This window comes from Vigna umbellata, chromosome 7 (genome assembly GCF_029865625.1).
Source record: "Vigna umbellata cultivar VRB3 chromosome 7, Vumbellata_1.0, whole genome shotgun sequence".
Lineage (NCBI taxonomy): Eukaryota > Viridiplantae > Streptophyta > Magnoliopsida > Fabales > Fabaceae > Vigna > Vigna umbellata.
In genome coordinates this window covers 2,776,040-2,920,218 of record NC_142171.1, presented here as the reverse complement: position 1 = coordinate 2,920,218, position 144,179 = coordinate 2,776,040, and the positions used below count along the sequence as shown (strand labels likewise).

Below are 144,179 nucleotides of genomic sequence, written 5' to 3'. Positions count from 1 at the left end.
CTAAATTATTGCCACAAATTAGTTTCTACTAATTTCTCCACAAATCTCATTTTTAGCTCATGTATAAATTATAATTTTAGTTTGAGACATTAATTTCATTTGTCTTCTAGTTTTCTTTCTTATAAAAAGATTAACTCCGGAGAGCCTCTCATTGAGTGCAAGGCTCATAGATCAAATTTTGGCTTTACGAAGGAAGTTTATGACCTTATGTTAAAGCATTATAATACTATTATATTAGGAACCCACAGCATAAACCCAAAAACCTTTCTAGGAATGCCTGTATATTTTACACATTGACATATTCTATATTTAAAATGTTAACTTATTAAGTGGATTCCTAGATATTTGAGAATTTTATAAATAAGTCTCCAAAATCTAAACTATTTTCTTAATTGCGCTACTAATCATATCATTTTTTAAATTAAATTCCTAAAACTGTTAAAAGGTTAAATTAATATGTAAGTTCGTGAACTATTTATGAATTTATAAATAAACTCAAATTATTTATGTTTGAACTATACCCCTAAAAAATAGGTTCTTGCATTACTTTTTTGTCTTAAAATTGCAAATAAATGATAATTTATGGCGGCTTTAGAATTTTGAGGAACTCAACTAAATTTTTTTTTATCAGGAACCTAATTAAAAAAAATCAATTTAAATACCTATGAGAAAATCCAAAAATAGTTCATGGACTTATCGAGTAAAATAACCTTTTTAAAACTATTGTTAATTTTTTAGCTGGTTCAAAGGGTTGCAAATTTACTGTATGAGCCTACTTTTTAGTTCAGAAACCTAATTAGTTTTTTTCAGAGCAAATCAATTTTTTTGTAACCATTTATTGAGTAATTAAATATAAAGATATAAAAAAAATTCTGAAATAATTTAGTAAATTGAGTAACTTCTCCTATACAAAATTAAACTTGAACGCGATTTCTCATCAGCATCCCCAGTAAACAGAGTTTCATCTTTGGGTTTCAGATTTACACAGTAATGAATAAGAACTCATGCAGATACACTATTTACAGTTGAAATAATCGAAACGCTTTTGTTGGCCGTGCACTTTGTTTTGTTCGATTATCAAAATAATTTTCTTAACAAAACAAATACAGGGCAAAAAGTGCTTTGCATGCATATTGTTTTGAGATGAAGAAGATTGGGTATGAAAGCAGAAATTTATAAAAAAAAAAAAAACGGTTCCAAGATTACCTCTTCCGTTTGATCTGCGAGAAGACATTGTGGAACAGCTACTACTACCTGAAAATTTTAAAGAAATGAAAGCGTAAATGGTGTCAAAATGAACGAAGCAAAAGCGAATATTGTTGGGTAAAAACTACCTGAGTACCAGTAGAAGCCTCTGCCTGAAGTGACGTGAGAAACTTCTGTCTACCATGGAGTAATATGTTTTTTTTTATAATTTTATTAAGAAATATACTTCTTCTTTTTTTAAATTCAAAAAATAAATATATGTCAACCTTATTTATCTAACTTATTCTCATCCTGTGCAAAATTTGATTTTTGGAACGGAAATTTTACCTCTATTAATCCGGTCAGTGTTGAAAAATAAGCCAAATATTTAGGAATAATTAAGGTCTCATTTTTTTTAGTATAACGAACATAAGAAAATACATAGAAGTTGTATAGTATAATTGCCTGACCAACACAAAAATCAGATGATCCATGATCCAGTAGGAGATCCTAAATAAGTTGGTCGGAGAATCGAACTATTAGACTAAAGATAGACTTAATATTAACGATAGTTATATTAATCTTAAGCTAAACAATTATGGCTTGGATTATAATTAAATCAATACTAATAAGAAGCTCGTTTCAAAGTTTATAAATAAAGATTTGTGTTATTCAGGTAGTTTGTTACATTGATTGCATATTTATTTTTAACATTATCAAACATTTATTGACCTACAACATTTAACATGAAGTGAAGGAAGAACTTTGACCTGAGTTTGGAGTTTCAACCAAACAACATCTAACATGAGGTGAAGGAAGAACTTTGACCTGAATTTGGAGTTTAGAGACCATTTTGAGAAGTATACTTAACCTCAACCCCTTAAACCGAAACATTTTGGCACCCACCGTGGGAGTAGATGCTACTGGGGAATGGAAAGGATCTTTGGCACCATGTCGCCCGTTTTAGGGTACGGTTGGATCCCACACGAGGTTGGAAACTATGTTTCCTCCTTCAATACTGGTCAATCCTTTGAGGAGTTCAAGGGTGTTGTTAACTTGGTGGGGGAGGCTACAGACGTCGAGTATTCTAAGCTCGTCATGTGCAAGAGGAAGAACAGGCATGCCACAGGAAGGAAGGATACGTTCTAGACTTCTTCTACGCGTATACTACAATATTTCGTTACATGTCCGTTCGGTTGCCCTTTTCTGAGTTTTAGATGGGCGTTCTTTGGGAGCTGAATGTGGCTCCTATCTAACTGCACCCAAACAAGTGGGCCTTCATGCAGGCGTTCATCGTCGTCTGCTAGGCCTGGACCGAATTCCCACACCAACGTCTTTCCTTTACTTCTTCGTACCCAGCTACCCCCCAACAAGTCATGGGTTTCCCTTATCTTTAGGGATGACAGAAAAATTCGTACCCACGGGTAAAATCCGCTATGGATATTTAGTAGCCGCGGGTAGCGAATATTTTAATACCCGCTTGTTAACGGGTCGGGTTTGGGTATCACACTATTCGTACTCGCAGGTACCTGCTACCCGTTTGAGAAATGAAATTACAATTTTACCCTGCTAAGTTTTCTTACTTTCACTCTATGTTTGTTTTCTTTCTACCTCTGCCGTCAAGTTCTTCAAACCCTAACTTACCCTCTGAAATCCCGAATGCTTACCTTTCTCTTCTATGAAAGTTTAAATCCAAAAACAAAATTAATCATTTTCCCATTGCGGTTCAGAAGAAAGAAAAATCGAACAAACCTTGCAGATGATGAGACCGCCTTCATTATCAAACTCTTGCAAAATCCTGCGAACTGTTTCCTCGAGTTCAGTTCTAGCCTGTAAGGAACAATTGATTGCATTCTTATACATTGTTTCTTCCTCTGTTTTATTTTATCTTAGTTTGTTGATGTTGGTTCGGACTTTATTAAATTATTTTATGTGTTTGTGTTGTCTTTGTTTAGTGTTTATAGTTTTTTGTTTATGTTTTCAAGAAATTGGATTTCTTCTGGTATTGAGTTGGTGGATAAGCGAATTTATTTCTTTCTTTTCTTTTATAACCCATTGGAATTTATCCTCAAGCTTTGGTTTCTAACTCGTTTTTGGTTAGCGTTGCGTGATTCATGTAGTTTGAATTGATTCCATCTACTAGGATTAAACTTTGCTTTTGTTATTCGATTAGAAAATAATATGAAATGAACAAATTTAGCCTGTTGTTGCTGGTTATATTCTCATGTTGGTCTCTAGTGTTGTTTCTTGTCTTCTATGTAATTCTTTAGTGTTTTTGTTATGCAAAAATCATTGATAAATGAACGTTCCAGCTGAAGTAGCGAAGAGGAACTAGTTCCAACTGAAGTAGCTATGACAACTCTTTATTTGGTGTGTTGGTCGAGACACAGTGAGTATTGGTGCATTGTTTTGTCTACGCATGTTGTGTCTGCGGGGTGGATTCAATTGTTTTGTTGATAGAATGGTGCTACAATTACTTTGGTCTGGTTATCTTGTGCATTTAATCTGAAGCAGCCCACATGTTTGTGTTATTGACTCAATGAAGAGTATTTTAACAAAAGTCAGTAAGGTTGTTTGAAGCAGTGAGAGCAAGTGTTTGCTTTGGAAATATGTTTATCTATAGTTGTTATGTCAGCATTGGTTGAGTTGAATTCGGTTAAATTTACAACCTGGTAACTAGTAAACTGAGTATATGTCAATTTAGTTTCTTGTAGCCTAACTCTTGAAAAGCAAGAGTTCATTAACAAAAAGGATGAACCACAATGTTGGTAGCTCCTTGTTTGTTCCTTTGTCTTCCACACCATTGTATTTTTTTTCAACTTCATACCCCTATGATGGACAAATTTATGAACACCAAATTATGATGTCACAAACTTGTTTTCAATCGGCAAGTATGACCGAATCGTTCAAGTAATAAACTTGGTTAGACCAAGTATCGTTCTTCCCAAAGGACTCACGGCCTAGTTTAGTTATGTGATTTCTTAATTAACTAAGACTTACAAACGAATTAATTGGGGTTTAAAATGCAAGACAGAAAATAAATATGTATGCATGAATTTTGATCAATGGCAAAAAGCAAAAGATAAACACTTTCAATGAAATTTATGTATGGATATGTTGTTGGGGGTCAATTTCATCTTATCCACTCTCATATATTTTAGGAATTCAACAATCAAATCATCATTGTTAATGCCACTCTCTAATGTACCTTTCTAGAAGGCTTCTCCCTAATCACGAGTTCATACAATTCCTAGCATTCCTAATGATCAATTCATAAGTGCAGGAGCTTAACGACAACCAATATAAAATTGGGAGAAATTCCCCGGATCTAGACTTCCCCGTACGTGCCCGTATCGACAAAACCAATAATCATGCATCGAATGAGTTAAACAATGCAAGCATTAAGCAAAGAGGAAAAACCCTAACTAATGATGAAAGAAAGCATAAGTCTTAATTAAAAGATGTAAAAACAGATTCCATATATGAGAGTTTCACAAGATTACATTGATTCCCCAACAAACATACAGAGTTTAGTTCACCATATTCATGGTGAACCTAGATGAATTACAATGAAAGAATGAAAGAATAAACCCTAAAAAGGTGAAGAGGAAGCCTCAGCATCCAAGATCCTCCTTCAAAGGGGTGGAAGAGAGAGTGTTTGCTTCGTTCCAGCCAGAGATACCTAACCCTAGGAAACCCTAAAGCTTATGTATCATTCGTAAATTACAAAAAGTCAAGTCCAAGCCCATTAAAGTGCCGCTCAGCGGTAAAATACCGCTCAGCGGTGAGTGCGTGACTTGTTTTCTCCCCTCAGCGGCCATTTTGCCCCTCAGCGGACCTTACGTGACTTCCAGAGTGCCGCTCAGCGGTAAACTACCGCTCAGCGGTGAGTGCGTGACTTGTTTTCTCCCCTCAGCGGCCATTTTGCCCCTCAGCGGACCTCCCGCAAGCTCCTGAGTGCCGCTCAGCGGTAAACTGCCGCTGAGCGGTGACTTCGGCTTCTCCTTTTGCACTTTTTATTGTCTTTTCTTATTTCATCTCTCTCCTTCTTCACTTCTTTCACCAAATTCACCTTAAAACCTGCACAAAAACACTGAAATCAAGCATAAACCTGTCCAGCTCTCTTATTTCCAAAAATATAAAGAAAAGCATGACTTCAAGCTAGTTTCTAAGTGTAAAGGTTGCTTTTAGTGTCAATTTTAATCATAAAAATAACAGTTTTTCAACTGTTATCACATAACTAGTTATCTTGCTCAGTAAAATTCACAATCAATATCCTTACAAATACTTGGAATAAAGGAAAAAGAATATTTAGTTAATCCCTACATGAGACAAAATATTTAGTTAAACCAATCATAACATCTCTTTCACCAAACCTTGCTCACTTTCTTTTGTTTACGCTAATTAACAAATTTATTCTTTTATTGCAAAGTTTTTTATTACATTTCTAAATTTTAGTGATTTACATGAATTCTTGTACAAAATAATGTGGTTAAATGTAAGTGGAAAAAGTCTAAGGTAATGAAGGAAAGAAATTTGAAAATCTTGATTGAAATAATTGGCATGTTGTTCATAAAGTTACCAATTTCTTCGAGCGAATAAACTCAAAGAACATGACAAAATCTAAAGTAGAACTTTGTTTGTAGAATATGGAATTGATGTTAAAGCCTTTGAACTTGAATCATCTAGTACTCTCTAAGACTATTCTAACAAGTTTGCAGTGGTAGGAATGCTTCAAGTGAGTTCTTTGCGCTGCTTCTTGACATACCTTTTTATATAGATAGTCTTATTGTATGTTTTTTGTGTGTGATCTGCTTCAAAATATATTGTATGTTTGTATAGATAGTCTTTTTGTATGCTTAAGAAATTCTTAAAATGATTTAAGTGATAGAGGTAGTAGCTTCAGTGTTTGAGTGGCATGGCATTGATGAGATATGATAAGATATGGTAGGAAATTGGACATAGTATAAGGATGGGGTTTTTGTAGATAGGGTTGATATAATATTTTGGTAATGGAGAACAAATTTTATTACTTGAGCCTCATTATAAAATAGAATAAGTTACAAAACTAAGTAACTTATGTTGATCAATTTTTTTTAGGATGTCTACCTAAGATACATTTTCTCCTATAGAAGATGGCCAACAAGGACAATTTATAGAACCTAATGTAGGAGATTCAAATCAAAATGATGTTCCTGTAGATTAAAATCAAACTAAAAGTTCAACTCCTACTGTTAACTCAAGAAGATTATTGTCAAATGTTTGGAATCACTTTAAGAGACAAAAGGTAGATGGGAAATGGAGAGCGATGTGCAATTATTGTTCCAAAAGTCTTCTAGGTGAGGCAAAGCAAGGTACGTCACATTTGAGAAACCATTTCAAGAGTTGCAAGCTTCGAACAACATGGGACATCAGGCAATCATTTTTCAAAACTCATAAAGAAGGTGGTGAAATCGTAGTTGTTGGCAATTATGTGTTTAATCAACAAATAACTGAAGATGCACTCCGTAAGATGATAATTCTACATGAGTATCCAATGTCAATGGTTGACCACATAGGCTTTCAAGAATTTTGTGTTGTTGTACAACCTCTATTTAAAGTGGTTTCTCGAAACACCTTAAAAAAAAGGATATTATGAAGGATTATAATGCTGAAAAAGAGAAATTGAAATTATTGTTGTCAAAGATTCAAAGTCGAGTTACAATTACAACTGATATGTGGATTGCTAGTAATCAAAATAGAGGCTACGTGACTATAACAGCTCACTTTATTAATGATTTATGGAGGCTACAAAGTCGACTTGTGAGGTAGTAACACTATATTGTACTTTATTTTAAGTGTAATTTTTATATTAACATTGTTCTTCTTCACTAAATTAATAAAATATGACTTTCAATTTTAGGTTTATGTATGTGCCTGCTCCTCATACTAATCAAGTTCTTGCTGAATTGTTGTTGAATGTTTAATGGATTGGAATCTAGATAGAAAAGTTTCTACTTTGACAATTGATAATTGCACTACGAATGATGCTATGATTGATCACATTTTAGACAAAGTTTCACCTGGGTCTCTTATTTTGGGTGGTCAATTGTTTCACATGTGATGTTGTGCACATATATTGAATTTGATTGTGAAGGATGGTTTGTCCATAATTGCTAATGTCATTGAAAAGGTAAGAGAAAGTGCTAATTTTTGGATAGTTACACCTAAAAGAGAAGAGAAATCTATAGAGACATGTGCTCAATTGAATATTCCATTCAGAAGAAAATTAGTTGTTGATTGTAGAACTAGGTGGAGTTCTACATTTTTAATGCTTCAAGTAGTCATACAATGCAAAGATGTATTTGATCGTTTATCATAACGAGAGAGTCAATATAAAGTTTTGCCTAGCGCACATGATTGGCAAATAGCAAATGAAATTTGTCAAAAGTTGGCAATATTTTATGATGTGACACTCTTGTTTTCTGGTACCTCGTATCCAACTACCAACATTTTCTTTCCAAAGGTATGTGAAATTAAGTTGGTTTTGATGGAATGACTTAACTCTCCTAATTCTATTATTCACAAATGGCTACATCTATGGTTTTAAAGTTTAACAAGTATTAGAGTGTGATCAGTGGAGTGATGACTATAGGTATTATCTTAGATCTCAGGTACAAAATTGATTTGTTCGATTATTTTCAACTCCCCGAAGCATTTCGTCGCTTACTACGCCCTTCCTCGTCTCTGGGTGCCTAGGTATCCACCATAAGCCTTTCTTCGTTTGAACCTCGCCCTTAACTTGAAGGCTATGCCATCCTAAGGTGCTGCTAGATGGAAGGATCTTATCAACGTCCATGAATGAGAAATCATAGCATAGATCAAACTGCCGAATCGGAAAAATTGAAGTGCTATCATATACCTTTTTATGAACTAAGTTCACGAGTTGGAGATAAGCGGACTCGAACCGCTGACATCCGCCACAGGGTAAACCACTGCGTCTCAGGCCCCGACTGATTCTACCATAGAGGCCAACGATAGACAATAACTCCCCCCCGAACACAGCTCACAACTTTCATCGTACTGTGCTCTCCAAAGAGCAACTCTTCTCAAAATATCAAAAGGTGCTGAGTTGGAATCCCATTCTAACTAAGGATTCTTGTGGTTCCGGAGGATCCAGCTACAGGAGAACCGGGAACGGAGAGCTTCCCCCGCCCTCTTTTTTTCCGCCCGACTCTTTGCTCAGATTCATTGGGAAATTGAAAAGGTGAAGATTCTTTTTAAGGACTTGGTAAGAGAGTATGAAATGTACATGAAAGGTAAGAAGTCACTTTCTTCATGTCAAACTTCAAACATAAATGTAGGCCAAATTGTTGATGGAAGAAAAGATGTTTGGAGAGATTTTGCAAAACATCAAATTGCAAAGACAAATGAACCATCAAATTATAAGTTAGAACTTGACTTTTACTTAGAGGAACCGACACTACCGGATTCGGATGAAGAATTTGACATTTTAATTTGGTGGAAGACTAATGGATTAAAATATCCAATCTTACAAATGATTGCAAGAGATTTTGTAGTCATTCCTATCTCAACAGTTGCTTCTGAATCTTCTTTTAGTATTGGTAGTGATGAACAAATTTATGAACACCAAAATATGATGTCACAAACTTGTTTTTCAATCGGCAAGTGTGACCGAATCGTTCAAGTAATAAACTTGGTAAGACCAAGTATCGTTCTTCCCAAAGGACTCACGGCCTAGTTTAGTTGTATGGTTTCTTGATTAGCTAAGACTTAAAGACGAAATATTTGGATTTTATATGCAGAAGACGAAAATTAAATATGTATGCATGAAGTTTTGATCAATGGCAAAAAGCAAAAGATAAACACTTTCAATGAAATATATGTATGAATATGTTGTTGGGGTTCAATTTCATCTTTTCCACTCTCATATATTTTAGGAATTCAACATTCAAATCATCATTGTTAATGCCACTCTCTAAAGTACCTTTCAAGAAGGCTTCTCACTAATCACGAGTTCATACAATTCCTAGCATTCCTAATGATTAGTTCATAAGTGCAGGAGCTTAACGACAACCAATGTGATATTGGGAGAAATTCCCCGGATCTAGACTTCCCCGTACGCGCCCGTATCGACAAAACCAATAATCATGCATCGAATGAGTTAAACAATGCAAGCATTACGCAAAGAGGAAAAACCCTAACTAATGATGAAAGAAAGCATAGATCTTAAATAAAAGATGTAAAAACAAATTCCATATATGAGAGCTTCAAAAGATTACATTGATTCCCCAACAAACATACAGAGTTTAGTTCACCATATTCATGGTGAACCTAGATGAATAACAATGAAAGAATGAAAGATAAAACCCTAAAAAGGTGAAGAGGAAGCCTCAGCATCCAAGATCCTCCTTCAAAGGGGTGGAAGAGAGAGTGTTTGCTTCGTTCCAGCCAGAGATACCTAACCCTAGGAAACCCTAAAGCTTAAATACCATTCGTAAATTACAAAAAATTAGGTCCAAGCCCATTAAAGTGCCGCTCAGCGGTAAAATACCGCTCAGCGGTAAGTGCGTGTCTTGTTTTCTCCCCTCAGCGACCATTTTGCCCCTCAGCGGATCTCCCGTAAGCTCCTGAGTGCCGCTCAGCGGTAAACTGCCGCTGAGCGGTGACTTCGGCTTCTCCTTTTGCACTTTTTGATGTCTTTTCTGATTTCATCTCTCTCTTTCTTCACTTCTTTCACCAAATTCACCTTAAAACCTGCACAAAAACACTGAAATCAAGCATAAACCTGTCCAGCTCTCTTATTTCTAAAAATATGAAAAAAAGCATGATTTCAAGCTAGTTTCTAAGTGTAAAAGTTGCTTTTAGTGTCAATTTTAATCATAAAAATAACAGTTTTTCAACTGTTATCACAACCCCAAAGTTAGAACTTTGCTTGTCCTCAAGCAAACAAGATGTAACTCAATCTTCAACCAATTCATATGATGGTTCACTTCATTCAAAAATCTTCTTTTCAAGATAAGTAAAAACATCAATCAAACTTATGACCAAGATTTCAGTCAGGATGTGCACATGCTTTAGTGTTCACAAAGTCATTTAAATTCCAACAAATGCTATTTTTCATGAATGATCAATCAATTAAGCATGGATGTTCATGTGCTAATGGAATATTTCCTCACTAGGTAAAGTATTTCACTCAACACACAAGTGTATAAAAGGTGATCACTCATTCACTCTACTATCACAATGTCACATGAATCAACTTTGCCTTTCATTTTACCAGAATCAAAAACATTCACAAGCATGCATCATCACAAGGACTTTTCAATGGCTTATAATGTGGCTGGGCTAACAAGAAAATTGGTTTTTCTGGATCACAAAATCCTTGAGTTAAGAGAATCATAACAACACAATCATCTTATTCATTCCCAACTTTCTTTTGCCTTTGCATTGAGCTTTGCTTCTTTTTCTTTTCTTTTCTTTTTCTTTGTATATTCTTACTTTTTAATTCTTAGCTCAATGCTTTTCATGTTTTCCCAACAACCCCAAACTTGAACATTTAACAATATCACACAAGATCTTCTACTTAACTCAAGGTAAAGATTTTCAATCAAGGGTTTCAGTGTATGTTCAAGGCTAAGGGTTCAAAAGGATAGAACACAAAGTGTTCTCTTTTAGTGGGCTAATTTTACGAATTTGGCCAATAAAAAGGTTTCCAACAAACGGCCTTGATCATATGATGCAAAACAAGCAATTGATTCAATCATAGAAAACCTGGGCAAAATCATTCATACTTTCAAAGTAATAGCATTCAACAATAACAACTCTGGAGCTCAAAACCTCACATATAAGCTCATTCACATTTGACATACACATCCTGCTTAATTTCACAATCACAATCATGATATCCTGCATTTGTTCACAAAGCTTGTGAATCACCTGTATAAGCATTTTAATGTGCACATCATCTCAACATCAATTAATCATAAGCATCATTCAGCATTACTTATCACACAACCACAGTTAATAGCAAACCATCATCAAACCAGGTGTTCAATAAAGTACATCAAACCCTAATCTAAAAACAAAAACAAATAAGTTCAGAAGACTTAAACCACAAAAGCATAATCATATGATAGCATTTATCAGTAAATGCTATCTCAACTCCTCATCAGTCTGAGCTGTCCTCTGTATCTTCCTCTTCCTCTTCATCTTCATCATCTTCAAATGCATCATCCTCATCAGCTTCATCTTCTTCCATATCTCTAGCTGAAGCTTCAGCTGCTCCAGCTCCTCCTCCATGCACTGGTTCCTCTGGCCAAGCTACCACATTATGGAATTCATCCATAGTCCACCTATGGGCTGGAGGTGTATCATACATCCCCACAATCATCTCAGCAGTGGCCACCTGCCCTCTGTGAATGGACTGCAACTGAGCACCTATAAGAGATATATACATGTGTATCAGCAGATGTTTGGCTTTGTGCTGGCCCTCTCTCTCTACGAGCCCGGCGTGGTGGAACTGGCTGAGCTGCATCCTCACCTCCACAGTATTGTCTGTAATAGGCCTCATCAATAGCTTTTCTTGGCCTCTCAAATGGTGGAGCAGAAGTGTCCACCCCAGCTATCTTGCAAAGGTGCGTGATCAAAGAAGGATGTCCTAGTGGTGCTTTGTTGTTTGAAGTATTGGCGCACACACTAATCTCATCAGCTATCACCTGCCCAATATTAACATTCAAGTTTCTGATAGCACAGTAGATGAAGAATGTCCTGCTGAGAGTAATATCTGACACATGTGAACATGGCTGAATGTTGGCATGAGAAAACGCCATCCAATACTTTGCAAGAGGAGTCAAATCCGTCCTCCTAATGTTAACCACTGATCCAGATCTATTCCTTTGGAAGTGTCCTCCAGGTATACACAATACTCTCTCCACATCCTCATAATCAGCACCTTCCTCCATGCAAAGAGCAAACTGGCATTGCTCACCAGCCCATACAGTGTCCAAGAAGTTATTAATAGAATCAGGATCATACCTGATAGCATGGCCTCTGACATAGCCCAAATAATTCTCAGCTGGATAATCACCAATCTTCTTTGCATTGGTGTAAAATTCCTTTACCACAGCTATGTTGGCAGGTGCAGGATAAGTGGCTAGCTTTCCCCAATCATTCCCTAACACTTGCTCTCCAAATTGAGGAGCAAAGTTAGGTATCATTCCAACCTTTCTCTCCATCAGAAGTCTCCTGTCCTGAACCACCCTAAAGTGCTTCTCATGTTTCCTAGAGAGGAACGTGCTAGAGTGGGGTTGCTCTGGTTCCTTTTCCTTTCTCTTGGTTGCCATGGTTTTCAATCTTTTTCCTGAAGAGGATGCCATTCCTACATTCAAAACACAAATACAAAACCACAGAACATGATGTTAATCATTAGTAAAACACAGAACACAACTCCTTTCGAAGCTAAACCACCGCTGAGGGCCAGAATTTCCCCTCAGCGCCACCAGTACCACATTCCAGATCACAAAAAACCAGAAAAACCAAATCTGGCAGAGTGCCGCTCAGCGGCAGTTTACCCCTCAGCGGTAACTCTGCAGATTTTTGAAAAACCTGTTTTAAAGCTTTCCTAACTCCACCCAAATGCAATTTTCAGTTTTCCAGTTCATAATCATGCAGTTTAATCGGTTCAAACATCAAATATATCATCAAATCATGCATAGAAATCGAAACCCCTAAATTTTCATGCTTTGACAATCACATTCAAATTCAAAAACCCTAAAATGAACAAAATGCATTTTACTTACTTGGGTGGAGATACTAGATGCAATGAGACTGCTTCCAAGCTAGAATGCTCTCTTCCAACCCCAAACTTGAATGAAACACTAGTGAAAAAGTGAGTGGAAGAGAAATTTTCTTAAGAGGGAAGAGTGAAAAGATGTGGAAAACCTTGGAGAAGGTATATGGAAGTGTTTATGCAGAGAAAAGTCTGAAAGTGTGAAAGAATACGCAGCTTAGGGTTTAAAAATACCCTAATGGGCTCGGGTCCCGCTAAGGGGAACTAAAACCCACTCTGCGAGAGTACCGCTCAGCGGTAAAGTACCGCTCAGCGGCACTTTCGTGATGTGCTCTTCTCCTTCTTTTCTTAACCTACGTGCCTCCCATATGTGCCCCTCACTGGTTTCCTGCAATTCAATTTTTAAAATGCTTATGCAAACCCTAACTAAAATAATCAAACAAAAACAATCAATCAACTGGGTTGCCTCCCAGGTAGCGCTTGTTTAACGTCACGAGCCTGACCCAAAATCCACCAACACCCATCAGTAGGTGTTTCAACCATAGTATCCTTCAGTAGATACTTAACCACCTAGCATCCTTCAGTAGATGCTATCTCCAACAAAATAATTACAAAAATAATGTTCACAAATTAAAAATTTCAAAACCAAATCAAAAGTTTTTAAATTCACTGGGTTGCCTCCCAGCAAGCGCTCTTTTAATGTCATTAGCTTGACCCAATAAAGTTCAAGTTCCATCTTCTTTATAGTTGATGTTGTCATTTCACCAACTCCTCAGCTGTTTCCTTTGAACTGTTTTGGTCCTTCTAGAATATGGAGACTCTATCTCTATCATCTCCTTCTCTTTAAAGCCCTTCACAACCCACAACTTGTTCTTGATTCTTACAGGTGTGCCAAGTTGGAGTCTTCTTTTCTTCCAGTCACTAGGAATTTCTTCTCCTCTTCCAATCTCTTCTTCCTTGGGTACCTGAAACAACAAACAATGGTTACCTGAAACCTCAAGATTTTCATCTTTACGGCTAGTCATGGGTGCATCTCGAAATGCAGCTTTATAACTAGCTTCTTCCTCCTTTGCTTGCGTCTCATCTTTGAAGACATCTACCACCACTCTCTCCTCTCTGTCCTAGAGCACCACTATACCTTCATTTACATCTATGATAGCCCTGGCCGTTTTCATAAACGGTCTTCCAAGTATGATAGGTATCTTCTCGGTCTCCATCTTCATCACCACAAAGTCTGCCAAGAACTGAAGTTTGCCAACACAAACTATAATGTTCTCTATAATCCCACATGGCTCCTTTGAAGATCCATCGGCCATTACTATTTTACCCTTTGCAGGTTTCACTTTAACATTGCCGATTTGCTCCAGTAAAGAATAAGGTATCAAGTTAACACTTTAACCTAAATCAAGGAGAGCTTTCTTTACCTTTTTCTTCCCTATAGTACAAGGGATAGAAAAACTGCCTGGATCTGATGCTTTAGGAGGGAATGACTCTTTCTTAACAGTTATACACTCTTTTGCCTCATCATCTCTACGTCTCTTCTTTGTAGAGATTTCTTCATCAGATTTTGTGTAAACTGCAATTTTCTGTAGAATCTGTTCCCAAGGTGCTTCATTATCCACCATTCTGAATAATTCTGTGAAGTCCATTTGTTTCTCTTGATTTATTGGAAAAGGAAAAGTATTTTTGCTCTCTATTTCTCTTCTTTCTTCTGTTCCTCCTTCTTCTAACTCAATTATCTCTTCATTCACACTCTTTACCACTTTGCACTCTTCTCTGGGGTTAACCTCAGTATTAGCCCCAAAATTTCTATTTGGCCTTTCTTCCAATTGCTTGGTAATCTGACCCATTTGAATCTCCAAATTCTTTATAGCAGCTTCAGTGCTCTTTTGAGAAGATTCAGTTTTCTGTATGAATTGCTGAAGAGTTTCTTCCAACCTTGTTGATCTTTCATTAAGCATAGATAACTGTTGCCAAAAGGTTGGTTGCTGCTGCTGCTTATTATATTGATTAGCTTGCCCAGTTTGTCCTTGGCCAATGCTTGGATGTGGTTTCCACCCTTGATTGTAATTCCCTTGACGGTATGGAAATTGATTAGCCATGAAAGTAACATCCTCCACGGCTTCCACTGGAAAAGCACATTGACCATTGATATGATCACCTCCACATAATTCGCACAACTGGGTTTGTACCTATGCAGCAGTTTTCAACTCTTTAGGTAATTGTGCAAGAGTTTTAGTCAGAGTCTCCAGCTGTTGAGTTAGAATTTTATTTTGAGCTAGCAAGGCATCATGTGTTTGTAATTGAAGAACCCCTTTTTGTTGCATAGGAGCTCCTCTCTCACTGTGCAGCTCATTATCACTAGTAGCCATGTTTTCTATAATTTCTGTGGCTTCCTCTGGAGTTTTCCATTTAATATTGCCTCCTGCTGAGGCGTCCAACATCATCTTGGTTTGTGAACCAAGCCCTCCAAGGAAAGTTAAGACTACTTCCTGTTCTTCAAAGCCATGCGTGGGTGTTTTTCTTAACAGACTTTTGTATCTATCCCATGCATGCCCCAATGATTCTTCCATGCCCTGCTTAAATGAAGATATCTCTTTCTTGCCTTTTGTCACCTTTGATTGTGGAAAGTACTTGTTCAAAAACTTTGTTACCACTGCTTCCCACTCTGTGAAACTTCCTTCTGGGAAAGAATTCAACCAAAGCTTAGCATTGCCTCCCAATGAGAAAGGAAACAAACTAAGTTTGATCGCTTCATCTGGCACCCCATTAATTTTGACTGTGTTGCAAATTTCATTGAATGTAGTAAGGTGCTCATATGGGCTTTCATGAGATAACCCATTAAATTGATTGCTTTTCACCAGTTGGATCAGTGCTGGTTTGACCTCCATATTGGCTGCATTGACTCTAGGTCTAGCTATGCTGTTAAAGTGCTAAGGTCCAGCTATATGGGTGTAATCAGCAAGAGTTCTTCTGATATTATTGTTCTCCATATTTTCTGTGCTATGAACAGAACCTTGTGGTGATGGTTGCAACAGAGTTTCCGGAGGAGGAAAAAGTTCTCTAGATGTTCGGATTCTTCTCCTCCGTCTACTGTCTTCTAATCCTTCAACCAGAGGTTCTGTTGTTTTCTTGCTCCTAGTTCGAATTGCCTCCTGCATACACAAGAACACAAAACCCTAGAAAAAATTTGGTTAGCACAAAAAGATATAAGAGAAGATATAAGATTCAAAAAATAAAAACAGAAAACAGAAAAACAGAAAATAGAAAAATAAAATAAAATCAAATAAAATACAAACTGAAAAACACAAAACAGAAAAATAAAATAAAATAAAAAAAATTCGAAATTTAAATTAAAAATAAAAAAAAATAAGTCAAAGATAATCAATAATCACACAAATTAACCAGTTAAACCACGAGTCCCCGGCAACGGCGCCAAAAACTTGATGGACAAATTTATGAACACCAAAATATGATGTCACAAACTTGTTTTTCAATCGGCAAGTGTGACCGAATCGTTCAAGTAATAAACTTGGTAAGACCAAGTATCGTTCTTCCCAAAGGACTCACGGCCTAGTTTAGTTGTATGGTTTCTTGATTAGCTAAGACTTAAAGACGAAATATTTGGATTTTATATGCAGAAGACGAAAATTAAATATGTATGCATGAAGTTTTGATCAATGGCAAAAAGCAAAAGATAAACACTTTCAATGAAATATATGTATGAATATGTTGTTGGGGTTCAATTTCATCTTTTCCACTCTCATATATTTTAGGAATTCAACATTCAAATCATCATTGTTAATGCCACTCTCTAAAGTACCTTTCAAGAAGGCTTCTCACTAATCACGAGTTCATACAATTCCTAGCATTCCTAATGATTAGTTCATAAGTGCAGGAGCTTAACGACAACCAATGTGATATTGGGAGAAATTCCCCGGATCTAGACTTCCCCGTACGCGCCCGTATCGACAAAACCAATAATCATGCATCGAATGAGTTAAACAATGCAAGCATTACGCAAAGAGGAAAAACCCTAACTAATGATGAAAGAAAGCATAGATCTTAAATAAAAGATGTAAAAACAAATTCCATATATGAGAGCTTCAAAAGATTACATTGATTCCCCAACAAACATACAGAGTTTAGTTCACCATATTCATGGTGAACCTAGATGAATAACAATGAAAGAATGAAAGATAAAACCCTAAAAAGGTGAAGAGGAAGCCTCAGCATCCAAGATCCTCCTTCAAAGGGGTGGAAGAGAGAGTGTTTGCTTCGTTCCAGCCAGAGATACCTAACCCTAGGAAACCCTAAAGCTTAAATACCATTCGTAAATTACAAAAAATTAGGTCCAAGCCCATTAAAGTGCCGCTCAGCGGTAAAATACCGCTCAGCGGTAAGTGCGTGTCTTGTTTTCTCCCCTCAGCGACCATTTTGCCCCTCAGCGGATCTCCCGTAAGCTCCTGAGTGCCGCTCAGCGGTAAACTGCCGCTGAGCGGTGACTTCGGCTTCTCCTTTTGCACTTTTTGATGTCTTTTCTGATTTCATCTCTCTCTTTCTTCACTTCTTTCACCAAATTCACCTTAAAACCTGCACAAAAACACTGAAATCAAGCATAAACCTGTCCAGCTCTCTTATTTCTAAAAATATGAAGAAAAGCATGATTTCAAGCTAGTTTCTAAGTGTAAAAGTTGCTTTTAGTGTCAATTTTAATCATAAAAATAACAGTTTTTCAACTGTTATCAGGTAGTCGATTTCTCACTCCACATTGGAGTAAATTACACCCAGACACTTTAGAGGCATTGATGTGTGTTCAAGATTGGCTATGGAGTGACATACAAGGTAATTAAATGAACAATTCAAATTACATATTTATATTCATTCAAATGATTGGCTATGACAAATGAATTTATTTTCCTTTTTCAGGTTCTTCAAAATTGAGAGTGGATAACATGATGCTTAATACAATACTAGAGGAGATAATTGATGATGATGTTAGTAGTTTTTGTTATAATATTTTAATCTAATTTTATTAATAATGTCAATTTGTCATTGATTAATGACTTTATTTGTATTTATTTCTTTCAGGAATTAAGTGGTTAAAACGAAGATGTGAGAGAAGAAACATAAATCTTGGAGTGTTATTTTTAGAACAATTATTTTTAAAATTACTTGTATTTGGATATGTGTTTTACTATTAGTTTGTATTAATTTGAATTTAAGTTTTAACTTTTATTTACTTATCCATTGACTTTATTTGGATATATGTTTTAAAGATTATTTGTATTTTTTTTTTGTAATTTAATTTGAATTCAATTTAAAAACTTATAAAATAATATTTTTAAAATATTCACAGGTTGAAAACGGGTATCCAACGGGTACCCGCGGGTTGAAAAAAATCTGCGCGTATCCAACAGGTAGCAGGGCGGATAGCGGGTACAATTTTATCAAGCGGGTCGGGTTGCGGTAGGCATTATCTGTGTCTGACCCGACCCGTTGTCATCCCTACTCATCTTTGAGAAGGATTAAATTTTGTTTAACCTCTTCAACACTTCATACAAAGGGTTTAAGACTAACTACATAAAGGTAGCAATAAAAGAGATCGAGGGTTCGAGGTTCTATTTTGATAACTAAATTATTAAGAAAAAAAAGTTATACATCTGAAAAAAAAATGGTATGTTTTAAAGTAAGATTTAATTATAAATTTTTTAATGGTCAAATTTAATTCATATTATTTTTAATTTATACTGTTTTAAGTCTATTTAAATAGATTTATTTCAAATTTATATTTATATTTTTAAATTTCAAATTTAATTTACTTAATTGAATTTAGATTGAATATTTTTTGAATTTTGAAAATCTAAAACAAGGTAAGTTTAAGTCAAGTCAAGGTAAGCGAGGATCAGGTTGAATTAAGTCGACCTAAGTCTAAGAATAAATAGAGTCAATCTAAGTGAATATTGAGCTAAGTTGTCACAAAACAATGTTGAACCTAATCGGCTGAAGTAAAGTTGAGTGTGTCTAGGCTGAATTTAAAGCCAAGTTGAATCAAAGCCAAAGAATTAAGTTGAGTCGGTTGAAATGAATATCCAAGCTAAAGAATTAAGCCAAGTCATTTTAGCCTAAACATCGATACAAGTCGACCTAGGCCGAAGTTTGAGCATGATAAGAGGTCTAGTTGAGTCAGCACTTGGTGAAGGCCATGTGTGAATGTAAACCAATCCTGATCAAAGGTTGAGTCAAGTTGCATTGGCCAAAGGTTGGCCAAGTTAAAAGTCGATCAAGTCAGCTTTGGTCAAAAGTCAACTTAAGTCAACTTTGATAAAAAAATTCACCTAAATTAACTTCAACCTTGATTAAATCAAATAGGAAAAATTTGACATATATTAAACTTAATAATTAGATATATTATATTCATCTCACTATATTTATTTTAATTAACAAACTAAATTCAATTTGTATTTAGTCTAATTTAAATTAGATTGAAAAAGAAATCTAAATTTTGTTTATCTTATTAAAATGAATATAAATTATAAATCAAATTTATTTATTGGATATAGATGGGATCTACTAGAATTTGAAAATTCCAATGCACATTCTTAAATTTTTTAATTTGAATTACTTTTTTATATGACTATTTTTCATTGAGCACAATGTAATTATTGGAATTTTATATATTTTGGAATTTAAACAAATTAAAAATAAATAAATTTTTAGCCATTTATTTCTTTGAAAAGGAAATTGGTTAGTTACCCAACGCGAAGGGGAGCATAGAACCAAAGATGTGTATCTGTGTGTTCATATGGCAAGCTCATCCCAAGTACCCCTTCTTAATCTTATGCAACAGGGACCAGAATTATTCTCGGTGAGTACCTAACCTACTTCTTGCTATCGTTTTCGGATGTGATTCTTTGAGTTTCAGACAAAAATTGAATTTTTTATTGACTGCTGAAACCTGATAGCCCGACATACCCCTTGGCATGGTGGTGGGGAGAGGAAACGATTTTGGGTGGTAAGGATGGGCTCGGCGGTGGAACGTGGTTGGGTTCGACGAGAAATGGCAGGATCGCGTTTCTCACTAATTTTAGGGAAGTTGGGACCCTTCCACACCCCAAAACTAGAGGAGAATTGCCCCTTCGTTTCCTTCAGGTAAACGCTCGCATCTCACACCGTCTGTTTGTCCCTTTAACTAGCTTTCACTCAAACAATATCTTCATTGAATAAAGGCAAACGATGTTCTGAAAGATAAGGCCAAAGAGTTTATAGTGGGGGCAGTTGTCACTTTAGAAGTAGGATGTGAGGAAGTGTTAGGATTAAATTCTTGTTACCAGAGCCTATGGGGACCTTCCATAAATATATAATCTTAAGCTGTCACTTTACAATACTGCTATTTGAGGGTGAGTTATTTAGGATTCCAATTTGGGTCCCACATTGATGATAAATGGGCTTCAAATGTAGTATAGAAATTCCACACACTTATTGTATTTTAAGGTTTTGGGGTTGTAAATGCTCTCTGTAGAAATGAGAAATGAGCATGAAGAGCAGTATATAAGAAAAAAAGACTCAGACACTTTTTGTTTTAAGGTTTTGGGAGGGAGATCCACATACCTTTTGTCTTTAAGGTTTTAGGTTGAAATAGTGCCTAGGCTTTCTTTTGTGAAATGTCAATGGTTCATTGGTGCTCTGACGTTTCCCAAAGCTAAAAACCCAACAAGTTAGTCTTAAAGTCGTTCATGATGGAAAAAATGATTTGTTGAATAGAAATGTAGAATAGCTAACTGAATAGAAAATTAAACTAGCTTATCTGCTATTGTTATTTGTCATGCTTCTTTTTCGTTTCTCTTTTGTTACTGTGCAGGGTGATGTTGCACTGGTTTAATCATAACGTGTGAATAAAATGCAACAGAGCAATAAGAGTCCCCAGGAGTTTGCAGAGGAAGTTGTGAGAGAGGCACATCAGTACAATGGGTTTAACCTTGTGGTGGCCGATATTTCCACCTCCACCATGGTTTATGTGTTCAATAGACCAGACCGAGATAACCCTTCTTTTTCTCTAGTGACCCCGGGAATTCACGTGTTGGCTAATGCATCTCTGGATGCTCCTTGGGCAAAGGTAACAGAACAACCCTGTTATTGTTTCCAGATTGTTTTTAGTTTCTATTTGGGTTGGTTCATTTGATATCGACTTAGTGCTGTTGTTTTATTGCCCTTGTAGCTATTCCTGTCAGTATGATTTATTTCATACTCAGAATCATATAATGATATGATTACATATGCAACAATTTGTAGCAACCAATATTTTTCGACTTAACCCACCCTGATAAGTAAATTAAAAGAGAAAATGTCTTACTTGGAAAATACAATAATTCGTGTGATATCTCTATATAAAATAAAGATGGTTTTTATATATATATACATATATATATATATTGTATTAAGCGTACGAAATTGTTCTTTTAATGTAAAAGGGGAAAAAAAAATGCTATTTTGACAAAATTAAAAAGGGATTGCTGTAGTTTAATTCTAAAATTTTACATTTCTTCTGAAAGAGACAACATGTATGCAAGCATTAACACCAACTTTGACAAAACCTTTTCAGGCCAAACGGATGCGCCAAAGTTTCGAAGAATTGATTGAGGAATATGGTGAAAGTGATCTTCCCATCAAAGAAATGGTTGAGAAACTAATGACAAACAGAGTGAAAGATGAAGAGTGGATGCTACCTGGAGTTCAGCCTCGTGAACGAGAACATCCTTTGAGTGCTATATTTGTTGAAACAGAATTGCCATCGGTAACCAACACATTCATTCCACTTGTCTATTTATCTGTTTAACCCTGTTTTACATGCTTAAACTAAAAACTCGTTTTATGGTTAGGGACTTTATGGAACTAGAAGCTCTTCTGCCTTGTTGGTGAAATCAAACCAAGAAGTCACCTTCTATGAAAAATATCTGGACCTGAACCAGGACCCGAAGCAATGGAAAGATAAAATGGTGACCTATAAGATCAACGAGAGATGATAAAAGGCAGGGATATTATTGATTTATTTCGGCTGTTCTGCTTCAAACATTAAAATGGATGCAATACAAGCACAACTTACAAAAAGGGGGAGTAAATGTTTAATGACTTCTGGTAATGTGGTTTAGCCACCACTAGCACCGTTGTCCATCTGCATATTTACTTTTGCCAAACCAATCTATAACCTCAGTTGCCTATTTCTTTTGTCGCTTTGAATATACTACTTGGACATTTATATTTTATTATTGTTGTATAGGTACATAAAAATATCTATTTACAGAGCAGTAATAGTAGGAGACCTTTAAGTTATAGCGTATCCTAATGATGACTTGTTTTCAAAAACTTTTATCCATTTAATTTTGAATTAATATATTACATAAAACTGAATAATCATGTGAATATAATTCTTACATGTAAAATGTGAACAATTTAAATTTTACAATATTAATTAAAAGGTTTAGTCAAATTTTAAATATTTATGCGGTAAAAAAGTTAACTTTGTTTGTAATGGCTTTTTTGTTATTGGTTCAAAAACTCTTTAAAAGTTAAAGTCTACAAAGGAAAAAAATTACTTTCACAATCCGCCTTTTCTCTTATATTGATTTAATAACTCTATATAATAATAAAAGTTTTAATTAAGCTATTTAATTAAAATATTAATTAAATGATTAAATAAGAATAATGAAAATGGTTGGCAATATAAATTTTGAAAGGTGTCAAAATATCATATTCCCACATTCCTTCTAGAGATGCTTTATTTCAACTAGGTGAAAAGTACGTGATGACAACGGTTTAGAGGTGCATATGGTAGCCAGCTATTACTTGTCCTATATATTAGTTTGTTCATCAAAGTAAATATATTTATTTTAATATAAAATTGATTTTTTTTTAATTTTAATATAATTTGGTTTCAAACTTTAAAAATGAATAGATATCAATTCAATCTTTTCATGCCAAAAGGATTGGAAATGAAAACTTGCATTTATTGTCGAAGTGTTTCTTCAAACTTTAACATTCTTTCATATCAAAAGGGTTGTTCTTGTTTTGGTGTTATTAAGGGACCTATTTGAAGGTCTGACTTGTCTCATGCTTGGATAAGACTTTCATCCTTAATTATAATTCATGTAATTTCCTAGTTGACCTTGAATCTCCATATATTTTGCCTTCTTCTGAGGATGACTTTGCATAGCACACTAACCATTAGCATGATCTCCACCACACAACATATAACTATGTACTGATTGATGGTGTTGGGTTTGAGAGACATTTTGGAGTTCTTGTGGAAGTGCTGATAATGTCTTCATAAGAGCTTCCATTGTTAAGTCATCAATTTGTTTCGAGCTAACAACACATCTTGAGTTTGTAGCTCCAATACACACTTTTCCTACACTTGAATTCTCTCGTTCTGCACTTCAAAGTCGTTGGATGTTATATTCTTCATCAATGCATTGTCCTCCTTAAGTGTCTTTGACTTGATCATGTCTCCAACTAAGGAATTTAACATCAATTTTTAATGTGTTCTCAATCCTCCCAAGAAGATGTTGATTTGTGTGGGTTCATCAAATCAACAAATAAAAGTCTTCCTAAGCAATCCTTTGAATGTATCTCATGCTTGACTTAATGTTTCATCAAAATCTTGGTTGAATGAAAAAATCTTTTGTTGTTTCCCCTTTTACTAAGGGAAAAATTTGTGAAGAAATTTTGTAATAATATCATCCCTAACAGTCATACTATTCTCAAGGAAAGAATGCAACCGGACCTTTGCATTACCTGCCAATGAAAAATGAAACAAACTAAGACGAATCACTTCATCAGTCACCTAGTTACTATTAAATGTGTTGCGGATCTCAAGAATGTGGCCAAGTGAGTGTATGGATTCTCGTGAGGTAACCCATTAAATTGGTTACTCTGCACCAAATGAATAAGAGAAAGTTTCATCTCCATGTTAGTTGCATTCACCATCGGTCTAATAATACTATTTAAATTCAATGGTCTTGTGAATGTTAAATTCTCTCCCATAGTACATTGTTTGTGATCTTCTCCAACCATATCTACCTCTTCTTTTTTATTTGACGGTTGAAAGTGAGAGACATTTGAGAAATCTGATACACTAAGTGCTTCTCTTCATGAGACTTCATGTGCTTTTTTGAAAAGCTTTTAACGTATATTGTTATTCCTCCAAGGTGTTTGTTTGTAAAGTAATTGATCCCCTAAAATCTTGTTTCTCATAAAAAAACAAGGAAACACTAGAAGGAATGACTTAGTATTAACTATTTATTTTTATATAAAAAAGTTAATTATACACAAAAAGTAGAAAGAGAAATGTATAAACAAATTATAAACAATTTAAACCAAAATTGGTAAATAAAATACAATTTACTTAACAAAACACAAATCCCCAAACAACAGTATCAAAAACTTGTTAGAATATTAACAAGTATACCAAATCCTACAAGTAATAAAGTGAATAAGTTTAGATATCATTTTTCAATAGATTTTTGTTGTTTAGAAAAAAACTATGATTATTTATTGATTAAGGCTTAAGAACTTTAAACTATTAAAAAATGTTTAATTTTTAATAAGATAATTCTAAATTCTAGAAATTAATTAAATTTATAAAGTAAAATATGCAATAGAGACTTCACAGAGGGTAAATTTCATGTATTAAATAAATATGAAAACATTAAACACTATAATTTTTACTTTAACATTTACATCACATGTTATCAAACCCTAGTTTCTTATCGACAAGTCAGAATCTTAATAATAAAAACCCTAATCTCTTATTTATTTTACCAAAAGTTCACATTAACTTTAAACATTTAGATGTTTATAATGACTAATTGATTACACTTTATGTTTAAAGGTAAACTATGAGTTGTTCTATCTCAATCAAGGTTTTAAATTATTTTTCAACAATTAGATACAAAAAATTATGCAATAAATAATCATCTTGTTAAAAACAAGAATAGAACACAAGAGTAATTGAAAAGAAGTATATTGAATAACAAAAATCACAAAGAATGAAGATACATTACGTCCAACTCCAATGAATAAAGGAGTTAGTTATTACTATACATTATGAACACCAAAAGTATATGATGATAATGGATTACTCCAACCTCTGGAATGCGTCTTTGTCATCTCTCTCTTAGGGTTAATTCCTTATTCCCCTAAAGGATTATTTAAAATTTTGTAAATTCTTCTACTTAAAGATTTCTATAATGCATAGTACGTTGGGCAACTAAAACTCTCCTCATTGGGTGAATTGACTTAAAAATTATAAAATAAAACCTTAATTATATAAAAAGTAATAAATAAAATATTAATAAATGATAAAAAATAAACATAATAAAACACATAATAATGTCAATTATCAAGATAGTCTCTTTTATCCATATTACCTTAGCCATCTCACCCTTATAACAATCTTCTTGATGAAAATCATATATATTAAATGGTCTTCGAATGGACTTGCTATATTCTGCCGATAGAATTAAGATGAATCCAACGTTGAAGTCTTGATAATTTGAGTTTATACCCCGAGCGTGAGTGATCAAAGTTTAAAAAAAAATTGGTTGGGCTAGCTTTGGTTGCCTTGCTTGAAAACTTTATTGTCTTGCACACTTGCCTCTAGAAAGGCTTATTATGTCTCTTAATCCAGTGGCCCCTTCCTAGGGTAAACTGGGCACCTTCTAACCCACTCATTCAATGACATCTTTGTTGGGTACAAACAAAGTCCCACATCGGATAAAATAAGAGATGAACATGAGTTTATATACACATAACATACCTCCATTGTTAAGAGGCCTTTTGGAGTGGTACCAAAAGCAAATCCGTGAGGGCTTAGCCCAAAGCGGACAATATCTTATCACTGTAGAGATATCTATGTGTATGTGTGTGTGTTGTCCCTCCCTACAAATGGTATCAGAGCCCATGGTTCAGGTCGAGTGGCCAGTGGCACATAGCCTCGAAGTGAATCATAATCACATCTTCATCTTTCTCTTTCTTCCTAGTCAAGAAGTTCACTAATGATTCTCCTACTTTTGGATATCAACCATCATATTATTCACATCTCCACCTTTCTCAACACCATCAATAATGTCGAGTTCTTGTTAAATTTCAACCTCCCTTGATCGATAACATTTTGGATAGTATTCTTGAAATGTATGCAGTCATTAGTCATATGACCATAAACATTGTGAAATTTTAATACCTTTTTTCTCTTTCCTTATTCTAAGAAGGTAATTTATGAACACTTATTTTTTTTATCTTTCAACAAAACATTAAATATTTTATCAACTTTTGTTACATCAAATTTATAAATTCTATTTGACATTTTATCATTCACTTCACCTTTTTTGTAGTAATTTACATGCATAAGGTGACCTTATTTTTAACTTAGCTAAATTAACCTTTTCACGTTACTTTCACTATCCTCAACGATTTTTGAAGTTTTTGAAAAATTTGAAGAATCCATATAAGACACTTTCTCTTTGTAGGTTTTCAAATCTTTGATATCTTTCTTTTTCATATTTGATTTGATCGATTCTTCTTGTTTTGTTTGTGCATTGAGCCATGTCTCTTAATGGTACATTTAATAATTCTTTACGTATTGAAAACTTTAAACCAGATGATACCATTCTTACTAATTCATGTTTTAGAATTTGAGTAAAACACCTAGACTTTATTTGTTGACATCTATTTAAATAATCATTTAGGTTCTCATTATTGAACATTTTCACATTCATAATATCAATTAGACTTACTTGAGTTTCTCCCCTAAAAAATTGTTCATGAAAATTCCTTTCCAATTGAACCTAATTATGTATTGAGTTTGGAAGTGCAACTATAAATAAAGTGAAAGCACTTTTTGTTAAACAACCAGAGAAATATTTTCAAGTTTTTGCTCAATGTTTAATCTCCATACTCAATTTGATGCCTCTTCACATACTCAAGTGTTGATTCCTCAAAGAATTTAGAAAAATTAGGTATTTTATACCATACATGTAACTCTTAAGAACAAAATCTGGAAATGGATATATAAAATAGGATTGATTGTAAAGTCCAACCTCCATTGGTTAAGCTCCGAATTCCAATTAAACTACATGTTGTTTGGGTTATAATTATAACCAAAATCTTCTTTCATATAGTCAATATTCCTTCTTTTATTATGCCTCATGTTTAGGATAAGACTAATTAACATTTTGATTCCTAACCATTTGGACAATTCTCATTTAGTTTGGCTTAAAATTAGTTGCATGTTCCTTTATTCCATGATTAATATTTTCTTGTTGCTTAGCATATTTGATAGTTTTTGACATTTTTTACTTGAAAGATGGTCATAGCATCTCCTATTCGACAATTTGTTACGGTGAAACCAAATGATATCAATTGTAATTTGAATCAAATGATTCAAAAAAAGTGTCTTTTGACTCGATAACACATTCACAAACACAAAAACTACTTATTACACCACTAATTTTATATCTAGTATAAAAATAAAGACTTAAAAAAATTCGTTATAATATTTTTGTAATTAAATGATCAATATCTAGATCTAGTAATAATCATGTTCATAAATTTATGTCTCACACTTAATGACAAAATACAAAATTACTCCTATAAAATATAAAAAATTACTCCTATAAAATATAAAAAATTACTCCTATAAAATATAAAGATTTTAAATCCCCAACCCAAATCTTAAAATTTAATTACATTATTTTGTTTTATCTTTTTCATGAGAAAATACAAGACCATATATATCAGGTTAATCAATTAATGATAAAATCAAACCATATATATTCCATCAAAATTGAAAATTATAAAAAATTTTGGACACTAAAGAAATATATATAAATTCATAAATGATTTAAAAATTGTGTAAAGGAATAGAATAATAATTTAGCTTTAAACTGATGGAAAATTTTACATCAACACCAAAATGTTTTTCAATACCTATAATACACCTAATAAAACATGGACCGCGATATTCCAACAACGCATATTTAACACTGTTTTGACAACGCCACGTGTCGTTGTTTGATTGGTTTGTTTTAAAAATAAATTTTTTTTAAAACCTACGAAACGGAAGTCCGTAACCCTTATTTTTACTGAAATTCCGAAAATAGCCATTTCTCTGTTCCATTGGAAACGAAGGTGCGTTCTCTTGGAAGGTCGAAGGTCGCGTTTCGTGGCGCTTCACTTTGTTCTGTGTGCGTTCGTCTTCGAAGCTTCCATCTTCGCTGTCGTTGTCTCGCTCTCTCGCTCTATCATTTTTACTTTGTGTTAATCTCACTTATAATGACAAAAGTAGTGATTGAAAAATGAACGCAGCATTATAATAAGAATTTGAAAAGTACGAGACCATTTTCAGTAAAATTAATGGTAATTAATGGGAAGGAGTTGATCAAATTCTGAGTGGGGAGATGGGTGTTGGTCATTGATGTAAACGCAAGAAGTGTAGAGTGACCCATGAGTAGGGGGACGAAGTAGTGCAAGGGATGAGTCAGAGTGTTGAAAAAATGGTCTGGTAATCGTTTACAGAATCTTGGTAAACGATTACCCGAGAGAAAATTGGATTTTGTACATAAAGTCCAACACAGGTAGTCAGCCAGGTGAACAGGGGTCACCATTGGAAAAAAAGCTCAGTTTTAGGCAGTTCTGCACCTGTCTGAGGCTGGTCCAGGTGTTTCAGTGGTGGGAGAGGGTGGTTGGTGATGTGATGTGTGTCCAAGGAGTGTGGGGTGACCCCTCATCAGTTGGAGGAGCAAGCTCTGCAAGGGATTTGTTGACCAAAAAACCATACAAGTGAATTTAAGGGTCATTACTGGTTAGGAGGTTATGTTTGATGACCCCAAGAAGTGGGGAAGACGTCATTCTTACTGAGGGGACCAAGTTGGACAAGTGCAGAGCTAATCTGCAGAAAAAACATTGTCGTAATCGTTTACAGTGGCCTCGTAAACGATTACACGAGAGAAATCACTGTTTTGTACAGAAAGTTGAACTGAAGTAGTCAGTTGTAGTGTCCTGGGTGATCATTGGCAAAAACTGTTAATTTAAAGCACAAGTCCACTTGTATTTACTTGGTGTTGGTGTTTGACTGGTGGTAGAGGCTGGTAGGTGATGGGAGGTGACCCCAAGAAGTGGGAAAGAAGCCATTCTTACTGAAGGGACCAAGTTGGACAAGTGCAGACCCAATCTGCAGAAAAAACACTATGGTAATCGTTTACAGTATCCTTGTAATCGATTACAGTGTCAAAAAAGGTGTAAACTTGATTTCTAAGGCATAATTTGAAAGGTCTTTGAGTATAGATTCCAACAAAACAAGAATCAACTCATTTGGAGTTCGGTGGAGAAAGTTATGAGCAAAAGAACAAGCAAAGGTGAGAGTTGGCAAAAATATATGAAACGCTAACTTGAAAGAATAAACTGTACCAACTCAGATGTCCAAAAATTACAAATTAGTAGTCATTGGAAAGATTTTTGAGTCTAGTTTCTAATAAAAAAAGAATCACATCATTTGGAAGTCGGTGGGAAAAGTTATCAGTAAAATAGCCAGCAAAGGTCAAAGTTGACAGCATGTTATCTCACCCAAGTTGCTCATCTCATAAACATTGTTTTTTTCCTTCATCATTGGGTGCCAAAACATCACTTCCCACCACTGAAACACCAGGACCAGCATAAGAAAAGTGCAAAAGTGCTTAAAACTCACCTTTTTGGCCAATGGTGACCCCAGTTTACCTGACTGAGTACCTGTGTTGGACTTTCTGTACAAAATCCAGTTTTGTCTCGGGTAATCGTTTACAGTGTCCTTGTAATCGATTACAGTGTCAAAAAAGGTGTAAACTTGATTTCTAAGGCATAATTTGAAAGGTCTTTGAGTATAGATTCCAACAAAACAAGAATCAACTCATTTGGAGTTCGGTGGAGAAAGTTATGAGCAAAAGAACAAGCAAAGGTCAGAGTTGTCAAAAATATATGGAACGCTAACTTGAAAGAATAAACTGTACCAACTCAGATGTCCAAAAAATACAAATTAGTAGTCATTGGAAAGATTTTTTAGTCTAGTTTCTAATAAAAAAAGAATCACATCATTTGGAGGTCGGTGGGAAAAGTTATCAGTAAAATAGCCAGCAAAGGTCAAAGTTGACAGCATGTTATCTCACCCAAGTTGCTCATCTCATAAACATTGTTTTTTTCCTCCATCATGGGGTGCCAAAACATCACTTCCCACCATTGAAACACCAGGACCAACCTAAGAAAAGTGCAAAAGTGCTTAAAACTCACCTTTTTGGCCAATGGTGACCCTAGTTCACCTGACTGAGTACCTGTGTTGGACTTTTTGTACAAAATCCAGTTTTGTCTCGGGTAATCGTTTACAGTGTCCTTGTAATCGATTACAATGTCAAAAAAGGTGTGAACTTGATTTCTAAGGCATAATTTGAAAGGTCTTTGAGTATAGATTCCAACAAAACAAGAATCAACTCATTTGGAGTTCGGTGGAGAAAGTTATGAGCAAAAGAACAAGCAAAGGTGAGAGTTGGCAAAAATATATGAAACGCTAACTTGAAAGAATAAACTGTACCAACTCAGATGTCCAAAAAATACAAATTAGTAGTCATTGGAAAGATTTTTGAGTCTAGTTTCTAATAAAAAAAGAATCACATCATTTGGAGGTCGGTGGGAAAAGTTATCAGTAAAATAGCCAGCAAAGGTCAAAGTTGACAGCATGTTATCTCACCCAAGTTGCTCATCTCATAAACATTGTTTTTTTCCTCCATCATGGGGTGCCAAAACATCACTTCCCACCACTGAAACACCAGGACCAGCCTAAGAAAAGTGGAAAAGTGCTTAAAACTCACCTTTTTGGCCAATGGTGACCCCAGTTCACCTGACTGAGTACCTGTGTTGGACTTTCTGTACAAAATCCAGTTTTGTCTCGGGTAATCGTTTACAGTGTCCTTGTAATCGATTACAGTGTCAAAAAAGGTGTAAACTTGATTTCTAAGGCATAATTTGAAAGGTCTTTGAGTATAGATTCCAACAAAACAAGAATCAACTCATTTGGAGTTCGGTGGAGAAAGTTATGAGCAAAAGAACAAGCAAAGGTGAGAGTTGGCAAAAATATATGAAACGCTAACTTGAAAGAATAAACTGTACCAACTCAGATGTCCAAAAAATACAAATTAGTAGTCATTGGAAAGATTTTTGAGTCTAGTTTCTAATAAAAAAAGAATCACATCATTTGGAGGTCGGTGGGAAAAGTTATCAGTAAAATAGCCAGCAAAGGTCAAAGTTGACAGCATGTTATCTCACCCAAGTTGCTCATCTCATAAACATTGTTTTTTTCCTTCATCATGGGGTGTCAAAACATCACTTCCCACCACTGAAACGGACCAGCCTCAGACAGGTGCAGAAGTGCCTAAAACTCACCTTTTTTTCCAATGGTGACCCCTGTTCACCTGACTGAGTACCTGTGTTGGACTTTCTGTACAAAATCCATTTTTGTCTCGGGTAATCGTTTACAGGGATGCTGTAAACGATTACCAGACCCTTTTTTCAACACCCTCACTCATCCCTTGCATAGGTTGCTCCTCCAACTGATGAGGGGTCACCCCACACTCCTTGGACACACATCACATCACCAACCACCCTCTCCCACCACTGAAACACCTGGACCAGCCTCAGACAGGTGCAGAACTGCCTAAAACTGAGCTTTTTTTCCAATGGTGACCCCTGTTCACCTGGCTGACTATCTGTGTTGGACTTTATGTACAAAATCCAATTTTCTCTCGGGTAATCGTTTACCAGGATTCTGTAAACGATTACCAGACCATTTTTTCAACACTCTGACTCATCCCTTGCACTACTTCGTCCCCCTACTCATCACGGGTCACTCCACACTTCTTGCGTTTACATCAATGACCAACACCCATCTCCCCACTCAGAATTTGATCAACTCCTTCCCATTAATTACCATTAATTTTACTGAAAATGGTCTCGTACTTTTCAATTCTTATTATAATGTTGCGTTCATTTTTCAATCACTACTTTTGTCATTATAAGTGAGATTAACACAAAGTAAAAATGATAGAGCGAGAGAGCGAGACAACGACAGCGAAGATGGAAGCTTCGAAGACGAACGAGAGAGCGAGAGAGCGAGACACAATATGGAAGGGTTGAACGAACTTCTTTCCCACCCGAAACCGCCCAAACCCAATTCTTTAAATTTTAACGAGAGAGCGAGAGAGCGAGAGAGCGAGAGAGCGAGAGAGCGACAAGGGTTGAACGAACGTCTTTCCCACCCTAAACCGCGACCCAATTCTTCAAATTTTAACCTCGAAATCCCAAAATACCCCTCGCCCCGTAACCCTTTCTCTGTTTTATTTTCAATTTATTTGGCCAATCAAGAGCTGACACGTGGCGTTGTTAAATCTGTGTCAAAATTTCGTTGTCCAAATAACATTTTCCATAAAACATAATATTTATGGTTTTTTATTTAATTCTTTATAAATTATTTTATATTTTAAAATAAAAATATAATTTTACTGATTGTTGTACAGATGTAGAGTAGAAATGAGAGTCTTCATCTAGCATCCCTCTAAACTGAAACCTGGTTCGTATGAGAATGAGAAAGTGAATAAAATGTGTGCTTAGGTTACATAATTTCATTCGGTCCGATGGAGTTCGAGGTGAAGGTGGTGGGAGGTATAGACTCCTGTTTCGTATCCCTTCCCCTCTCACTCATCCAAACTCTTCAGTCTACGCGCTCGACACCTCTTCCTCAAATCATCGCTCTCGAGCTTCGCTCTCCTCCTCACACCTGGTTCGTCTCTTGGTCCGGCGCCACTTCTGCTTCTTCCGCCATAGAGGTGCGAAACTTCTCCTTTTGCACCTTCTCACTCACTCGCTTTCCGTTTAAATTCTATATGAGGCCTCCAAAATAACTTGTGCAGGTTTCTCCTCAATTTGCGGAGTGCATTTCCTTGCCGAATCACGCTATTGTTCAAGTGAGAGCTTCTCCCAATGTGCCGCACGCTTCTCTCGTCATCATAGAACCAAACACGGAGGACGACTGGGAAATCTTGGAGCTCAACGCCGACCTAGCCCAGGGTATAATCCTCAACCAGGTACGCCATGTAATTGGACACTCGCTTAACCCCAACGTACTACAATTCGATCGAAAGTAACTTAAAAGTAGGCATTGAAATTCAGTTGTATGTACTTGTTTGAAGACTAAAAGGTCACAACACACTAAAACTAAAACTATATTATGCAGTAGTTAATTGAAGAATCTCCCGAATTTAAGCTTCTGGAAAACTTAGTTTTAACTTATGATTAAAACCTTCTGAGAAAGTTCATTTTATTTTCTTATTTTATCTGTTACAAGTGTCTAAGGAGAAGTTTATCCAAATAATTTTTTTGAAGTAGAACAAACTCACAATTTAAATTTATTTTATGCATAAATAAATTTTTGGAGAAGCTAATAGGAGAGAACTTTTACAAGTTAACTTTGCATAAACTAATTTTATCTTATGGAAAAGCTTTTTCATTTTTCTTTATTTTCTTGTGAGATTTTATGGATAAATTTATTCTATCAAATCCTAATTATGGATTGGAATGTTGCTATTGAGAATTTTGTCAGGTATGTCTCCATCTTCACTGTAATAATAGCGGCATATGTTTTTTCATTGTGAGTGTTTGTTGCTGCTCTAATGTGTCCATTGCCATTCCTATTTAGATAAATTTTCTATGAATTGTCTCAGGCATTAGTTTGATTAATAAAGAAGAAAAAAATATTTTACATAAAAAAAGATAAATGGGAGTAACAGTACAGACATGGGGATGGAATAGACACTCCCTTTCTTCTTTGAAAGATTACTGGAGACCAAATGCTACTTTAACATCTAGAAAGAGAGAGAAAGTAGACATAATAGATGATATCATGTGATAGGATGAGAGATAGAGAGAAGTAATTGGTGTTGAAGGCGAGTATGATATATAGAGGTTTTTGTGTGCCACCACTTTTCTTTATTTTCTTTCGGTGAACTTCTTTATGGATCTAAATACTAATTTTCTATTATTTTAACTATATTCTTTTGCCTTCGCTTTTCTACCGGCTATATGAAAAGGAAATCAACCAGTATGAGAAGAAATGAATCTATTTGATCTCTCTATGTTACATTTATATAATGATGTGGGTAGCTTGATGCAGGTCAGGATTGTCTATGAAGGGATGAGATTTCCTTTGTGGTTGCATGGTCATACTGTCATCACATTTCAAGTGACGTCTGTTGATCCGAAGAATGTGGTAGGTAAGATGATACCTTTTTCTGTCTCTATAGTTCTTTGGTATCATCACATGCTTGGTCTAAGCTGCAAATGTCATTAATGACAATGTAGTTTTTGCTTTCTTTTGATGTGTAAGCTGGAAATACCCTTTTGAACTATTGTGACAAACATGATAGAGATGTAGTTATCATTAGATGCCAAAATAAAAGTGCAAACTATGTTCTTCATGATCAGGGTTTTCTCTTTTTTTTTAATCAAGGATATTTATTTGAGTTTGCACATGTGTTAGACACTATTTGATTTGCTTCTAATGCTGCTTGTTGAGAACTATCCCAAATATATATAGGAATTGGGCAGCATTGTTGCTTTAGTGTATGGTGGTGGTCATATAGTTTATATTTTATGCATTAAAGTATTCTGCTTATGAATTTATAGATTGAGTCATTTTACAGTATCTATCAAACATTTGGATAATTTATTATCGATGTCACTTGAGATAAAAATATGTTCTTGAGGGCTTGAAAGACACCTCTCATGTTCTGTTATTTATATAGATAAAGAGTTGATACAATAGAGAGATAGAAGGTCAAGTCACTGTCCTAGACTGCTAGGTACTATGATTAGAGATAACCCAACACACTACTCCCTATTTTACTCCTACTGACTACACTAACAAGTAGACTTAGTAATTATTCTAACACTCCCCCTCAAGCTGGAGCATACAGATTGTATGTACCAAGCTTGGAACAAATAAACTCGATCCGAGGTCTCCTTAATGACTTAGTCAACACATCTGCGAGTCGGTCATTTGATCCAACAAACTCGGTACATATTTCTTTTGACAATAACTTTTCCCGAACAAAATGACAATCAATTTCTATATGCTTAGTCCTCTCGTGAAACACTGGATTTGATGCAATGTGAAGAGCAACTTGGTTATCACAATACATCTTCATACTCTGGATGTCGCAGAAGCTAAGCTCTTGAAGGAACTGTTTCACCCCATATAAGTTCACATGTTAGTGACGCCATTGCCCTATATTCAACTTCCGCTGTTGATCGAGCCACTACATTCTGTTTCTTACTTTTCCATGAGATAATGTTTCCTCCAAGGAAAACACAATATCCAGTAGTAGATCGTCTATCAATAGGAAAACCTGCCCAATCGGCATCACAATATCTTGATACCTGAAGGCTTCCTTTTTCTTCATATAACAGCCCTTGCCCGGGAGCCTTTTTCAGATACCTTAGAATGCGAATGATAGCATTCCATTGGCCAACACATGGAGCTTGCATGAACTGACTAACCACCCCAACAACAAAAGATAGATCTGGCCTTGTAATAGTGAGATAGATTAGTTTTCCAACTAGCCTCCTATATCTCTCCGGGTCGGAGAATAACTCACCTTCTTCTGTTGTTAACTTTTGATTTGGGTCCATGGGACTCTCAACCGGTCTACAATCAATCATGCTTGTTTCTTGCAAAATATCCAGAGCATACTTCCTTTGGGAGATTACAACTCCATCTTTTGACTGAGCTACTTCAATGCCTAAGAACTATTTGAGGCTTCCAAGATCCTTGGTTTGGAAATGTCTACACAAGTACTCCTTCAATTGAGATATTCCAGCAGTATCATTCCTGTAATAACGATATCATCAACATATACAATTAAGTAAACACATTTTCCGAGAGACGAGTGATAATAAAAGACTGAATGATCTGCTTCACTGTGTCTTAGCCCAAATTTCTGAACAATGGAGCTGAATTTTCCAAACCAAGCACGTGGTGATTGCTTGAGTCCATATAGAGATCGGTGCAATTTGTAAACCATACCAGACTCTCCCTGAGCAACAAACCCAGGAGGTTGCTCCATATCAACTTCCTCCTCAAGATCACCATGGAGAAAGGCATTCTTGATATCCAATTGATGAAGTGGCCAATGACGAATTGCTGCCATTGCAAAGAACAGACGAATGGTAGTCATCTTGGCCACGAGAGAAAATGTGTCACAATAATCAAGGCCATTCACCTGAGTGTACCCTTTTGCAACTAGCCGGGCTTTGAGCCGATCAATGTCACCATTAGGGCCAACTTTAATTGCAAAGACCCATCGACAACCAACAGCCTTTTTGCCCGGGGGAAGTGGCACAAGCTCCCAAGTATTACTGTGGTCAAGAGCCTGCATTTCAGCAATCATGGCTTGTCTCCATCCAGGATGATCAAGTGCTTCTTTCACATTTTTGGGTATAACCACAGAGGACACTGAGGATAAAAGGAGGGCGACAATCTGTGATAGCTAAGAAAATTATAAATGAGAATAGGGTTTTCTAGTTCCTCTCGGTTTTCTGGCTCCTTTCTGATTCCTCTCCTATTTTTATCAACAATGGCGTCTGGAAGTGTTCTTTCTTTCTCTGGAAGTCCGTCAATTACTTCCGAAAAGCTAAACGGAAAGAATTACCTCTCTTGGTTTGCTGCCGTGGAAATGTGGTTTCTCGATCAAGGACATTATGACCACCTTGAGCAGGATGGAAGCCAAGTACCTTCTGAGAAAGCTGAACAATGGAAACAAACAGATTTCCAATTGTGTGCCCTATTGTGGCAATCTGTGGAACCCCGACTTTTGATATCTCTTAGAGCCTTCAAAACATGTCACTCTTTTTGGAAGAAAGCTCAAAGCATTTATGCTAATGATATTCAACGTCTCTATGATACAACAAACAAGCTTGCATGTCTCAAAATGACAGACCATGATATGGTCTCCTTCATGACTGAAGCCCAAGCAGCTGTGGAAGAGTTGAGAATGTTCTTGGAAGTGGATAATTTATTATCGATGTCAATTTTGGTGTTGGTGGATTAGTTGCCTTGACTTGAAGAACTTGAATTAAGTAAAACAATGTATTTTCTTATTACACTGTTACAATAAATTGTTGTATTTGTAGAGTACAAAAGAGCATAATACAAAAGGTCAAGGCTCTTTGTTAAACCCTAACCTAATAGTTGGGTTGCCATACATTAATAATAATAAACATTACATTTCAACACTCTCCTTCAAGCTCACCAAACTTGTAACTTATAAATAGAATTCTTAGGCCCCCTTAGAGATTTAGTCATAATGTTTGCAAGTTGTTCATTAAAGCTGATAAAATCAGTAATAAGATCCTTGGACCGTAGCTTCTCTCTAACAAAATGACTATCAATTTCAATATGTTTTGTTCTCTAATGAAACACTAGATTGTCACAATACAACTTCATCTGCTCATTTTCAAAAAATTTTAACTCTTGAAGGAGTTGTTTAATCCACACAAGTTTTCATGTAGCTAGAGCCATAAATCGATATTCTGCTTCTGCACTATCGAGGAACAACATTTTGTTTCTTAATTTTTCAAGATACAAGGTTCCCTCCAAGGAATACACAATATCTTGTAGCCGATCTTTTGTTAATTGGACAATCAGCACAATCTGCACCACAATATCCTTGGACTTGAGTACTTCCCTTGTTCTCATACAACAATCCCTGTCCTGGGTTCCCTTTTACATATTTAAGAATGTGAATCACAACATTCCAATGATCAATGTGTGAATTTTGCATAAATTGGCTCATAACTCCCACCGGATAAGAAAGACCAGGTCTTGTTATGGTAAGATAAATGAGTTTTCTTGCCAACCTTCTGTATCTCTTTGGGTTTGAGAAAAGTTTACCTTTGTCTCATTAACATGACTATATTTACCAAAACAAGCAACACTGCAAAGCTCAATTGGAAAAATTAATTATCATTCAGTTGTGCAAAATATAGTCGGGCTATGCAAAGTTTTGGATTGAAACGATGTGAGGCGGATCATTCAGTGTTTTATGGTCACTCTACTCTTGACAAATGTGTTTATCTTATGGTTTATGTTGATGATATTGTTATTTCAGGAAATAATGTCACTAGAATTGTTCAAGTAAAGAATAATTTGTTAAGCCATTTTCAGACCAAAGATCTGGGTCGTCTAAAATATTTTCTTGGCATTGAAGTGGCACAATCAAAAGAAGATGTCATCATTTCACAAAGAAAATATGCTCTTGATATTTTGGAAGAAACAAGCATGACAAATTGCAAGCCCATTGATAGTCCTATGAACTCAAATCAAAAGTTAATGAAGACCATGGTGAACTTTTCTTAGACCTAGAGAGATATAAAAAGGTTGGTTGGAAAACTTATCTATCTTACCATAACAAGACCTGAACTTTCTTATCCAGTGAGAGTTGTGAGCCAATTTATGCAAAATCTACATGTTGATCATTGGAATGCTGGGATTTGCATTCTCAGATATGCAAAAGGGAACTCAGGACATGGATTGTTGTATGAGAACAAGGGTAGTACTTGAGTCAAAGGATATTGTGATGCAAATTGGGCTGGTTGTCCAATTGACAGAAAATCTACCACATGATATTATGTATTACTTGGAGGGAACATTTTATGTTGGAAAAGTAAGAAACAAAGTGTTGTTGCTCGATCTAGTGTAGAAGTGGAATATCGATCTATGGCTCTTACTACATGTAAACTTGTGTGGATTAAACAAATCCTTCAAGAGTTGAAATTTTGTGAAAATGAGTAAATGAAGTTGTATTGTGACAACCAAGTAGCCCTTCACATTGCCTCTAATCCAATGTTTCATGAGAGAACAAAACATATAAAAATTGTTGTCATTTTGTTAGAGAGAAGCTACTGTCCAAGGGTCTTGTTACTGAATTTATCATCTCTAATGAACAAATTTTAGACATTCTTACCAAATCTCTAAGGGAGCCTAGAATTCAATTTATATGTTCCAAGGTTGGTCCATATGATCTATATGCTCCAGCTTGAGGGAGAGTATTGAAATGTAATGTTCTTTATTATTATTTATGTATGAGAATCCAACTATTAGTTAGGGTTCTAGGAAGTGCTTGACCTTTTGTATTCTACACTATTGTACTCTATAAATACAGGAGTAAATTGTAACAATGAACAAAAAGGAAAAATACACTGTTTTACTTAAATCTGAGTTCTTTAACTGTAACAAGCATTATGACATAGAACTATTCAAGTGTTTGGACAACATTGAAGTCAAATGGGTCAGAATTGGAACAAATTCCAGTAAAAGGCAAGGGATGAATAGCTATAACAAGCTAAATAGGTGTGAAAACCCTTTATAATGTTTTATATGTACCTGATGTTAACCAGAACTTGCTTGGTGTTGGTTAGCTGCTTGAGAAAGGGTTCAAAGTTATCTTTGAAGATAAAAATTGCATAATCAATGATCAAATAGGCCTTGAAATGTTCAAAGTCAAGTTGAGGAGCAAAGTTTTATTTTTATCCAACAAAAAAAGGAGCAAATTGCATTTTCAGTTATAGCAAGCTCAGTCAATCTTTGGTACAGAAGGATAGGTGTTAGGCATGGAAGTAATGAGAGGGTTAGGAAGAAATTTAAAGATAAAAGTAGTGAAATGACTAGTGTTTACAGGGGGGAGACCTTTTAGGAAAGTCTATATATTCTTATCTTGTGGGATGTTAAGGGACATACCTAGCAGTAGGTCATTTCTATCATTTGGGAATGAACTACATGCTGAAAAATCAACTAGTTCATGGAATTCATTCCATTACAGAAAAGCCAGCTGACTATGAAGCTTGGAAATTTGGGAAGCAAACAAGGAAACCATTTCCTGAAAGTAGCTGGAAGGTAACTCAGAAACTGCATCTTGTTCACACTACTGGTGGACCACAAAGAACTCCATCACTAAAAGGAAGTAGCTGCAGTATACACAATAACAAGAATGTGCTGGATTTATTTTCTTAAATTCAAATCAGAAGTAGCTGCAGTATTCTGGAAATTCAAAGCACATGTAGAAAATCAAAGCAATTGCTGTATTCAACTTCTAAGGTTAGACAATGGAAAGGAGTATATAGCTAATCAATTTCAACAATTTTGTGATGAAGTTGGGATTAAGCATAAGTTGTTGACTCCTTACACACCTCAACAAAATGGAGTGAATGGAAGGATAAATAGATCAATCATGGAGATGGCCAAGTGTGTGCTTCATGGAATGTATTAGTGCTATCTGTTTGTCTATAGTGTTATATGTTGAGAACGCACCTTTAGATGCTGTGTACTTTTAGGAACTTTCCAGATTTGTTTCAGTTTTAAGTAAGCCAAGTTTATTCCATTTCAATTTGTTGTTAGTGGATTAATTATTCCCCAATTGTTTGCTTAGCTAGTGGCTAGAATCACAAGCTGATATCTTAGTTTGTTAATTTCTGAGTGTATTTAAATTAAGTTGCATTCTCAGTATTTTATTAGTTTTGGATCTCTGTTTTTATCTCTGTTAAGAACTGCCTTTGTTCCTAAAAATTCAATAGGTGGCATTATACCTAATTATTTATTATTCTCTTATTCAGAGGATTCTTACTGTTCTAATGTAAACAAGTTTCTTTTGATTATCAATCTAACACCTGAGACTTTGTCAGTGCAACTAATGGGAGGAACTAAAGTTGCTGTTGCTCCAAAAAGTCGCAAAAAAAGTTTGGATTCAGCAGGAGATTCACGCCAAGACTCCTTTAATAAAGAACACACTTCTAAGATGCTGCTTCGTTTACAAGATCCAAAAGGATTATGTAGTATCAGTACTCATGTCAAAGGAGTTGACCTCAATGTAGGGCTTACTACTGTTGCTTTTGTTCACCCAGAAACAGCCAAAAGATACTCATTCAACATGCTTCAGTTGGTTTTGATAGTACCCAGAGTTTCCAAGGAGAATGTTAATATTTCAAGAATTAATATTATGAAAAAAAGAGGTGGTTCAACTACTAATGAAGTTGAAAATGTAAATATTGACAAGACAGAATATCGACAAGCAATTGCTCAGTTGATGATTTCAGAATCTGTGGGTGAAGGACATGTGATGGTAGCTAAGTCTCTTCGCCTTTATTTGAGAGCTAGCCTACGTTCATGTATGTCAATTTATCCTAATATCCATCTTACCTGATCCTTTGTATTTAGCAATCAATTGCAGGTTATTTTCTCATGAGTTTAATTGTGCGGAATATTGCACCTAGCAAATTATTATTAAATGTATTTTATGTTTGGTGTTAGGTTATCTGTTTCTATAGTTAGGAGAAAAGCAGTCTCTAATTGCATTTTGACTGTGCATCAAGCTGTCATGCATTGATTAAGGAATAAGCTGTTTTTTAGTTTGAAAAACCGTAGGTTAGCCCAGGTACATAAACTTAAAATATGGTATTTGAAGAAAATTACAGTGGAAGGGTCTAAGGAGGTTTGCTCCTTTTTTCTGGATTTGTTGGTTTTAGCAAGAGTATAATTATAGATTTTCCAACGATATTAAGCTTACTATCTCTGAGAATTTTTACTGTCCGTGTTCAATGTATATATCAGTTGAAAATTTACCTTTATTTTTTATATCTGATTTTAACAAGAATTGCCTTTGTGATTGAATAGGGGTTTATTTGAAGGCATGCAATACTATTTTGGAAAAAAATATTCCTTCAACCTCTCTTTTTCCTTGTCAATTCAAACTACTAAGGCAGGAGAATTCTGTTGAGAAAGATGGTCTAGAAGTTTCTCATGGCCACAATCATCACATTGATAAAAAAGTCCAAGCGAAAGCTACATCAGGTTTCTTTGTGGATACTATAGATTGGTCAATCCAAAATAAAGTTCTAGAAGCTGTCTCTGATGAATTCAATCACAAAGCAGAGGAAGAGAATACAAATCAATCTCAGAATCCAAGGGAATTACAGAGTCTTGTAAGACTATGGTATATCACACAAATTAAGGCAATTACTTCCATTTCAGGTATGGAGGTTAGTTCCTTGATTATGGGTGATAAAACCTTGCTTCATTTTGAAGTAAGCTGTTACAAGCTTGGGAGTAATGGGAAGGCTCAGTTTGCCTATAGTCCTTCAGAGAACAGTGGCAATGCAGCTGAAATGTTGTTTTTATTGACATTTGGTGAAGAAGATCTGCATAATGGGAAACTTAGTGCGTATGAAGTTGCTCTTGGTGGAGAACTTGATAACATTAGTATTGTGGACCTGAAGGTTTTTGAAAGGATGAAATTGTGTGATCCTGTGTCTATTGTTTCTATAGAAGAGAGAACCCCTGAAGACCACATTAGTTCAAATCTATCTCCGCTTGGCTGGATGGAGAAAACTGCGGATGATGTTATCAACAGTAGGTCTATTTTGGGAAGGGGAGGTGGAGGGGTTAAGTGTCTGTTACTTTATCAATTGATTGTTCTCATGGCCTTTTTTTTCCCAATAAAATCTTAAATGGTCCTTCATGATCATTGTTGTTAATAGATGTACCAAGCCAAGTAGGAAAATTTCCAAATGATATGTACAACAGATATAACCCTTGGCAATGAAGGATGCAAAAAATGTTTGTACATAAAAATTAAACATGACCATAACCTTTGCATATGTTGTTATGATTGGTTGGCAAGGATACTGCAGGAAGTTATTTAGAGAGATCTCATGTGAATAATATCCGTGAGAATTTGATTTTTAATTGAGCTCGATGGTTCTTAATCCTGTTCTACCTGTTTTATCTGTTGAACTTATTTGTTGCGTAAGATTCCCTATTTTTTCCTAGTCACTTTGGACTGTTAATATAGAGGGTTTGTTAGAATTTGGTTTGAGGTATGCTGGATTCATCTGTTTTCCTCCTTGATGCTGCTCCTCATTAATTTGAATTTTATTCACTTAAATATCATGCATTCTTTGGCACTGAGATGCCCTTTGGCTTAATTTGCTGCTTTTGCTGACTGCAGGAATGTTGATATTGTTATGTTCTGCATCTGGTTTGTGGTTTGGCACACACAACTTACCACTCCCTGGACATGTTCTCATATATGGACCACCTGTGAGTACAACATAAACCTTCGTAAGTTCAATATAAAACATATATGGCTTTTAGAAAGTGGATTTTTAGTTGAATTTAATCTTATAAAACAATTGTTTAAAGTCAGATTTGAATCCACTTATATATTATAATTTTATCATATCCCGTGACTCCATTTTTCAATTTCATTGCTTGCTATCAATTTTGGCTTAAGTGTATTTTCAATTTAGGATATATTGATAACTTGATTGATTAAAGATGTGGTAGCCTGTAAAAGTGCTAAGGAGTAATTACCGTATACCAATAAAAACTAAATTGCAAAACATACCAAGAAATCTTTTTTCTTTTGTAATGTCTTTGATAAATTTTAAGGAAAGTGACAGTGTATAGAATAGTTTACACTTGTAATTACTTTAGTATGTGATAGTAACTAGCTAACTTATACTGACCGTTAGGTAGGTAGGTAGATGAGCTGTAGTCTAGGCAGCATAACTTGCTATGCAAGCTACTGAGTTTGTATAAGTACCTGTTCTTGTACTTAAACGAGTAATGCAAATTCATTTTCAATTTGTGTAAACCTTTCTCTTTTAGCTTGGTTTTAGTTTCTTCATGAAGTGAGTCCTACTCAACTCCCTCAAATTGGCTGAAGTTTGTTTTAGAGTTGCTTCATATCACATCACGAAAATACTGCCTGCTTTGCTTGTCTTTAAGTTGAGAATCTAGCTCTTCATATTGAGATTTCACATTATGCTTAGTGAATCTTTCATATCTACTTCATATTATTGATCTGGCCACAAGAAAAGGTTACCAATCTGACGAGTGAAATATCAATGCATTTGACATTTAAATATTTTCCCCAGGGCTCTGGAAAAACTATATTAGCAAGAACTGTGGCAAAATCTCTTGAGAATCGTGAGGACATCTTTGCACACATGTATTGATATTAATTCTAATTTAGTTGTTCCTTTATGATTTTCCCAATTATTGTAATTTTCAATTGCTCCTGTTTGGATTTAATGATTTCAGCTTTCAATGTTATGCAGAATTTTTATTTCCTGCTCTAAACTTTCCCTTGAGAAGGTCCCAGTTATTCGCCAAGAACTTGCAAACCATGTAATTGAAGCTGTAAATCATGCCCCGTCTGTGGTTATCTTTGATGATCTTGATAGCATAATTTCTTCCCCTGACTCTGAAGGATCTCAACAGTCAATATCTGTTGCTGGACTCACAGATTTTCTGGTTGACGTCATGGATGAATATGGGGTAAGAAATATGCCTCAATTGTTACTTAATGCGGTTTCTCTGGAATGTTATGCATATTATTGTTCCTTGTCACCAATGTTGTTAAACTTGAGAATTGTAAGGGGATCAAAAAGGGGATAAAATATCGTAAATCAACTTGTAAGAGTTACGAGTATATGAAAAGTTATTACCATAAATAGGTGCATCATTAAAAATAATATAAATGATCAAAATATCTCATACGTAATTCATAAAATGGTCAATAACAACTAAAAATAGGTTCATAATTCATAAGATTGTCATGCATAAAACACCTAATCAATTCATAAATGTTTAATACAAACAAACTATTCAAGAAAATCTTTCATATCTGTTAAATATAGTGAAAACTTTGTATGAGATTAATCTTTCTTGTGTTGAATGTATAATAAAAGGAAAATAGACTAAGCCCAAAATACAAATAAAGGATAATAACAAACTAATTGAAGATAAAAGATAAAGATAAGATAAAAATATATATCTAACAATATCAAATACAAGATAATCAATGTCATCCTCCACATGATCTTCATTTCCATTAATGTCCTCTCTTGCATGACCTTCATCATTATAAAGAATTGGAGAAACCTCTAGATCATCCATAGGTGTAGCAACACCACCTCTACTAGCATCTTCATCTTCTCCAACTTCAACTAAGTTGTCTTCATCAGAAGCAACATCATTAATGTTATAGTCCTTTGTTTTTCTAACATCCTTCTTCAATCATGAATTTCCCATCACAGACCACATCATTCATGGTCTTTTAATGTAATTGATTTCTTTTCTTGGTATGGACTTAAATAATTATAAAATTATTTAAACATCATAATAGCCTCTAAAAGATAACTATAAAATCAATTTCATAGATTTAAATTCTTACCCTCTCAAATGCACTCCAATTATGCTAAAAAAGTGGATGAACTTCAAGTCAAACTCAATACTCTATAATTCTGAATGTTCATCACCATATGATTCCCACCATTGTGATGGGGATTTAATTTTTAGTGTACGTTGAGCTATTGGACTTGCCAAAAAATCCATATTTGCTTTTGAACCTATCCAATGTCTCATCAATGTCTCCCACCAACCTATCGAAACAATCATACATTCCACGTTTCACCTCATAATCAACTTTAAACTCAGTGCAACATGGGATTAAGGTAATAGCTTGCAGCATGCAATGGCCTATGCAATAACCCTTTGATATTTAGACCAACATGGTCCCTTTTCTCAATATCTTTCAAACCAACAACCCTTTGATATTTAGACCATATTTTCCTGTTCTGTTGCATGCATGCAGCAAGGGACTTGTTGAAGTATAATGTCATTATTTTATTATTAATACTTATGTTAGGGTTTTGTTAGGGGCTTCCCACCTTTTTATCTTTCAGAATTACTGCTTCTATAAAAACAACAGTAAAGTGTATCACTTTAGCTTAATCAAAATATAAGATTCATCTTCTCTGAACTTCAAGTTGGTATCAAGAGCCAGACTCTTTGTCTATAGTCGGCGGCATCGTCTCACTGTCATTTTCGCCTTTCGCTCTGCTGTTCGCTGCCGTCGTCGCCTCCATCGCCGCCCAAAGTCGCTTTCTCCGGCGAAGTCAAGGGTTAGGTGTGCCTTGAGAAGCGCAACCCAACCCTGGTGGTCCAGTCCTCTGAAGCCTCCGCACCAGCCGCCACACGCCGCTTCTTTCCGGCAAGTCCGCCGTCGCCGCCGCCGCCGAACGTCGTTTTCTCCGGCGAAGTCAAGGATTAGGTGCGCCTTGAGAAGCGCAACCCAACCCTAGTGGTCCCGTCCTCCGAAGCCTCCGCACCAACCGCCACGCGCCGCTTCTTTCCGGCCAGTCTCGGTGTCAGAGTTTCACCGCGTCACTGCAGATCGTCTCGCCGGGGCTTCTTGAGTGTGTTTTGGTTCCTGTTTCTCTGTTTTGTTGGCTTGGGCTCATACCTAGGGTCTTCTTTCTCACGGTTTTTGAAACCCTAAGTCCCATCTCTTCTCTAAGTTTAAAATGGCTTCTTCTACTGGAAGTAATTCCTCTTTATTTGCTACCCCTATCATTACATCTGCAAAATTGAATTGGAAAAATTATTTGTCATGGTCCTCAGCCGTGGAATTGTGGTTTCTTGGTCAAGGACACCATAATCACCTTGAACAAGATATTTCTATGGTCCCAGACGAAGAAAAATCTCAGTGGCAGAAATTAGAGTTTCAGTTATGTGCTGTTTTGTGGCAATCAGTTGAGCAAGAGGTTTTAGATATCTTGAGACCCTATAAGACATGCTCCTCTTTTTGGAAAAGGGCCCAAGATATTTTTGCTAATGATGTTCAACATCTTTTTGATGCAACCCAAAGAGCAACTTCTCTCAAACAAGTCAACCATAATATGGTTTCCCATGTAGCAAAAGCTCGGGCTGCGGTAGAAGAGTTAAAGAACTTCTTTGTAGCTAATTCATTAGAAAATCTCAACAAAAAGCTTGACAAGTTTTACATGGTCCTAATTTTGAAAAGTTTACACTCTGATTTTGATCATGTACGTGATCAAGTTTTAGCTGGTGATCAAATCCCGTCGATGGATGGCTTAGTTACTCGACTCCTTTGGGTACCTACATTGGTAAAGGAAGAGAATTTAAGTGATGCTATTGAAACATCAGCAATGGTGACATCGCGAGGAAGAGGAGGAGGTAGGAGCAATCAAGGAGGACGTGGTGGTCGAAGTGGATGTCCTCAATGCTCATATTGTAAGAGAATGGGTCATACCCAAGATAAATGTTATTCCTTGCATGGCTTTCCAGACAAAGCTGCTCATGTGTCTAAATCTGATAATTCAGAATCTAGAATTTCTGATGAAGAGTACCAAGTGTTTTTGAGGTACAAGTCTAAAAAATCTTCTAATCTTGGCCAATCCTCCTCAATGCCAAATGTGTCAACTGCTTGCATCTCTCAATCTGTGGAAGGTCATAGTCCATGGATTCTTGACTCAGGTGCCTCAGATCATATCTCTGGTAACATCCCTTCATTTTCTTCCATGTCCTCTTCGAAAACTCCTCATTTCATTACTGTTGCCAATGGATCCAAAGTTTCATCTCAGGGGATTGGCAAAGTTTCCCTATCTCCTTCACTAAAATTGAATTCTGTTTTGTATATTCCTCATTGTCCTTACAATTTAATCTCTTTAAGTCGATTGACTCGTTCTTTAAATTGTTCTGTAACCTTTTCTGCTAATTCCTTTGTTATACAGGAACATGGTACGGGTCGTCTGATTTGAGAAGGACATGAGTCACGAGGACTTTATTTCTTAAAACCTAACTCCTCAGTTTCCTGTTTTGCAACTTCATCCCCAAAACTTTTGCATGATCAGTTGGGTCACCCAAGCTTATCCAAGTTGAAGATGATGGTTCCTAGTCTCAAACACATTCAAGTCTTAGATTGTGAGTCTTTCCAGTTAGGAAAACATGTTAGATCTTCCTATCCTAAAAAGTCTGAGACGCGATGTAATTTTACTTTTTCAACTATTCACTCTGATATTTGGGGACCGAGTCGTGTTACTTCTTTTGGTTTTAATTATTTTGTAACCTTCATTGATGAATTTTCTCGATGTACTTGGGTTTATTTAATGAAAGAGAGATCTGAACTTTTGGCAATATTTGTGTCTTATTTTAATGAAATTAAGAACCAATTTGGGAAGACAATTAAAATCCTCAGAAGTGATAATGCTAAGGAATACTTTTCTGCAGCATTTTCTTCATTCTTATCTTCCCAAGGAATTTTACACTAGTCAACATGTCCCCACACTCCACAACAAAATGGCATTGCAGAGAGAAAGAATAGACATCTCATTGAAACTGCACGCTCCTTGATGTTGAATACTAATGTTCCTGTTCATCATTGGGGTGATGCAGTTTTTACTGCCTGTTTTCTAATCAATAGGATGCCTTCTTCCTCTCTTGAGAATAAAGTCCCTCACTCTATCATTTTTCCAAATGACCCTCTTTACCATGTCTCTCCTCGTATATTTGGGTGTACTTGTTTTGTTCATAATGTTTATCCAGGTCTTGATAAACTCTCTACAAAAGCTATTAAGTGTGTCTTTTTGGGATACTCTCGCCTTCAGAAAGGGTATAAATGTTATTCTCCCTCAACCAAGAGGTATTATATGTCTGCTGATGTCACATTCTTTGAAGATACACCTTTTTTCTTGTCGCTCATTTGTTCAACAAATGTTTCCTCTACCATCATGTGATCCCTTGGTTACTCCTGCTTCTTTACCTCAAACTCAAAATGAAAATGACATTGTTCCTCCACCTCTTCTCACATATCAGCGTCGGACACAATCTCAAACTCCAAACACTGAAGATCCTCGAGACTCAGATCCTCCTTCATCAGATTCCCAAACCATGGATCCTTCATCCTCTTCACCCTCTCTTGACTCAAATAATAATTGGCCTATTGCCCTTCGGAAAGCTATTCGCCCTACTCGTAATCCTTATCCTGTTTATAATTTTTTGAGTTATCATCGTTTGTCTCCTCCATATTTCTCCTTTGTTTCTTCCTTATCTTCCATTAAGGTTCCTAATAATGTTCATGAGGCACTTGGTCATCCTGGATGGCGACAAGCCATGATTGATGAAATGCAGGCACTTGAACACAATGGCACTTGGGACCTTGTTCCTCTTCCTCTTGGTAAGAAGCCTGTTGGTTGTAGATGGGTCTATGCTATTAAGGTTGGTCCTACTGGTGCAATTGATCGTCTCAAAGCTTGTCTAGTAGCTAAGGGATATACTCAAGTCTATGGCCTCGACTATTGTGATAACCTTTTCTCCTGTGGCTAAAACCAGTACTGTTCGTATTTTGCTTGCTATGGCTGCCATTCGCCATTGGCCCCTTTACCAGTTGGACATTAAAAATGCCTTGCTTCATGGTGATTTAGAAGAAGAGATATACATGGAGCAACCTCCTGGGTTTGTTGCTCAGGGGGAGTCTGGGTTAGTTTGTAAATTACATCGTTCCGTTTATGGTTTGAAGCAATCACCTCGAGCTTGGTTTGGTAAATTTAGTCGGGTTGTGCAGAATTTTGGATTGAAACGATGTGAGGCGGATCATTCAGTATTTTATAGTCACTCTTCTTCTGATAAATGTGTTTATCTTGTGGTCTATGTTGATGATATTGTCATTATAGGAAATGACGTCATTGGAATTGCTCAATTAAAGAATCATTTGGTCAACCACTTTCAAACCAAAAATCTGGGTCAGCTAAAATATTTCCTTGGTATTGAAGTGGCACAATCAAAGGAAGGTGGCATCATTCCACAAAGAAAATATGCTCTTGATATTTTGGAGGAAACAGGCCTGACAAATTGCAAGCCTATTGATAGTCCTATGGACTCAAATCAAAAGTCAATGAAAGACCAAGGTGAACTTTTCTCAGACCCAGAGAGATATAGAAGGCTTGTTGGAAAACTCATCTATCTTACCATAACAAGACCTGATCTTTCTTATCCGGTGGGAGTTGTGAGTCAATTTATGCAAAATCCACATGTTGATCATTGGAATGCAGTGATTCGCATTCTCAGATATGTAAAAAGAAACCGAGGACACGAATTGTTGTATGAGGACAAGGGAAGCACTCGTGTTGAGGGATATTGTGATGTAGATTGGGCTGGTTGTCCAATTGACAGAAGATCTATTTCAGGATATTGTGTTTTACTTGGAGGGAACCTTGTATCTTGGAAAAGTAAGAAACAAAGTGTTGTTGCTTGATCTAGTGCTGAAGCTGAGTATCGATCTATGGCTCTAACTACATGTGAACTTGTGTGGATTAGACAACTCCTTCAAGAGTTGAAATTTTGTGAAAATGAGCAGATGAAGTTGTACTGTGACAATCAAGCGGCCCTTCACATTGTCTCCAATCCAGTGTTTCATGAAAGAACAAAACACATAGAGATTAATTGTCATTTTATCAAAGAGAAGTTATTGTCAAAAGATCTTGTTACTGAGTTTGTCAACTCTAATGAACAACTTGCAGACATTCTAACCAAATCTCTAAGGGGGCCTAGAATTCAATTTATATGTTCCAAGCTTGGTGCATATGATCTATATGCTCCAGCTTGAGGGGGAGTGTTGAAGTATAATGTCATTATTTTATTATTAATACTTATGCTAGGGTTTTGTTAGTGGCTTCCCACCTTTTTATCTTTCAGAACTACTGCTTCTATAAAAACAACAGTAAAGTGTATCACTTTAGCTTGATCAAAATATAAGATTCATCTTCTCGAACTTCAAGTGGACTATCTACAAGGCAGGGGCATAATTATGTTTTTTTGGTATCACTGTCATGTTTAGCTAATTGCTTTTGCATGGGGCTATCTTTGGAATGACTAACAAGATTTCCTAGCTTTGCTTTGTGGATGCATTTTTCTGTCTTCTCTGCCATTACTTGTTACCTTTGGGAGTAGAAGTTGAAGGGGAATGGTGACTTTTTAATCTTTGCCACACAATTCACATGATTCTGTCTTCCTATTATAGACTAACTGATAGGTTTCTACTCAAGAAACCTCAACAAACTAACGCGATTCACATCGAACACACACACAACAAAAGAATAATCTCTTCTTGTATTGACAGTAACCAGAATTCAATGTACAGAGAACCAAATGAGAGCCTAACCTCCCCCACAGGATTAACAATTCCTGTCAGAAACACAAACAGTTCAAAAGTCCCCTACTCAACTAAACAAATGTTATTTGTAAATTCTTATTCCCGCCTTTCCTAACTGCTAAGGCAGTTAGGCAATTATAGTTTATTTCTTCTCTCGTACACTCTCCATGTCCTAACATTACCCTTCGCTCCCTCAACAACCTTGCCCTCAAGGTTGAACTCGGGATATTGGTCCTTGATAGTACTCCTGTCCTCCCAGGTTGCACCCTCTCTTCCTCCTTCTTGCCATTCCACCAGGACTTGCTGCACCATCTCTTCTCCCTGCTGCACTTGCCTGCTTTCTAGGATTCGAACTGGCCGGAAAGTAGGCCCTTCTGCTTGCAACTCAAGCGGCAATTCCTTCTCCACCTTCTTTTCACCCACTGCCTTCTTGAGCTGGGATACATGGAAGACTGGGTGTATCCTAGTTGTTTCGGGTAACCTAGTCTATACGCCACTTCTCCCATCTGCTGCACCACTTGAAAAGTGCCAAAGTAACGAGCTGATAACTTCGGATGGAGCCTTGTGAGCCTAGAAGATTGCCTATGAGGTCGAATCTTCAAGAAAACCCAATCCTCCACCTTTATGTTTGCTGGATTCCTCTTCTTGTTTGCATGTTGAGTCATTAAATCCTTGGCTCGATTCAAATGGAACTTCAGCTGTTTGAGAGCTTCATCCCTTGTTACTAATTCTCGGGCAACCGCCTTTACTGGTGTCTCCCCACGTACGAACCTGCTAAGTGACTGTAAATAACCCTCCAAAATTCTGTTCATTACCTCGGTTTGGCCATCTAACTCAGGATGATATGTTGTACTCATCCTGAGTTGGGTTCCCTGCAGCCTAAACAACTCTTTCCAAAAAATGCTCAAGAACAAAGGATCCCTATCACTAACAATTGAAACTGGAATCCCATGTAACCTTACTATCTCCTTCACAAACACCTCCACTACTTTCTTGGCTGAATACGGATGCTTAAGCAACACAAAGTGGCCATACTTGCTCAGCCGATTAACTACTACCAACATTGCATCATAGCCTTTGGATTTTGGCAGCTTTACTATAAAGTCCATACTCACTTCCTCCCAAACTGCGTGAGGTATGGGTAGTGGCTATAATAGCCCTTGAGGAGAAGCTGCCAAATATTTGTGTTGTTGGCACACCAAGCAACTGACCACAAAATCTGTCACAGACTTTTTCATCCCTATCCAAAACAATGATTGGGCTATTTTTTGGTATGTTCTATACACTCGCGAATGGCCTCCTGTGTTTGTTGAATGGAATTCAGCCAGGAGCTTGGGAATCCAAACCGAATTCGCAGATAACACCAACCTTCCTTTATAATACAATCGATCCTGCTCCAATGTATAGGCCGAATGAGTATTGGGGTCCCTCTGGATATCATTAATCACCTTCTTTAGCACCTCATCCTCCTCTACCTCCTGCCAGTATGGTCTGGCTATCATCTCAACTCCCTTTCCTCCTCACCTCCTTCTCCTTTGCGGGACAGCATCCGCCACCCGGTTAGTTTTCCCAGCCTTATATAAGAACTCAGTCATAGCCCAAGAGTTTTGCCATCCAATTTTGTTGATTTTGGGTGGTTTTCCTCTGTTCTAGCAGGTCTTTCAAACTTCTCTGATCCGTATGCACAATAAGTTTCTGCCCAAACAGATATGGCCTCCAGTGCTGAATTGCCAAAACTAAAACCATCAATTCCTTTTCATAAATGGATTTGTTTAAGGACCCTTCGAACAATGCCTTACTGAAATAAGCAATGGGCTTCTTCCCCTGTGTCAAAACCGCCCCAACACCGCCTCCTGAAGCATCACACTCGATATGGAATGTTTGGCCAAAATTTGGGAGTGTCAAAAGTGGGGCAGAGGTTATAGCCTCCTTCAATCGTGCCATGGCAGCCCTGGCTTGCTCACTCCACCCAAACTGCCCCTTTTCCAAAAGTTTTGTCAGGGGTTTTGCAATCTTTCCGTAGTCCTTCACAAAACACCTATAGTAACCGGTTAAGCCCAGAAACCCTCTCAAGGCTTTCAAAGTCTTTGGTTCTTCCCACTCCAAAACTGCCCTGATCTTATCCTGATCCATCTCCACACCTTTTTCTAAAATCTGGTGGCCCAAGTATCGGATCTGCTTTCTCCCGAATTCACATTTCTTTTTGTTGGCCACCCACTTATGTTGTTCCAATCACTGTAACACCACTTTCACTTGCTCCAAGTGATCCTCCCAAGTAGGGCTGTATACCAGTATATTATCAAAGAAAACCAGCATAAACCTCCTAAGATACTGCTGCAACAAGCTATTCGTTGCACTCTGGAAAGTGGCTGGCGCATTGGTGAGGCTGAAAGGCATCACTAAGAACTCAAAGTGGCCCGGGTGAGTCCTGAAGGCTGTTTTGGGCACATCCCCTTTTCCCATCCTAATCTGATGATACCCAGCTTTTAAATCTATTTTAGAAATATATCTAGCTCCTCTCATTTCATCTAAGAGCTCCTCTATCACCGGGATATGAAATTTATCTAGTATGGTTGCCCTGTTTAATGCCCGGTAATCCACACAAAAGCGCCAACTGCTATCCTTTTTTTTTACCAAAGTAACCGGGCTAGAGTATGGGCTAGTGCTAGGCCTGATTATTCCGGCTCAACATATCTGCCACCTGTTTCTCCATCTCTCCCTTCATGAGATATGGGTATCTATATGGACGCACGTTTACTGGGTCTGTCCCTTCCTTAAAGGGAATTCAGTGCACCATATCTCTGTGCGGGGGCAGCCCCTGCACCTCCTAGAAGACGCTAGAATATAGCTTCAGAACTTCTTCCAGCTCTCCCTTTTGTGCTTCAGTCAACTCCATCTGCCCCTCTCCTTCCTCCTCCTTCTCGACATGACCCAAATCCCATACTAACGTCCAAGCTTCAACCTCTGTTAGCTTTAGCAAGGCTTTAGGCTCTACCAGTTGCCTGGCCAAAGCATATCTCCTCTGATATTCACCCTCTTGCCTCCTTGGCTGTAATTCTTAGTCATTTCTCCCCAATTTAGCATCACTTCTCCCATCTTGGCTAACTATTTCACCCCTAGAATAACCTCAACACTGCCCAGTTCAAACAGGTGTAACCTCTCCTCAACGTCAGCCTCCCCTAAGGTGATCACCACCTTCTCACAACACCTGCAGGTCTTCTTTCTTTGCCCATCACCCAGACTCACCTGATAAGGTGGCGTGTCTTCTATGGGCAACTTCAGCTCCTCTGCTAATTTCCGGCTGATAAAGTTGTGGCTTGCGCCATTATCTATGAGTACTAACACTTTTCTTTCTCCGATCCTCCCTACCAATTTCATCGTTTTGGGCTGAGTCAACCCCTCCGCTGAAAACACCGACAATTCCATGGGTTTCTGGTCCTGGTCTGCCACCTCTACACTCGCGTCTTCCTCCTCGTCCTCCGCCAGGAGCACCTCCTGTAGGCTCCTCTCTGGACACTGGTGGCCAGGTGCGAAAGGACCCCCACACCGAAAACATCGTCCCCCTTCCTTTCTCTTCAGAAATTCCGGATAAGGAAGGTTTCTCACCATTCTTCCCCTGTTGTCGCTTCCACTAGTATTGCTCGCCCTCGCGCTAACATTCGTCGCGACCCCTTCTCTCCTCACTGAACCAGTACTCTCCGTCCCTCCTGGCCGACTGATTTCGTTTCGCGACACTACTCCCGTCGCGCGCGACCCAAATTGAGTATTCTTGAACCCATTCCAACTTCCCCCTCTCACTCCACGCGTAGTGTCCTCCACTTCCCTCGCGATTCTCATCGCAAACATCAACTCTTGAAGATCGTGAGTTTGAACCTGCCCCTTAATGTCCTCGCGCAGTCCGGCGAGGAAGTATCCCAGTATCTGCTCCTCCGAAACGCCATGGGTTTGCCCCACCAAGATCTCAAACTCTGACATAATCTTCTATGGTGTCCTCCTGTCGCAGCGTCACCAGTCATTCAAACACCGTCCCATCTACCTCCAAACCGGCCGATCATGGCTGCCTTAAGCCCCTCCCAAGAACGATTCTTAGCCTTTTCTTTTCAAAACTTGAACAAGTAACCCGTGCTGTCTTCCATGCTTATGTGCGCGAGTTTCACCTTCTCTTTCTCCGCCACACCCTGAATGTGGGAAAACCTTTCCGCCCGATTGATCCAATTTAGAGGTTCCAGCCCTTTGAACGTGGCTAAGAGTTGAAAATAAGACTTATTTTATTATTCTCAATCATGAAAAATACATTCTCATACCCTTTATTTGTAATAATCTATTTCTCCTAAAAAGGAAAATAGGGAAACTAGGAAAACTAGGAAAAATAAAATAAAATAAAAGATTATGTATCTATTTCCTCTAATTAGGAAGATTCTAAAGATATTATCTAAAATTACAACAGTAAGTCTACCCTTTTCCTCCAATTATTCTGCATCTCCTGGTGATCGCCGCCCCTCTTCCTCCAATTTCCTCCTCGCGGTTCCGTTGGTTGTCGTTGACGGAGGTTTGACTTCCGTCTGAACGACCATCGTTGTTGTTAGCCTGCGTTCCCATCATCCTCATTAGTTGTTGCAAATCCTGGCGCACTGCGACGAATTCCGCCTTCATCCCCTCCATTGTGATCTCCAGTGCCTCCAATCTTCCCTCCGTGCTTCCCTCCATTCTCGTTTCGCGCCCAATTTGGAATCCGGCAGGTCAGACCAAATTGATAGGTTTCTACTCAAGAAACCTCGACAAACTAACGCGATTCACACCGAACACATACACAACAAAAGAATAACCTCTTCTTGTATTGACAATAACAAGAATACAATGTACAGAGAACCAAATGAGGGCCTAACCTCCCCCACAGGATTAACAATTCCTGAAACACAAACAGTTCAAAAGTCCCCCACTCAACTAAACAAATGCTATTTATACATTCTTATTCCCGCCTTTCCTAACTTCTAAGGCAGTTAGGCAATTAATGTTTATTTCTTCTCTCGTACACTCTCCATGTCCTAACACTAACGGTTGGAATTTTAGGAAGAAAAGAAAAACTATAGAAAAAGGTTCAACCCTGAATTTATTTCTGGAATAAATGAAGCAAACAGATTAGTCAAAGGAGTTGTCCCCTTTCCTACTGGATAACCCAGTCGCCACAAACTGTTCCAAGATTATCCCACTAAAACAAACAAAAAGTCTATTTTTAAACTTCCTTCTATAGTAAAGTCTCCTCAACTGAAATTGTCTTTTCTAAGATGAACAATAGTCCCTGAAGGAGGAAAGCAATCAATTTTGGATCTTCTAAATATTTGAAGATATTTATTATTTACAACCGAATGCCTTGCTATTTCTTTTTGTACTGCCCTCTTATTTTTCTCAGTACTTCCTACAAAATTGTTTCTAAAAGTGGACTTACTTTACTAAATACAATTACTTTCCTCATCAAGACACTCTAGATAAAAGTTAGAGTTATTCTACACCTAGTAGAAATAAACATTCTTTCTGAAGCACATACTAATCGCAAAAGATTGTCTTCTCTTTGTTGCTAAATCAATTTAGTACACACTTTTCTTTCCTGAATACCATTTTGAATCTATTTCCTGTTGCACACTGAACAGGAGAAGAGGCAAAAGTCATGTGGATTTGGACCAATAGCCTTCATAGCTTCCGTACAATCACTAGAGAAGATACCACAATCTTTAAGCTCTTCAGGTTTGATATTTTGTATGTAATATGTTTGTCACATTATAGTAAATCTGAACAGAATATTGACCATTATCTTTCATTTCTTATATCCTTTTTATTTCTCATGTTCAGGCAGCTGATTTCTTGATTCACTTTTTATTAGGAAGATTTGACTTTCACATAAAGTTACCTGCTCCTGCAGCCTCTGAGCGCAGGGCTATGTTGAAGCATGAAATACAGAGGCGTCACTTGCAGTGCAATGATGACATCCTGCTTGACGTGGCTGTAAAATGTGATGGTTATGATGGTTATGATCTGGTATTCTACCTTTTAGATTTATCATGTAGAAAGTTGTTATTTATTTCGCTTCACTGGTCTAAAAATTACTAAATGTGAGTTTTGTGAATGTTTTAGCATGTGGTTCTTTTTTTTAAGTGTGCATGAGTAGAGAAATTTAGAAAAAAAAACAGGAAGTCTATGCATTTATGATATAAACATTCAGCTGCAGATTTCATACTTTATATCATTAACGAGTTAGTTTTTTTAAGACAAACAAGAATAGAAAAACGGCATAGTTTGTGTGATTAACGGAAGCCCTTTTATGAGTTAGGGTTGTTATATTTTCTTTTAGTTACATTGTCATGGTGTAAGCCCTATTATCTGTGGTAGAGGAAGAAAGGGGGTGTTGGTGCATTTGTTCTCGAAACATTCATTGAAATATTCCTCCACAAATTTCATTAGCATATGATCTAGATTAGAGTTAAGGAAATTTCAAATTACATTATCATAGCTTGAATAACATAAAAAGATGTTTGTGTTCATACAAAACTTAATCATCATCATCATCATTATTATTATTATTATTATCTTAGTGGCATCATTTACATTTGATGAACAACAGTTGCTTATGTAGAACTTTGGTTGTCAATTTGAATAATATTAATGCATGAACTGTTGATTACTATGTCTCAGCTGCAAGTATGCAAATATTTAATTTTTCATTCCTTCCAGGAAATATTAGTTGACAGAGCTGTTCATTCTGCTGTTCGCCGTTTTCTGCCTTCTAATGCTTCCATTGATGTACATGAGAGTCCAGCTATACTAAGGGAGGATTTCTCTCAGGCAATGCTTGATTTTCTTCCAGTTGCAATGCGTGATATCACAAAATCAGCTTCTGATGATGGCCGTTCTGGATGGAATGATGTGGGTGGTCTTGTTGACATTGGAAATGCTATTAAGGAGGTATGACTTAGTGAAATATTAGAATCTTGTTCTCTCTCTAGATTTTATGTATCATGTATTTTTCAGTTCCTCCCTTTGGATTCAAATATAAATAAAAATATGATCATGTTTATGGGACTTATATATAAGAAAATTCCAATGAACTCAACCTTATTTAATGTTATTATCTCAAAAATACCCTTATGTTTAAATCGGGGCATCATCTCAATAAATATGACTAAGGATAATGTTGAAAATGTACTTTATTTTGTTGAAATTAAGAACATTAAATGAACATAGCAGACATTCTTAATCAGTGTAAAATTAGCTAGTTTTGTTATTATATTTAAGTCCACAGGTAGTATTATTATATTTGTAAAATACTTGCGTATGCCAAGTGGAGGACGGATTTAATCCCACAAAACTAGTTATTAAGGTGAGGCCTTCCTAAGCTTATAAAACTAATGTAAGTCATGTCTCTAGTTGATAGAGTAACAATTAAGGCAGCCTAATAACAATATTTTTCTCATTTGTTGTATGTTTACTCTATACTCAGACATTTGAATGATCTTACATTGTTGGTTAAATTATTTCAGATGATAGAGCTGCCATCAAAGTTTCCAAAAATTTTTGCACAAGCACCTTTGAGGTTGCGGTCAAATGTCCTTTTATATGGTCCTCCTGGTTGTGGCAAAACTCACATAGTTGGTGCTGCTGCTGCTGCTTCTTCACTTCGATTCATATCAGTAAAAGGGCCAGAGCTGTTAAACAAATACATTGGTGCTTCTGAACAAGCTGTAAGAGGCCAATAAGAACTTCTCTGGGTTATTATTGGTGTATGCTATTTTTGAATTTATTTATATGCTTTTTAATCCTTATATTTTCTCAATTACTCTGCATAAAATGAAAGGTTTTTCTGAAGGTTATTATATCTCAATTGGCTAACTAGCTTTTTATACTGTCACTGTGAGCCATTTGATGATGGATGTCTCTTATTAGGTGACGTAGGATGTTTTTTTTTGTTTTGTCTATAGTATATTGTAATCTTTCAAATTAAAATTATTGATTTTGCATACTAGGTCTGGGTGTTGAATGCTGGTTTCAGGTTAGGGATATTTTCTCTAAAGCAGCAGCTGCAGCACCATGTCTACTTTTTTTTGATGAATTTGATTCCATTGCCCCCAAGAGAGGGCATGACAATACTGGAGTAACTGATCGAGTTGTGAATCAAGTCAGTAAATATTTGTTGCTTTTTCAACTTTAACTTTACTGAATAAAATCTGACTTCAGATGTTTCAATTTTCAGTTTTTGACCGAGTTAGATGGTGTGGAGATTTTAACTGGTGTATTTGTGTTTGCTGCAACAAGGTTAGTTTCTCAATCATGTTTTCATTTGTCAAAACTAAAACAAAATTTTGATAAAGTGTCCATGGATGAAAGACTAGCTGAAAGGATATAAAGTTTAACGAAGACTGAAATTCAAAATTTATTTGCTTTTTGGCTTATACTTTATTTAGATTAGTTACGTAGACAATTTCTGGTACAGGCTTTAGGATTAGTTTGGATAAACTTTTGAGCAAGCATTTATAGAATAAAATAGGATGCTGAATGAAGTAAACTTTGTAGTCCTACAATCGCAATATCTTATGAATCAAAGAAAGATTTTATTCATAGAAAAGAGAAACGGAGAAAGAACACTTCTCCAGTAGTTTCCCTTTCACAAGGGATTCTTCCTTTTACAAAGAGCAAAGCTTAATTATCAAATATTACCGACAAAATAAATTTTCCCCTTACATCCTCCTACTTATTTAGCTCAGTAATTATGTCAACTGTTGCATCTTATTCTAACTCCTAATAAATTTTGATATATATGAGATATTTTTCATGTATCGAGCATCTCTTCTAAGCTGTAATAATGATTTGGCTACGATTAGTTTACTATTGATCCTTGTTTGTTCTGACTATTTCTTGTGATAGTAAGAACATATGGAAAATGGATATTAATCATTGGCTATTATAATATCTGTTTTTCCTGGAAAGCAGTAGACCAGATTTACTTGATGCTGCACTGTTGAGACCTGGTAGGTTAGATCGTCTTCTATTCTGTGACTTTCCATCTTGGAACGAGAGATTGGAAATTCTTGCTGTACTTTCTAGAAAGGTATGTGTTAGCATGACTCCTATGAGTATTGTCAATGTTTTGTTTCTTGTTTGCAAATTGCTCATGATATCTTGTTGGGGTTCTTATATACATGGTAAATAAATGTTTTCGATTGAATGTTTTACCTGTTCATATTGTGCAATGGAATCAGGGTTATAATGTTAGCAATAGCATGAGAAAATATTATATGTATCTGATGCCTACCGGTTTGCTACATCCTCCTAGTGTCAATAATAGTAATTGTTGGCCAGTTAAAGAGAGAAAGGGACTTGAACTATGTAAGGAAATAAAGAATTATTTTAGTTAAGGAAGTGGAGTTTAAACTTAACTCAATTTCATAAAACTATCTTGATAAGGTGAGATTTGCGTTCATTATATACTGCTAGGATATAACCTCCTATTATATACTGCTAGGATATAACCTATTACAACGGTCTATTAAAGAAGAAATAAGGGTAAAGGAAAATACAGTTGTTTGTTTTAATTAAAAGAGCTTTAAAATCTGTTAGTACTTATGTTTTTGGGAAGCTTGTATATATAGGTGTGTTTTGGGGGGAAGGACAGGAAAATGAGTGAATAATAGGAGGTTTCTGGACCCTCAAAGGGCCAGAGGTGTTTCTGTAATAATTCTGAAACTTCTATCCGAAATTCTCAGTTTTCTCTGTTTGAGTTTCTAATCCAGTTTCTATAATATAGTATAGTTTGGCCATTTCTTTAATCGATATTGAATCTTCAATAAATAATGATCATACGGATTACATTCTCATTACCTCTATTTGTAATATTCAAACCCTTTAAAATAAAATAATTATTCTCAAATGAATATGAAGATTATAAAGATATTTTCTCTTGATCGCTATGGAGATATGGAGGATATATTTTTATTCTATTAATAATCCATTATTTACAATACTCCTCATGTTGGTAAATGAATATCAATCATTTTCAACTTGCCTACAAGATCCTAGAGTTTGCCCTAAGGAAGTCCTTTAGTGAAAATGTCCTCACATTCAAACCCTTTAAAATAAAATAATTTCTCTAAAATGAATATGAAGATTATAAAGATATTTTCTCCTAATTGCTATGGAGATATGGAAGATATTTTTATTCTATTAATAATCCATTATTTACAATACTCTTCAAGTTGGTAAATGAATATCAATCATTTCCAACTTGCCTACAAGATCTTAGAGTTTGCCCTAAGGAAGTCCTTTAGTGAAAATGTCCTCACATTCAAACCCTTTAAAGTAAAATAATTACTCTGAAATGAATGTGAAGATTATAAAGATATTTTCTCCTAATCGCATGGAGATATGGAGGATATTTTAATTCTATTAATAATCCATTATTTACAATACTCCTCAAGCTTGTAAATGAATATCAATCATTTCCAACTTACCTACTAGAGTTTGCTCTAAGGAAGTCCTTTAGTGAAAATGTCCCCTATTTGAAGTCTTGTAGGCACATGGGTTGTAACCACAAGACCTCTGTCAAGATTATCTTTGATAGAGTGTTTGTCAATTTCAATGTTTTATCTTATCAAGTTGTAATGAATTATGGACAATATTTTAAGTGCATTACTTCATGAACAATTCTAAAATGAGACAAAAATGGGGAAAGTTCATAATTCACATATTCAGTACCACACTACCACATCTGATTATTTTGATGTATTTTTTCCAAATTGATTCTAGACAATATGAGAAAAATTAACAGATTTCAAAGACTTCGGAATTACTTTTCGTAATGGATGTCCTTGTAACACTAGTATAATCATCAATAAAAGTAATAAACCGTTTTACTCTAGAAATAGATTCTAAAATATGTCCCCAAACATTATTGAGAATTAACTCAAATGGAAAATTACTCTTTTTATTAAAGATGAAATAGGATGCACGGTGATACTTTAATAGTTAGCAAAACATCACATTTGAAAACTGAACATACCCTTTGTTAAACAAACAAGGGAACAAGGACTCGATAAGGTTGAATGATGGAGGTCCAAGCCTTCTATGATGAAACCATATTTGGGAACTTGCCCATCTTTCTAATGTTGCTTGCTCGTTTATGACCTTTAGTTTGTTTTGGTCCTTAGATTCCAATAGGTACAACCCACTCTGCACCTTAGCAATTGAAATCATTTTCCCTGTAGGAAGGTCCTGAAAATCCCAATAATAAAAAATCTACTGAACAAATAAAATCTTTTGTAGCCAGTCTTTTGTAAAAAATAAAACATTCCTTAATACAATAAATGATTTTAAAGTTATATTCCCCAGACCCACATGTTGGTACACTATCACCACTTGCAACTACAATGAGTTGTTTTGTAGTTATTTTGACAAACAAATTGAAGAGCTTAGGAAATGGAGGCATGTGATCAGTTGCTCCTGCATTAAGAATTCAAAGACCTTGAGACAAATGGCCAATAATATTAAATATACTCTTACCTTTCATGGACAAATTATATGATCCAGTAGAGGTAGTTATTGATTCAATCATTCTTCTCAAACAATCAAGTTCCTCTTTATAAGTTTTCATACCAAACATTGAAAAAATCACAAAACAAAGACATGAAATGAATAAAACCAATTTGGCAAAAGAACCAAAAGATTTAGATATATTTTGTTAGGAAGTTGCAAGTTTATGTAAGAAGGAATAAAAGGGGAGGGAAATAAATAGCGGAAAAGGTTGTTAGTTTGTTAGGGGGAGAGAGAGAGTATAAAATAAAAGCTGAGTTGTTGAGGAGGGTATCAAATATTATTTTGGGTTTAGACTGGACCTATTGGCCAGTGGAGGAAGGGAGGCTTCCTTGGGGGAGATCTATACTTGTATTTTTCTTTCTACACATTACAGAGGAAATAAAAATACACATACATACAGTTTCTTTTCTTCTATTGAGTGTGTGAGTGAGAATAGAAGCTGTTGTTCGGTTCTTTGAATAAAAGAACCTAACATATTCAAATTAGAGCCAAATGAGACGTCACCATCCCTTGGAATGGGCTTAGGATGTTTCAATGATCTTGTCTGTGCATGTGGTGGTTAGCAAGGTAGTGGAAATAGGGCCCTCAAGATCAAGAGTTACGATAGCAAAGCAGTGGTAATAGGACTCTCAAGATCGAACTTGAACTGTGTAAGGAAATAAATAATTATTTTATTCATAACAATCACATCAATTACATTCTCATCATCTTTATTTGTGATACTCAAATATTTCAAAATAAGGAAATAAAAATATGTTGAAATGAATAGAAAGATTTTGAAGATATTTTTTCCTAGTTACTATCGAGAATATTTTTATTCTACTAATTTGCTATTTACAAAAATTAGAATATGTGAAAGTTTGAGAGATGGTAAAAATATTATTACTGTGGGTTAAAGTTTCTATTACACAGAAAAGTCCTATATAAGGAACAATGGACCAGCACCTAAAAGCCCAAAACTAAAAGTCCAATTATACAATACAATATATTTCAACACTCCCCCTCAAGCTGGAGCATATAGATCATATGCATTGAATCCTAGGCCCTCTTAGAGATTTGGTCATAATGTCTCCGAGTTGTTCATTAGAATTGACAAACTCAGTAACAAGTTCCTTAGTCAACAACTTCTCTCTAATAAAATGATAATCAATTTCTATATGTTTTGTTCTCTCATGAAACACTGGATTGGAGGCAATATGAAGGGCTGCTTGGTTGTCACAGTACAGTTTCAACGACTCATTTCCACAAAATTTCAACTCTTGGAGAAGTTGCTTGATCCACACAAGTTCGCATGTAGTCAAAGCCATAGATCGGTATTCAGCTTCAGCACTAGATCTAGCAACAACACTTTGTTTCTTACTTCTCCAAGATATAAGGTTCCCTCCAAGTAGAACACAATATCCTGTAGTAGATCTTCGATCAATTGGAGAACCAGCCCAATCTGCATCACAATACCCTTCAATCTGAGTGTTTCCCTTGTCCTCATACAACAATCCCTGTCCTGGATTTCCTTTTATGTATCTGAGAATTCGAATCACTGCATTCCAATGGTCAACATGTGGATTCTGCATAAATTGACTCACAACTCCCACTGGATAAGAAAGATCAGGTCTTGTTATTGTAAGATATATGAGTTTTCCAACCAGCCTTCTATATCTCTGGATCTGAGAAAGGTTCACCTTGATCTCTCATTAGCTTTTGATTTGAGTCCATAGGACTATCAATAGGCTTGCAATTTGTCAAGCCTGTTTCCTCTAAAATATCAAGAGCATATTTCCTTTGTGAAATGATGACACCTTCTTTTGACTGTGCCACTTCAATACCAAGGAAGTATTTTAGACGACCCAGATCTTTAGTCTGAAAGTGGTTGAACAAATGATTCTTTAATTGAGTGATTTTAGTGTTGTCATTCCCTGTAATAACAATATCATCAACATACACTATGAGATAAACACATTTGTCAAGAGAAAAATGACCATAAAACACTGAGTGATCCGCCTCACATCGTTTCAATCCAAAATTTTGCACAACCCGACTAAATTTACCAAACCAAGCACGAGGTGATTGTTTCAAGCCATAGAGGGAACGGCGTAATTTACAAACTAACCCAGACTCCCCCTGAGCAACAAACCCAGGAGGTTGCTCCATGTATATCTCCTCTTCCAGATCACCATGAAGAAAGGCATTTTTAATGTCCAACTGGTAAAGTGGCCAATGACGAATGGCAGCCATAGCAAGTAAAATACGAACTGTACTGGTTTTAGCCACAGGAGAAAAAGTATCACAATAATCAATGTCATAAACTTGAGTATCTCCCTTAGCTACTAGACGAGCTTTTAGACGATCAATTTCACCAGTAGGACCAACCTTAATAGCATAAACCCATCGGCAGCCAACAGACTTCTTACCAGGAGGAAGAGGAACAAGGTCCCAAGTACCATTGTGGTCAAGGGCCTGCATTTCATCAACCATGGCTTGACGCCATCCAGGATGATCAAGTGCCTCATAAATATTATTAGGAGTCTTAAGGGAGGATAAGGAGGAAATAAAAGAGAAATAGGTAGAAGACAAACGATGATAACTCAAAAAAGTATAAACAGGATATGGATTACGAGTAGAACGAATACCTTTTCGAAGGGCAATGGGCAAATTATCATCTAAGTCAGTAGAAGACGAGGAGGATGAAGGATCCATGGTCTGGTGAGCTGATGGAGAGGAGATGAGTCTAGAGGATCTTCATTGTTCTGAGCTTGAGATTGTCTCCGACGCTGATATGTGAGAAGAGGTGGAGGAACAATGTCATTCACATTTTGAGTTTGAGGTATAGAAGTAGGAATAACCAAGGGATCACACAATAGTAGAGGAAACATTTGTTGAACAGATGAACGATCCTCCACAGAGGACGAGAAAAACGGTGTATCCTCAAAGAATGTGACATCAGCAGACATATAATATCTCTTGGTGGAGGGAGAATAACATTTATACCCCTTCTGAAGACGAGAATATCCCAAGAAGACACACTTAATAGCCTTTGCGGATAGCTTATCAAGACCTGGATAAACATTATGAACAAAACATGTACACCCAAATACACGTGGGGAGATATGATATAGAGTGTCATTTGGAAAAATGACAGAATGAGGAATTTTATTCTCAAGAGAGGAAGAAGGCATCCTATTGATTAGAAAACAGGCAGTGAGGACTGCATCGCCCCAGTGATGTACAGGAATATTAGTATTCAACATCAAGGAGCGTGCAGTTTCAATGAGATGTCTATTCTTCCTCTCTGCAATACCATTTTGTTGTGGAGTGTGAGGACATGTTGACTGATGTAAAATTCCTTGGGAAGATAAAAATGAAGAAAACGCTGAAGAAAAATATTCCTTAGCATTATCACTACGAAGGATTTTAATTGTCTTCCCAAATTGGTTCTTAATTTCATTAATAAAGGACACAAATATGGACAAAAGTTCAGATCTCTCTTTCATTAAATAAACCCAAGTACATCGAGAGAATTCATCAATGAAGGTTACAAAATAATTAAAACCAAAAGAAGTAACACGACTTGGTCCCCAAATATCAGAGTGAATAGTTGAGAAAGGAGAATTACATAGTGTCTCAGACCTTTTAGGATGAGAAGATCTAACATGTTTTCCTAATTGACACGGCTCACAATCTAAGACTTGAATGTTCTTGAGACTTGGAACCATCATCTTCAACTTGGATAAACTTGGATGGCCCAACCGATCATGCAAAAGTTTTGGAGATGAAGTGGTAAAACAGGAAACTGAAGAGCTATGTTTCAAAAAATAAAGTCCTCGAGACTCATGTCCTTCTCCAATCAGGCGACCCGTACCATGTTCCTGTATAACAAAGGAATTAGCAGTAAAGGTTACAGAACAATTTAAGAAACGAGTCAATTGGCTCAAGGAGATTAAATTGTAAGGACAATGAGGAATATACAAAACAGAATTTAAATTTAGTGAAGGAGATAAGGAAACTTTGCCAATTCCCTGAGATGCAACTTTGGATCCATTGGCAACAGTAATTAAATGAGGAATTTTCTGAGAGGATATGGAAGAAAATGAAGAAATAGTACCAGAGATATGGTCTGAGGCACCTGAGTCAAGGATCCATGGATTGTGACTTCCACAGATTGAGATATACAGGCAGTTGACACATTGGACATGGAAGAGGATTGGTCAGGATTAGAAGATTTTCCAGACTTATACTTCAAAAATTCTTGGTATTCTTCATTTGAAATTTTGGGTTCGAGATCATCATATTTCGAAACATGAGCGACTTTGTCAAGATATCCATGTAAGGCATAACATTTCTCTCGAGTATGGCTTATCCTCTTACAATATGTGCACTGAGGACGCATACCACGACCACCACGTCCTCCTCGGTTGCCTCTGCCTCCTCCTCTTCCTTGTGGTGCTACCATAGTTGATGTTTCAATACCACCAATTGAACTTTCGTCTTTAACTAATGAAGGTACCCAAAGAAGTCGAGTAACTAAGCTGTCCATTGATGGAACTTGATCACCAGCTAACATTTGATCACGAACATGATCAAAATCTGAATGTAGACCTCTTAAAATTAAGACCATATAAAACTTATCAAGCTTCTTGTTTAGGCCTTCTAAAGAATCAGCCACAAAGAAATTCTTCAATTCTTCTACAGCAGCACGGGCCGTTCCTATGTAAGTAACCATATCATGATTGTTTTGTTTGAGGGAAGTCACTCTTTGAGTTGCATCAAAGAGACGTTGCACATCGTTAGCAAAGATATACTGAGCTTTTCTCCAAAAGGAAGAGCATGATTTGTAAGGTCTTAAAATTTCTAAGACTTCTGGTTCAACAGATTGCCATAGGACAGCACATAGTTGAAAATCAAGTTTCTGCCATTGAGATTTCTCTTCTTCAGGAACGGTGGAAACATCTTGTTCAAGATGATCATGGTGTCCTTGACCAAGAAACCATAACTCCACGGAAGAAGACCAAGATAGATAGTTTTTCCAATTGAGTTTTGCAGAAGTAATGGTTGGAGTAGCAGAGAGAGACGGTGTTCCAAGACCAGCCTTTGTAAAGCCAAACAAGAAAAGAGGGAAAAAGGTGTGGGAAGAAACCCTAAACGGAGCAACCGTCAACGGAACAGCAAATCAGAGACCACAATACACTCAGGAGACGGAGGCGAATCGACCGGCAGTGGCGCGGTGAAGATCCGACACGGGAGAGGCGGTGCGTGAAGCCCACGCGCCCGAGAGATGTTAGAGAGAAAAGGATGAGGCGGCGACCACCAGGATGGGTCGCGCTCGTCGAGGCGCACCGAACCCTTAACTTCGCCGGAGAAAAGGCAGCTCTGGATACCATGTGAAAGTTTGAGAGATGGTAAAAATATTATTACTGTGGGTTAAAGTTTCTATTGCACAGAAAAGTCCTATATAAGGAACAATGGACCAGCACCTAAAAGCCCAAAACTAAAAGTCCAATTATACAATACAATATATTTCAACAGAATAAAAATATATTTAGTATCTCTATAGTAATTAGAAAAAATATCTTTGGAATTTTCTTATTCATTTCAACACATTCTTATTGCCTTATTTAAAAAAAAATAGTTGATTATTACAAATAGAGATGGTGAGAATCTAATTAGTATGATAGTTATCAATAAAATAAACCTTTCTTTCCTTACATAGTTCAATTAATACACCATAAGATCTTTAGTCCTACACGATCTCTTAAACTACTTCTGAATCCTATCAAAAGATAACACCCTTGACAACCCTAGTAAAAAACTAAACACCTACAGAATTACAAACTTAAGGAACAAGGTCATTTGAACAAATTTCAAATCAAAATATTGTAAAGAAAAGAAATGGTGATCTTCTCAATCTATTACATTGAACCAGATAAAAAAACTCCAAGAATTGTTTTTCAACTAGCAACACTAATCTCTATGTTTTAGAAAGGTTTTTGAACTTTCATAATTTGATTGCATGAAGATGGCTAGAGATTACTTGTTTACATAGCTAATAGTTTAAATGGGTTAAAAACTGTTTTAATCCATTAAAACAGAACTTCGAGCCTTTTTTGTTGATTTAATTCATTAAAACATGTTTTCAATACATTAAAATCATTTAAATACTTTAGTGATTTTAATCAATTGAAATGTCGATTTAATTGGTTAAAACATATTCAACCCCGCAAATGTTTAAGTCAAATTAATATATGAAAACAAAGTTGTAATTGAGTAAAATGCTCTTCCTTACAAACCTAATAAACATAAAAACATTTTAACATATTAAAAAGTACTATAGTCCATTAAAACAAATCTAAACATTCCAACCAATGTTCAAACACTTACTAAATATCCACTTAGTCAAATCAAGATCAATGATAAGTAATTACTTACAATGCATCTAAACGATATATTACAACCCAAAGCCTACATCAAACACAAGATCAACATCTCCAACACTTGCATCATCATCAATGTACAGGTTGGTAGCATCAAATCCTCAATCTCCATTCTGGCTTCAAGCATCTATACCAAGAAAAAGTAAATATACAATCTAGTTCTCTGAGGCCTTTGTGGTTGAATCTTAACTTTTTCACAATTCATATTTCATTTTTTACTGAATCCAAACTGTATATCCCTCGTACCAAATTTTCTATATTCCCTCTTGCTTTAATCACTTCACTTGAAAAATACTTTGTGACCTCCATTCTTGTGGTTGTCACCCCTAACGTTGTTAGCTCCAACGACCAACTTACTGATTTCTCCACTAAATTTCTCAAAGGATCTCATGTATTGGTAATAAGTGTGGTGCATATAATACCCAGGCTTTAGGAGTGTCAAAGATATGAAAACCTATATATGGAAATATGGAAATAGTGTGTAGCTGTAATTTAGGGATTATGTTATATGTTTCTTTCTTTCCCTAATTGTATCGTTAATGATGTGTGGTCTAATACGCACAATTCCTTTAATCAATTCTATAGTTGCCATGGAGAGTCAAGCCCTATTGAGGTTCCTGTGTGGAAATTTTATTGGCTTTCACTTCTCCAGATGAGATAGGATTGAATTCCACATAAGATATGTGCACATTGCAAAATGTGAAGTTGGTCATTAACCTACCTTAATTTTGAATTTTAATATTTATTACAAGGGAGGATTATTGTCAGTCTTATGCCTTCTATTAGTAGTGGGAAGTTACACTTTCACCTCATATAATTAACATCAATAATTTATCAAACAAAATCCTTTTTCGATTTAATTAAACTGAATCTTTCTAATTATTGCAGTTGGCAATGGACAAGGATATTGATTTGACTACAATAGCTAATATGACTGAGGGATTCAGTGGAGCTGATCTCCAAGCTCTCCTCTCAGATGCGCAGCTTGCAGCAGTTCATGATGTTCTGGACAATGAGGATGGTTTAAGGACGGAAAAAACACCCGTTATTACCGATGCTCTTCTAAAGTTCACAACATCCAAGGCTAGACCATCTGTTTCAGAAGAAGAAAAGAGAAGACTCTACAATATATATCACCAGTTCCTGGATTCAAAAAGATCTGTTGCTGCCCAGGTTTTTCCCCTCTCCCGTGAACTAGTATTAGTTTTGCTTTTATAATTTATTCAGTTTAACAAAATTGTGTTCGCTGTGTTTTGTGGATGAGTAGTTGGTTGTAGATTGTTAGGTATATTGATATCCATGACCTTTGGTTGATGTTGAGTAAACAAGTTAGCTCTGGTAATTGACAACTATATCATCTGTGGGGCAATTGCTTCCTGCACCTTCATGTTTTCTTCCTCCCCCTCCATACATTGTGATAAATGTCAAAAGTATTCATTCATACGCAATGCAGAAGTAAAAACTTTTGAATTGTGCAATTTAGAAATGTATAATGGATTGTATAATCTGAGAATAAATTCAAAATCAATTTTTTCACTTTTGAATTGTGCAATCCAGAAATATATTTTAAATTACACAATCCAGAGTTAATTTTTTTCACTTTCAGGTTGTCTAATCTATAAATACATTATGGATTACACAATTGGGAATTGAATTTTCATTTTTGGATTGTGCAAACAAGAAATACATTACGATAGGAAACTACTTGTATATAGAAGAAGGAGAAACGTTACACAGCCTAACTGCCAAGGCAGTTAGGAAACGTGGCTAGAAGTCTGTATAAAAGGGGTTGGGATGTTTGGGGAGAGTTAGTTTTGGAGTCTTATTAGTTGACAGGAACTCTTTTGTCCTGTAGGGGGAGGTTAAGCTCTCTGTATCCAATTGTATCCTGTATTCTTGATTGTTTGGTAATACAAAGAGGTTATACAGTTCTGAGTTGTGTGTTCGGCGTGTGTAAAGTGTGTTTTCTATAGGTTCTTGATTAAATAACCTATCTAATTATGGATTGCATAATCCGGAATAATGTTTTTCTTCTGGATTGATTATTCTGGAATTAACTCTTTTTTCTCACTTTTGGATTGTTGAATCCGGAAATTAATTTTCTTTGATTTCAATATTTGATTAATCCGGATTAAAGCCCTAATGGTTTCAATCCAAATGTATGCTGAATCTTTGATTAATCTGGAAGAGTGAAACCGTTTCCTGCATCTATTGAAACCATTTGGTACTTCTACCATTACTACTGTACCAGCACTTCTCAAGATTACCCCGCTAAAAGAAGCACAAAATATAAATTACACGGGACATAGTGGGTGTTTCAAAAAATTGAGATGTGAAAAGTAGTTGCCCATCATCAGTTATAATTTCGAAGGGCCTGCATAGCAATTGTAGCTTTTTCATTAGTCAAGAAAAAGGAAAAAGGAACTTCATGTAATTGAAAAAAAAATGATTAAATATATTTTTGGTCTCTATAGTATTTGTTAAGAAGGAGATTTTAGGTCTAACTCAACCTTACAAAATCGGCTTGTAAGGTGAGGTTTGCACGTACTTATATATCATAAATTGACCTTATCTCTTGTCGGTTCCAACAAACCCCCTCACGCTAATGTATGTACATCTCGAGCGTGAGACTAGACATTAATAGGTGGTCCAATAATGGTCCGATATCGGGTTGAACAATATGTCCAACAAACAACAAATATCGTTAGGTTAGGCTCTAACCTGACTCTAATACCATGTTAAGAAGTGAACTTTAGGCCTAACTCAACCCCACAAAACCGACTTGTAAGGTGAGGTTTGCACCTACTTATATATTATAAATTGGCCTTATCTCTAATCGATGTGAGACTTCCAACTGTATTAGCATTTTTTGTTTAGTTCCTAATGGTTTTTAAGTTTGCTTTTGAAGTTTTAGAATGTTGGTTTTAGTCTTTGGCGTCATGCTCTATTACAAAAATGTTTATGGTGATTGTGTCTTGTCGATGTCATAATGTTGTTATAGAGGCTAAACGCATAAGTGACATGTTTACATGGACCAAAAACAAACAAAAAATTTCAAGGACTAAAAGTGAATTTAAATATTTGCATGAGAAAGATATTGTGCCATGAACAAACTACTATTGCAAGGATAAAAACAAAAATAAATATACAGGAACTGAACCAGAGCTCGTGCAAACAAAACTTCCATTCTAAACTTCTTTTAAGACAGTGGAGTATCAACATTTACGTTTGTTAAACGATAGATAAAACTTAGATACAATACCATAAATATTGTTTGTTGTTCTACAATCATATCGGAGTTGGATTTGCATAATAATTAATTTCATCAAATGTCTATGTATTTTGTCGGAGTGAACTCCAATCCTTATTGGAGAAGAGTACAACTAGTATCTAGGTATTGGATCAGAGTTTTGTCACAATAAGCTAATGTTGGAGTATCATGTGATAATTTTAATCCGGAGTGTCTATATTCATGATCTACATGTCAAATAGGTGAACCTCAAACTCATCTTAGACTTATAATAGTCACTTATTCAAATAGTTTCCTGTTCAATTAGATTGTATCTAACTTTTCAGTCCAACTACAGGAATATAGGATATTATAGCTTCTTTATGCTCTTGCTATCCCAAATGGTTAGTGGCTTGACTCAATTTTGTCTTTATAGTATCTCATTGTCAGTAATGAAGTTTGGAGTTATTATGTTCAGACTGTTAGAATCTAGATAATTTTCTGCCTCAATTAGGACCAGATAGAAGGAATGAAGTTTATATAAGGAAAAAAGAGATAGGTGTATAGGTGGAGATGATAAGTATATTAATATTTAAACATTTTTCCTTTAGTTCATGTTTTATTTTATTATTTAGTCCATTAAATTTAGGTTTAATTGTTTTATTTGTCTCTAGTTTCGTTGCAGTGTGTCAAGTTAGTCCTACCTTTTAAAAAAGTTTCAACTGCGTCCACATCTTATAAAATTTGCCTTAATCAAGTGTGCAGAGATGACGTTAACTTTGTGCTGACATAACAAAAAAATTTGTCACTTTTTTCTCTCTTTGCTCTACTCCTCTGCGCCCATTTGTTTCTTTCTCTTCTCTGCCACATTTTAGTTTTGTTTTTCTTTCAATTTAAATAACTCAACTTTTTCATCCTGCATTTGGATTCCTTTCATTTATGCTCTTTCTTTGCTCAGCCTAACATAAAATTAAAATCTACCCAGAATATGGAAAGTCATTTTCTATTTACGAAAAACATTGCCAGACCTCAATATGTTTTTCTTGTGATTTTTTAATAATTCAAAATACCATAAAGTTTAATTTAACTAATTATCTTATTAAGAACAGTACTTAAATTCATATTTTATATTTCATATTTTGGCTTATGTAGTAAAGACATAAATTTATGAGAAATATTATTTTAGTTTAGAAGTAATTATTAATATTTTTATAATAAAATTAAATAAATGAATGATAATAGTTCTTGGCCACCTTCTTCACATCCTCATCCTCTGCCTTGTATCTCTCAGCCTCCTGCATCATTCTCTCAATATCCTCCTTGCTCAGCCATCCCTTATCATTGGTGATCGCGATCTTGTTCTTCACCCCTACAGTCTTGTCCTCAGCAAAATCATTCAAAATCCATTTGCATCAATGTCAAAACGCACGTTGATTTGAGGAACTCCTCTAGGGGCTGTATGGATGCTAGCAAGTTCAAACTTCCCCAACCGGTTGTTGTCTTTGGTCCTTGCCCTCTCACCTTCATACACTTGAATGAGCACTCTTGGTTGATTATCAGCATAAGTAGAAAAAATCTGCTCCTTCTTGGTGGGAATCGTCCTGTTCCTCGGAATCGACACTGTCATCACACCCCCGGTAGTTTCAATCCCAAGGCTAAGAGGAGTAACGTCAAGAAGAAGCAAGTCCTGGACCTTCTCGTTCCCTTCGTCGGTCAAAATAGCAGCCTGCACTGTAGCACCGTATGCCACAGCCTCGTCGGGGTTAATGCTCTTGAGAATGGCACTGGCGTTAAGCCTGGCAATTGCCTCTAAGAATCATTGAAGTAGGCAGGGACAATGATGACAACATTCTTCACGCTCTGCCCAAGGTAAGCCTCCACGATCTCCTTCGTCTTCGTCAACGAAATACATAAAAAAGTGATGGATGCAAAGAAGAAAGATCAACATATGGGCGCAAAAGAGTAGAGGAGAGAGAAAAAAATTGCAGACTTTTTGCCATGTAAGCACAAAATTAATGTCCTTTCTGCCTATTTAGCCTATTTAACAAAAGAGACTTGATTGAAGTAAATTATATCAAGTGTAGACGAAATTGAAACTTTTTTAAAAGATAGGACCAACTTGATATGCTACAATAAAACTAGAGACAAAGAAACCAATTAAATCTTAAATTTATTATTGTTTTTAATCCATGTATATGTCACTTTTCGTTTTAGTCTCAATTGTGTCAGCGTGATGTCATCACCGTTAATCTCTTCAATATTTTTGTAATATTGGATACTAATGACAGGAACTGAAACCAAGAATTTTAAAATGACAAGAACAAAAAATCAGATTTTTTTAGGGACAAACATTTAATCTAATCCTAAAGGCTCTAATATTTTATACTTGTCTAAACCATCATTAATTTTAAAATCACTAAATCTGTCATGAATTATCTTGAGTGACTGAAAATGATGATGTAACGTTTAAATGTGAAAGTAGATGATAAGCCGTAGTGTGATATTGACCTGAATTCTGTTAATGGAGTTGTTTTTGTTTGATTTACCAAATTACACTTCTATATATGAAAGCTATGTAAACTCTTAACCACAAGTGGTTTAGATGGCTAGGCGTAATTCATTTCTTTCGAAATATGTAAGTGCAAATGTCTTATTTCCAGGATTTTATTCGGTAAATAATCATATTATGCTATCCATGTTTTTCTCTTTAACCTTGTCACTGATGCAAAATAAAAACTTAGCACCATCACTGTTATAATTATTCCTTGTTATAATTGGTTAACAAATAATTTCTGCAGTCAAGAGATTCGAAAGGAAAGAAGGCAACTTTAGCTTGACAGTCAAATATTCATGTTGTGGAGAAGATGTTCTTTGGTATTAATTTCTCACGAAGTTGTCTTCTCTTTTCATGTGCACATCTTTAATAGTAAATTTGTATAGTTCAATTGATCATTTGTTGTATTTGATAATGTAAAATCTCCTAGCCATATTACAAATAAAATATGAAAGGAAAATGTTTTCGGTAATTATTTTTTTCTCAAATTTTATATTTGGTTTGTGAAATTGCATGCAGCAATTGAAGTTCTTAAATGACCCTCCGTCACTGTGTATATATCGATAAATTATGACAAATTACACGATAGAAATGTATTTTTGTTGTAGTCTCAAAAAGATTGTCAAGATATGTAGCGAAAATGATTTTTTTTATCATGTATTACACTATTTATTGTTATACACGGAAAAATTTTCTACTGATGGATATTTTTATTGGAAAAAATTGAATGGTAAATGCAGGGTGGCAATAGCGTAGCCAGGATATCTGATTAATTCGCATCATGCCACGCACTTATAGTGGACCTGTAATTACTTCCTACACTTTAGAGCTAAGGAGGATGATAGGACCTAAGAGTTTATATTAAGAGCTTATGCTAGGAGAAACAGAAAAAGCAGAACAATAGCTGTCAGAGTTAATTATTAGACAATGAGTTGTATGGGTTGTAGGGGATAGGATGTTGTGTATATAAAAGGGGAGAGGGGTCTTAGAGAGGAGAGTTTTGGTTGTATTCTTTGTAAGACAGGAGCATACATCCTGTGAAGAGAGGATTGTTCCTTAGAAGTGTTGGTACATCTTTTATCAATTTAATAAAACAGTTTTGTTTTATTCTTTTGCTCTATGTTAGTGAGTCAGGATCGGGCAGGCGTGTTTGCTTGTATGGGATGTTTGGTCTCTTGTTCCTAAGAGACGTAACAAAGTGGTTCGACTTGCATGATCAAGAAAAGGGAGAGTTGTGCAAGGTAGATTAAATGCTCTGGAGGGTTTTAGAAAAGAAACTAGGGTAACCCTTTAAGAATTTAAAGAAATGGTGGCAAGGCTAATGTAGAAGTCAAGAAACTAAGATAGGAGTACAGAGGGCAGTCAAGGTTTGGTTGATGGAAGAGGGGAAAAAGAGGCGAATTTGAGGAGGATAGTAAGGAGGAGAAGGTGGAGATACATAGGGGCGGGATGAAAAAGGTAGATTTACCTACCTTTGAAGAAGTGGACCCTATGGGATAGATAGCCAGGGCTGAGAATTTTTTTGAAGTATTGACAATCAGAGTATGGCTTTCATTAGTATGGAAGGGGAGCCAGTTATTGGTCCCGTTTTTAGAAAAAGAAAGTGAAGAACACATCGTCATGTATATTTTTTTTTTTCTACTTTTATCCTTTAAATAACCATTTTTTAAATTTTTATAATAATTTATGAAATTCGTAGTGGACACACATCAATATAACACATATCTTTACTAGTATACAATAAAAAAACTATCTATAATAAAATTAATCAAATTGTTAAATAGTTAACACATTAGTTACTTATTTTATTTATATTTTTTTAACAAATATGATAAAAAATAATTCTCTTTGTTATCATGCAAAAGAAAAAAATGGAAACACCATGTGTTTTCACACTATTCATTAATAACGAGATTATCCTTTTTGTGTATAAAAGTTTTTTAATTTTATCATTCAAATAACTTTCTCTTTTTTTAAAAAAAATCAAGTACTCAATAAGAAAATCATTTACACAATAAATATTATATTTATACTTTTATACTATTTATACTACTATATATATAAAAAATCATATTTTTTTGGTGTATATTTTTTTTTCTCAATATTACCCAATTTATTCTTTAAGTGATTTTTTTTTAAATTCAACTTTTATTTTTTACATTTAACCATTTTTTCAAACTAAAATAACTATTTTTATAATAAAATATTACTTATGAAAATAAATAGAATTATCTAAGTAAGAACCTAGAAAATAGAGTATTAAAGTTGATAGATGTTTCAAAATAATGAGATCAACAGTTTAAAGTTAAAATAATTCAACTAAAATAAATAGAATTTCTTAAACTCATCTCATTACTTAAAATTCAAATGATCTCTCTAAAATACTTTCTCTTAACTTCCTTTTACTTCTCTATTAAATATTTAACTCATCGATCATCTGTTTGATAATCAGGAAGTTCCTAGGAGATCACCACTGAGTAATCTCCCCTTCTATCCGAACAATTTCTAGTATAGAGTAAGTAAGTTTTGACTTTTTTTCCTTCCGCTATATGTTCCCAAAATCATTGGTTTAAGGGGTGACACATGTGTCGTTCATCTCTCTTTTCTTGTTCTTTGCTACTCAGTGGTCCTAAGGACTCACATTGTTTTCAATTCTATGGTTTTTAGGTGTTTCTAAGATTCCTTGAGTCGGAAGTCAGGGGTGTTAATATTTTAGAGCTCTATAGCTTTGGTGTAAGGTAAGGAAAACTAGTTTAATTAAAGTTTGTTTGTTACTCAGGTTATAATCCATGATTCTATGATAATGATGTGATTAAATTTTACTATTAAACTGAACTGATAATTTTAGTATGTTGAGTGTTTGAAATTGTTATGTTATGGTGTGAAAATTATGAAATTTGGTATATGTTTGTTCTATTAAGATTAAAAGTTGTTATTGGGTGAGCTAAGATGGTATTTTGGGTGTATCCTAAGTTGTTAAATTGTTTTAAATAGTTGGAGTAGAAGGAAGAAGTAGATTTTTGGTCTAAAATGGAGGTTTGAGAGGTGATTTACTAAAATCTTGGTCTAAAGCGGTGATTTCTGGTTTAGGATAGTTTATTTGGTCTTAAGTAACTTGTTTGGGGTGAGAGTTACCTGATATGTTGTTTAGATTGGAATGGTAGTCATCTTAGTGTGTTTACAATGGTGTTTTCAAAGTATGTTTAGTGGTTTTGATAGGTAAGATTCTAAATTAAAAGGTATGTGCTATAAGGGATAGTTTGTAGTCTATTGTGGAGTCATTTATAACTTGTTCAATCCTTTAGTTTGCAAAATGTGGTGTTGGAAGGTATATAATTGAGTTTGGGTAAGTTTAAAGTAGTCAAGCTGGGTTTAAGGTAGTTAGTTGAAGTAAGAAATGTGTTTTCAGATGTGTTTCAGTGCCTAGAAGCATTTCAATTTTTTGTATGACGTTGAGCACCCCTGGAGCGCCCTCTCAACACCTTGTTTACGTGACCTTTAGTGCTGAGCGCCCCGAACGCCCTCTTGAGTGCCTTTTTTGTGCAAGGTTTGGCGTTGAGTGTCCTTGAGCGCCCCTTTTAAGCGTTAGGTCCTTTTTCAAGCTTTTGGGTTTTTTAGTTTTAGCTTGTTTTGTGATTTCTAATGCATTCTTTTGAATCCTTTGATTTATGTGCAAAGGTTTTATATAGGTTCTATTGTGATACATGAAGCGGTATGTATAGTTATATATATTGAATGGAAAGTTATGGAAATGAGTTCCAAGAAGGATCTTCTTGTTGAAGATTTCAAGTATTATTAGTATGAATGTAGGAAGCTCAATCTTGGGGGTTATCCTGACACTTTAATGGTCATTCATTCATTTTTAAATAGAAAAAATTGACATATGTGGTGAGAGTAGTAGAAATTTTTAGTCTAGCCGCTTCCAATATAGCCTAAGACGTGGTACAGACTAACCTTCTGAGTGTGATAGGGTGAAATCTATTGATAATGACTTTGCCACTAGTACAAAAATAGCGTACACCATCGAATATTTTGGGCCTTTCACGTTGAATTTGAGAACGACGTCATATCGGGAGACGTTAAATTAACGTCGAATTTAAAAAATTCGATGTTAAATTTAACGTCAAATTTTATCAATAAACGACATTAATCAATTTTTTTATTTTTTTAAATTAATTGTGATCCTTTTTTACAACTCTATGAGATCTGAAAAGCAGAAAAACAACAAATTTCAGTTTTTGGTATTTTGTAAAGCATGAACTATGAACGTGTAATATTGTATCAACAACAAACAACAATGACAAACAACAAACAAGTCCAATCAAACAACAAACAAGTTCAATCAAACAACAACAACAAACAAGTTCACCCAAACAATAACAAGAAACAAGTTCAACAAATAAGTTCTTCAAAACAAAAACGACAACTAACCTTGGTTCATCGGAATAAAGTGTTGCCACACGTGAGAGAGAAAGCAGAATGCACCTATGAAGGACAACAACACATAAATAATCGATCAAAACAAACAAAAATCATACCTAAAGTAGTAAATTAACATGCATTTGTATCAAATGAAAGAAATATTACATGTGATGGTCGTCAAACTTCGTTTGAGAAAAGTTTGAGCAGAGAAGAGAGTCTCGCACGCTAAGATAAAGTGAATGAATTTTCAATCTCCCGCTCAAATTTTTATTGAATTCACTAATTTTCACGTCTAACGCTGGGGCATTTGACGTTTTATATCCTTTTACGTCGAATTACAATTCTAAATGACGTTTAATAATTGTATTTATTTACAAAAATGTCACTGGTTATTTTTAATGTTGACTATTGAGTGGTTTGACGTTGAACACGTGGCGTTATACGTTGTTTTTGCACTGGTGTGCTAAGCAATAGAGGTCACTAGAAGTGCACAACTCGTCATAACTCGACATTCATACTAAAGTCAGCTAGTCTAGTCTAGGTCTTGACATGTTTAGGATGTTTGGATTGTAATATGTGAATTATTTTTTAAGTTAAATGTAATGTATTATATGAATTTTTTTTATCTCTAGCTTACCCTTTTTGTTTGTGCATTGTTTTTATGTTCTTATGCTTCTTTCTTGGTTATGATCATCCGGTGGATGTGTGCAGAGGGTGATGAAGTGACCATAGAGCAGGTTTTGGACGGAGGGATGACAACTGCCAAGTTTTTTATAAATTAACTATATGTATATAATTTTGTTTTAATTGGTCTTTATAAAGTCAAATTTGTAGTTATGTTGTGTATAATTATAATGAAAACTTTTACTCTGTGTCTTGTGTTCTATTTTATTAAACATTTGGTCACTCCTTTATAATTTAATATTATATTTTTAGAATTTACAATCCACAATAAAATTATAAAAAATATTTATATTTACTTTTAAAATTATGACTTTATTATTTTTGTTTTCCTTAAGAAAATAAACACAAATGTGCATAAGTGTTTTTACTAGTAAAATTATAAAAATGATTATCATTCTTATAATCTCTTTTTAGTAACATTTGTTTTTATAGTTTTATATCATTAATAAAGGAGATATTTTGTTTAGTATAATTTTTTTTTCAATTTTGTTTTTTTGTATTTATTTCTTAAAATCCAAATAATTATTCATAATAAAAAAATCATTTACATATTAAAACAATTATCTATAAGAAAAGTTAGTTTTAAATTTGTACGTGATCGTTTGTTTTTCTTTATATTAGAAAATATATGTTATATCAAAAGAAATTTAAAGATTAAATAAAAAATAATAAATATTTTTAAATTTATACATAAGTTTTGGATAAATATAAATAAAATAATAAATTAAATTTCTAAAAATACGTCAGTAAAATAAATAGAAATAATAACATAAGTTAACAATATAAAATGATTAAACAATCAAATTTTAGGACACGTTAACACAATAAACATAGATAATAAAATAAATTTTTTATTAATGAATTATTTAAAAATAATTTTTAAATTAAATAATATTTTCATTTTAATAATTAAGCAATAAAATACGTTGCTATAATAAAAAAGAGTATACCCATGCAGTTTCCATTAATTAATGTATAGCTAAATACGTTATTAATGCGATTGTTTATTTTTTATTTTTATCAAAACTAATTAAATAATAATAACCATGTACATTTGTCTAAGTAATTTAACAGAATTATAAAATTGTTATAATGATTATTATGTTTTATTAATTTCAGGAAATTGATTATATTTTATAATTTATATATTGAAACCAGTGACAAAAAATAATTATTAGAACAATTAATGTTTTTCGAAAACATTAATTACATTGTAATTGAATAGTTTAAAAAGTAACTATATTCCAATTAATGTCTTTGATGATTATTGGACAATTTGTGTAAAATAATCCATATTATTATGCTCTGAGGGTGAGAGAGCCAAAAAAACAAACACGAAGGAAAAAGAAGTGTGGGGGGAAACAAAGAACCGTCGAGCTTGGGGTTCTTGCAACCTGCGAGTGCGCGAGAGAAAATCGAAGGTGACAAACCTTGCATCCGATTCTGGGAAGACGAGGGTTCTCCACCTGGTCGCTCTACAATCTGTAAGTCGCTGTGATTTTCTTTCTTTCTTTTTCCATTTCCCTTTTCTTGTTTGTCGCGTTTGATCGATCTATCACTTTCCCTATTTTCTTTCCAATTCACTTCATTTTTCGTCATTATTTCCCTCCTAATTTCACTTTTATCAATTGGTTTATTCAAACCCTTTTGGAATGCCATCCAATTTGGTTGTCGCTCATATGTTTCTGTTTTTGCTCGTTTTCAAACTAAACACTTTCTCTCATTTTGTACAAATTAAACGGAGAATTTTAGTTTTCTTGACTTATCTGGGTCATTTTGAATTGGTATTGTACATGTTTTGTGGGTCTTTTTCGTTATGTTGCAGTTTCTTTGGATTTGAAAAGCATATTAGGGTTCACTCGTGAAAAATGAACAGTAAGGAACGGGAAATTAAAGCTTTCTTGTTGTCCTCTCCTCTTTTGAATGATCTCGCCGTTTTCTATGTGTGAATGTGAGGATACAAGATGGGGTTCTTTTTATCATTTGTTAAATGGAGTCAAACCATCATGTAACCTAATTGTATTATGTACGTTTGGGCTGTTAGTGCTTCTTGCCCTTAACCTATGCCTGGACTAGGTTTTGGGTTTGCTGGGTAAGTTGCCTTGTGACCAAAACTCCTCCTTTCTGGTTGTGATGGCTAGAGTGAATCGTCGATGTTTACCCGTCCAGAAAAGCTAATGTTAGACTAGACAGAGGGGAGAACTGGAAGGTTTTACGTTAGTGGTTTTTGGGAGTCATATATGAGGTTGCATTTGTATAGTGTTGGACGAGGCTTCTGTGGGGGTATGAGATTATGGCATTGTGGGATGTTTGTTGGCTGAGGTCCTAATAGTGCGCATTATGTGTAGAAGGAGGCCAACCATGCAAACCATCTCATCATGGCATGGTGAGATTGCATTCTCTAGATTTTGGCATGCTTTTCGCCATGTGAATGGGTTGCATGGCTTGGCACTAAAAGTAGATCTGGATTATGGAACTGTTTTGCTCCCCCCTTAAACACCTGGTTATGGGCTGCCCCTTGGTTAAAAAGAATTAGGTTTTTGTTGGAAAGCCTTCTTAATTGTAGTTATTCCTAGCTCGCTGTAATTGCAGCCTCTTTTGAGACTGCCCTAAATTGAAATTTTATGTTGGTATTTAGTCTCTCATCAACTAGAGACATGGCTCAAATAGAGCTTATAAAGCTCGGGCAATCCTCCTCTAACAAGTCCATTTTATCGGGATAAGTTCAACTTTAAGTATAACACTTTGATGGAATTAGACAAGGTAGTCAAAATCATGATAAAAAAATGTGAAATTGCACGATTTCAAAATTATGCTCCCCATGTCCAATTTAAAGCCCATACAAGATTGTGCCAAGGTGGAATTGTTGTCAAAGATTGTCGAAACAATGGAATCACCTTGTGTTTTTTTGTCTGCCATGAATTTCCGCCATAGGAAGCCGTGGCATCCATAATATTTATATGCCAGAGTTTTGGCTGGCTCACGCTGTTATTAACTATTCATAACATTAGCTGAGTTAGGCCTTAAGCCAAATTCTAATAATTTTATTATTTGCTTTAAATGGATAACGGATTTAGGTGCTCTGACCTCATTAAAATGCCACAGGTCAGAAGGACTGAATATCTTTTGCTTTTTTAATATTTTTCCTTGAATATATTTTTTGTCTCTAAACATGCCATTTTTCCAAATTAGTTCCTATTTAACTTTCAGTCATTTTTTACTCCTGCTGACTGGAACATAAACAAATAGAATTTGGTATTTGTAACTGAGAACATATTAAGCATAAAAAAAATCAAAGCATTTGCTATCTGAGAGAGCATACTCTAGTTATTATCACTGCACATGCTTAATGTGCCTGTGTCTTGGCCGTAAGTTAGGATGTTACAGAAAATAATCAATTGGTGTTGTCTGTGACAATTAAAATCTAGGAAGCACTAATACCCCTGTGGAACCTGTCGTACTTTTCAGACACTATACCTGTTAGACAGACTTTGACACTCCTCATCTGTGTCGCTATTAACCTTTTTCCAGCTCAGACACCTTTTTGACACAGTTTGGCCTCCTTTCCAACTCAGTTGAACACAAGTAAAGAGAGTGAGCTGACATCTATTATTGGCTAAATGCTTCTTAGAAACTTATATCGGTAAAGTTAAAAGAAATAAAAGGAAATAAAGTTAAGGCTCATAAAGTTCTTTTGAGGCTTGTTTCCATAGGACATGACTAGTTGTTTTAAGTTATAAGAGATATGTTTCTTAATATTGTATTTGTGAGGGTCACTATTATATGGAAATTGGTCATGTTTGATTTTTGAATTTGATTTATATAAATTTTATTTCTCAATTTATACTTTTGTCATCTCGTTTATATTTGTATATCTAAGTGGTGAGTGTGTCCATGTCACTATTATATGAAAATGGACAACTTGATTTTAGAATGTGATTTATACAAATTTTAATTCTCAATTTTGGATTTTTTTCGTGTTGTATATTTGTATACATAAGATATGAGTGTCCCCATGTTCTATATTTTGGATGTTGGCCGTGTCCCAGTGCTTGCGTCATTTTTGTGCCAGAGTCAGAGCTTCTTCATGTTATAACTGGTCTGTGCTGCTAGCACTCAAGTATAAACTGTGATGATGATAACCTGGATCTTGGACCTAAGCCATTGGGACTGAACAGGGGCAAGGGTTAATTGCTGGATCTAAGACCAAAAGGAATTCAGCGGATCTTGAGGTTTATAACAAAAGGAAGCACAATGAGTAAGAGGAAATTAATTAGCTAGCTGATATGCCATGCTTGTCATGTAGGGGAAAGGCTGGATGTACATCAGGAGGAGGTTTAGTAATGCTGGGTAGTTCTTTTAGAGGAAGAAAGTTTATAGAGTTCTCTCGAAGGAGCTACTGGCTCTAGTTTTATCCTCATGCTTTTGCAAGCTCCTTGTTCATTACTATATTGATAGATAGCTTTCCTTTCAGTTTTGACCATTCAACCTTGGTGACAGGCTGAACATGATGCAAAGAATTTGAGAACATCTGAATACCCAATTTAGATCCTCTTTATTATCCTTTGGTGCCCTACATTTTTCTTCCCTCACAAGATTTACCATGGATTACAATTTATGCATTTCTTTTTATAGTATTCATGATTCCAGTTACATGAAATTCTTTTATTTTTATGTCTTCCAGAATCTTTCTGCTACATGATGTTGAACAAATGATACAGAACTTATTCTGTGCACAGAAAAACTGGTATATATGGCAGGACTTATGCCTGGAGAGTTGCCAAATCATGGACCATCTGATGGCAACTCGGGTAAAAGTTCTAAAGACAAGCAGGAGGAATCGTTAGGTCGCTGGTATATGTCTAGAAAAGAAATAGAGGAACATTCCCCATCAAGAAAAGATGGGATTGACTTGAAGAAAGAGACATATCTGCGCAAGTCATACTGCACATTCTTGCAGGATTTAGGCATGAGACTTAAAGTGTGAGTTTGCTGCTACTGATATTATAAATAATTATTTCTTTCTTGATTCACTTTCTTGCTTTGTGTGTGGGTTCCTCCAATGGATGTATGCTTCATTCTGTTGTTTTACTTTATCTATATTTCCTTTTCACTTCCACAACCTTATTTTCTTTCCAATTTCTTAACAGTGATGTTCTTTTGTGAAACCATTCCTACTGCTGTTGATCTGAACGATATACCCCACCAATGCTAGATAATGAAAGCATTATGAACATATGCTTAATTTTTTCTGCAATTTAGTTATCCTTTTCTGCTTTACTTGGTTCGTTGATATCTTATAATCATATATTTGGAGTATTTGCAAGATAGACATATTAATTGCATTTTGAATGCAGTTGCTTTTATTTTCACCATGTTGCAAATATTTATATCCTATTTAATGTTGGTCTGTGCAGGCCTCAGGTAACTATAGCAACTGCCATAATATTTTGTCATCGATTCTTTCTCCGACAATCTCATGCAAAGAACGACCGAAGGGTGGGTTGTTTCTCTTCCAAATGGATATTATGTAGTAGGAATTTTACTTCTCCAAAGTTTAAGTTGCAACTTAACTTAGTTTGCTATGTTTGTGTTCTTGCGATTGTGGATAGCCATCGTAAGTGTCATAGACTAATAGAAATATCATATGACCAGTTAGAAGATAGTTTGTGTTGTGCGGAATTATTTTCCTTAATTGGCTGGCAGATAATCTGTAGATCTTTATTGTCTATAATATTGGTTTCTATTGTTTAAAAGCATATGCTTGACTTTCGATTTTTTTAAGTGAATTAAAGCTAACTAACATGATATGAACACCTAGAAATTATGGCGTTGCCAAATTTTTCTAGATGAAACTTGTAATTAATAGCGGAGAAGAAGAGCCCAGGCTTTACGAAATTGGAGTTTATTCATATGTCAGCTGTGTTTTTGGTTATTTCAAAACATTGTGATAACTATTCCTGGACAGGTCCTGCTGTTATGATTTATGTATGTCTAACTATAATATACTACTCTCAATATTTAAAATGGTTTGGGTGCACATTCAACCTAGAAAATTTTCCAAAGTTCTGGGAAGTTGAAAGTTTACATGGGGGAGCAGAGTAACAGAAAGAATGAAATGATAGAGAGATGGACATAGAAGAATGAGTATTGATACTGAATAGAATTGGTCATAAGTTGAAAGGACTTATATATGGTTTGGAAGATGTCTGTATACCTGCGTGTAGGATTTATTGTTTCTCAATACGAATTTGTAGTTAAGAATTTATATTGTCATTTTTGCAAAATATTATTATTTTAGGTGGGTTTTTTATTTTTTATGCAATCTGGATTGGACATGCAATCTTTCCATTTTGTAGTTGAAGATGAATGAATATTCTAAATTTGAAACCTTGGAAGTTGACATTTCTGTGAAAATTTGATCATATATCTCAATTTACTATTCCATTTAACTGTCGTATCTTATATTTTATTTTGAATTCCAACTGCTACCTAAACTTTTGTATTTAGTGAACTGTCAAATCCGTAAAACATCTGTGCTTTATTATTTGAGTTCTATAATTATTTGATGTAAGGGAAATGTAGTTATGTTCGAAATTTATATTACGAGAATGGTAGATGTGAAAGCCGTATAGTTTTAAAGATTATTTAATCAACATCTCATAATTCACTTTATGAACTTTTTTGCAGACCATTGCAACGGTTTGCATGTTCCTTGCTGGGAAGGTTGAAGAGACTCCTCGGCCACTGAAGGACGTTATTCTTGTTTCTTATGAGATCATTCATAAGAAGGATCCTGCAGCTGCACAGAGGATTAAACAGAAGGTGTTTTATTACTGATGGTGTTTTGATCAGTTCACTCCTATACGTCAACATTTTGACTTAGGATTTAGTTGAAATCTATCACAGTCTGTCATCTTTCACCACTTGTCTAAGGGACTAGGTTTTTTCCTATTTGCTTCAAGACTGTGTCTCCCTCCAACTGTCAGTTTATAGCCAAAAACACCATCTGTCTAGGTTATAATATCAAACATGGTCGATGTGTCCTGAATATTGAAATCCCCTAACTTGTTTATCTGCCTTGTAAATTATTTATAGTATCCAAGTTTATTTTTTGAAGTTGTGTGCTTAATAATTAGTAAGAACTGGTTGCCTGGAAATTTTCTAAATTTTATCATTAAGGAAATGATCTTTCCCCTTTTTTTGTTGATCTGTTTCCATCTCCAACTGCTGTATATTGGTAAAGTATCTACATGGTCCCTTTTCGACTTCTTTTCTTACATCTCTTTTATTATGGTTCTTTTTCCTTTACCCTTGATATCTTTATATTTGTTCAATGGAAATCTTAAACGATGCAGGAAGTGTATGAACAACAAAAAGAATTAATTTTACTTGGTGAGAGGGTTGTGCTTGCCACTTTAGCTTTTGATCTGAATGTTCAACATCCTTATAAACCTCTTGTGGAGGCCATAAAGAAGTTCAATGTTGCAAAGAATGCCCTTGCTCAAGTGGCGTGGAACTTTGTTAATGATGGGTATGATTAAGTTGCCATTTGTTTGATTTTAACCTTGTTAAATTTATTTAAGTATATTGTTCACACACTGGAAAGTGGCTTTCAGGCTGAGGACATCGCTCTGCCTGCAATTTAAGCCACATCATATTGCGGCAGGTGCCATTTTCCTTGCTGCCAAGTTCTTGAAAGTGAAGCTTCCATCAGATGGTGAGAAGGTTTGGTGGCAAGAGTTTGATGTCACCCCACGTCAATTAGAGGGTTGGTGTTATCCCCTCAATTCATTTGGATGCAACAAAATTGATCTGATTGGATGGCCTTTTGTATTCCCTTGGTTTTAATGCATTATATGATTTCTGCCATTATCAGTTATCTCGATGGTTTTGTCCCTGTTTACTAATCAAATTTGGAATTTTCACTAGGGAACCCAGTTTAATGCTGAGTAGTTTAACAATGGGCTGTCCTTTTGTGTGTCTATGCTTCTGTATATTCTTCTCAATCCTTGTTGCTATTTTTTCTTGCAGAAGTTAGCAATCAAATGCTGGAACTCTATGAGCAGAACAGAATTCCACCAGCACAGGGAAGTGAAGTAGAAGGAAGTGCTGGAGGAACAAGATCTGCTACAAAGGCTCCTGCGGTAAATGAGGACCAGGCGTCAAAGCAAATATCATCTCAAGCTCCCCAGCACTCATCTGTGGAAAGAACTGTGGTACCGCAAAGAGGAACTGAGAACCAAAGCAACGATGGAAGTGCAGAAATGGGCAGTGATATTACTGATCACAAAATGGACTTGGATAATAGGGAGTCTCAGAATTCGGAACAGTTGACTCAGAAAGAGAACAAGAGAGAAATGTCAAACAGATCTAAATCTGGCTCTGAACGAATAGTCGCAGGAGACCAAGAGAGAATGGTTGGGACTAAGGAGGGTGCAGAAGTTGGAAGGAGAGATGAATCAGCATTATACAATTCTGGCAGCAATGGTGGTAGAAATATGGAGCGTCGCGAAGGCCCTATAAGTCATTCACCGAAAGAAGCAATCAAGATGATTGACAAAGATAAAGTAAAGGCTGCGATGGAGAAGAGGAGAAAGGAACGAGGGGAAATGACAGTAAAGAAAGATGTGATGGATGAGGATGATCTGATTGAGAGGGAGCTAGAAGATGGAGTTGAATTGGCAGTTGAGGATGAGAAAAATAAGCGAGAGAGAAGACAGAACTGGTCAAAGCATGATGGTGAAGATCATCATGGGAAGAATCATGAGGAAAATAGAGATGGAAGACACACGAGCATGAAGGGGCAGTTTCAGAAAGACATGGATGAAGAGAATGCAGAGGAAGGGGAGATGATTGATGATGCTTCATCATCGTTGAACAATCGAAAGAGAAAAATGGGAAGCCCTCCTCCAGGGAAGCAACCAGAGATGAAAAAGCGGCCAGATTCCAGTTATCACAATGATCTTGCTGAATAAAGGAAATGGGATGGGGATGGTTGGTTTTGTAAGACAGGGAAAACACAAGGAATGAGGTGAATATTCTGCTGTCCTTTATTTGCCTATTGTGATTTGGCTAATCGGTTGCTAAAGAATTATTCATTCTGAACGCTCTTGTTTGCCTTATACATTTATTATTTAAGGAACGGGATGCCTCAATTTTGGTAGTGCCATTAAAGGCTTATTATTATTATTATTATTATTATTATTTTTTTTTTTCCGGGGGAGGGCAGGGGGTTGTATGAGAACCTTATGCTATTTATTTAATTTAATACATATGAATGTATTTACCTGAGTTGCGTTGCTAAATATTTCTCCAATCATCTCAAAAGACACAATTTTATCTCCAAAAGAACTTAAAAAACTCTACAAAAAAAAAATGGAGATGGTGTCATTGACCTTGATTTTAATAAGGTGTTCGAGATATGCGTAATCTTCTAGGAACCTCACCTGGAATACGGGAGAATAAAATCTATAAACCCTTATTTATTTTATTGGTTTCGATTGACTCTGATTTTATTACGATTTAGATGTGGTTTGTTTCATTCAGATTAATTGGATTCGATTGTATATTATACATAAATATATATAAATTTTTTTAAGACAAATATCATAATTATAATTGGTTTACGTCAACTAAATAATTCAGATAAACAATATCTTTTATTCTAATTGATTTACATGAACTAAATAATACTAAAAATTAAAAAAACACTTACAATTATATTATAGACCCTTTATTTTATAAAATATTAAAGTTTAGCTCCTAATTATTGTCTCATTTAATTTTTCTCACTTAGTTATTAAATTCTTTTTCACGCATTTAAATAGACTTAACTTAAAATCCAAAAACATGATTTTGAATTTGGAACAAATTTATTTGAGTACACTTAAAGTAATATAAATTTATATTATTATGAATAAAATTTTACAACATGGATTTTTTGTTCAAGCTTTAGATAAATTATTAAGTGAAAGAAATAAAATAATCTAACTTGATAGATGCTGTGTATGTGAGTGAGTGTTAAATCTAATTAGATTGATTGTTGAAAGATTCAAAGGCTACAATAAATTTTTTTCAGATTTTTTAGGACAAAATTGATTGACTTATAATATATATATATATATATATATATATATATATATATATATATATATATATATATATATATATATATATATATATATATATATATATATATATATATATATATATATTTTATACCTATTAATTGAACTATTTACTTAAGTAAGATTTTGTAATCTTAAATAATTATTTTTTCAAGTTTGATTAATTCAATGATAATCGCTCGGGTTAATTTTGACATAAGACTATCAAATCGATTCAATGGAGTAATTGGCGAGATAAATAAAACTATACTATCTTATAAAAAAAATTTGATTGGTCGTTTGAGTTACTTATCAAACGTACACCTAGCATGATTAAGAGTATTTATAGAGATTAACACAAATCAAGCTGGTAATTACAATTAAAAGGTGATTAAACCGTAATTAAGTTTGAGGTAAGTAAAAATTCATTACAGTTTATATAAATAAAAGCTTCATATGAGATAGTTATAATTGATTGTTGCATTTAATATTATATTGGTGTGTGACCAAACTCTTTCTTACTTAAGCATTATAATACCTTACTATTTGAGTAAAGACTACATCAAACTAAAGGGAGCTGAGGATTTAACACGTGGAGAAGAAAAAAGTTAAAAACTAAATCACTTGAAAGTTATTACTTAACCGACTAGGTGGAGAGAAATAAAAAGTTGGAAACTAAATCACTTTAAAACTATTCTCAATCGGTCGCGTAAAAACAAATAGAACAATGAAATATAATCTATATATATTTACTAAAATATTACTATGGGCTCATAGGCTACCGATCGGTCTCGACCAGCTTCGCATCCGTTCGGTCTCGACAACTATTGAGCAGAGTTAACGCACAATGAATGTGATAACGGCTACCGTTAAACAATTAAGGTTTGCATTAATGACCATTAAGAGGTAAATTAATTTAGATTCCTTTAAACTCTATAGATAAGGGTTTAGGTTTGAAGTAAAGACAGATTCAACTCATACTACAATACGCCCTATTTACGTCCTATTAGGACTTCAATATTTAACTGTGACAAACAGTTCATAAAACCGCTCCTAACTTGAGCGTCGGAGTGCCTTTTGCAGGTACCTCCCCTCTTTTACAACTGAGCGGTCAAGATTGAAGTTCACCGAGCGGACAATATTGAAGGTGGCCGATCGGTCCAAACTGGAAGCAGACAAGCGAAACGCACCAGTCGAAGGTTAATATCTCGGTCTCACAATTCACACAGAAACATTTTGGCGCCCACCGTGGGGCCGAGAGCAAGCTGAAGACACCCAATGGTGACCACAAGAAATATGGGGGAGTAGAGCACCATAGATTTAATAAGAGAGTTACAAGCCCAGATTGAGGCACATGCGCAGACTATACAAGCGCAGGCGCATGCGCAGCAAGAGATGCGACGGAGGCATTAGGAGGAGATGAGGGCGCTAAGGGCTGAACGAGAACCTCCCGAGCGGTCTGCCTCGAATCGGGAGAATGCCAATGAGGCAAGTCATAATCACGTCAACCCGAACGGTCGGGCTAGAAGGGAACCAACACCCTTGCAGACCGCTCGACCTACCAGTTTATTGCCCTTCACGGCGACCATCATGCAAACCCCAATGCTAGAAAAGACTCCCCCCGTGTTGGATAAGTATGATGGTTCGGCTGATCCGGATAATCACTTAAGGACGTTCGGTAATGCAATGGCATTCTATACAGACAGCGACCCGGTCATGTGCAGAGCCTTCTCGTTATCACTTAAGGAAGAGGCATTGGAATGGTATAACACTCTTCCTCCCAACACAGTGGATTGCTTCGCTACTGTGGAAAACCTCTTTAGGAGACAATACGCATCCAATCGGAAACAGGAGGTAACACCAGCGGATTTGGTAAATACTAAGCAGGGGAAAGGAGAAACTTTGAAGGCTTTTATGAAGAGGTATACTGAAACCGCACGACGGGTTAGAGAGATAGATTAATCTTTTATTATCAATAATTTGCCTTCGTGTATGAGACCAGGATATTTTGCGGAAAAATTGTATGCACGACCGCCAAAAACTATGGAGGAGCTACAGGAGCGATCAGCTGAGTTCATCCGTATGGAGGAAATGCGATTGTCACAAAGGAAACGACAGCAAGAGGCTGATGTGGGCGGAAGTAGAAAGGACGACAAACGACCGTTCGACAATAACGATAAGAATAGGGAGTTTCCCCGGCCATTCAAGTTTCACCATTATACAACCCTCAATGCACCTATGGCAAAAGTTCTCGAAGAAGCCCTTAGCGCAAAACTTCTCACACCCTAAAGGAAACCATCTCCAAGAAACGCAGATGAAAGGAAGAGTTGCCGGTACCATCAAAACCATGGACATACTACAAAAGACTGCATCACGTTAAAAAATGAAATAGAAAATCTTATTCGGGCGGGACATCTCCGTAGGTTTATAAAGGAAGCAAGATACAGCCTCCCCAAGGAAGGATATTCGCGAAGAAGCCCCGAGCGGGCAAATAGGAAAGACGAGCGAGGGCGGGGCTATAGTCGCAATCCCAGTCGTCATCGGGAACGGTCGGTTCGTGGATTTATCAATTAAGGAGAAACCTCCAAAACTCTATTAATGTCATGGTTAAATTTAGTTTTACTTGATTTAGACTTTTGTTATTGTCCTACGCTTTCATTATGGAATAAATAAGGCCAGGTAATTGGTGCCCAATCAATCGTTCCCAAACGTTGGTAAAGAAGTGCATATCCAGCGAAAAAAGTCTCTATAAAGAGTCTGAAGAAAAAGACCGAGCGGTAAATCCCACTCGGCCGAGAGGTAAACCCTCTCGTCAAAATTGAAGATAAAGACCAAGAGGTAAATTCCTCTATAAAGATTTGAAGATCGAGCGGTAAATCCCACTCGGCGAAGAGGTAAATTCCTTTATAAAGATTTGAAGACCGAGCAGTAAATCCCACTCGACGAAGAGGTAAATTCCTCTATAAAGATTTGAAGACCGAGCGGTAAATTCCACTCGGCGAAGAGGTAAATTCCTATAAAGATTTGAAGACCGAGCGGTAAATCCCACTCGGCGAAGAGGTAAATTCCTCTATAAAGATTTGAAGACCGAGCGGTAAATCCCACTCGACGAAGAGGTAAATTCCTCTATAAAGATTTGAAGACCGAGCGGTAAATTCCACTCGGCGAAGAGGTAAATTCCTCTATAAAGATTCGAAGACCGAGTGGTAAATCCCACTCGGCGAAGAGGTAAATTCCTCTATAAAGATTTGCAGACCGAGCGGTAAAGCCCGCTCGGCAAAGAGGTAAATTCCTTCATAAAGAATGAATATCGAACGATCTTAATTGATTAGCCGACTGGTCTTATAACAACCTGTTCTGATATTAATGCATCGGTTTGTTTGGCTACTATTTTTCTCACCATATCAAATTTAGAGTTGTTATATTTCTTCAGTAGAGGTAACAGGATCCTGCAAATCACAACCGAGAGGTAAATCCCTCTCGTCAAAGTTGAGAACAAAGACCGAGCGGTAAATCCCAGTCGGTCGAGAGGTAAAACCCTCGTCGAGGTCGAAGCCAAAAACTGAGAAGAAAATCCTTCTCAACCGAACGGTTCTCACTCTCATCAATCAGGAAGCTTTGATAACAAGGACTGTCAAGCATGCAGCCAAATTCAATACATGGAACTGTTCGACACAAATACGATATAACGACTTGAAGCACACGGAGAGCAAACTCCTTAACACAACGAGAACAACCTCCCTCAAACTCATAAGTCCTATAGTTAACCGTTTGGCTAAAGCCGAACGATTAACTCGGACTTGGGGGGCTTAATATGTTACTATGGGCTCATAGGCTACCGATCGGTCTCGACCAGCTTCGCATCCGTTCGGTCTCGACAACTATTGAGCAGAGTTAACGCACAATGAATGTGATAACGGCTACCCACTACAAAAAAGTTGGGCATTACCGACGGCCAGAAGCCCTCGGAAACTGCCATAAGCCGTCGATAAAGGGTGTTTACCGAAGGCTTATCGACGGTCAAAAATCCTTCGGTAAATCTCTTGTCGCTAACAATTACCGAGGGCTTTTGCCCTTCGGTAATTACCGAGGGCCAAAAGCCTTCGGTAATTACCGAGGGCCAAAAGCCTTCGATAATTACCGAGGGCCAAAAGCCTTCGGTAATTACCGAAGGGAAAAAGCCCTGGGTAATTTCCGAAGGGCGAAAGCCTTCGGTAATGACCATACGAGGGTATTTACCGAAGGGCAGAAGCCTTCGGTAATGACCTACTGTGGGCATTTACCGAAGGGCAAAAGCCTTCGGTAAATTGCAGAGAAGGTTTCAGAGAAATGGTATTTCTTGTGCAACCCAGACCTGTATATCAAATTTCAATTACAAACAGACCTGCATATCAGTTTTCAAGCACATACAAACATGCATAATGTGCATCTCAAAGATGCAATCAATTATCAATATCCATTGAACATCAATTAATCCAACGAACATCCATTAATGTATAGATAATGTAATTATAGTGCAAATATAAAATAATGTAACAAAAGGATGTTCTAACATCCAAAGTCTGGAAGTAGATCTAACTAACATTGAAATCATATCAAGTCAAAAATGTTCTAATATCCAAATGTTTGTGTAACAAGTAATAAGAAAATGAAACTAATAATGTACATAACTATCATCAGAATGATCTTCATCATCCTGCTCCTGTACTGATGGCTGGACTGGTGTGGGTTGGACTGATGAGGGTTGGACTGATGTGGGCTGTTGAGTGGCAGCAGGTGATGAGGAGGGTCGTGGCTGGGTCGGAGGGATATTTTGTACGTCCTGTGAGGTTTCAGGCAAGACTCTCATGACCAGGGCCTTAAAGTTTGTAAACTCTGCTATGAGATCAGTGATCTCCAGGTCACGTTGCCGGAGTTCCTGCGTGAGGCGAAGAACGACCTCGTCAGGAGTACTGGTGGAAGAAGAAGGCTGGTGCTTCAGAGTACCTCCTCTGGATGTTGTATAGTTTGCAGCAAGCTGTCCCGCACCATACACTCGTCCTTTTTTCTTCCCACCAACGATGTCGATCCAGCACTGTGTCCTACGGATGTCATCATCTGCATTACTGGCATCATCCGGTGTAGGAGCTGACTCATGTTCAGATCTAACCTGTGAAAGTCTCGTAGAAAAGTCTTCCTGTTGAAACATTAAAAGCAATGTCAGGGAACGATAGTATAACATAAATGAAAAATTAGTAATAGTAATAGTGTTATTTGCTTTCATGAGTCTTCCGAGATCTTTCATCAACAAATTGATTAGTTCCCTTCCGAACATGAGTCTGTGCAAAGACCTCATCAACATGGACCGCCCGTCCTAGAGCCTGTGCCTGTAACATAATTAAGAATTACAAGCGTACATATGAAATAAAATATACATAACTTATGTATGAAAGAAAAAGTTATGTAATGAGATTATACCATACGAATGACATGCTCATGAATGGTGATCGACCCACCAATATGCAGGGTGCCACCCCTTTCAGACGCTCTGTTCCTCTGGGCTTTGGCACATTTATTGCGAAACTCTACCGTATTCCAATGAGCAAGTAAAGAGTTCCAAATTTGTTCACCCAGCCAGTTAGGGCACTGTCTTGCATTGCGGGCATCCCTAAACATCTCTGACAGTCGATGAGATGCTTTCATGTGAAAATTTCTGTGTATCTGACTTTCATGTTCAGGTTTCCACTGCACCTTCATCTGTAACATTAAATAGAACAAACATTGATTACAGAACATACTCAAATAAGAGGGACAATTAGTTAAATAGATTGTTCACCTGAAAGCGCTCCCAGAATGCCTTTCTGTCGTCATCAGGAATTGCTCCCCAAGTAGGCCATGGACTTAGAAATTGTCGCTTAATTGAACGTGTGATGGCCTGGGAAGCAACCCTAGATGGAATAAACCTATAGGATAAAAGTCATTTGAATTACAATAGGGTTTAAACATCAAATTATATCAAGAGATTAAAAACTTACCCTTTACCATACGGCTCAATCCATGGTCGATCATGGAGGGGGGGGTCAAGACCTTCACCATCACCACTTGAATCTTGATCAGCAGATGGTGTGACAGTGTCAGAAGGCGGTATAACAGATGAGGAAGGTATAGAAGTAGGCTCAGGGACATGAGTGGGGGTTATAACCACAAGGGGAGGAGTGGGGGTTATAATTAGAGGAGGAGGAAGAGGGTCTGTTGCAGGGGTAGTAGAAGGGTGTACTGCAGCAGAGGTAGTAGAAGGGTGTACTACAGCAGAGGTAGTAGAAGGGTGTACTGCAGCAGGGGTAGGAGTAGGGTGTACTGCAACAGGGGTAGGAGTAGGGTCTACTGCAGGTGTAGGAGGCTGTACTGTAGGGGTAGGAGGAGGCCCCACAGATGATGTAGCTGCCGGCAGCAGTGGTAGGTAGTCTAGCAGGCACCCTAAGTACATACTTTGGTGCCTGTCGTTGCCTCTTTCTAGGCCTTGCTACCCCCTTTCTTTATCAGGACGTTCTGAACCTTGTCCTGTCATTACTGCATTGAAATGGTTACAAATAAAGCGAAAAAATAGAAATGATTAATGAAGGATCAATGTTTTTAAAGTAAATGTATAAATAATTGCATACAACTTTTAACATGGTATTTTAGATAATTGTATTGAAATGACAGTTCAATTTGCTACAATGGATGTCCAACATTCAATCGTCGTCATCATGATCGTCATCTTCATCTTCTTCTTCATCATCGTCTTTATCATCATCATTTTCGTCTTCTTCTTCGTCGTCGTCATCATCATCATCATCTTCTTGTTCGTCTTCTTCTTCTCTTCTTCTTCTTCTTCTTCTTCTTCTTCTTGTTCTTCATCACCTTGTATTGTTGCTTGTAATTCATCTCCATCACCATCAGGGTCGACCAATGCGGTTATACGTTCAACTTCAATAACTTCTTGTGGTTGTGACATTTGGTCAAGTTGGTAGGCAACATCTTCCTCAACCTCATTTGAGTCAATGCGACCTCTAGGCTTGGTTTGTATTGCTACGGCCCAACCACGCTTGTCAATATTGCGGAATGGTGGATATGGCACATAATAAACCTGTCTGACATTACTTGGTAGAATGAAAGGATCAAACGGTCCATATCTTAATCTCTGGTTGAGTTCGACAATATTAAAGCGTGGATCGACTCTAGTACCAGCTCTAGAAGGATCAAACCATTCACAATAAAAAAGTACTACTCTGTTTGGAGAAGTAGTGCTGTTGTACTCTAACTCATATATTTTATGAATGATGCCATAGAAATCATCATAACAACCCTCTGTTAGGCCCTTCACATACACACCACAATTTGATGTTTTCTTTCCTTTAGACCATTCATGTGTATGGAATTTGTAACCATTGGTGAAGTAAGTGTGCCATTCTTTGACACATCTCATTGGCCAATTCGACAGATGTCTTAACTCTTGAACCGTGGGAGTTAATGCCTGATTAAAAACCTACAAAGGTACTAACAAAATTATAAAAGCAAGAGTCAAATTAACCTTGTCTAAATGTAGGAAAAAGTACGGACCTGATTTCTAAACCAATGGGGAAACTCTGAGTGTATTCTAGCAGAAGTATTTCCTTCTGCGACTTGCTCAGCCACAACAAATGAGCTGGTACAAATGAAATTCATTAGTGTATAATAATTGAACCATTTGAAAGATAAATGGATGATGACATACTCAAGGTACGGCTTTACTTCACTACAATTGATTAAGACATGGACATGAGCAGAGTTGAATTCAGCATCAGTTAACCAATGAGTGAATTCTTTCCCTGCGTGACGGCCTGATTGTCGGAACACTGATAATGCACCTTCACGTGGTTCAACTTGCCATTGCATTTCATTTCTGACATGAGTGGGGGACAACATGAAGTTTTTGAAATAATGTGAACAAAAATACGTTGTCTCTCTGTGCAAGTAAGCTGCACAAATTGAGCCTTCTACTCTAGCTTTATTTTTAACTGAACGTTTGGATTCTCCCATAAACCTTTCAAATGGATACATCCACCTGTACTGCACAGGTCCCCCAAGCCAAGCTTCATATGCAAGATGAATTGGAATATGCTCCATTGAATCAAAGAATGCAGGAGGGAATATTCTTTCTAATTTGCAGAGAATAATTGGGATATTTTCATCCATCTTTTTAAGGGAATTCTCCTTTAGTGTGTGCAACACAAATCTTTAAAGAAGTTACTGATTCTATCAGTGGATTTAACACGTGCATTGGCAAACAACTGAACGCAAGAGGGATAAAGTCTCCATGAATACATGACAATCATGACTCTTCAACCCTTGAATAGTACCGTTCTGAACATTGGCACATCTGGACAAGTTAGAAGCATATCCATCTGGCATTCTAAGCTCCTTGATCCATCCACACACTATTCTTGCCTCGTCTTTTGAAATGGTGTAATTTGCTTTTGGTTTAAATAATCGGCCGTTACCTTGCGCCTTAACTCTAAGTCTTTTCGTCCACAATACAAAGGTAAATCTTTTCTTGCTTTCTCATTATCTTTTGTTTACCTATAACATTCATAACTGTGTTGAAGACATTGTCAAAGAAATTTTTTCTGTGTGCATGACATCGAGGTTGTGTCTTAGCAAGTTGTCTTTCCAATAGGGAAGTTCCCAGAATATGCTTCTTTTAGTCCAATTATGCCATTCTCCAAACCCTTCTATCCTATTCTGACCAGATTCAGTGACTTTTGGATAGTCTTTCACTCTTCTCCAAACGTGTGATCCAGTCAACTTGGGGGGGCATATCCGTTTCAACTTGCCCTTTGCGAAATGCCTTTTTGTTTCTTCTAAAGGGGTGATCAATGGGCAAGAACCGTCGATGGCAGTCAAACCAACTACTTTTCCGACCATAACTCAATTGGAATGACTTTGTATGTTCCATGCAATGTGGACAAGCTAATCGACCATGCGTGCTCCAACCAGATAACATGCCATACGCTGGGAAGTCATTAATAGTCCACATCAAGGCTGCCCTCATAAGGAAATTTTGCTTCCTTGAAACGTCATACGTCCAAACACCATTCCATAACTTCTTCAAATCATCAATCAAAGGCTCCAAATAAACATCAATCAATGATTTGGGATTAGATGGACCTGGTATTATACACGATAAACATGTAAGGCTTTGTCATACACATCTCAGGTGGTAGATTGTATGGGGTAACTATCACGGGCCAGCATGAATATGGTGATGCAGACGCCTGAATGTACGGGGTAAACCCATCAGAGCATAGACCAAGTCTGACGTTACGTGGTTCACTAGCAAAGGATGGATGTTTACGATTGAAGTGCTTCCAAGCTTCACCATCAGAAGGATGACGCAAAAATCCGGAGTTTTGTTACCATCATGCCATGTCATGTGTTGTGATGTTTGCATTGAAGTAAACAATCTTTGTAATCTTGGAATTATAGGCAAGTAGAACATGGACTTTATGGAATTGGTTTTTTTTGCCTCCGTCCAGCATGCATTGTATGATATCGAGGTGAGCCACAAAACTTGCATTCAACCAACAATGCATCATTTTTGCCACTGTCATTGTCATAGAATAACATACATCCATTAACACAACAATCAATCTTCTTGACATCCAATCCCAACTTTGAAACACATTTTTTGGCTTGGTAATAATTCTTCGGCATGAAATTGTTTGGTGGTGTCAAATCTAACATCAATTTTGTATAGAAGTCCACTGCTTCAATGGGAACGTTCCAATTAGATTTGCCAGCCATGAGTCTAATGCACACTGACAATTTTGACTCAGATGAACCTTCAAATACAGGTAGATTTGCCTCTGTAAGTAAATTGTAAAACCTCTGCGTCGTTTCATTTGGAGGCTCTTCATCATGACTATCGTCTGCTTCTTCAGCATGGTGATGAAGAGCATTGTCGACCATCTCTTGCATATAGGCAAATTGATCTATCTCAGATGTATGTACAATAGTATTCGGACCTGATGCAAGCCGTTTTACAGCTGTAGTGGAGGTCGAAGGAATTTCTTCACCATGAAATGTCCAGACCGTGTAATTAGGCATGCACCCTTTTTGGTAAAGGTGAACTTTGACGACTTCATCTTTCAAATCCTTGTACATTCGCACTTGATGCATGGACATCGAATCCCTCCATCAAGGGCATAATATTGACATCGTCGGGCCGTCTCCACGAACTCTTCAACTCCGATGACAAAAGATTCCTTCAAACCTCTCCTCCACTATAACAACGGTCGTACATCCATCCACGATGGTTGGGAAAATGGGCCATGTTCTGTGACAAGCCAAACAAATAAAAACTTAGCCAAAACAGCAACACTCATGTGACATAAGTAATAAACCTATTACTACTCAAGTCGAACATGGAAGGCAATTGAACACTATTGTCATAGGCATTCAATAAGGGCATGCAAAGAGAAGTCCTCAGTATTGAAATGCCTTAGACATACTAAGGGGCTGTGTATTAAAGTTGGAGGAGACAACTTATTACTACTGAAGTTCTCTTGTCTAGAGTACTTCCAAATATTTTGTAGGTTCTAAGTGTTTACGATATTTTCACCCTTATCATTTCACCTTTGCAGTGAGAATGTGTGTAGTGACCATAGGATTTTAAATGACTACTTAACTTAATCAAGTTGTAGCCTAATAAATGAAAGACAATATACATGAACATACAATATAGACATCAACATAATTTAGGCAATCAAATATCTATAAAAGCATGGATGTATAATACATATTAACATAATTTAGGCAATCAAATAGCTATAAAAGTATCCTTCAGACAATCACATTAGTTAAAATACTCAAACTTTTTTATGTTCTAAATACTCAAACTTTGAGTTTGAGGTAATTCTTTGCTTTTGACAAGTTTCCTACCTTCATTCCACTAGTTTAGACATGGTAGGATGTTCACATTACTTAAAATAAGTGTACATTAGGTATGGTTGCAAAATCTTACCTTTTAAGCACACATTTATAGCTTCCAACTACTAAATCCATGCATTTGTATTGTTGGGATGTGCCCTCATTTCTATCTTTCTTTTATGTTTAAAAACTTGTGTAGATAGTTTTTTACTGTTTTGGTTACTACTTTAATACACTATGCATTATGACCACTTTTAGTGTATTATACTAACTAGTTTTAGGTTCTAGGGTGTCATATTTTGAGTTCTAAGTTGTTTTTGTAGTGTGACTTTCTAATTAGCATTGTTTTACCATCCTAAACTTGTTAGGACAGTTTGTTTGAAGTTTGTTAGGCTACTTTAGTGCAGTCATCAAAATTTGACCATTCTAGTGCATTTCTAGTAGACCTTTTGAGGTTTTAGTAGTGATTTCAAGAAAGTGTGTTAGGAATCAATTCTTGAGTCCATTCTTAGTCATTTCTAGGAAGTAACAACTTGTGTAGACGCTTTTAGGCGTCTTTTACAGATTGCACATCATCATTCTAAACTTGTTAGAACAGTGTCTTTGGAGTTTCTTAGGCTACTAGTATTATGTTTTTTGGTCAAACAATAAAACTTTATTTAAGTACTTGAAACTTGTTAGGATAACAACAATATTCATTCTTAGGTTAACTTAGGACAGTTTCGTTGTAGTTTCTTCTGCTACTTCACTATAGTTAGAAAAATTTTACCATTCTAGTGCATTTAATTTAGTGTACTTTGGACCATGCTGTCCTTGTACAGTGAGTCTAATTTCTGTTTATGTCTACCTTGCTGCTGTTTTCCAGGTGGTGTTGTGTAGTTAAACATTCTACACTCACTTTTAACATTGCCTACTTCATTCAATGTTATAAACTCAGTTTTGGTGGTGTGATGGAGTGATTTTTCTACAGTTTTGGCCATATCAAAGTCAAATTTCAAAGTCTACCATTTCTATGCTATGTCATAGTTTGAGCAAGTCTAAAGTGATCTTTAAAAGTTGCTAGCACAATTCAATTACTAATATAATGTTCTAAGTGCAAAATAGTATACTAAACCATCAATTGATTTCCCAAATATAATGTCACTCTTCTCCACCCTCGCCATAAGTCTCTCCACATACATGTTACCAAGAATAACACAACCCTCACTTTTTTTTTCTGCTGCTTTTGGCCGCCACCACTCCAGATTCCAACTCCCTCTCACCACTCTCTTAGGCCTATAAATTCCATCATAACGTTGCAGCAGCAACATTGAAAGTATTAAAGCCACTTAGAGGCTCTTTAAAGCAAGACAGAAGAAGATGAAGTAGCAACAGTAGTTGTCAGAGAATCTTACTGTTGCTTGTTTCTGACCAAATTATTAACCAAAGGGTTGCAGCAAATGGGTGGTGGCAGTGGTGATAGTGGAGATAGTGGTGATAGTGGTGATGGTGACCATAACAATTCTATTTCCATGGTTGTTAAGAACAAGAAGAATGGCTCTATTCGGTCCATTTTTATGCATGTTGATGGGCTGGACATGTTTCTCATGATTTTCGGATTGATTGGAGCCATTGGTGATGGCTTACGCACCCCTTTGGTGTTGTTTATCACCAGCAAAATGATGAATATTATTGGAAATTTTTCTGGTGGAATAGATAGCACTTTCCTCGACAGCATCAATAAGGTATTGTTTGTTTTATCTTCTTTTCTCTCACTACCAGTTCAACACACATGGAACAATATCAGAAAGTAGCTTAATTATTATTTCATCAACGAATTTATTACCTTTGTGATGCAGAATGCTCTGGTTTTGTTATACTTGGCTTGTGGGTCTTTTGTTGCTTGTTTTCTAGGTGAGTATGATTTTGGTTTTTACTTGACCAACTTCTATATCTTCATTTTTCATGATGCTAAGGCTTTAACATTGTGCTGCTTTTACTATGGGGGATTTCAGAGGGTTATTGTTGGACAAGAACCGGCGAAAGACAAGCTGCTAGAATGAGAGTGAGGTACCTCAAGGCAGTGTTGAGGCAAGAAGTCGCATACTTTGATTTGCATGTCAGTAGCACATCCGAGGTCATCACCAGTTTCTCTAATGACAGCCTCGTAATTAGGATATTCTTAGTGAAAAGGTGTGCAGAAAAACCAAAACCAGTAACTTGTATTTTTCTTGACCTTTCAATTTTGATACTAAACAAAGTGTTTTACTTCACTGTCGTAAACAAAGTGTTTTACTACTTTAAGCTGATGTAACATGCTACTACTGTAAAAATTTTAATAAATTTTCATCTTAACAAGAATTCACAGATGATGTGGTTGAGATCTACTCATTTATGTCTTATGTGTGTGTGTGGTCACATCATTTGATTTAACAGTTTCTCCCAAATTTGAAAACTATAGGTTCAAAATTTTTTGATGAATGCCTCTATGTTTGTGGCGAGCTACATAGTGAGTTTTACATTATTATGGAGATTGACCCTTGTGGGGTTCCCTTTCGTGGTTCTACTTGTGATCCCTGGTTTTATGTATGGGAGGACACTAATGGGGTTGGCCAGCAAGATTAGAGAAGAATACGACAAGGCTGGTACAGTGGCAGAACAAGCAATATCTTCCATCAGAACAGTTTACTCCTTTGTGGGGGGAAAGCAAAACCATAGATGCTTTCTTTGATGCTCTACAAGGTTCAGTAAAGTTAGGACTCAGACAAGGCTTGGCAAAAGGCATAGCTATCGGAAGCAATGGTGTTGTGTTTGCTATATGGGCTTTCATATCATATATTTTAAATGGCAGCATTGTTTTTTTCCGGACTTGCAAGCTGTCATCATGAGGTTTTCAAATATTAATTATTTTTCTTCCCTCCCCAAATGGTCTTATTGGTGACAGGTTTGATGGTAAGAAGTTTGTGGACAGAAACACAGGAAAGAAGATATTAAACATGTTCCAACTACATAAAATAATCAAACCTTTGCTGGAAAACAAATACAGGTTTGATTACAATTATTAAAAATATGGAATATAGTATCTCAGACAAGAGTTATGATTAGGTGTTGATAAAATAAAGAAAAATTTGATGTTCCACTGAACCAGGCCCAATATGGAAAGGTGACACTATGACAGATTGGCCTAAGCCAATGTCTCCACTACGCAGACACACACCAAACATTCCCAATCTGTTACTCATAACTGTCATTCTTAATTCCAATTTTCATCTTCTCTCTTTCTTTTTACACCCATAATTCATAAACAAACCCTTCCAATTAGGTTTCACATATTACTTTATAAGGGGAACTTTGTATTTTACTTATATATTTATATTATGTTCCTCTTCCTCATCACGTACCAATCAACACAAAATCTTCTATCCACCTTTCCTTCTCAACACAATTCAAAAGTGATTTTCAAATCTTTGAAAATTGTCAATCAAGAAATAATATTCCAGTATATGATATCTCCAACTTGTTTTGAATAACAAATTTTGCATTCTAGTAAAAATTACATAAGATGGGTGTGAACGAAAATTTCAACAACAATCATGATCATCATGGGTGTGTGGATGACGATGAAATCCCACTTCCTGGATTTCGATTCCATCCCACAGATGAAGAGCTTGTTAGTTTCTATCTACAAAGGAAGCTTCACAACAAACCCATCAACATCGACCTCATCAACCAAATTGATATTTACAAATACGATCCTTGGGATCTTCCAAGTATGTTTTCTTGATCTTCTTCTGTTTCTCTTAAACTTTCTAGAAAAGTGTCTCATAATATCATGGAAGGCTTTTCATCTATATGTATGATATAATTATAAGCTTTGAGGCTTTCCTAGTAGATTCTTATATTATAAACTTCAACCAAATTTAATATTTAACATTGCTGATTTTGTCATGCCCTTCTTTTTGTTCATTGTGGGGATGGCCATTCCTCTGGCTCTCAAGGTTTGGCTCTCAAGGTTAGCTGCGAATGAGAAAATAGGTGGCTATGAATGCTTCAAGCGTTACTTTCTATGTTCCTTTTGTTTCTTCTTTTTGATTCAACCAGCCCTTTTTGATGCTTCCATTTCTCTCAGAGAATACCAAATAGACTTGTAGCTGTAAAAAAGGTTCTGCTTCGATCACTCAAACTCCTCTTCTGGGGATTGCTCTTGCAAGGTTCTGCTTCAATCACTCAATGATGAAGGTGGTTTCTCTCATGCTCCGGACAATCTAACATATGGTGTTGACATGAAACAGATAAGGTGGTGTGGCATCCTTCAGGTGATTTTTATAATTTTTTCCACCTAAAATTTTCTATTACAGTATATTTTAGCTGATAAGTCTGATACAAAAGGAATAATACTTGTTTTTGAACCATTATAGAGAATTGCTCTGGCATATTTGGTTGTGGCACTTGTGGAGATATTTTCAAGAAGTGCACAAGATAAAGATCTACCCACCCAACTCTCAATATTGAAGTTGTACTATTGGCATTGGTTAGTCCGTGAAAGTATGGTTCTGGTTAATGGCTAATGTTATATGCTTTTGAACATTTATTTGTTAATATTTCAGGCTAGTGGGGGCTTGCCTACTTGCTGTTTACTTGGCTTTACTTTATGGAATGTATGTTCCAGACTGCCAATTCACTGTCCATAATCCAGACAGCATATACAATGGAACAATAAACTACGGCTAAGGCTATTTAAACCTTCTCACTGGCATGCCAATGCCTTGCCCCTCATTTCAATTACAAAACAATAAACTTTCTCAATCAAACAACCACTGCTGCCACAAGAACATCATACACATTCCAGAAGAACATCATACACATTCCAGAACATTGTAACTCATAATGAATTTTTAAATGCACAACTTACCTCAACCAAGATAGCACTTGACGATGGCAACCTTTGTACAGCACGACACCGACACAAGCCCACAACGGCCCCTCCAACGAAATCCCTCAACCACGTTCCTTCAATCACATACTAACAAGTGAATGAAAAGTAGATGAAGGCAGCAACACTGTCTAGGCTTCAACAATATGAACATGAGAATGAAATTCTGTGGAACTTACCTCTACGGAGATAGCCCTTCACGAGCACGACAGCAACAGAAGCCCACTACGACCCCTCCAACAAAGTCCCTCAACAAACAGAACCAACACCCCTCAACATAGCGACCAACCCGCTTAAAAACCATAGCCCGAGACTCCCCAAACCACCGCGCACTGTGAACGAACCACGACCAAGGAGGCTAGTCACCACCGTGAACGACCACCACCAGTCACTAACCGAGAAAGTGGGGAGCGTCAAAATATGGAGGGAAGGGTGTGAAGAAACAGAGGCAAGTCTGTGAAGAAAGCCACGACAGAGACGAAAGCGTGCAAGTGAATAAAATCAAATTGGGGAACGAAAACCCCAAATTGAGACTTAAATGACCGCGAACCTTACCGACGGCTTAAAAGCCTTCGGTAATTATCTCAATACCGAGGGCTTAAAGGCCTTCGGTAATATGCCGTCTGTAATTTGCAATTTTCCAGTAGTGAACGTTAAACAATTAAGGTTTGCATTAATGACCATTAAGAGGTAAATTAATTTAGATTCCTTTAAACTCTATAAATAAGGGTTTAGGTTTGAGGTAAAGACAGATTCAACTCATACTACAATACGCTCTATTTACGTCCTATTAGGACTTCAATATTTAACTGTGACAAACAGTTCATAAAACCGCTCCTAACTTGAGCGTCGGAGTGCCTTTTGCAGGTACCTCCCCTCTTTTACAACTGAGCGGTCAAGATTGAAGTTCACCGAGCGGGCAATATTGAAGGTGTCCGATCGGTCCAAACTAGAAGCAGACAAGCGAAGCGCACCAGTCGAAGGTTAGTGTCTCGGTCTCACAATTCACACAGAAACAATTTTAATTAATTAATTAAATTCAATAAGAGTATTATATTTAATGAGAAGACACAAATTATCATTACTTGTCTTAATCAAAACCACTGTACTGAAACCCTTTTATATTATTTACAGTGGGGTGAATAAGTTGTCATCTTCGGCCACACATTTTGCTTTTAAAAGTAAAAGAACATCCATTTTTCACCTTTTGCAAATCATGGGTAGCCCATCATGCAGTACTTTTGCTTTTTAATGCTAAAAGTGGTCTCTAACTAAAAATTAGAGGAAACTAAAGACAAGAAAAGGAGAGAGAGGAAGGGAGAAAAAAGCGATCGACATTGATACTAAAACATAAAAATGATATCTTGTATATAGTGAAGGCCCCAACGTAGTACAAATGAAAATCAATGTGTCTATAGGGCACCACAAAAAAACAACATAAAAGTCCACGAAACCTTTGTCCAGGAGAAAAGTCCCTTACCACATAACCATAATATATACACCACATATATTGTCAACAGGTAATCAAGAAAAATCTATTTCCCAAACCAAACTAATTAAGCGGGCGAACAGTGTCCGCCACAGCTCTCACCGCCACCGCCACCGCCGCAATCACCACTATTTCTAGAACCCTACTTCCATTCTACAATGAGAAATCACTTTTCAACATTAACACATTTCTTATTATTGCTTAAAATCCATTAGAAATCACAAAAACCTGTGAAATTTTTGCGGTTTCCAACAAACTTTATAACGATAATAAAGAAGGCATTGTTTTAGCAGTGATGAAAGTAAAAGTATAGAGAATGCATTACTTTAGTCTGATATAGGTTTTGTGTCTAAGTATTATATATAATAGTAAGAATATAAAAAGAGGTGGTAGCATGGATCACCAGATTGAATCAGTGTAGGTGGTGTGGTCGACGACCATGTCCATGTCGATATCAAAAATAGGTTTGGGTTGTTGTGAGTGAATGATCTTGGAAGATGGAGAAGCAGTGTTGGTAGGGCTAGTGGGGCTGTAGAGAGATGCATTCTGACGCACTCTGAGATGCACTGCTTCGGCTTGAGCCACTGCCAATTGGGTCTGCAACACATCAATCTGTTGCTGAAGAGATGAAATGGCCCCCACACACCCATACACTGGGTCCCTCACTCTTGCATTTGCCTCATACACCATGCTGCTCACTGCATCTCCTCTCTGATGCTCTGGTAGCTCCTGTAACAATTAAATAACTGATGAAGAAAAAGTTTCTGATATAACATTAATGTCACTTTCACTCGTTACTTTTGTAACTGTTTCATCATATGCTTCAACAGTACTACTACTTTCACCTTTTTTTTATCTCATTTTTTTTTCATATTGCATCACCTGTATTATATTAATCTCTGTCCTTTTTTGGACTTTTTCTGGATACTTTTTAAGACGTTCAATTTATCTTCTGCGTTAAACTTTTTAACAAAAGCATCCTTAATTACTTAACACTTCTTTTTCTAGTCAGTATACTATCCTTTCACTAGGTTTCATTTATTCGTATATAATATAAAAAGTCGTTGCTGAAGAGAAGGGACACGAAGAAGATCAAGAGAAAAAGGTTCTTCAAATTTTAAATATATATATTTTTTAAATTTCTCAAGTTTAACTGAGTACTTAGAAGGACCCTCTCTCTCTATAGGACTAGAGAAGAAAGAGGGTATATTATTATTATTATTATTTTTGAACTAGTTAATGAAATTGTTTTAGCAATAAAAGCATCTTAAAGGATCCGATAAGTTACAATATTTGATGTTTGACAACGAAATGAGTAATTTTATTGAATGGATATGATTAAAAAATTTATGACAAAAGCAGGTTCACGTGGTGCAGAAGCAGGATGTTACTTCAATAATTTGTTTTTCTTTTGGTTTGTGACAAGAGAAGGTGAAGTGGAGTTTGGATTCTTAAACGTGGTTTCACACAATCACGCACGTACGTTGCTTGTTAAGTTTCGCTTTGTGTTGTGCTTGACCCTGACTTTTGGTGACAAAACCACGTTTTGAAGCTCCTATTGGGTGGCCCAAGATACGATCCATGAAGAAAGAGATACAATATTTTAGTTTCTCAAAAATCTAAATAAATATAAGGCTACGCATAAACTTTTTCAAAGGAGATTTTTTATTTATTTATTTTCATTTGTCCTATTCTTTTTTATTTTTAACGAACACATGGCAGACCAAAAGATGAGACTGACCTAATATTGAAATATGAATGAATGGAAAAGCAGACAAAGGGATTAGGACGTGAGATGTGAGATGTGAGGTTTGAAGGCGCCGAATGCCTAATCTTCTCCACCTTTTCTAATTTTTCAAGGGCTACTTAGAAAAAAAAAAAAAGTATCAATTCGTGGTTTTTCACAATCACTTCTCTCCAAAGCTTAATTCAACGTACCAATAATTCTATATTATATTTTCCACACACCGATACATACAACTTTGTCTAATGCATACAAATAAATTAAGCTAGTATTATTTTCAAACTTTTTCACACCAAATCATTTTCGTATATCATATTACGGAATTTCTATATGCTATAGTTCCACAACCATGGAAAATAATCGGCAGAAGATAGAAACATGCCATAAACAAATGTACTAGCTACCATGTATATATATGACGTAAATAGTTTAAAGTAAGAAGAAAAGACAGAAGCATGTTAAAGCTTACAAGAAAATAATGTGAAAGATTGAGCAATGGTCAAGGAAAGCGTCGCACTAGTCTGCAAGGTTGTTGATCTTTATACCAAAAACAGACACCATAAATTCGTTAAGAAAGTCTGCAGTCTTTGAACCTAATAGAGTTCATATGCTTGAAAGGTGGTTGAGAAAGAGAAAAAAAAAACTGTTTTTTGAGTTATTTACGTTATTATTTTTTCATTTTATTGAATACTAATTTTGTTCAGAAACTTGACTTATGAATTTCAATATTTCTTAGTTACATGTTATTCACAAAAAGAATTGAAAGAAAAAAGTAAAAAGCGACCTAGGAAACAAGATCATAGTTGGTGAAAAGTAAAATGTTGAGATGCATGTAAGATAATAAGGAGAATCCTGAAGGAATGAAGCATTTAATATAAGAGAGGAAAGAACCTGAAGCATCTTATTGACATTGCTGGCACCAAAGACTCTGTGAACATTGGCAAACTTGTGGGGTTCATCAGCAGGAAAATAAGGAGCAAAAACACAATCCTGAGCACACCTTCTCCTAAGGAGCTTGCATGCAGCACAGGGTGAGGGTGCACCCTGCTTCCTACCACCATCTTTCATGTTTCCCTTCTTCTGAAACTTCTAAAAGGACATGAGAATGGTAGAGCAACAAAAGAAGGATTTATAGTTGAAAATAAAGTAAATAAAAGGAAGAAAAGACAGAGGGCGTGTGTGTGTGTGTGAGAGAGAGAAAGAAAGAGAGGGTGGTGGGGTTAGGGAATGAAGGAGGCCTGCATTATATAATAATTAAGAAAAAAAAAAAAAAAAAAAGAGCAGCAGAGTTGTGCATTACTCTATGTAGAATTCATGTGGGTCCAATTAATTAACACATAGAATTAAATTAATCACCTTTGGTTGTTCTTCACATTTTCATCCATGTTTCGTTGGGTCCCCAACATCTTCTTGTCCCGTACTGCTTCATGCGTGCGACTCGCAATTTATGTTATCAATGAGTAGGTCTCACTAGGGTTATTATTATAGTATATCCTATCTATTTTAAATAATTCTATTTCATTAAAAATATGCATGGTTTATGGTTATACTATAAAATTTTAATATTGGAAGTGTTAAAATGGATTGATTGCTAGCTCAATTAAATTTGATTGCTTTTGACATGGCCTGTTTAGTTTGTCTGCATTTCTAATGGGTTTATGTATGCTAGGTTAGTCGACAGTCCTTTTTAGATATATTTACTTTTAACAATAATTATTATATTTTGGTTTAATTAAGTTTTTGTACCTAACGTTTACAATTATTTTAGTTTTGCTACTTAAACTTTTGTTGTTATTTTAATCCTTGACAACTTTTTTAAAATCATCCTTCTTATTAATTTGACGTCAAAGTTAAATTTAGTTGTATTTTGTAATATCATGTACATAAAGTTATATATTTATTGAAAATAAAATAAAAAAGTAACATTTATAGGGATTAAAAGAAAACAAACACTTTTTTAAAATGAAAATAAAAGAAATAATATATATATATATATATATATATATATATATATATATATATATATATATATATATATATATATATATATATATATATATATATATATATATATATCATAAATAACATCTCTACAACCACTAAAAGAACTGAAATAATTGATGGTCAATATCTATCGAAAATAATAAAAATTCGTTGATAATCATTGTTTTTTCGATAAATTACAAATAGATTAAAATCTGTCGATAAAAATATTGTAGGTAAAATTTATCGATCGATATCGTCCATCAATAATTATCGACGAATATATATTTTTGTAATTACATATGGATGTATCCTATCAAAGGATGAATCCATCAATAATTACATGAATAGTGTGGGTGATTACTGACGAATTTATCCATCGATAAATTATGTCGATAAATGACATGGTAGTTTCTAATGTATTGGATTTATTTCCTACTTACCACACAAACATCCTGGACATAAACAAAGGCAATACAAATTGGAAAAATCAACCAAACAATAAAATCCAAACAAACATTAATACAATATCAGACAAACATCACAAACATGTTTATAAGGCAATTTAGACAACCATAAAATTTTTAAAAGTATGTCTATAAGTAACAAAGTCCTAATAAACTACGTATCCATCATAATTTTCTTCTTCTTTAGGGTTTTATTGCTGCTGTTGGAATTGTAGCTGGAGTGGGGTGGGGTGGGCTTTTACTGAGTTGTTGATGGGACGATATTGGGTTAGACTAAGGCTGTTGAAGACAACTCTGTGCTTCCAGAGACAAGAATCTCATGACCATATTTTGCAAAGTGGCAAACTTGCGACTCAAATCATCATAAGCCTAATCACGTGCTTCTAGTCGTTGCATGAGGTGGATACCAACCTCTTTAGCACTGTTGGAAGAAGATGGTTGGTGCTTGAGAGTGCCTCTTTTAGTAGTGTGATTTGAGTAAGTTGTCCTATCCCATATAGTCATCCTTTATTTTTTTCACTAACAACGTTAACCTAGCACATTGTCCTAATGATGTCATCCTCATCATTATGCTCTTCTGATGCATCAAGACATGACCATTGCTCAAATATAACTTATGAGGGTCAACTTGAAAATTCTTCCTATTAAAAAGTTAGTTAAATAATAGTAAAAGTTTATAGTTTATAGCAAATAATAGTAAAAGTGTTGTGTCCTGTGTGACCTTTCAACAATAAACTGGTTAGATCTCTTTTGAAGAATAGTTTGTTGAAATACCTCATCAACATGCACAACTCGTCCTATATCTCGTACCTGCAACAAAATATGACGTTATATATACATCAATTTGAAAAGACATAAGTGTTGGATTTAGGGATGACAACAGGTTGTATCGGGTATAGATAATGTCTACCTACAACCTGACCTGAAAATGAAAACTTTATGCGTTTCAAAAAAATTCGCAGATATTTTAAATCTCGTGGCCACCCACGAATACCTGCAAATATTAAAAAATATTATTTTATACATTTTTAAAATAATATATATAATATATATATATATATATATATATATAAATGAAATAAAATATAAACTAAAATTTAATTTTAATTAAATTTAATCCCAAAATATATAAATTAATTTGATTTTAAATTAAATTAAATGTAAATTAAGTTATTATTTTTATTTTTTGCAAGTAACAGGTACTTGCGGGTCGGGTAGTATAATACTCGCACCGAATCCGTTTATAAGCGGGTATCAAAATATCCGCTACCCGCAACTCGCGGTTAGTAAATATCTGTGGGTACCAACTACCCGACGTGGATTTTATCTGCGAATATTTGCGGACACAGATTTTTTTGGCACCCCTAGTTGGATTAATATGATAACAAAAGGAATAAAAGTTTATACCATACAAGTGTCATGCTCATAAGTGGTAATGAAATCACCTATGTGTAGGGTCCTACACTTTTATGAGCTTCTATTCCTCTGGATTGTAACACATTTATTACTATAATCAAGAGAATTTCAATGTGCTAACAATGGAGTTCTAATATGCTCCCGAATCCTATAAGGGCGTTCTCTTGTAGTTATAACATCTCTAAACATCTCAAATAGTTATGAGATGCTTTGTTGGGGAAGTTTTTTTGAATTTGAGCTTCATGCTCAAGTCTTCACTGAACTTTCATCGTAACAATAAATCAAGTTCAAATCATCTTGATGACACAATATATGGTATTTAAAGTATACCATCAATTAACTTATTTTGCATTTGACTTAACATACATGAATAAACAATAAGAATAAGTTTGATGAATTTTTACCTTAAATCGTTGCTGGAATGGATATTTGTCTTTGGAGGTATTCTCCCCATGATTGCTAAGGCTTTAGAAATTGTTGCTTAATAGACCTTGTGATGGCCTGAGAAGCAACTCTAGAAAGAAGAAACCTAAAGATGAATACAAAAAGAGTCATCAAAATTAAGCAAGGTAAAACAAGTCATCTAATACAAATTTTGAAGATGATTGGTTATTACCCTCAACCATAAGGTTCAATCATTTATTAATCATGAAGAGGATGATCAATTGCATCAACAACTGAATCAGGAGCATTTAATGGATTAAAAATATTAGTGGATGAGGAAGGTATATAAGGAATGTGTAAAGGTGGGTATGGATACAAATGGTGTAGGAACCACAAGAGGGTGTGGTGTGGGTACCAAAGCAGGGATGATGCCTGAACTGCAATACGTGACCAAACGTCAGTGGAGTAGGGGTAGATGTGGATGGTATTGCTTAAGGAACCCTTAAAATATAGTGTGGCTACCTTCTTGAGCTAGATCCTGTGTGTCTATCCTTGAACATTGTGTCTCTTTTCTTTTCCACATTGAGTGAAGTTTTCTTGAGATGAATGAGAGTTCCTCTTCCTCGTTTTCATCCATAGAGTTTTGTTCATCATCAGACTCTTCTAAGGATTCATCTGTTCTGAGAGCCATTGTAGTTGTCTTTTTGGTGGCCTTAAGAGCGATGATTTTCTCTTTTTTTTTTGCCATCTTGTTGAAGTTCAAGCTTATGCACCTTTAAATTCTGATCAACTCTTCTAAACTCATGCCATCGAGATTTTTTAAAGTTCTGAGAGCGGTAACCTGTGGTTCCATTGTCTAGGATGACTGTGTAGGATTTTGTCAATGTGGTCAAAGTTGTCGTAGGATTTTCTTAGGAACTTGAGCTCATTGAGGATTGTTTGGAATCTACTAAACATGCTCTAAATGTTTTGATTTTCTAGCACGTGAACAATTCATATTGTTTGTCAATAACTGAGTTTGTTTCTTTTTACCTTACTTGATCCCTCGTATGTGGGGTGTCCCACATTTTATTTTCTCCTTGATAAGTGTGAACCTTTCGATATTCCTCCTCAGAGAGAGCACACATCAATGAGTTACAAGCCTTGGAGTTTAGTAGGTACCATTTTTCTGTTTGTCAGTCTATTTTCTTTTTGCAAGCGACTCTCCTTCATCCAAGGTACATATAGTTGCCTTTCTCGACGACATCCCACATAACAATGTGATAAAATTCAAAGAATGCGATCATTCTTTGTTTCTAGTAGTCGAACTTCTCTCCTTTGAATAGAGGAGGACAATTGACAGTGTAGCCCTTGTTTTCCATGTCTTAGAGGATCATTTTCTTGAGTCCTGTCAAGAACTAACCTTACGAGGTTAGCTCTAATACCAACTGAAGTACCTGGAAAATACTATAAGGGGGATTGAATAGTGTTATAGGAGAGTTCACTATAATCTTCAACAAGATTACAACTGAGTATTTGTATCATTCTTGGTATCACCTAGTCAATCCCAATAAAAAATATAGTAATTAGTATAAGATAATATTGAGATTTTCGTGTTTTGTTTGTGTATGTGTTGGTTATGACATAATTGTTATGTTATTTTCTTCATTTTATAGGAAAACTAGAAACAAACAAAACTAGAACCTGAATCTTAAACATAAAAATTATAGGAAAACACTTAGGTCCTAGGAAATAGAAAAACATTTAGGCTAGAATAACGAGACACTTGACTAGACGATTTCTTGTCTAAAAGTTTCTGAGAGAGAATTGAGCTAAATGCTGAATGCTCCAAATACCTGAATTAGGTATTTGACTTCTCTTGAAAACGAAATAGGTTAAGACAATGCCTTTAGCTAAAACAACTAAAAGAAACTATTAAAACACATAAGAAAGCCTAAGCAAGCTAAACACTATCTGTTTACAAAGAGACAAAAACAAAAGAAGTGTTTACTTGAATCAAGTTGATACCATAAAAAAAATAGACACGTCATCTTATGATGAAGCATCTATGATTGATATCTTTAAATCAAAAGAGCTTAATTATAAAATGCTACCTAATGGTACGAAATCAAAAAAACACTTTTTTTTTGAGCGAGCATTAAAAGCATTAAATGACATTAAATGATTAATGTTCAAAAGCAACAAAAGTGATAAGAAAATTTAAATCTATTGCATGCATAATTTACTCTAATTTTGCAGATAAGCTATTCTACATAGATTCATAGTGCTACAGATCAAATATCAAATGTGGATGTTAAAGACAAAAGAGATAATCATGGAATGTTCCTCTCTTGAAAAAATTTGAGTATATGTACAAAAATCATTCTAGAAATCTGAAAAATCTTGTTCTCTTTGAAAATGACTCTGTTGTTGTTATTCATGATCATTTTTCAGAAGTTTGGAGTTGTGATTTCTCTTTGTGAAAGAATCTTTGGGAGACCAATGAACCACTCTAGGGTTGCTCCTTAATAGTTGTAGCAAAGGTCTTCAACATGGCGACATCGTTAATTGAGTACAAACTAACTTGTGTAACATAGATTGCATCATGCTCGTTTGAATCAATGTTGTCATCATAATAGTCCAAAGCTAATGACTTCCATTGCTTAAGAAGGAAGGTGTCAGTCATGCCAACTATGAAAGGATGACGACACTTCTCTCCAACTACCATAAAGTAGTGAGACTTAGGGGTGAGGTGACACTCACTCTTGGCCTCGTTCCCTTGGATTGAGAAGGTGTGAGGGGTCCTCTACACCAAGACAACAATTTCAACAACTTCCTTGTCCTTTTCCTTTCTAATTGTGGCCTCGACCTCAATACTCCTCCTCAACACGATGTTCTCTTCTTTCAATGCCTCCGTCTCTTACACACTCCTCTTTTTAAATTTCATGTACTCTTATTGCATCTTGGCTTAAGCTTTCAAGATCACAACTATACTGGCCGAGGAGGGTCCCACATCCTTCTCTCCAACTACTTTACTTCTAGTGGACACCATACTTAATCTCTTCTTCAAATCGAACTTTTCTTCAAAGAATACTTTTTGACCCTATGGTGGACGTCAATTGTTCTTACAAAGCTAAAGAGGTACCCTGTAAAGATAACTTCAACTTCACGGACTCATTCAACCTTCACTTTGTCAACTTCTTCCTTCTTCCTCTTAGTACTCATCCTACATAAAATATATGGCGGTCATGCCTGCATAAGATTATTTGACACTCAAGTTAGCTATATATGTGTCAATGAAAAAATCACAATTAATGAGTAAAAGTCAAACCTTGATTATTATTGTATTTATAACATGATTTAATACTTGTTGCCCTTATCTAAATGGGTCTGGATGTGGGCCCTTATCTAAATGGGCCTAGTGGCCCAATGATCCATTTACCTGAAGTGATGATTAGCCAGTTTTGGCTAAGTTATACAATATGTGATTCATCATTATCTTCGTAGGTGGTACAAAACAATGGAAGAAAGCATGTGGCTCCCAACAAATGGCAATTAGTATCACTAAACAACACCAGGTTCTACAGGTAGCACATAGCTCTAGGCAAGAGGCATACATCCATTACTAGGAAACGCGACATTCGACATGCTAGACTTTCAACATATGACACATACAGTATATATCATTTGGTCTTTAGTTCTCAAGCTTCGACAAACAAACATTAACCTTTGATGAATAGTTCTCAACTTTCGATAGTCACTATTAATCTTTACTGGGTAATACTGAGTCAATTATTAATTCTTAGTATGTAGTACTCAACTTACAACCAGCATATATTAACCCTTAGTAAGTAGTATTTAATTAGTAACATTTAGTTTTTAACATATAACATCCAAAATGTGTTGAACACTAAGTTATCATGAGAAGAAATTAATATTAACAAGGTCGACATATATTTGATTGTATAGAGTACTTTATATTTAATAAATTTTTCATTTAAGAAAAAAAAACTTCACTAAGAATATTTTAATAATATTTTATTTTAATTTTTTAACCCTTAAGTGTGGTGGAACTTATACATGACGGGTAATTTCGTTACGATCACATGATCAGATATATCGTTTTCGAAATTTTAACAGTTGTTATTGATAATTAAGAATGATGTAACTGTTTTATATAATTATCAATAAAAAAAGTCATGTTTGAGGCCGTGATACACAAATTGAGTTTTTTTCTATATGAATAAAAAAAATAATTATAAACAGTTGAAGCCGTTGGTACGAACTATCAAGTGAGCAAAACGAGGTAACTTTAGCATGCTTACAGTTTCTTAATTGAATTTGGTAGAAATAACTATTCATTTAACATAGACTCTGAATAGATATAGTACCAGTGAGTCAAAGTTTTCTCAAGAAAAGAAAAGGATATTGGAGATACTTTTTCTCAAATAGAAGAAGATTCCAGAGTATTATTTTAATCTTAAATATTAAAACCAGAATAGTTTATATGTATAATTGTTCTTGGTTTTAAGATGGTTTTTTCAAGAATGAAATCTGAACTTTAAAACACTGTTGAGTTGGTTCAATTTCTTACTATAAAACACAGTGGAATGAATAGAATAATTGCAGGCCAAAAAGACTTCATAGGCAGGTGAGTTAGGTAGAGTAATGATATTTTATTTTTATTTTTATTTTTTTTTATTTTCTTTTCGCAACTGTCAAACCATAACCAACCCGCCGTCTAAGACAACGTGATTAGGTGCACTTATACGGTCAATGTAGTGGAGGCGCATGAACATGGAAATATTATTAGGTATTTTGAAACTAGGATTTTAGGATTTTTCATCATTCTTTCTCTTATTAACATACTCTGTTTTTTTTTTTAATTTATGTAATAAGGCTAAAGTGATTTCCCAATCAGTGATGTTTTTCTTGTTTATTTGATATGTTTAAATTTTAATCAACCGATACACTTTTTAAAGATTAAGTTTTGAATAAGTTAGTAAAAATTTCATTTTATAAAATTAATCTTTAAATATGATATACATGAATTAAAATTTATTCTAAAAATATTTATTGTATTGTGTATTACCAAAAAGATTTATAATTTATTAAACATATCTGTGATCTATTATTAAATCATTATATTGCATATATGCATATAATTATTAATTGTAGATTTAAAAGGAGAATTGTTCTTGGACCGTTAGGGAGGCAAGAAACTACCAATATCTTTAGGTTGGTTGGTTTGTTGAGAAGTGAGATTTGACTAAAGAAGCAACCCACAAAGATTTTAAACTTGGAAACACAAATGAGGTTCGATGCAAAGGGGACCCATTTTCCAAAAATACCATTCCCTATGCCAAATACTGTATATATAGGATCGACACTAATTTAATAAAATAGACAAACAATTAGGTCTTAGAATTTTGTTGACAAACTTCAATTCCATACTGTATACGCATAAAATAATTTATTAGATAAAAACAAAATTCACTTCAACAATATTATCCTTCAAACTTGTGTCTACTTCTTTTATACAATAATTAATACTCCTTCTATCCCTAATTATAATTAGGAAGAACTAAAATTTAGTGTTCTTATAGTAAAAGTTAATCAGTATTTTAGCCAAAAACAAACTAATATTATTCAAAGAGGTCTTTTTAAAACTAATAATAAAATTTCTAAATGGAACAGCAGATATATGAGAAAAAACTATGTGCTGTTGACGTAAGAAAAGAAATTAATAGAAAATGTGAATGTAGACATTGATATAAAATAATGAATAATGTGTTATTATTTTTTTCTCTAAGTAAATCTCAATTATTTGCGTTGGTAACCTTGTGGACCTATCTCGAGGATACACCACCACCTATGCCCCTTGAAAAAAATAGCCTAAACTATTTCCTTAGATCAAATGTTAATCAATATTTCCTTTCTACCATTCAAAAATCTTATCCAAAATCTTGAGTTGGCGATGCTATCTTGATGGTGTTCTTATTTTTGCAGCTATATTAAAATTTAGATTTTTTTTATTCACATTTGTTGTATTTTTTTAGTAAATCTTCTTCTTACGTACCAAATACTTTTAGCTAACATTGCTGATTATTATCTTTAGAATATGCAAAGGGTCTTATTTGTTTCTAAAGCAAGAGTACCACAACACAAGAAACATACAATACAAAAATTCAAACCAAAGTACCTCAAAACAAGTTAACAAACCCTTTAACCATATCCATTCCTTAGTTGCCTCTATCAATACTATGTACTCTACACTATTGTTGACAAGACCTTGATTAAAGAGTGCAATGGGTGTTGCTCAACCTCCAACTCTCCATTCTACTTTTATCCCTCTTTTCATCTCTTTATTTTTATTTTATCCTTAAGTAAAGTTTTTCTTTTAGGTTAATATTTTTTAACTCCAATCTCTTATGTGCGGCACACAATCTTTTTTTCCTCACGTTCTACTTCGTTGTTTTATTGTGCTCTTTTTCTTTTTGTTTTACGTTCATTCTTTGTCCTATCTTTTTTTCATTGTGGGGTAGGATTGTGGTGAGTGAGAGGTTGCTGGTGGGAGAAATTGTTACGAATTCATGTCGGTGGTGTTTGAAGGTCTCCGTAGTGCTTGAAGGTGCAAAGGGTGAAGATGTGCGTATAAGTACGTAGTCTACCCTAAATTAACCTTTAAATTAATGTGTAAAACCTTAAACGGATGTCAGCATCCATCGACGGATGTCAACATCCGTTTAAGGTAAAACGAATGTCTTCTCCCTGGTCAACAACGCCAAACGCCAGTAGGGAATTTCTAGACTCCACGCGGTGTGTGGCATTTGCTGGAATAGTATCTGCAGATGCAGGAATCCAATATACAAACATTAAATATTTTCGTTCTGCATGGTGATACCAAATAAACGAGAAAATACGTATTGTTTTGTTTTAGCATTGGAACTCTTTGAAGCCATCACACACTGCTAATACGTATTGTTTTGGAACTCACGTCTTTAATTCCCACTCCAAACAGTTATGGGATATTTTGTGAAGCCATCAATGCACTACTAATAGGGTGACAACTGAATAAGTGTACCAACCAGTATCCAATGATAAAATATAATTTAAACTAATAATTTGGATGAAAAAAAGAATTGCATCAAAGCAGAATAGAACAAATGTAGAAAAATCTTCATTTTATTTAAGTCAAAAAGGCTAATCCCTTAGGTGTCCCCTCTGCTAACCCTTTTATTTTTGGCAAACTCTTTGTATTAAGATTTCAAAATTATCAAGTCATATTCGTAGATGATAACAAATGTTTGATTGATTTCAAGATCCATCTCACCACCAATTTTTCAATTGTTCAGTTGCGTATCTAAGTATCTTGTCGAAAAAAAAACATTAAACACACTTATAATTAGAGGTGTGCATATAATACCTATATATACATGCAATTTTTAAAATGGAAAAAGCCTTGTGCTGGTTTGCAGATGTCCTAGTATGCATCAACCAATGAATAAAATTAGGAGAAAGATACTCTTAAATTAATAATATAAAAACTAAAAAAAAAAAATTAACAACCTCCACAAATATGACATATCCGTGAACGGATGTGACACATTAGATTAATCACATATTATCAGTTTTAATTTTCTATTGAAATAATTAAATAAATAATAATTGAATAACTAAATTAAAAAAAATTCCACTAACAAATTAAAATAAAAACTAAATTTAAATAAATCTATATATACATTCAAATAAAAAAAATTAATAAACTAAAAGAAAAAAAAACAAAAAAAACCACCCAAAGCCAAAACGGATGCCCATATCCGTTTGGCCTTGAAACAGATGTGCGACATCCGTCGACAGATATGCGACATCTGTTTCAAGGCTAAACGGATATGCGACATCCGTTCTGGCCTGAGCAATTATTGTCTTCCTGCACACAAAAAGGGCAGCACAACGAAACACCAGTAAACCAAACATGCACACATTCAAAGTAGTAAATCAAAGGTATGTGCATGCATACTAAAGACTAAAAATGGAACAACACTTAGTAGACGAACGAAGATCTGCACCACGCACCACCAATACAAGAGAAACACCACCGTATCAACGAAACACCACTGCACCACGAACAACAAGAACAACCACACCATTGCACCGCACCACAATTGAGAGCAAAGGTAGAGTTTGGATGAGAAGTCTCACCAAGAGAAAAGAGTGTGACGGAGGTGAAGAAGAAAAGACGGATCTCAAAACTAAGAGAAAGCTTTGGGGGGGTGAGACTGTGAGTAGAGAGTAAAAGTAAAGTATGTAGGATTTGGTAAATAACATTAAAAGTAAAAAAATAAAAAAGTAAAAAGGTTGAAAAAGGTAAAAGAAAAGGTTAATTTTGTAATTAAAAAAATCAGAAAAGTTGGGGAGGTGGAGGGAGCAACACCCCAGATCTACTAATGAGTGTTACTCCCTCCACCACCCCATCTTCTCCCACCTCCCCAATTTTTTCTAAATTCCAATCTTACCCTTTTTATTTTTTAAAACCCTAATCCCCTTTCACTTTCACTCTGTCTCTCGGAGGTAAGCCCCCACCCCTCACCTTCACTTTCACTTTCTCTCTTTCTTTTCAATTTCCAAATCCGTTAACACCTAATCTATTTAATTCCTACCATCTTCTTCGCCAACAATGTCACGAGTCCCCTTCACTTTCTCTACGTCACCATCATATATGACACCTTGTGACTTTGAATATCAGAACTAGTTTATTGAACCTACACCACATTGAGAAATCCTCACATTCACATATGTTGATGAGCTACCACATGAAATTTGTTGCTCAAACTGTCAACTTTTTTCCATTACTTTTTAAAAAACATGACAAAAGTGATCAAACCATATACAATATAACGTAACTAAGATTTCGAGAATAAAGAATGAAGAAAAGGTGAAAATGGAGAATGGATGTTAACGGATGTGAAAATTGAAAAACAAGAGAGAAAGTGAAAGTGGGGGTGGGAGGTGGGGCCTTGCCTCTAAGAAAAAGGGTGAAAGTGAAAGGGATTAAGATTTTAAAAAATAAAAAGTAAAATAAGTAAGGGTAAAAGTAAAAAGAATAAAATTAGAATTTAGAAAAAATTGAGAAGGTGGAGGGAGAAGACGGGGTAGTGGAGGGACAAACACTCTCTACTAATAGGAATATGTTGCGTGTTATACCGTTTAGCATCCAATCCACAACAAAGTCTATTTTAAAAACCTTTCTAGAGTAAATTCTCAAAATTTTCATGTATTTTAAAAGAAACAAAAACTATCAAGTAGCTTTTGTTAATAGATAATCAGACATTCAATACCAAGCTTTAAAATTATATGAATTATTGTGATATCATTATAAACAAAGGATAAATTTCCCATTATAAACATTAGATTCCAAAAATGAATTTTGGATGACTACTTGCCACACGAATAGTAATCCAAATATAATCAACATGGTAGATGATCAATACAATTAACAAAATCATTAGCTAACCAATGATAAATTAATTAAAATTTAGTTCATATATATAAAAATTATATTCATAACAAATTTATTTGTATGACCATAACATAAGCGTTAGTAGTATAGGTGGATAAATATAGATAAACATATAATATTCTAAATTTAGTTCATATATAATTAAATTGTATTCATAATAAATTTATTATCATAACATAATTATGTGCGTTAGTAGCACAGGTAGATAATATATATATATATATATATATATATATATATATATATATATATATATATATATATATATATATATATATATATATATATATATATATATATATATATATATATATATATATATATATATATATAATAGTTAAAACAATGGATAACGCATTTTTAAGGGTATTAATTTGTTTTAAAATGTAAACAAGATACATGAGTCATCTATTGTTTTAATTAAAATAATATATATATATATATATATATATATATATATATATATATATTATAAAAAAGATTAAATTATATTTTAATTAATTTTTAAATTTTATTGTAAATATTGTTCAATAAGGAATATCTATGTATTAGTTTTTTTGGTCACAAGTGATTAATTAATGCTCGTGCAACTATTGTGTGCAAAAATTGCAATTATGTACCTTTATAAAATGTTTTAGATATGTATTGTCACGACACTTCTTCTCAAATTAGTACAAATAATAATAAATAATAATAGTAAATAAAGTGCAATGTAAACATACAAGGAGAAAGAGAGATACATAAAGTATTTTTATGTTGATTTGTTTGAACATACATACTAAATTTACTTTTCAATCAAAATATTTAACTTGACTAATGTTGAAAAGTATAAAATAAATATTATTTAAATTCGTAGTCATTTTTACTTAATGTAACACCTCGATTTAGGATGCCATGTATAATTAAAACAACGCTATTTAATTAAGATAAATACAACTTTGATACCATCACAATATAGTAAAATATTTAAAAACCTCATTACATGATCGTAAAATTAATTAAAACTAGTGGACATAATAAACAATCTCGATACAACTAGGAATATCGTACTAAAGTTTCTCAACATAATAATTTATTCAAAGGAAATAAAGTTTGAAAACCCCGAAAATAATTTCTCACTCACCTCTTGATCTACACTACATCAACATCATCCGCAATATCCTTTATAACATCATTTGCTCTCTGTATAAATAATATTATCGTAGATGGAATCCATCACCACAAATGGAAGGGTGAGCTAACAACATCAACATCCAAAAACACATATAATAATACAATTATTATAATACAATTATCTAATAATGTATAAGATCATAACATCAATCCATTTCACAACATAAAACACATTGTTAATTCAAACTCTTATCAAGATAAACCATGTCACCACCAATCATTATCGCTATATGTTGTCCTCCGTACTTCAACACACACGATCAGTGTACCAAAATCGGGCCTACGCACTAACGTAGTACTTTTCTATTCACCAAAATAGGACTCACACACTAACATAGTACTTTGCCTATTCACCAAAACAAGGTTAATGCACCAACGTGGGACTTGCCTAAAATCATAGGAAAACACTAGAAGGGGGTGAATAATATTTTTGAAATTCTTTCACAAAGCAACGTAGAATGGATTGTAAAAGATATATAATTTATATAAGATGTTTAGACGTTGGTTTTTATGAAGTACGTAAATGGAAAATGTTTCAAAGAGAAAAGCATTAAGCACAAATTTTATACTAGTTCACTCAACCTAAGCTACGTCCAGTTCTCCCTTAAGAACTCTTAAGGAGTTCCATTAATCTTTAAAAGGATTACATGAGTTTTACCTCTCCAAGTTTACAAAGAGTATTCTCACCACTCCTGGTTCATCAAGTCAACATGACTAGTCCGAACTTAACCACTCTTGGTTTACAAGTATTTAAATCACTTTTGGTTTAACCGTGGACAACACGTCTAAACTATTTAACTCGACTAAGCTAAACATCAAGTGTTTTAATTCTCTTCATAATTTACAACACAAATAGTGTTAAATTACAAATTGATAACTCTGAGAGAGGATAAAAACAATACAAAAGAAATTGAGATATTGCTAAGGTTTTTCTCTTTTAGAGAATATTTAGCTTCAGACGATATTTGACCACAATAAGCTTGTTTTGAGCGTTCACGAGTTCATTATATTAACCTTCTAATTTTCTCTTCAAGCTTCCTTCTATTTGTAGCTTTTCTTGAGAGATGACCGTTAGACAGAGAAGTTGACTTCAGGATAGCAGGTAGCCTTTAGGAGGGAAGTCAAACTAAAGTCTACTTTGCAAAGGTACAAAGCTTTATCATAGCCTTTATTAAAACAGAGCTTGTACGATCTGTCACAGCATAAGGCTTCAAGGGAAACATTCCCAAAATGTTATTCATCCCTCACAACGGGTTTTTCTTAGGTGCAATATGATCATATATATCTGCTTTAGTGATATGTACAAATATCAAGAACAAGGTATACAATCATCGAAGCACTTTATCATACATGTATTAAATATTTTGAATGTTGATAAGCGTTACGTTGTATTGCATGTTCAAAACATTTGATCATTTGTCATATCATTAATAAATGCATTGTTTGGTAAAACATACTTTTATGATTATCAGATGGTATAAAACATTAGATGTTTTATCGTAAGCTATTTATAGCCTTATATATTGGACAGTTTTTTTCATAAGACACTTTGCTTGAATTAACATTGTATTAAATAAAAATTTATTTTAATTTCAATGTTATCATAAGATAGATGTTTTTTTTTTCACAAAATGCTAATTTGTGAGACATTGTTCGTTTAGGCGTTTAGATCTGTTTATTACCCATATCGTCTGTTAGATGATTTAATAAGAGAGACACTTTCTTTCTTAAATGTTGTTCATAAACTTAATTAATCAAGTAGTTCAGTCTAGAAAACGTTATTATAAGCTTGATTTTGTCTATCAAAGATGTTACAAAATATTTTTCTCTTAGACGTTATTTCTTTAAAACAACTTTTCATACAGAACGATATTTCGTTTAATGCTTTTTGTTAAACTTCAAAACATGAGTTGCTTAAATAGTCTAGTCTCTAGACGATCTTGTCTTAACATTGCCTATTCATGAAAATAGGGTCTACTCACCAAAGCAAGGACTTTCTTGCATCACAACTAAAAAGTATGTAAGACAACAACATACAATCCATTGTCTCAAACACAGTTAACAAAATAGCACGGTTTATCATAAAACAATAAGAAAAAAATAATTCAACCAACACTACAAACACTCTAAAAAACACGGCACATACACACAACAACTTGGCAATCACATCACACAACTTGAAAAGTAATTTAAATCACTTGGTCTCGCCTAGACCAGCACGTCATAGTTCTCAAAGAGCTCAGCCAACACCATAGACAACTCCATCAGTTGTTAAAATCCCCAAGCCAACCTAAACCACACGCAAAAACAATTTTCAAAACCCTAAAACCGAGGTCCCCAAACAACACGACCATACAACTTGGCCAAAACACAAACAATTCAAACAACACCTCAAACAACTTGGTCAACCTCACTAAGAGGTTAGACAACATCAAAACACCCCTAAAACAACCCTAAAACAACCCTAAGAACATTCAAATTTGAGTTCCAAAACCTCGAAACCAAGGACCAAAACATCTCAAACTTGGACAGTCCTGCCAACACAGCCAAATACCTCGACCAACTTGGCCATAACTCGGATAACTCGGTTTCACACCCTATTTTCCCCATACTAGACTAACAAGACACATAAACATGGAACCACACCAATTACTCATCATTACAATCATAAAACATAATTATAGCAACATAGGAAGCATCAGAATCAACTATAGCAATACATATAAGTCGACCATCCCTAAAACACCATAACCTCATGTAAATCAATCTAGTTTTGCATGAGATAATTATAATAATGCGCAAATGAACTCATCCCCGTGTAAAACAACCCTAAAGAACTTGACATAGTTTATTAACAACATGGTCTAGGCATATATCATTATGGCATTACATACACATAACCCGACAACCCTATAGCACATGTTATGCTAACCCTATAGCAACCCGACGTCACATAATACGAACCTTACACAACTCAACACTTACTTGGGATTATACCTTGCACTAGAACATAACCCAATCTTGGAAAACAATAATCCAATACAATCATATAATACACATATTCATGTCTTATGTTCATACAACACGTGAAACCCTAAAGTCATTCATAATAACTTATGAATACAAGGATGAACATAACTCAATAAAACACATGCACTAGAATGACATTTGGTTAAAATAATTACTCACATGATACATATCATCAACTTCATGACACACACACCTAAACTAGATCTAAATTTGTCATTCTCTTGCCCATGAGCCTAAAAAATACACATTTCACCGGTTTTGACCTTTTAAAAATTAAAAAAACTTAAAACAAGCCTTTTTGGACCACTAGGCTGAGTTCACCCTACAATTGCACCCGAACTTGGCCCAAGGAGCTCGAACAGCTCCAACTCTGGCCAATGTCACAACCAGCTTGGCAGCTCGGTCCCAGGCCATTGACACAAGTAGTTTGGCCCCTCCAAACCTCAATTTGGAGTCCATGTCGGAAGGAGCTCTGCCATCTCTCCCTAAAGCTCACCAACACATCCAAAGAAAATTAATTCCCAAAGTACAATAGCCAAGGTTTTAAGGTAGGTCCTCCCACGCATGGAGAGCTAGGTCCAGCGCATTCACCACTGGGCCAGCGTGCCTAAACTAATAAATGGTGTAAAAATTAATATATAACCCTTTTTAACCCCCTTTGGTAGCTCTCCAACATCATAACAAAATTAACAATCACCTATACAACATTTTCGGGTCTTATTTTTATATTGGTTTGTTTGACCATGAAAAATGCATTTAATACTCAATCAACATATTTAGTTCCACTATGTTGACTAATGTTGTGAAGTATGAAATGAGTATTGTTTAAGTGTCTAGCCACTCCTAGCTAACCCCTTGAGTAATGTTTTGGTTTATAGAAACTCTTGATTAACACTTTGAGTACTCTTTCCATGAGTCATTCCTAACTCAACCAACTATATTTTTCACAAATCACTCATAATTCAACCAAATATTTTCTCACGAATCATTATTAACTTAACTAAGTATTCTTTCTCGAATCAGTATTGACATAAGTAAGACAAATATTCTCATTTTCTAATTTGTTCACTCATCAACATGAACGATGTTCTTTGTGAAGCTTTTTAATGGAGGTTAGAAAATTGAACAATGTTTCAACATTATACACTATGCTGTCTTACTTTCTTTTTCTTCTTGCTTCATATAAACTCTCGAAAAAGTAGTCAATGTAAATTTGTTTGTAAAGTTGAACAACTTTAGCTTTTCTTAATGTCCTTCTTGTGTATCTTAACTTGATTTTTTTCCAATGATGCATTAAATGTATTTCATGAAGCATTAAACATTCTTTTCTTTTTGCATGAAATCCCAATATTGGGATGTACTTATCTCTTATTGGGCAGAGTGCCTTTTCTTTAATTTGTCTAAAATGTAGAGGTTATGAAGTAAATAGTCATTCAGCAATGCATAACTCAAGGAATTGCTAAAGAAAATGATTTAAGTCTTTATCAAATATTGATGTGACTTGTGCTTTTTGAATGAATCTTTTTGGCATAAGAAAATAACGTACATTCCCTATAACATAAAATAAACATGTATACGTTATTTGGAGTATGAGGTTAGCTTGCTTTTATGTATGTATTGTTTGAGCATATTCATGTATTGTCAAATGTAAATAGACTACATAGTGTCATATTATTTGCCAAACGAAATATTTGTGTCTTGCTTGATTTGTTGTTATGCTAACTATTGTCTTACATATATATGAATCAAATGTCTTACACTTACTTATTTTCAAGATTTAATAAAAATCATAGAGTGTTGAACTTTTCTTTATAGTTTTATCATCAAGGATGACAATGGACTGGGAAGGTACAAGTTTGACAATCCCATCGTTCCAAATTAAAAAATCATTCACATCCCCATTCCTATACCACTGTCTCAGCAATGGATATACTCATACTAAGTTCGCATTCGTCTCTTCACTAATGCAAATATTAATTAAATAACCTTTTTTCAAAAATTAAAAATCACAAAAAAAAAATCAAGAATGAAATGTAAAAAAGATACAAGTTTAAAAAATCAAGAATCAAATGTAAAAAAGATACAAGTTTTTTTCCGAGTAACAAATATCAATTAATAAATTATAATTATATAAATATGAAATAAAAATATCAAATGATAATTGAATAAATATAAAGTTAATATAAAAAAAATTAAATGTGTGCATATGAAACTAACTCTCAAATGAAAATTCATATAAGTTCGTCACGTCATTTTATTAATCTTTATCTTAAATTAGGAAGACACATTTAATTTGTTAGGTAATAATATATATATATATATATATATATATATATATATATATATATATATATATATATATATATATTTTTTTTTTTCTTCATGCCGTTCTAATACTCAATTTAAAAAATAATATTACTCATGGAAACAATTCATTTATCATCCCTAGTTATCATATTGTTTTCAAACTTTTTTGGTCGATATATGTTTGTACAGTAGGGACCGGGCAGCATATGGATCGGACGTCCGTATGGCTATGTACCAGTAGGGACCGATTATCATATTGACCGGACGCCCATATGGATGTGTACCAATAGAGACCCGTCATCATATGACCGGACGCCCATATGAATGTGTACCAATAGAGACCCGGCAGAGTGTGGACCGAACGTCCGCATGGCCAGTAATTACCCAATTACGCGATTTCACCGCTCATGACCCGAATGAACAACGACTCATGTATACCGGCCAACGGTAAAACCAAATATCAGGAGGTCGGTCGGTCCTACTGCCAGTTGACCAGATTAAGATTAAGGTAAGTGAGTGCTAATAGCTATTGGACCAAAGTTAGGCCGTGATTAACCTTTCACTAATCTCAAGTCCATAACAAAAACTATAAATACAGGTCAAAGGTGAGTGGTAAAGAGGTTCATTGATTGCACATTTATTACTGTACTATTGAAAACGCCATTGCTCTCAAACTGATTTTGGCATCGGAGAATCTTTGACATGTCTCCACCCATCCGCAGGCAGAAGAGTGGAAAGAAGATTAGATAGCAGACCGAACGCCAGAGAGAGAGAGATGCAGAGGTGATAGACGACTCAACCCCTACAATCGAAACAATGTTTAATGTATATCAATTACTTCAACGCACCTTTTTTTTTAATCAAGGAACAAAAGACGTTATAATAAAATAATAATGAAGAGACTACCTAATCGATGGAAAGTTAGAAGTAATGAAGCCCAATTCTAGATTTAACTGTAATGCACTTGTCCGTTTATTATTTTTATTCCTTTCCCACCTATTGTACGAAATGCTTCAAAGATACTATTGCATCTTAACACATGGAACGAGAATTCCTAATTAAGGTCTTCTAAGACATAACGAAATGAGGATATTAATTTATTAACTTCAAGACCTAATTATTTGTTGAGACATCTCACTACATCTTTCAGTGGGTTAAAGGGTCCTTATAATCATAATCATTTGTTTTAACATTATTGAATGAGACTTGTTGTTTAAGGAAATCCTTGAGTCCATTTTTCATTGACCACTAAGCAAAAGTTATTAAAGACCATTTAATTATATTTCGTTAACTCACACCGAATAATGTACAATCTTTAGCAGTTTTATGATTAGAGGTAAGATTCCCTTGCATTTTCATTTAGGGTAGGCCTACTTTTTTCTATCTTTTCTTGTCTATGTTTTTCTAACTTATTGTCTCTCGTCACATGCAAAAACAAAATCAACTTGATGTTTAGTACGACCAAGCTTCTAAAGATATACATTTTCTGTGGTGATCATAGCTCCAAATTTTTAGATTTATAGAAATTTGCCAGTGAAATTAGTCATGCCGAAGGATATAAGACAAGAAATTTTAGAATTTATGAACACAAAGTGAGTGAGAGAGTTTGGAGAATGAGTGAAGTAATTGTAACTTTTCCAAGTTGAATTTAATATTATTTTTGTTTCGTTGGAGAGGTTTTGGAAGGCATGGGGGATATGTTGATAATGGCATGATGATGAATTTGAGTCTTGAGGATCTATTGCTTAAGGTTCCTTTGTTTGAAAAGAAACCCTAATACTACAAGAGAGGTCCCTCTTGTCTCCTCTTGTAGTGTCTATGAACTGTTTGAAGCAAAGTGCATTGGATTTGTTTTGGAAAGATTCCCATAAAAAGAAATTTAGGTTCCAGGCGCAATTATCTACTTGTGTGAATTATTATTATTATTATGGAACATCTCAAGTGCTCAAGGTGATTTGATTTAATTAAGGGACAAATTTGGGGCGGTTCACAAAGTAATATGAAGTGACATCTATATCTAAGATAAGGGTCCCATGATCCTTATGTTGTCTTAACCTTCATAGAACAAACAAAGCATGGCCAACAAGATTATCATGTTTTTGTCACTGAAGGAGAAACAGTGAAGACATCTCACTCTACATATCCTCAAACGTTTATAAGCCACCCAGTTGCTTTTTTGTTCATCATCTCTCTGCCTGGTCCCCCTCAGGATTCCATGTTATCTATTGGCCCCTAGTGGGTTTTTTTCGATCATTCACAGATAATTATGCATGTAAATATCTTATCTAAAACATTATTATTCTCACCTAAATCTTAGTGTTTCAAAGAGCTAATTTCTAGTTTCCAACAAAAATAATGTACCTCGTTCTGATAGATAACACGGCCAAGTCCACGGAAGCTTCTTCTTTCTCTCTTTCTCCTCTTTCTCATTAACACTTCTATTTTATAATGAAAACAATAATCACACGTATTTTCATTCATTTAATACATATTTTTATATTTTTAGAAGAAAAAAGGTAAAAAATATAATGTCAAATAAATAAATATATAAAAATTTATTTGTCAGAATATATTTTTTTAATAAAAAGAGTTATGCATGCAGTTAATCCTTCCATTCATGATCAGCATGCAACTAATTATATGCAATATTTTTGTTTGTGAAATTATTGTATGCAATGTAAGTGCTCACGCATGGCTTTTTAATATCCAACTAGATGAATAAACAGTCTTGTGAAAATGGATTGTAACCCGCGTGTCAACCCCGCTCATCACAGATTTGAGTCGGGTTGGATTTGAAAAAAATGTAACTTTTTTATGCAGGCTAGTTTTCAACCCGGCTTACTTAGAACCCGGCTCACCGGATTGAACCCGTGGTAAGCCGGGTTGACTCACCAACCCACCTAATTTAATTTTATTATTTATTATTTTGTGTTTCAATATTATTAGTTAGCATTTTTTTCATTATATTGTAGATGGTTATAGAGAAGAAGGTGTTTCACGAGAGAAAAATATTATAGATTTATCTATTCAAGACTCTAATATTATAAATGGATAAGTGATACAAAAATTATCAATATAAAAAACTTATTTGTTTGTCTTTTGTATATGTTTTTGGATTACACTTGGATTATATGATACTTTTTCTTTTTATTTTGAATTATCTTTGGAGTTTAACATCATTTAGTGTGACATTTATTTAGATTTAAATTAAAAAAAATTATAATTTTTTATTTAAAAAAAACTTACAATTAAATGAGCTAGTGAGCCAACCCGTTTAACCCACCAACCCGTGGTGGGTCGGGCCAAGTTCGAATTTTTTCAGCTCGCAAATAAGTGAGGGGTGTTGCTCCCTCCACCACCACACATTTCTCCCTCCACCTCTCCTTTACTATTTTGTCCCTCAGTAAAATTTTATTTTTAGGGTTATTATTTTTTAATTTTACCCATTCACAACCTATTTCACTAATAACCTATTCTAATCCCGTACATGAGTAAAATATTTTTCTTTCATTTTAACATTATATTTCTTCCTTGCTTTCTTTCGTCGTGAGATACTACAAGTTGCAAAGGTTGGTGGTGGTGGAAAGAATTATCAAGCAGTTTCCCTCTCGTGGTGTAGTGTCGCTCTCGTGGTGCAGTGCGTGGAGTGATGCAGTGTGTGTCATGCTTCCTCGTATTCGAATAAACCTTGAAATAAAACCCTAAAATAAAAAACGTAAACGGAGGTGACATCCTTCAGCGGATGTCAACATCCTTCAGCGGATGTCAACATCCGTTTAAGGAAAACGGATGTCGACATCTGTTTTACCTTAAACGGATGTTGACATCCGTTGAAGATGTCACTTCCATTTAAGGGTTACGTTTTTTATTTTAGAGTTTGTTTTATTAGGGGACATCCGTTGAAGGATGTCACCTCCGTTGATGTATACTTCCTCACGCTGGTTGATGCTCTGGACGCTCCTCGATGTTCCTCCACACCACAGCGGCGACGCTCCTTCACACCACGGCGGCAATGGAAGCTTTCAAACAAAAAAAACTGGGAAGAAAAAGGAATGAAAGTGCGGGAGGTGGGGAGGTGAAACGAAAATGGGGAAAGGGGAAGAGAGTTCCGTGGGTGGGTGTTAGGAAAGTAAAATTAGGGTTTCAAATTATTTAAAATAGGGTAAAAGTAAAAATCTTTTTAACTTAAGGATATAATTGTATTTAAAATAATGTGGAGAGGTGGAGGAAATATAGGGTGGTGGTGGAGGGAGCAACACCCATAAGTGAGTCGTGTTGGATTGGCTCAGTAAGTGACCAACTTGTGATGAGCCGGACCGGGTCGAGCCGGATTACCCGTTTTGACAGCTCTATGAATATATATATATATATATATATATATATATATATATATATATATATATATATATATATATAAAAGTTATTTTAAAAGTGATTTTCTGTGAAATCATCTTTTATAGTATGTATATATTATATTATATTAATTTAAACGTGTATAATACAACCATTACGTATAAAATTAATTATTTATAATTTTTGTGATTATATAATTATATGTTTTAGAATTAGCATCATGTACCTAAACTGGAAACGAACCTGAATTAATTAGTATGAACACAAGCTGGAAATGACCAACCATAAAAATGTAGCGCCAAACAGGATAGAAAGGGACAAAATTGATGTGAGAGCAAACCATGATGAAATTTGTAAACGACTATCATTTAAAATAGTACTACTATTTTATTTTTTTTATTTTTTTTTAAATAAAACATGAAATTAAAAAGGAAAACTGATAATAAATTTATCATGAAAGAGATTAGTATCAAGACTAAAAGTGAATTTCTTTAAGTAAATTGTGGGAAATAAGAGTTAAAAATAGAGTTAAGTCGCTTTGTTGTCATTTTGAACTGTATCAAGATAACATTACTATTCACCTATTTAGAGATCCAAAGAAGAAGATATGGGATATTATCATTCTTATAAAATCCAAAAAGGATTGGCAAGGGTAGACAACTATTTTTTAGAGTAATCACCACCCTTCATCTTTTCTCCTTATCCTTCTCCATAAACAAAGGTGGTGATAAAAGAAATCTAAAATGACCATTTTTATGGTGGTGGGTCCGAAGGTAAGAAAATAACATCATGGACAAACATCTATTAAAAAGTCTAGAAATAAAAGATGTACAACTATGAGACACTCACATCAAATGGAAATAGAGGTAAGCAATTAAAAAACAAGGAGTTTGGAAAGGATATATTACTATCCAAGTATTGGGATTCGAGAAACATAAATCAAGAAATACAACAAAAGAAAATGAATTAGGGATTTAAATAAAGTAACAAGAAATTATGAACAATATTGTTGGTTTGGTAACCCTACAAAAATGATAGTCATTAGTCGAAAATTATAAAAAGTAATTGATAATTGTAGTTTTTTTAATGGATTATTGATAAATAAAAATCTTTCAATAAAAATGTTCATTGTAAAATTTAATAAAAATTTTGTCTCTTAATAATTACTAACGGATATATTTAAAAAATATATATTAACAACTACTCACAAATATATCCGATAACTATTGACAAATATATTAATTACAAATTATTTATTTGTTTTTTATTGATTATTTGGTTTTTTATATTTAAATTTTGGATTTTTGATATTTCATTCAAAAATTATTTTTATTAGATTTTTATTGTTATACTTTAGAGCTTTGAATCAATTCATATTTTCATCCTAGAACAAGATTTACAAGAAAATTAAAACACATAAACATAAAATTCATTTACTCACTCAGAATTACAAAACAAATTTCAACAAAAAGTTTCCAACACTATTCTTTAATTTCATTTGTTATCTTGGTCTCATGTTTTAAACCAAAAACATTCTCAATAACCATCTCTGCATTGCAACATGTAAATCCAGACAAATTAAAAAAATACAAAGAGTTCTCTCTAGCATCATTTACCTACACAAACCATCACAGATCCATCTCCTCAGACAAAAATCAAAGATTCAATCATCTTCATTTTTCTATCTTCACTATTATACAAAAACAAAAGTACCAAACACATAATACACCACAAAGAGATCAGTAGCTTCAACCTTCGCACCAAGTTGCAGTATGGCTTTTTCACCGAAGGCTTGTAATTAGAGATACTCGCTATTCACCAACTCAATTACCTTCCTCATGTTTTCGTCCTCCATGGTCACATGTCTCGGAGCTTCACAAGTCTTACTAAACGATGACATTTAGTTCAAAACCCTTGTAGATCTTCGCTGTATAGGGATCAAAGTCGCTGATATTTGAACCCAGAATGCATCAACGACATGGTGGATGTTCGTTGGAGAGAGAAAGCAAATGGGGAACAAACGTTCGCACAGGGGTGAAGACGGAAACGACACTAATGTGGCCAACCGACGATGCTTTCGATTGCATCGTAGAGGCACTAGTGGCAGAGGTGAGATGCTACGTGGGAGAAGGTGAAATCAATAAAGGAGAAAGAACTATCATGTTGTGTGAATGTGGTTGTGGCGCCTCATGAAGTGTAGAAGAGGCAACCTAATTTAGGGTTTCTTACTGAAGAGGAGGAACTTGTTAAGAAAGACTAAATTCTCTAGCAATTCATGTTTTAAAGTTAAGTTTAACAAATAATACTTAATGAAAATTTTGTTCATAAAATGAAGCGTCTAATGATAATATGTGCTAAAAGATAATACTAAATGAAATAAGTGTTTATTAGATTTAATAGTCTATCCAGAATATTGAACGAGATAAACATATAAAAAGTATATAAATACTTGAAATAGATTATGTCTAAACGCAAACATTGTCTAATACAATGGAAACATGATTCAAATAAACGTTGAGCTAAACGTTGATGCTTAGTATTCAATATCAAAACATGTTAAGCCATTAAGCGTATGATAGAATGAATCATCTAAGATATCAGTATAACACACTTAATGTTATCAAATAATATATTGAATATAGGATATCTCAAACACTATACACCAGTACATTTAAAGGAAATGGCACCGGTTAAATTTGCTAATAGGCACCGGTTTTTGAACCGAGACATATTCAGACGAGGTAAAAAGTGATCAACTTTATGCCTCGGTTCTGGAACGAGACAAAAAACGGTACGATTCGGCCTCGGTTATCAGAACCGAGATTGTTCTTCTCCTTCTACTGCCTCGGTTGGAGGCTAAACCGAAGCAGTAGGGTCTTTTTTTTATTTTTTTTTTTTCGTTATGCATTATCAGTAGGGTTTTTGAACAAGGAGAGAACTCAGATTAAGCAAAACCCTCACCCCTTTTTGTAGATCTGAACACATTAGCTTGCTTTGAAAATGATGGCAAATTAACACAAGAATTTAATTTTGGTGCCTCAAGCAAATTAACACAGAAAAGTTAACACAATCAACATCACATCTGACCCTAATTTTACCCCAATCTCAGATTCAAAGAAGCAAGTAAAACAAAATCTTAGATTCGAAAAACCCTAATCTGACCCTAATTTTACCCCAATCTGACCCTAATCTCAGATTCGCACCACCACCATCAACATCAGAAAAACCCTAATCTGACCACCACCTCCACCACTATCACCGCCGCCACCATTGACGCACCACCACCGCTTGCTCTTCCCTCCAGAGGCGACGCACTCGCAGGAGATTTTGGAGACCGAGAGAGCGACGGAGCGAGCCAGCGAGAGAGTGACGGAGCGAGACCGAGGGGAGAGAGGCGCGAGAGCGAGGGAGGCGCGAGAGCGAGGGAGGCGAGGTGAGGGGAGGGAGGCGCGAGAGCGAGGGAGGCGAGGTGAGGGGAGGGAGGCGCGAGAGCGAGGGAGGCGAGGTGAGGGGAGGGAGGCGCGAGAGCGAGAGGGAGGCGAGGTGAGGGGAGGGAGGCGCGAGAGCGAGAGGGAGAGGGAGGCGAGGGGAGGGAGGCGCGAGAGCGAGGGAGGCGAGAGTGAGGGTAGGTTTTCGTTCAAACTGGGGAAAATATTTGGGGAAATAAGAGGGTTATATGCCTCGGTCCTTCTGGCCCGAGGCAGTAGAGGCTGATACGCCTCGGTCCCTCTACCAACCGATGCAGTATACCCCTTTTTGGCACCGGTTTTTTTTAACCGTGTCAGAAACCACTAATTAGGCACCGGTTGCTTTCACAACCGAAGTAGTAACCTTTTTTGGCACCGGTCAAGTCTGAACCGAGGCCTATAAGGTCTCGTTAATTACAAAACTGCCACCGTGTCTGAATAGACAACGGTTTGGTGTAAACCGAGGTCTATTGTGCGAGTTTAAAAGCCCATTTTGTACTAGTGATAGAACCTCTTAATAGAGTGTATACTCACCTTAGCCCTTAAGCAAAACATGTTAAGCAACTCTATATCCTTAAATACATGAAATGTGATCCTTATTTAGAAGCTGAATATAGAAGTCTTGCTTAATGTTGTTGTAACTGAACCTAATCATGCAATCAGCAAATTTAACAACAATATTACAATTAATGAGCCACTCCAGCAATCAGTCTAAGGATCACCATGCAATCAAGTCACTGCATCAGGTAACCACAACCACCATATAGATCAAACCATTAGATTCTTTATACAGGTGCCACTCACCATTTTTCACATTTTTTTGTAATGTACTCCAATTTTCACTTTCTATTTTCTTACTGTTCCACAACTTCAATTTTGAAACTCTCAATTGCAATTGCTTGTTTACCTCTCCTTCAACTTCGTTATCTTTTTTTTTTTTGCTATTCTCCTCCAACTTTGGCGTGAGAATTATGATATATTGTGAATGTTTAGTTTTAAATAAGTTTTACATAATAATTTTGTTATTGTTGGAGATTTAATCCTTTATGATTTCTTGAGTTGGTTATTTTAAATTTTAAACAAATTTATTGGTAAGTAAAATATTTTAAAGATCTAATATAAGTTGTGTTTCGGTAAGGATTTTGTGAGACCGAGAGACGAACATTTGCTAACGTGTCTTTGCCGCCTTTGGACGTCTATGCCGCTCGCTTTCTTGTAATATGGACCGCTCGCTTGTCCTTCGATGGGTCGCTCGCGCTTCTAACTACAAAAATGGAGGGAATTATCGACGGCTCGAGTCCATCAAAAACAACAAAAAAGCCATCGGTAATGCCTATTACCGATGGATTAGCGACGGCCAACTGGCTGTCGATAAATCGTTTGTCTCTAACCATTACTGACAGCCTCTGCCCTTCGGTAATTACCGAAGGGCACCAAAGGACAGAGGCCTTCGGTAATTACCAAAGGACAGTGGCCTTCGGTAATTACCGAAGGACAGAGACAAACTAAGAAAGTCGTCTAGGTAAATCAAAACACACACCCCTGGAACATTATATTTTTTAAAAGACAAGAAAAAATATATCAAAAAAGGAAAAGGCATGAATTTAAACACTTCTCTAGAAAATAAAAATTAAAGAATGAGATTCAGGGCCAAAACAGAAGTACAACTGACCAAGGTCTAAAACAAAGAGTGCCTTATGTGACAACAGTCTCAAAACTAAACGTCTACATAAAACTTTAAGAAGAAAATGCCCTACAGTTCTTCAGGCCCTAGAGGAAAAGAAGGGGAGAAATGAAGAAAATTGAACAAAAAAAAAGAATACATAAAATTAGACATGGCTTTGTTTCCCTAATCAAGTCAACTGCACTACACTCATGCCAGCCAACTAGTTGCCTCATGCAACTGCTTGGATTGGCCCATTTTATCTAAAGCCACGACCCCTTCCACGATATATGCCCCTGCGCAGCACGACCTACAACAAAATTTAATTACAATTGTTAGTTAAAAATTAAAAAGTGTTGGGTGAAAAATATCAAAAAGTTGAATTGGACAAAATGATAGAATATTTCCCCTTCCCAATCAGCTCTATAAGCCTAAATCAAAACAAAACATATCTCCCAGTCTTGAAGAGCCAGAAGAATCAAGTACAATGACTTCCAAAATATCAAGTAAAACTGTAAAAACCAATAGCCTAATACGGTCAGACAGCTCATACATCCATCAACACTTACACAACCAATTCAAACACTTCTAGAATATCAACAACAAAATTTTACTACACTTTTTAAGGTTTTAAGATCGAAACACCAAATGAAAAATATGAGTCATAAATTGATGAGGGATGCAAGGTCCATTTCTTTATTAATGAAATTCTCACTACCAAAAAAAAAGATGGCATGTCATCTACGGCCCATTTTCATGGAACACACTGAGAATACTTCTCAACCATCACTATAGTAAACATACACAAAATGAGGTAATAGCCATACTTACAAAGGACTCATTTTACAAAGGAATCATCAAAAAATTAAATGACACATGAAATTATTAATTACAAAGGAATCATTTTTGTTGTTATAATTATGAATTTCATTCCATCTAATTAATATGCAAATACTAAATTCATACTTAGAATTAACTCCTTTAATAAAATAATTTTAACACACACAAAATAGTGCATCACAACTAATGCAATTAATTATTTATAGAGAAATATAATTCATCATACAATATACAAATTAAAATAGAAAAATATCTTAGGAAGTTAAGCAAAATGCTCTAATCATATATAATAAATAAATAAGTTATTTAATGGGCATTTAATTCTTTTAACATTATTTGATTAGTATTTATTATATACAATAAATTTATTCACTATCTTCATTATAAAATCTTATCCTACATAGGTTAAATTGAATAAAAAAGAAGTAATCATTCTTTTGTAAAACAAGATAATATCTTTAGCTTTATTTTTTGCCTTTGGAGGAACAGAACACTCGTGTCATTTCTGTATATGCACAAATGGGTATCAAAGATAATGATGTTTTTATTTTTCATTTCAGTATATAATTCTCTGTTGAAGCTTAAAAACTCTTTACATATGTGATGTCTCTACTTCTTCTAACCAACACAGCATCATTTTGACATAAAAGAGTGTTATCCTTATTGGAGAGTTGGTTTTAGGAAGAGAAAAAACATGATAGGGTTTAACAGAGTTTTAGCCTATCTTCTTGTACTTCTCTTGGTAACAATCTTTGTACATATTTATAGACATGCATTTCTTCTCCTTCTTCAATGTTGGCTTTGCATTACATATTAAATTATTGACTTTTGTTAATAAATGTAGACACCATTTCATTCTGGGAGGGCTAAACCTTTATTCTAATTGCTAGAAGAAAAAGAAAGCATGTGAAGTGGGAATGCGACGTATTTGGGAACACATTCAATTCAGATTCATACTTGAGTGACTCAGGAAATCAAATTTAATTCAATCAAAGACGAAACAAGTATTACTGCAAGAACACGGTTTAGAATATAACATATCAAAACATAATTATGATTAAGAACTCAAATTAAAGGGGAAAAACTGAAAAAGAAAAGGATAAAGATAATGGTGAAATTTAAAGTGAAGTTACCTGAAGTAAACGCTTGAGTGGTCTTGGTGGGCCACGAGAAGCATGAGAATGGTGCCAAGGTGTTTGCCTCCATGCCACTTTCCCATCACTCCCGACACTGATTTTGTACCCAGAAACAACCAGCTCCAAACACCACAGTTCTGGCTTCTTCTGCCACACAACAAACCCTCCCACTTCCCCTTTCTTCTGCATCTTCTTCACCTTATCTTCTTCTTAGTCACATTCTTCACCTCCTGTAAACTCTGTTGTCCCTTCATCTACATCTACTGAAGGTGCAATATACAACTAGAATTAGTTCTATTAGACACAATAAAAAATTATCAATAATAAGCAAGTTGTCAATAAAACAAATGTAAAATTAACAATGAGATATGATTTATACTGATGATTATTGTAGTACAGTGTGAACCATAATCAATAATAAACATCCTTGCCATCGAAAGATATGAACCAGTTCAAAATTTAGAAGAATTTTTCAAATCAAAGAGATTAAAACATTTTTTCTTACTAACCTTAGGACAAAAATCGAACAAAAAGAGGTTTTAATCAGGAAAAAGTGAAGATATAACGGTGAGGATAGGTTTAATCGGTGAAAAGTGGATTCTATGGTGGATTAGGCTAAGGTAAGGGAGAAATGTACGGGAGAATGAAGATCTAGAGACTAACCATAGATGGCGGATGAAGATATAAGGCCGAAGAGTTCGAAATATGGATCGGAGACGAGGGGAGGTTCGAGAGAAAAAGAGATGTGTGCGGGTGGATCTCTCGAGAATGACTGGACAAAGATGTGGTTCGCATATCATGAGGTATCGCTGGCATTACCGAAGGGCAAAAGCCCTCGATATTTAATTTCACCAATACATTACCGAAGGCCTAAAGGCCGTCGGTTATAAGCCTTCCGTAATTCATGTTTTTATTGTAGTGCCTTCAGTTCACAGCGTTTGTTCTCCCTCACCAGCAGAGGGGGGATGCACCTGTAGAAGGCACACTGACGCTCAAGTTAAGCGTAAGTTATGGAGCCTTAACTCTCAAGAAAGTGATTTTTGTTATCACTGTGGAGTAATTGCGAGTGTGAGTAGAACGTAAGTGGAACGTACCTGACTGTTGGCCCTACCCCTGTATTTATAAGTTATCTCATGGACCCTAAAATGAAACAGGTCCAATAAAATATAAACAGACTTACCTTAAAATCTGGTTGGTTGCTCATAAATCGCCTATCAAGATCTTTAATCAGATATCTTTGATTATGTTGAGATTGTTGACAAGGGAGCACTGGTTTAGCTGAACCTACAATGTCTGAGCTTTTGGTTTTTGATGATGACAACACATAATTAATAACACATGTGTTTATGTGTTACATGTTCATTACTTTCATGATTATGATTATATGAGAACATGTTTGTGTTGTGTTGATCATTGCAATTCACTATGTTATATATGTGATATTTAATCTGTGATTGCATGAAAATTGTTTTGGAAAAGAAAAACCACATGCACTTTAGTTGAACTTAAATTGTGTAGCAAAACAACAATTTTAAGTCGACTTCATTATGAAGTAAGTCGATTAAAACTCGTGGCTTTGCACAAACTTTTTCAAAGTGTGCTGTGAGAATTTTTGAAGAGAAAGTTTTTCAAAACTATGTGCGCAAGCCATTCGACTAAGTTTGTTATGTTTTGAAATTTTGTTAATGTTTGTCTTAAAGTGTCTAACGACTATATTTTTAAATATATTTGACCAAGCCTTAATTGTGAAACAACTGCTTTTATATGTAACTAATTAATTAATATGACTGCTACTAATTGTTATAACTGTCATGACTGTATTCGACTTCATTAGTGGCAAAGTCGACTGAAGAGCGTCAGAATTGTGAAAAACTATATATTGACGCAAATTTGAATTCTGTAAGAAGTTTTGAGAATCTAATGAATTATGTGATAATTTTCAGATTAGTGTTGTCTTACAGATTTGGGAAAAGCTCCAAGAATTATTAAAGAAGACCGTGATGTTCGTCTTTGGAGATAGCTTTAAGAGCAAGGATTGTGTGCTTTTACTGTCTGATCAAATATGCACTAAAGGTGTCTATTTTGGTGATCAGGAATTCAATCTTGTGAAGATTGGTGTTGTTGTCTTGTTGTGACTGATAACAGTTGAAAAACTGTTATTTTCATGCTTAAAGTTGATACTAAAAGCAACCTTTAGACTTAGAAACTAGCTTGAAATCATGCCTTTTGTTTATATTTTCAGAAATAAGAGAGCTGGACAGGTTTATGCTTGATTTAAGTGTTCTTGTGCAGGTTTTGAGGTGAATTTGGTGAAAGAAGTGAAGAATAAGAGAGAGGACATTAGAAAAGACAAGAAAGAGTGCAAAAAGGAGAAGTCGAAGGCACCGCTCAGCGGCAAACTACCGCTGAGCGGCACTCAAGAGGTGACGTTGGAACCGCTGAGGGGCAAAATGGCCGCTGAGGGGAAGAAAGAAGACGCGCAATCACCGCTGAGCGGTAAATACCGCTGAGCGGTAAATACCGCTGAGCGGCACTTTTTGGGCTTGGACTTTTGTAATCTTTTGTAACTCTAGATTAGTATATAAGGGCTTGCACGTCCTATAGTTAGGCATCTTTGGCAGAAACGAGGCAAACACTCTCTCTTTCACCCCTTTGAAGGAGGATCTTGGATGCTCAGGCTACCTCTTCACCTTTATTGGGTTTATTCTTTCATACTTTCATTGTAATTCATCTAGGTTCACCATGAATATGGTGAACTAAACCTTGTATGTTTGTTGGGGAGTCAAAGTAATCTCTTGAAGCTCTCATATATGGATTTGTTGAGTACATCTTTGAATTAAGACATATGCTTTCTTTCATCATTAGTTAGGGTTTTTCCTCTTTGCTTAATGCTTGCATTGTTTAACTCATTCTAATGCATGATTATTGGTTTTGTTGATACGGACACGTACGGGGAAATCTAGATCCGGGGAATTTCTCCCAATATTATACTGACAATATTATATTGGTTGCCTTTAAGCTCCTGCACTCATGAACTAATCATTAGGAATGCTAGGAATTGTATGAACTATTTGATTAGGGAGAAGCCATCTAGAATGGTACATTAGAGAGTGCATTAACAATGATGATTTGAATGTTGAATTCCTAAAATATATGAGAGTGGATGAGATGAAATTGACCCCCAACAACATATTCATTCATATATTTCCTTGAAAGTGTTTATCTTTTGTCTTTGTCATTGATCAATTCATGCATACATATTTAATTTTCGTCTTT

The 144,179-nt window shown here is 35.3% G+C and overlaps 7 protein-coding genes and 1 pseudogene across 17 annotated transcripts in view; 4 read left to right on the top strand and 4 right to left on the bottom strand.

Moving 5' to 3' along the window:
• The window catches only part of LOC124836854 (B3 domain-containing protein Os06g0112300-like), a 3,247-nt gene extending 1,812 nt beyond the window's left edge, over positions 1 to 1,435 (bottom strand). The window contains exons 1-2 of one of the 3 annotated variants that reach the window (XM_088095504.1): positions 1,335 to 1,435; positions 1,207 to 1,254 (exon numbers count right to left, since the gene is read on the bottom strand). In XM_088095504.1, coding sequence (XP_087951630.1) covers positions 1,207 to 1,234 — 28 coding nt within the window. In that variant the 5' untranslated portion in view covers positions 1,235 to 1,254; positions 1,335 to 1,435. Of the gene's footprint in view, positions 1 to 1,206 lie in introns of all 3 variants that reach the window. The other 2 variants (XM_088095502.1, XM_088095503.1) reach the window with 2 other exon arrangements.
• Positions 1,436 to 19,710: 18,275 nt separating this feature from the next.
• On the top strand, positions 19,711 to 22,313 carry LOC148194956 (uncharacterized). The gene is made up of 5 exons (XM_088094060.1): positions 19,711 to 19,844; positions 19,942 to 20,128; positions 20,886 to 21,092; positions 21,579 to 21,770; positions 21,856 to 22,313. The coding sequence occupies exons 1-5, from the start codon at positions 19,762 to 19,764 to the stop codon at positions 21,997 to 21,999; spliced, it is 813 nt and encodes a 270-aa protein (XP_087950186.1). The 5' UTR covers positions 19,711 to 19,761; the 3' UTR covers positions 22,000 to 22,313.
• Positions 22,314 to 32,578: 10,265 nt separating this feature from the next.
• PEX1 (peroxisome 1) lies at positions 32,579 to 75,368 on the top strand. Of its 6 annotated transcripts, none has more exons than XR_015780900.1 (18): positions 32,579 to 32,874; positions 32,959 to 33,132; positions 34,218 to 34,317; positions 40,781 to 41,263; positions 41,769 to 42,503; positions 43,102 to 43,193; positions 44,033 to 44,106; positions 44,216 to 44,435; positions 56,760 to 56,853; positions 57,029 to 57,144; positions 57,838 to 58,068; positions 58,644 to 58,844; positions 59,153 to 59,278; positions 59,354 to 59,415; positions 60,091 to 60,208; positions 70,002 to 70,286; positions 73,634 to 74,342; positions 75,141 to 75,368. XR_015780900.1 is itself a non-coding variant. In XM_088094735.1 (17 exons), exons 1-17 carry the CDS (start codon positions 32,683 to 32,685, stop codon positions 75,177 to 75,179), a joined length of 3,381 nt encoding a protein of 1,126 aa, XP_087950861.1. In that variant the 5' UTR covers positions 32,579 to 32,682; the 3' UTR covers positions 75,180 to 75,368. The 6 variants fall into 6 exon arrangements, 1 of the variants encoding a protein (XP_087950861.1); XR_015780899.1 differs by having other exon boundaries at positions 56,990 to 57,144; XM_088094735.1 differs by lacking the exon at positions 73,634 to 74,342 and having other exon boundaries at positions 56,990 to 57,144.
• On the bottom strand, positions 44,762 to 45,630 carry LOC148194955 (uncharacterized; annotated as a pseudogene).
• Positions 75,369 to 81,310: 5,942 nt separating the features above from the next.
• LOC124845734 (cyclin-T1-3-like) lies at positions 81,311 to 89,206 on the top strand. 2 transcript variants are annotated; one of them, XM_088094334.1, is made up of 7 exons: positions 81,311 to 81,486; positions 84,742 to 84,985; positions 85,420 to 85,501; positions 86,693 to 86,827; positions 87,361 to 87,536; positions 87,622 to 87,773; positions 88,037 to 89,206. In XM_088094334.1, exons 2-7 carry the CDS (start codon positions 84,756 to 84,758, stop codon positions 88,978 to 88,980), a joined length of 1,719 nt encoding a protein of 572 aa, XP_087950460.1. In that variant the 5' UTR covers positions 81,311 to 81,486; positions 84,742 to 84,755; the 3' UTR covers positions 88,981 to 89,206. The 2 variants fall into 2 exon arrangements, with proteins under 2 accessions (XP_087950460.1, XP_087950459.1); XM_088094333.1 differs by having other exon boundaries at positions 84,687 to 84,985.
• Positions 89,207 to 95,139: 5,933 nt separating this feature from the next.
• Positions 95,140 to 96,577, bottom strand: LOC148194954 (uncharacterized). The gene is made up of 4 exons (XM_088094408.1): positions 96,126 to 96,577; positions 95,927 to 96,053; positions 95,569 to 95,847; positions 95,140 to 95,477 (listed from the first exon to the last, which is right to left on the bottom strand). Exons 1-4 carry the CDS (start codon positions 96,575 to 96,577, stop codon positions 95,361 to 95,363), a joined length of 975 nt encoding a protein of 324 aa, XP_087950534.1. The 3' UTR covers positions 95,140 to 95,360.
• Positions 96,578 to 102,479: 5,902 nt separating this feature from the next.
• Positions 102,480 to 103,750, top strand: LOC148194953 (ABC transporter B family member 15-like). Its single transcript, XM_088094407.1, has 4 exons — positions 102,480 to 102,764; positions 102,879 to 102,933; positions 103,035 to 103,186; positions 103,481 to 103,750. The coding sequence occupies exons 1-4, from the start codon at positions 102,480 to 102,482 to the stop codon at positions 103,748 to 103,750; spliced, it is 762 nt and encodes a 253-aa protein (XP_087950533.1).
• A 3,539-nt stretch (positions 103,751 to 107,289) lies between these two features.
• Positions 107,290 to 110,381, bottom strand: LOC148194952 (LOB domain-containing protein 4-like). Of its 3 annotated transcripts, none has more exons than XM_088094623.1 (3): positions 110,077 to 110,381; positions 108,925 to 108,996; positions 107,290 to 108,170 (listed from the first exon to the last, which is right to left on the bottom strand). In XM_088094623.1, exons 1-3 carry the CDS (start codon positions 110,251 to 110,253, stop codon positions 107,841 to 107,843), a joined length of 579 nt encoding a protein of 192 aa, XP_087950749.1. In that variant the 5' UTR covers positions 110,254 to 110,381; the 3' UTR covers positions 107,290 to 107,840. The 3 variants fall into 3 exon arrangements, with proteins under 3 accessions (XP_087950749.1, XP_087950748.1, XP_087950747.1); XM_088094622.1 differs by lacking the exon at positions 108,925 to 108,996 and having other exon boundaries at positions 107,290 to 107,594; positions 107,845 to 108,170; XM_088094621.1 differs by lacking the exon at positions 108,925 to 108,996.
• Positions 110,382 to 144,179: the final 33,798 nt, after the last annotated feature.

Excerpts from the sequence above, each read along its gene's own strand:
- LOC124845734 (XM_088094334.1), top strand. The coding sequence starts at position 84,756 with ATGGCAGGACTTATGCCTGGAGAGTTGCCAAATCATGGACCATCTGAT. Across the intron at positions 87,537-87,621 it reads TGGAACTTTGTTAATGATGG|GCTGAGGACATCGCTCTGCC; the intron begins GTATGATTAAGT and ends AGTGGCTTTCAG. Across the intron at positions 87,774-88,036 it reads CACCCCACGTCAATTAGAGG|AAGTTAGCAATCAAATGCTG; the intron begins GTTGGTGTTATC and ends TTTTTCTTGCAG.
- LOC148194953 (XM_088094407.1), top strand. The coding sequence starts at position 102,480 with ATGGGTGGTGGCAGTGGTGATAGTGGAGATAGTGGTGATAGTGGTGAT. Across the intron at positions 102,934-103,034 it reads TTTTGTTGCTTGTTTTCTAG|AGGGTTATTGTTGGACAAGA; the intron begins GTGAGTATGATT and ends GGGGGATTTCAG. Across the intron at positions 103,187-103,480 it reads GTTTCTCTAATGACAGCCTC|GTTCAAAATTTTTTGATGAA; the intron begins GTAATTAGGATA and ends TGAAAACTATAG.
- LOC148194956 (XM_088094060.1), top strand. The coding sequence starts at position 19,762 with ATGTGTATCTGTGTGTTCATATGGCAAGCTCATCCCAAGTACCCCTTC. Across the intron at positions 19,845-19,941 it reads AGGGACCAGAATTATTCTCG|CCCGACATACCCCTTGGCAT; the intron begins GTGAGTACCTAA and ends GAAACCTGATAG. Across the intron at positions 20,129-20,885 it reads TGCCCCTTCGTTTCCTTCAG|AGCAATAAGAGTCCCCAGGA; the intron begins GTAAACGCTCGC and ends AAAATGCAACAG.
- PEX1 (XM_088094735.1), top strand. The coding sequence starts at position 32,683 with ATGGAGTTCGAGGTGAAGGTGGTGGGAGGTATAGACTCCTGTTTCGTA. Across the intron at positions 33,133-34,217 it reads AGGGTATAATCCTCAACCAG|GTCAGGATTGTCTATGAAGG; the intron begins GTACGCCATGTA and ends AGCTTGATGCAG. Across the intron at positions 58,845-59,152 it reads TTGGTGCTTCTGAACAAGCT|GTTAGGGATATTTTCTCTAA; the intron begins GTAAGAGGCCAA and ends TGCTGGTTTCAG.
- LOC148194954 (XM_088094408.1), bottom strand. The coding sequence starts at position 96,577 with ATGTACTTAGGGTGCCTGCTAGACTACCTACCACTGCTGCCGGCAGCT. Across the intron at positions 96,054-96,125 it reads ATTGAGCCGTATGGTAAAGG|GTTTATTCCATCTAGGGTTG; the intron begins GTAAGTTTTTAA and ends TTTATCCTATAG. Across the intron at positions 95,848-95,926 it reads CATTCTGGGAGCGCTTTCAG|ATGAAGGTGCAGTGGAAACC; the intron begins GTGAACAATCTA and ends TTAATGTTACAG.
- LOC148194952 (XM_088094623.1), bottom strand. The coding sequence starts at position 110,253 with ATGAAAGATGGTGGTAGGAAGCAGGGTGCACCCTCACCCTGTGCTGCA. Across the intron at positions 108,997-110,076 it reads ATGTCAATAAGATGCTTCAG|GAGCTTCAAAACGTGGTTTT; the intron begins GTTCTTTCCTCT and ends GCCACCCAATAG. Across the intron at positions 108,171-108,924 it reads AGCGAAACTTAACAAGCAAC|GAGCTACCAGAGCATCAGAG; the intron begins GTACGTGCGTGA and ends TAATTGTTACAG.